Source organism: Phyllostomus hastatus, unplaced genomic scaffold, assembly GCF_019186645.2.
Source record: "Phyllostomus hastatus isolate PE091 unplaced genomic scaffold, TTU_PhHast_1.1 phas_contig_37, whole genome shotgun sequence".
In the NCBI taxonomy this organism is placed as follows: Eukaryota; Metazoa; Chordata; class Mammalia; order Chiroptera; family Phyllostomidae; genus Phyllostomus; species Phyllostomus hastatus.
This window is the reverse complement of record NW_025333867.1, coordinates 7,497,504-7,641,682: the sequence shown is the minus strand read 5'-3', so window position 1 is coordinate 7,641,682 and position 144,179 is coordinate 7,497,504. Positions and strand designations below refer to the sequence as shown.

General features: G+C 39.5%; 2 protein-coding genes across 2 annotated transcripts; one reads left to right on the top strand and one right to left on the bottom strand.

Annotated features, from left to right (window-relative positions):
• Window positions 1-62,612: 62,612 nt before the first annotated feature.
• SYCP2L (synaptonemal complex protein 2 like) lies at window positions 62,613-132,383 on the bottom strand. The gene is made up of 31 exons (XM_045841666.1): window positions 132,207-132,383; window positions 131,084-131,152; window positions 129,104-129,241; window positions 128,684-128,803; window positions 125,459-125,563; window positions 124,812-124,836; window positions 119,077-119,162; window positions 118,878-118,966; window positions 116,422-116,456; window positions 115,431-115,573; window positions 113,633-113,685; window positions 112,793-112,838; window positions 111,052-111,144; window positions 110,892-110,952; window positions 103,869-104,008; window positions 95,847-95,940; window positions 95,240-95,337; window positions 94,329-94,386; window positions 94,141-94,225; window positions 85,974-86,022; window positions 83,805-83,955; window positions 83,151-83,200; window positions 81,336-81,462; window positions 80,548-80,621; window positions 80,326-80,395; window positions 71,962-72,063; window positions 70,388-70,494; window positions 69,410-69,501; window positions 67,520-67,619; window positions 67,316-67,374; window positions 62,613-62,660 (listed from the first exon to the last, which is right to left on the bottom strand). Exons 1-31 carry the CDS (start codon window positions 132,381-132,383, stop codon window positions 62,636-62,638), a joined length of 2,721 nt encoding a protein of 906 aa, XP_045697622.1. The 3' UTR covers window positions 62,613-62,635.
• A 3,729-nt stretch (window positions 132,384-136,112) lies between these two features.
• GCM2 (glial cells missing transcription factor 2) lies at window positions 136,113-142,688 on the top strand. The gene is made up of 5 exons (XM_045841622.1): window positions 136,113-136,202; window positions 139,696-139,948; window positions 140,081-140,193; window positions 140,605-140,730; window positions 141,768-142,688. The coding sequence occupies exons 1-5, from the start codon at window positions 136,113-136,115 to the stop codon at window positions 142,686-142,688; spliced, it is 1,503 nt and encodes a 500-aa protein (XP_045697578.1).
• The last annotated feature ends 1,491 nt before the right edge of the window (window positions 142,689-144,179 follow it).

Below are 144,179 nucleotides of genomic sequence, written 5' to 3'. Positions count from 1 at the left end.
TATAGATAGATATAGATAGATATAGATATATAGATATAGATATAGATACATAGAAAACACAAACCTGCCACCTACAGGTAAGACTAATTTTTAAGTTTCTAGGTTTCCTTCATGTAATGGATTTGGTGGGATTTAATATGGATTCTGTTACAGAGTCGCCAGCTCAGCATGCACTGGAAAGTCATTACCATTGCTGCTACGGAATGCATCACATGCATCTCCTTCTGGTTTTCAATACTGTCAAAGGGTTTATTTTGCAGCTCTGAGCCTTGCCCCTCAATATTCAGGTGTGACGAAACCAGGGTCAGGGCAGGCTGGACTACAATGCCCCCATGTGTTCCAGCACAGAACTGCAGAGGAGGGATGCTCTGCCAAAGCACTGGCCCCGCCCCAGCTCCACGAAGCCTGCCTGTGTTAATGTTGCTTGTTTTTGAGCCCAAGGACTGAGCATTAGACCACGACTGTTACCCACTTATAGACTCTGTTAAAAGTCTAAAGAAAGTTGGAAATCCTCTCCTGAAATGAACTAACTCCAATGGGTCAAAGTTTAAGGATCCCTCCTAGAATTCAGAAAGGGGGTTCCTGTGTTATAATTTGTGTTTGGGCTGCTTCTTTACAGTTCCAAAGAAGCAGTCTTACAAGAACAGCTTTGGTATATTATGACGAAATGTCCTGCTCTGTCAATCGATGTTTTGCCTATGAGTTTGTTCTGGATTGCACTTGGCCTGGAGTTCGTGAAATTATTCCTCTTGGCAGGCTCTGGGTCTGCTTTAGTTGGACTGCCTATATTTCATGTTTATTTATGAGTTTCACAGTTTTTATTAATTAAATGGATTGGTACACTAATACACTAAGGCAGCGGTGTCAAACTCATTTTCACCGGGGGCCACATCAGCCTCTCAGTTGCCTTCAAAGAGCCGAATGTAATTTTAGGGCTGTATAAATGTAACTACTCCTTAACTAGGGGCAAAGAGCTCTACTTTCGGCCCTTTGAAGACAACCTCAAGGCTGATGTGGCCTCCAGTGAAAATGAGTTTGACACCCCTGCACTAAAGGTTTTAAGACAGACATTGTTTGACCACATCTTCCCTCTGACTGGAATACTCTTCTCCACTCATTGAAGCCTGTTTTTCTTCAAGCCCAAACCCCTCTGTGAAGCATTTTTCTGCTTGTCAGTGAGTGCCCAGCACAGTCTCCTGTCGCTGCAAGCTCCTATAACCTATGTGGTCTCCTATGGCTCCTCAGGCAGGGCGCTGCCTTACTGACCTGCTTCCAGGACTTGGCAGAACACGCTAAATCAGTGCTCAGTGAGACTAAATGTGGGTTCTTGGTTGACATTTTTCCATGGCAGTTGTAAAAAGATTTCCAATACATTTAAATTATTTTTTAATGGATGTAGGGGTAGATTTGGAATGTGGGTAGGAGCTGCAGAGAGAACTGTCTTCCTGATCAAAGGTGGCTTGCATTGGCACAGCTATGCTGAGTGGCCCCTGCACCAGCAGTCCTGATACTGCTGGCTTTCCCATTAGGAGACAACCCTGCAGCTCACCCAGTCAGCCCCAGGACAGGAAGGGCTGTGCTCACCAAGTCCACCTTCGACCCAGCTTCCCCTGGAAGACAGACTCAGCCCTGCAAGCCTGTCTTTTCAAGACATGTGTCTAGTTTAGTTTCCTTTCTTACCTGTGTTCCCAAGCATCTCACTGAAGCTTGAGTTTTCACAACTCAGCTGCAATATGAGGGATGAAGCTGGATTGGAGGGCTTGTTCAATTCAAAGATTCTGGGTCATAATGAGAGATGACACAGAAGTGAGGGAGCCTGTTGGCAACTGAGAGCAGTATCACAGATGGAAGTGGAATGTTTCTGTCTACTCCCTGAAAGGCGATGAAAACAGGCAGGGGACCTTTAGAAGTCCCTTCAGCCACAGGGAGGATTTTGGATATTGACTGTGGGAGGCATCTCAAGACTGGCCTTCCATAGTTCTGGAGCCTCAGCCTGCAGGGCATGCTCCTGGGAATCCGTCCCTCAGTAAGCATTCAGCTGTGTACACATGCAGGCCAGGAAGGCACAGAGCCAGCACCCCAGAACACTCAAGGGGGAGTGCCAGCTGGTATGCAGCTGGGATGGCCTCACCCATGGTGTTATCATCACTCCAGACAGCTGTGTCCATTTTCAGAGAGTTTGCCATATCATCTCTTGCATGACATAACCACTTCTGTATATATCTGCTAGGTACCAGCAGGAGACTGACCATTACAAGCAAGGTACTATTGAAGAAATATCAGAGCCTTATTTGGAGTTCACTGCTGTCTTTTATTCACTTGCACCACTGACCCATTGCACAGTAAGTAACACAGGCCCTGGAGACCTTGAATGAAGTAGCATTGACTAGTGAAATAATTAAAAGTTCACACTTTAAATAAGAAGTATAGCCCTGGCTGATGTGGCTCAGTTGGTTAGAATGTCGTCCTGTAACTGAAAGGTTGCAGGTTTGATCCCTGGTCTGGGCACATACAGAAGGCAACCCATCAATGCTTCTCTCAAATCAGTGTTTCTCTCTCTCCCTTACTTTCTCACTTCCTCTCTCTCTAAAAAGCAATAAAAAATGTCCTCCAGTGAGGATAAAAGTAAATAAAAAAGAAATAGAACAAGCCGTGTTTCTGAGGGCTATTCACAACCACCATACTCGTGGTAGATGAGGAACTGAGAGTCATAAACAGACGGGGCCAGGTCACGCCATGTACAGTGGGATGACTTCTCAGTGGTCATCAGTGTAAGTAGAGACTATTTTGGGACCCTCCTCATTCATTCAAAAGAGGTCTATGCTGAGAGCTACTTCCTCTTTACAATGCTTTCTTCTTTACTTTAGTGATAGTACAGTTTTCTCTTGTCACTCTTGCCTGAATCCCCTTCTGTGACCATTCTTAGCTATAATTGTATTATTTTCTGTCTAGTTGCTACTGCTCTAGCTGAGGCCCCTGACATCCTTCACCACAATTATGGGCACAGCCTCTCAAGTTTTCTCACCCATCCTCTAGTCAAGTCGTAGGGATGGGGGAGGGACCCCCATCCATAGTCCCTCCTTCACACTACAGTCAAATCGTAATTAAAGGCAACTTCAGCCCTGGCTGGCATAGCTCAGTGGATTGAGCATGGGCTGTGAACCAAAGTGTCGCAGGTTTGATTCCCAGTCAAGGCACATGCCTGGGTTGCAGGCCATGGCCCCCAGCAACCACACATTGATGTTTCTCTCTCTCTCTCCCTTCCCTCTCTAAAAAGAAATAAATAAAATCTTAAAAAAAAGATTTACTACTCTGGAATAGCTCTGTAATGGAGGAAAATCCTTTTAAAAAAAGGCAACTTCAAAGGATGTCTCTTCTCTGCTTAACCACTTTAATGCCTCCTAATTGCTATCAGGATAAACTTAAAGGCTTTTGTTGGCTCACATTGACTTTCAGGGACTTGTTGAAAAGGCAGTTGAAAAATATGAATTACTTTATCTTTACAGTAAGAAAGGCCAATAAATCAGAATCTAGGGGCCCCTGTTGAAGGGGTGGCAGAGTTACAAGAGTTACTGCCATATTTTGAGTATCAGCTCTGGTTCAGGACCTTATTTTTTACAAAAATCCTGTGAGGCCTATCTCATACTATATTACATCTCCACCTTACAAATGAGAAAATGCAAGCCTAGGAAAGATCAAGTGAACTGAGCAAAGCCATACAGGTAAAAGGTGGCAGAGCTGGGATTTGAACCCAGGCCAAGTGCGTAGCCAGAGCCTGCAGCTTTCACAGCCTGCATCTTCCACACCTTTATTCTGTGAGTCATGCAAGACTGTTGCTGGGCAGTGAGCAAGTTGAAATTTTAATAATTTGGGGGATAAATTTAGATTCTTAAACAGAAGTGTTTTCTTGCATAAGGAAGGAAAGAATATTTTCTGAACAAATTTAGTATGACTCATCCTAAGTGGAGAAGCCATTAAGAGAGTGACAAAGCAGGAAAGCATATCTTTATTTTCCAGGTTGTATAAGATAAACAGAAAGAATGCTGGCTTCTGGTTCCTGGCGGTACAGTGAGGACCAGCCTCTCAATCTCAATTTCGGCTCTGAAATTCTGTGACCTTCTGATTGTTTGCTGCCCAGTAAACATCTTTAAGTTTCTAAGGCAAATGTCTGAAAATTAGAAAAGCAAGTTTTTAATTTTTACTTAAATGCTTTAAGTATAAATTGCTTAGTTAAATAAATTTACCATCTTTTGTAAGAAAAGTTATTCAGACCACTAAACATGTCATTTTCAATATAACAATGCCAGTCTCTGCTGTGGTTTGTGTTTTGGTAATTTTTTGCTGCAAGGCAAACCAACCCAGTGCCCAGGGACCTCAAATGACAATAATATATTTTGCTCATGAACCCGCAGTTTTGAGAAGGTGCTAGGGAATGCTCATCTCTGCTCCACTCGCAGCTGAGGCACTGTAAAGGCTGTTGGCTGGGGGCTGCAGGCTGGAAAATGTGGCCTCACCATGTGAGACTCTCATGATTTGGGGGATGGATTCTAAGAGATAAGAGAGAGAGATAGCTAGGTGGGAGTCTATCCATTTTTACAACCTAATCTCCAAGATCTGAAATCTTGTGGTGTCACTTCTGCCACATCCTTTTCATGGAAACAGTCACAAAGGCCCACCCAGGACCAAGGGCTGGTCAGGAGGCCTTATGCTGGAGGACTGTCATCTCTTTGAGGCAAGAGATTTTTGTCGGACTTTTCTTTGATGTGCACATTGTGTGGTACACGGTAGATCCTACTAATCTATGTCATTAAATGAAACAAGGTTCTGAATACTCAACAATAAGAAAACAACATCCCAATAAAAAATTGGGAAAAGCTTTGGACAGACAGTTCACCTAAAAAGAAAAAGATAGAAATAAACACATGAAAAGTTCCTATCAGGGATGTTTAATCCTTGGCTCACAGGCTGCATGTGGTGCAGGATGACTATGAATGTGGCCCAACACAAAATCCTAAATTTACTTAAAATATCATGGGATTTTTTTGTGTGTGTGTGCATTTAATATGTGGCCTAAGACAACTCTTCTTCTTCCAGTGTGGTCCAGAGACACCAAAAGGTTGGACACCCCTGCAACATCATTAGTTGTTAAGGAAAAGCAAATTAAACCCACAGCAACATTCATTCCAGAACCATTAGAAGGTAAAATTAAAAAGACTGGCCACACCACGTATTACTGAGGATGTGGTACAAATGACAGTCTCTTACATTCTGGTGGGACTTGGTAAAACCACTTTGAAAAACAGTTGGACTATTTTTTTAATCCTCACTTGAAGATATGTTTACTGATTTTAGAGAGAGGGGAAAGGAGATAGGAAAGAGAGAGAGATACAATGATATGAGAGAGAAACATCAATTGGCTGCTTCCCAAACACGCCCCCAACCAGATATTGAATCTGCATCCTTTGGGTTAAAGGACAAGGCTCCAACCAACTGAGCCATCCAGCCATGGTGGGAATATTATGTTTTGAATGTTCAACATACACCTACCACATGACCAAACCAGGCCACTCCAGGGTATTTAACCAAAACCTGTGAGGTCTGTCCAGAAAATATCCAGCCATCTACTATGAAAAATAGACAATTATTGAGGAAGGTAGAAGAAACATTGCACATAGGACAATGACACCTCAGTCCTTTTCAGTCCTACTTTTTCAAAGTAGGCACCTTTGGACCTCACACAGTTCTCCCAATCACTACCACCTGCCCTGTCATATTTTCCTGAATCTCATTAATCTGAAATTTCTTCCCTTTCAAAGGTGATTTTAGTTTTTGGAAAAGGCAGAAGTCACAGGGTGCCAAATCTGGGCTGTAGAGGGAATGAATCACTGAGTGATTTGATGTTTGCCAAAAAGCTCTGCACAAGATGTGATATATGAGTGGGCATGTTGTTGATAAAGCCGCCAATCACCAGTTGCCCATGGCTGTGGCCTTCTGAATCACCCAACTATTTCGATGGAGGAATGTTTAAGCTTAACACAAAATTTGATGCAGATTCATTGCTCTACTTGCTCGATCATTTTGAATGTGACTGCTACACAGTACACATGTTTACTCAATGGCTTCTACTGCCCCCACTGACTAGTACAGTGAAGTCATCATTGTTCATGCATGCACATTCTAGTCCACTCTCCTTGGTTGCCAGGTTACATCAATGTCACACAAACCATTCTCTTTATATTAACAATGGCTGCACTTCTGCACAGCCCTCTTATGTCCACACCAAGACTCAAATAACTAATTTTCTCATGTATTAATCTAGTGGATATTCCTGGAATAACTTATGTTGCTGAAGGGGCATTGCTCATCCTAGAAACCAAGGATGCCTGGTCAACTGGATCATGTGTGTGATCTGTGCTCTGGAATCACTCACAATGAGTTATGAGGAGCACTTTTCACTCTCAGTAGCAGCAAAACCAAAATCATATAAGGAAAGGCTCTATTGCAAAATGAAAGTGTGGTATCCAACAGGAAACCACCTCAAAACTCTCTGGAATTCAAGTCAGCATGTTGCAGTGGCTCCCCCAATATGGCAAGCCCATTGTGGGCTCTAGACAGGCTACACACTGTGAAGGTTTAATCTTCTGGAAAAAGGGGAAAAAAACACATTTTTAACAGCAACATCCTGCTGAAGATTGCCTCCATGTTTGTACTAGTGGTTATATGCTTTCTCTTTTTGAACTCACAGTAGCATCCTAGGATCTGAGTGTCCATGTGGAGCTTGACTTTGAAAGTCGTCTGACTCACCCTCCCTTCCAGAGGCAAGAATGTCCCCCAGTATCTTAGATAAATAGCCATGCTTTCTATCTAAGAAATGGAGCAGAGCATTTCTTTCCTTCTCTTTTTAAACAGTTCTGATTTTTTTAAAGTGTTCCCTTAGATTAAATAACATTTATTGCCACTTGGACTGAGTAATGCCTCTTAGAATGAGTACTTCAAATCAACTCACTTTCACATGGAATCTTCAGATATGTGAAACTGGACTTACTGTGTTTCCTTTTTCTTATCCATCATCTTTACTGTAGAGAATCACCCTTCTTTTCCCCTTAGTTCTGTGTCTGCGGTTTGGGGCTCTCCCTCTGCCTCCCCCAGTGTGGGCATAGGGACCAGCCATGCTAGCAGGATTACATCATCACCCTGACCACAGTGATTCATCTAATAAGGGCAGAAGACCCTCAGCCTCTCAGTGTGACCCTGGAGCTATCTGGAACCATGGCTCACACTGTGAGCAGGAGTGCAGTGAGTCTGGAGCTAGTGGCGGTCTTATTTTCTACCATATGGAATGTACCTGCCTGAAATGAAAAAAAAAACAAGACTTAAGAAAAAGCAGGGCAAACAGGTGAAAGGGTGGAAGAAAGTGGGAGGAGGCAGGGAGAAGATTAATCTGAGAAAACATATGAGGGCTGCAGTCCATCTACACTCGGTGTTAGTCTAGAATGTGTGTTTCTGTGATACATTTTTCCTTCCTTTAGCATAGTTTCAGTTAGATTTTGGACACTTTGGTCCAAGATTCATGTCTAATGCTGAATGACTGTTCCTGTAGGCCCTATTAATCAGCTCTTTCCCAAACTAGAACCTTGTATTTCTTCAACTTGTCCTCTTATAAGAGGATTCTCAGGCCTTTTTCTTTCCTATTAATTTTTCCCTGGATAAAGCTAACTTGTTTGATTTCCTTTAAAAAGGCTGTGCACAGCATCAAGCACAAGAATCCAGAGGAGTTCCCACCAGTGGGAGCAAGAGAGCAAAGCCACCCACCTCCTCTGCTTGGAATGTGATCAGTACAATAGATGCGTGTTTCCTTCCTAATTCATCACCTGTCTCCACGTGCCATGGCTTCTTAAAATTGGTTCTATTTTTCCCTTGGTTGGAGGAAAAATACCAACCAAGCAGTTGTGCTTTTTTTTTTCCGTTGGATGACCCCAGGCTGTAGTCCTTTTTCTTTTGTTCATATTTAATCAAACAAGGGCTTGTCACAGCCCATGGCCTTTTCAAAAAGGTTTAGTTCTTTTTAAAAACTAGCTTTCCTGAAACAATCCTTTTCAATACCCCTCATTTGCATTTATGGTTAGCCATATCTATTTTATATACCTGTCAATTTTATACCAACATTTATCAGAGACCTCGTTGATTCAACAATACCTGTACTTTAGGCACCTCCACTCATTGCTTCCTCATTGGGTAATTTTTATTTGTAGTAAGAGGGGTCTGTTTAGTTTTGGGGTTTTTTTTTGTTTTTTTTGTACCTTTTAATTACTCCTGAGATATTTTCTCTCTTGGAGCTTCTAGACATGGGCTTATGCTTTAACGTGTTTCTGAATTTCTTGAAATCAGTTACATTAGTTAGGTGAAATGACATGATGCTATGTAACACACAAGCACAAATCTCACAAACTGTACATACAAGAACACATTCTCACTTACACTGTGGGTTCTGTCTGCTCTTCAAGGCCATCTCCTCTATGTACTGACTTGATAAGTCAGGCTCCTTCAATCTTTTTTCCTCTGGCAGAGACTCTGCATAATATTACATGAATTCTTTACTATCTGCGCCTGAACATGACCCATGTCATTACTGTTCACCCTTCTGTTAGACAGGCTGTGCCCAGCCAAATACAAGGGGGCTGTGAAATGCAGTCTTCTAAGTCCTCGCATGACAGGAGAGATGGAGGGTGGTGAGAACTAGTCATGCCTACCATAGACATGCCCAGGGCTCCCTTCTTTTGCTTTTATCCAACCATAAGTGATACAGTCACTTTCCCTAAATGTACATGTTAGTTTGCTTGCTAAAAATGGGTTCTCAATGGCACTATTTTTTGTTGCTTCCTAAACATTCCTGGTAGATAAAGTTATCAGCACACACCCTGTTCAGCAGATCAGGACACCAAAAGATATCTGGAGTGAGCTAATTACTTCATCACTCCAGTAACTTGTCCCTTTGCTGGATTTGTTTATAGTAGAGAAGCAATGGGACAAATTGGAGGCTCTATGGCACAGTGCTCAACTCATGGTCCCCACCTACACCCCAACCAGGAGCCAGGTCACTGTGGGCAGGCCACCGTGGGCAGACCACCCAGTGCTATTCCCTGCCTTATCTGCTGAACACCACCTGCTCAGGATTCCCCATCAATGTGCCTCAAATTCTACTCTCTCTCTCTGACCATTTGCCTGGCCTGTAAACAGACACCAGTGGACCAATTTGATGCCATGTTTTACCTGCTTGACTGTATCACCTCTATTAGCATCGGTTTTGGCATTATTTTTCCCTGGTATTGACCTCTCTCAGGGCTGGCCTTGCTCTGAGTTCTCCTGGGCCTGATAGTCTCTGAATGGGATACCCTCAGATGCACCATTTCTTGCAAATAAGATGTTGTCTCCATGGGATAGACTGAACATACCCTGTTCTATGTCTGGTGTGTTGTGGCGGATCCTGGCCTGCAGGATCCATGTATGTTGTGGCTGCTCATGAACAAATACATGGACAACAGAAGTCCTGTGGAGAAAAAGGGATGACATGGCCACTTCCTGAGAGAGAGAGGGCGAGAGGGCCAGAGCCCTCAGTCCCTGCCTGGACAAGCTTTTATTGCCTCTCTGGGTATGTTACATGGAGGGTAGTCCTCACTTACTATGCACAGGCTCACTGCAGGTGATTACCTTTTACAGATAACAAAGGAAAAGAATGTTGCTAATTACTTCAAAAAGAAGGGTGTTGCAGACCAAGGGAAAAAGTGGTTGAACCTCTCCATACTAGGGAGGTTTAGCTCAGATTTTAGGAAGCTGCAGTAAGCCCTTGCTGTCTCAATTCAGGGTGAGGGAGTTTTAGCAAAAGCAAGCCTCATAGTGGCCTAGATACAATGCAGGCCTGATTCCCCACAGGAAAACCTATCTGCAGGCATGGTCCTGTGTGCCACTCACTCCCCACTGGTTTTCCACAAGAGGGCTGAGCTACATTTCTACAACATGGAAATGGTTCCCTACAGAGTATATCACTTAGACTGGAAGGACAAAACTATCAGCCTTCCTCTAAACCACAGACAGGGTTGAAGTGGGGAGCACCTAGTCCAGTAATGTAATTGGGTCCTCATCCCAAAGGATTTGGAAGCTCCTGCTGACTCTTCTGTGGCTATGGATTGGTCTTTCAGAAGTTTGTACTCAGGTATGACACTTTTCCTTATTTGTAATACCCTGGCAGCATATTTGAAACTTCACCAAAGGAAAAAGAAAGAGCACCATTCATATTTTGCAAAATAATATAAAAGCTTGTGAAGTGCTTACTTTATGGTGATCCAGGGTGCCTTAGTACAGAGCAGTTAGAAAGAGGCTTCCCCTATGCAAGGGTCAGACTGTGCTGTGTGAGAATGGATACTTGCCATTGAGATGTGTGTGTGTGTGCACATGTGTGCGTGTGTGCATGCGTGTGTGTGTGTAGGTAGCTGTTACCCCTGCATATATGGAAAAATAAAGTCACAAAGTCACAGAACTACAGCTCAGCTCCCATGTTGTAGCCATCTCAGAGAAGACATCTCAGGTGTCCACCTCATAGGATTTGGATTGCCAAAGATCATTGTCATTCCTTCTGTAGATCAAGTGTATCATTTTAGATAGAATAACTCAGACACTGTGGACATGTACTCTTGCAGAAAGGGGTGCTGAGCATTGGAGATGTGGTTTCCTGGAGAGTGAGTAGGGATTTTACAGTGCAGGCCCTTTTGGAGAGCAACAAGGCCTGAGACCAGTGGCAAAAGCTAAGACCAAGGGCACACATTCAAATAGATGTAGCTTCAGTGCAGGGACACTGGCCAATCAGAAGAAATGGTGACTGGGGCCTAACTGGCCATTATTTTAGTGATTTTTTTGGTCTACTTTTGTCCCGTGGATTACCAATCACCTACTCTGCTCTTCTTTTCCTTCTGTTTTCAAGATACAGTTGGCAAAATCCTGGGGTCCTCTCCAGGTCTTCTAAATCAGAATCTGCATTTAAACAGGATCCTAAGCTATTTTCAGTTTGAGAAGCACTCTTTTAGCGAACAAAGATGACAAATATTGCCCTTTGCCCCCTAAAGAGCCATTCTTGTCTGTCTTCTCTGCAAATAAAACCCCAAATTTGTAATTGAGCAAATGGGGGTGTCCTGCAGATTTTGAAAATAAAGCAAAATTATTTTCCTTGCAAAATTTCTCTACAAATTACAGTTGCTGGCAAAAGCTTCTCTAGGTAAAATGAGTGATACCATGTGGGAGAACAGAATGCACAGTGTGGAAGAAGGGAAAAGGAACTGCTCTCTCTCCTGACATCCCTGCACTGAGGGGACCAGCCTGCCTGTTCCCTGATCTAGGTCAGGGAACTGGCTGGGAACTGAGTCAGGAGTCTGCAATGAGCTAGAGATGCAGCCTCTGCCTGCTGTCTCTCCAGCTCCTCTGAAAACTACCGACATGGCTGCAGTAAGTGAAAACTGTGGTATGTGAATACGTTTTTAGAGACAGTCTGCTGTGTCTGGAAGACATATTAAATCCAGATTTTGTCTCTTGAGAGCTATTTCACTGTTGCCCTATGGGTAGTGCTCATGTCACTAGCCCACCTACTTCATACAGATGCTGAGAGCCCTAAATAAGATGATCTGGGCAAAGCAAGTTGGTGGACTGCTGCTACAGTCTGAGGTTTGCACCCCCACCAAATTCATATTGAAATCCTAACCTCCAAAGGTGGTGGTATTAGGAGGGAGGGCCTTTTGGAAGTCCTTAAGTTAGGAGGATAGAGCCCTCAGGGATGGATTTAGTACCACCAACTGAAAAATAATATTCACTAGGTGTTTCCTTATCTAGGAAAAAGAAAGATTCAACCCAGTGCATGCAGCAGTGGACAAGCCAGGTGCACACTGCCCTGTGTGGCAAGATGGGACAGTATTTATACAAGGGAAAAAGGAAGTTAAGAGGAGGGTAATATTGTGAACATAGAATTGTTCCTGCAGGATTCTCATGATTAGATAGAGTGGAGAACTCCTCCCATGAGCCCTAGCTCCTCCCATAGACTCTCTTGACTGATATGTTCCTTCAAAATCCCGGTTGGTCTTTATCAGTCCTCTTACAGAAAAGACTCCAGAGAGTGCTCTCACCCCTTCCACCATGTGAGGACACCAAAAGTCTGCCACTTGGAAGGGGGCCCTCATCTGACCTTGCTGTTACACTGATCTCTGAGTTCCAGCCTCCAGAAATGTGAGCAATAAATTTCTGTTGTATATGAGCCACCTGGTCTGTGGTATTCTGTTATGGCAGCCAAATGAACCAAGACAACTGCAAAGCAACAATTAAACAAGAGGAATTATAATAACTGCTACAGTTTTTGCACTGACTTTTAAAAATGCAGTTTTGAACATTCTACAACAACACTTTTTACTTTTTAATTTTTATTTATTTATGTTTATTGTATTTTTCCATTACCATTTATCCCCTTTACATTTATCAATTACTATTGCATCTCAGGTCTCTTTGGGTTATTATTTTCTTACTATCCCTTCAAGTAAAGAAAATGTGTTTGGATCTCTCTGTATATGAACTGCATATGTCTTTTATTTCCTAGTGGTTGTCTAGACCTTGTAGAAAAATAATGGTACAATCAGTTTCAAGTAGAAAAATCTGTATTTTTAATTCAGTGCAACAAAGATTGTCTTTCCTAGAAGAAGGGTACCATCAAAGGTCCTGGGGATAGAAAGATGAATAGAGTATGATAGCTTTCATTAAAAAGTTCATAGACTTTGGGGAAAAAGGTACAGGGAATAAGTAGCATAAATGGTAGGTACAAAATAGACAGGGAGAGATTAAGAATATTATAGGAAATGTAGAAGCCAAAGAACTTATATGTATGACTCGTGGACATGAACTAAAGGTGGGGGGAAATGCGGGTATGAGGGGATGTGCAGGGTGGAAGGGAATAAAGGAGGAAAAATGGGACAACTGTAATAGCATGATCAATAAAATACATTTTAAAAAAAGTTCATAGACTCATTGGTTGCGGGGGGTGGTAATACATATTCAACAGTAACATTTCAGCTACAAAGAAACCAAGCCTTTGTATTTTCACTTTCACAGTGATTGCCTTAACTAATTCTTTTAGTGTCTCTCATTACCATATCCTCTCCCCTCTAGAGAGAACTCCGGGAAGATCGTGGGTGGAGATGGTAGGCTAACATGTCCCATAAAAGCAGAGGGCCTTGGATAGCAGAGCCAGAGACATCCAGACATCTCTAAGGGAACCTATGGCTTAGGAATCCCATGTGCTCCAAATACAGCATTAGGTTCAAACCAGGCGAGCTCTGAGACCAATGTGGCATTAGTGCTTGTTCAGAGGAAGCAGAGAGAAGGCAACAAGGCTATTGATGGCATCCCTGAGACCAGAGAAGTCCTGTGGAGGGTGGTGGGCCCATTAGAGGCCAGCAGAAGCTGCAGGAGGCATTTGCAGCACTCAGTTTACCTGTGTAGGGAGAATGACATGATAGGTCTGAAGGTGCTAGAGATGTCAAGCTTATCATCTCCCCAACCAATTAAACTCCCTTCCAAAATGGAGGTGTCATGGAGGGAAAAACTTTGAGTAGAATCCAGTTAGAGAGAGACAGGGGAGATAAGAACAAGGCAAAGAGAAAATCCAGATAAAAGCAGGGAAGGGAAGCAAGGAAGCAGATCCAAGAAAGCACAGACAATTTTTTAAAAGTTTGCCAAAAAACAGAAGCTAGAAAAGCTATGGGGGCTTCTTGTTCCTGACAATACGTACAGGGAAACTCTTTTCACTGAAATATAAAATATAATTAAAAATACAAAAAGGAATCATGGTTGAACTCCTCCAAAGTTATTGTAAGAAAATTGAGAATAGGAGAAAAAGAATATTCTTTCAGAAAGCACAACAGACCCAACAAATCCTTCTCTCTGCACACCCAACTGTTAAGAGATGAAGTGCTATGATGTCTGGGATATGCTTCACTCTGGAATGAATGAAGTGTATTAGGATATGAAAGACATGAGATTCATGATAGGCCACTGTGTGTGTGACACTGTTCCTGGTTAATTTTGGACTATTATCTTCTACTTTCCCTCTGGTAGTTCTTACTCAGTTTTTATCAAGCATTTGTGAACTATGGACTAAATCTTCAGCTTTCTTTCCTCAAATTTGGTAGAATTGAGCAATTTTATGCCCACTTGTGACTTCAAATTCTACTCACATGCACATTTCTAACAAATTGGAATTTTTCACCTAAACATTTCTCCTGAATTCCAGTGTGCATTTTTAGGTGTAAGCCTCACAGACACCTGAAGGTCAAGGCATCAATGGCTAAACACATTAACTCCTCCTCAGTACAGCCCCTTCCCCTCTATCTCCCATTTCCACAACATTTCCAGCACCTCAATATTTCCTCTTACCCAAGCCAGGAACCTGAAAGTTATCCTGATTTGATTTTTTCTTTCTTTCTTTCTTATTTCAATTATACTTGACATTCAATATTATTTTGTATTAGTGTCAGGTATACAGCATAGTAGTCAGACATTTATATAATTTACAATGTGATACTCCCATAAATCTGGTACCCACCTGGTCACCATACATACTTACTACACTATTATTGACTATATTCCCTATGCTGTATTTTACATCCTCATGACTATTTGTAACTACCAATTTGTACTTCTTAATCCCTTCACATTTTTCACCCAGGCTACATGCTCCCTCTACCCCCTACTCTGGCAACCATCAGTTTATTCTCTGTATCTATGAGTCTGTTTCTGTTTTTGTTTGTTCATTTACTTTTCAGTCTTTAGATTCCAAATATAAGTGAAATCATATGGTAGTTGTCTTTCTCTGTTTGACTTATTTTAGTTAGCATAATATTCTCAAGGTCTATCCATGTTGTCACAAATGGTAAGATTCCCTTATTTTTTTATGGCCAAGCAACATTCCATTGTGTATATATGTACCAATTCTTCATCTAGTCATCTATTTACGGGCACTTAGATTGCTTCCATAGCTATTGTAAATAATGTAGCAATGTACACAGGAATACATACATCTATTTGAATTAGTGTTTTGGATTTCTTTAGATAAATACCTAGCAATTATGATATTACTGTGTCATAAGGTAGTTCTATTTTTATTTTTAATTTTGGGGGGGAACCTCCATACTATCATCCATAGTGGTTGTACCAATTTGCAGTCCCACCAATAGTGCACGAGGGTTCCCTTTTTGCCACATCTTCTTCAACATGTTTGTTGATTTATTGACAATAGCCATTCTGACAGGTGTAATAATATCTCATTGTAATTTTAATTTTCATTTCTCTGATGATTACTCACATTGAGCATCTTTCCATATGTCTATTGGCCATATGTCTTCCCCTTTAGAGAAGTTTCTATTCATACCCTCTGCCCATTTTTTAATCAAATTGTTTGATTATTTTGGTGTTAAGTTGTAAGAGTTCTTTAAATTTTGGACATTAACCACCTAGGGGATGTATTACTGGCAAATATCTTTTCCCACTCAGTAGGGTTTTGTAGGATTTTTTTTTCATTTTTTGATGATTTCTTTTGCTGTGGAAAAACTTTAGTTTCATGTAGTCCCATTTGTTTTCATTGCCTAAGGTTATATGTGAGTGTGTGTGTGTGTGTGTGTGTGTGTGTAACTAAGAGCAATGTTAGAGCATTTACTGCTTATATTTTCTTCTAAGAATTTTATGGTTTCAGGTCTTATGAAATCTTTAATCCATTTGCATTTATTCTTGTATATGGTGTAAGAAAGTGGTCTAGTTTTATGTTTTTGCATGTATCTGTCCAGTTTTTCCAACACCATTTATTGAATAGACTGCCTTTTCCTTATTGTATATTCTTTCTTCCTTTGTCATAGATTAATTGACCATATAGTTTGGGGTTATTTCTGGGCTCTCTGTTCTGTTCCATTGATTCATGATCTATGCATGCTAGTATCATAATACTATGATAGCCTTGTAATAGCTAGATACTACAGGCAACATGGTACCTCCAACTTTGTTCTTTCTCGAGATTGCTGTAGCTATTCAAGGTCTTGTAGTTCCATATAAATCTTAGGATTATTTCTAGTTCTGTTTAAAATGTCATCAGTATTTTGTTAGGTAGTGCACTGAATCTATAGATTGCTTTGAGTAATATGGATAGTTTAACAATGTTAACTCTTCCTATCTGTCAGCAGGGTATATGCATCCATTTATTTGTATCTTCTTCAATTTCTTTCTTTCACATCTTAAAGTTTTTTGAGTACAGATCTTTTACTTACTCGGTTAAATTTATTCCTAGGTATTTTGTTATGCAACTGTAAATGCGATCGTTTTCTTAAATTCTCTTTCTAATAGTTTATTATTGGTGTATAAAGAGCAATCAATTTCTGAACATTAACTTGGTATCCTGCCACTTTACTGAATTCATTCATCAGTTCTAATAGTTTCTGGTGAACCCTTAAGGGTTCTCTCTATATAGTATCATGTCATCCATAAATAATGATAATTTACTTCTTCCTATGTAATTTGGATGCCTTTTATATTTTTCTTGTCTGATTGCTGTGGCTAGGACATCTACTGTATTTTTTATTATAAAATGCACCCCCCAAATCTGGGGAGAATGGTGGGTGTGTCTTATAGTCCAAATGTAGCTTAGCTTGCTCACTGTTGCAGAGCAGGGGAGGGGTGGCAGTGCAGCAGGGTCACATGAGGCAGGAAAAGGGTCACTGCTGCATTTTTCTACCAAATTGGGAGGGGGGCGGGGAATGTGTCTTATAGTCCAAAAATATGGTAATACTATGTTGAATAAAAGTGATGAAAGTGGACAACTTTGTTTTGTTCCTGATCTTAAGAAAAATGTTTTAGCTTTTCCCCATTGTGTACAATGTTACCTGTGGGGTTGTCACAAGTGGCTTTTATTCTGTTGAGGTGTGTCTTCTCTATTCCCACTTTGCTGAGTTTTTTTTTCTCATAAATAGGTATTGGATTTTGCCAAATTTTTTTTTTTGCATGTACTTATAGGATCATGTGAGTTGAATCCTTCATTTTGTTTAGGTGGTATATCACATAAATTGATTTGTGGATATTGAACCAACGTTGCATCCCAGGAGTAAATCTCACTTGATCATGGTGTATAATCTTTTTAATGTACCGCTGGATTTGAATATTTGCTAATATTTTATTTAGGACTTTTTTAAATCTATGTTCATCAGGGATATTGGCCCATAATTTTCTTTTTTTTTGTAATTTGTCTGTCTCATTTTGGAATCAGGGTAAAGCTGGCCTTATAGAATAAGCTTGGGAGCCTTCCTTCCTCTTGAATTTCTTGAAATAGTTTGAGAAGGAGAGGTGTTAATTCTTCCTTAAATGTTTGGTAAAATTTACCTGTGTAGTCATGTAATCCAGACACTCTGGATTTTCCGTCTCTTTGTGATTCAGTCTTAAAAGATTGCATGTTTCCAGGAATTTATGCATTTCTTCCAGATTGTCCAATTTGTTGGCATATAATTGTTTGTAGTATTTTCTTATAATCCTCTGTATTTTTGTGATATCAGTTGTCAATTCTCCTCTTTCATTTCTGATTTTATTTATTTGGGTCTTTTTTTTGTCTTGATGAGTCTGGTTAAAGGTAATCATCTTATTTATCTTTTCAAATAATCAGCTTTTGTTTTCATTGACTGTTTATACTTTTAGACTACTTCATTTATTTCTGCTGTTATCTTTATTATTTCCTTCCTCCTATCACTTCCTTCCTTCCTCCTATTATTTCCTTCCTTCCTCCTCCTTCCTCCTACTCTGGGCTTTGATTATTGTTCTTTTATAAGCTCAATCATCTACATTAAATTGTAATTTCTTTTGCAGACACCACATCTGTTTCTAACCAAGTAAATGGTGACATCAGTAGATGGAAAAGAATGCATCATTTTCATCTCTGTGGTACCTACTCAAGTACCTATACACCACAAGGGAGGTCAGTGCTTGTTGACTGAGTCATTTCTGTTTGGAACATTTAAATTAGTAAGTATTAGCTAAACTTACTAAATTCTATGTGATTCTAAAATGTGCAGGAAAGACAAATCCACAAAGGTTAAAAGCTTACACAGTGCTTGCCTGAATGGGAACAGAGATTGCAAATCAAGCACAAGGGATCTTTTTAAGGTGAGAGAAAATTTAAAAACTGGACTGTAGTAATGGCTGCATTAACCCTGTAAATTTACTAAAAATCACTCATTTGTACACTTCAAAATGTGGATTGTATGGTATGTAAACTATTTCAATGAAGCTACTTAAGAAGAAAGAAAGAGAGAGAGAGAAAGAAAGAAAGAGAGAGAGAGAGAAAAGAAAAGAAAAGAAAAAAGAAAAGAAAGGAAGAAAGGCACTATTTTTATTTACACGAAACCAGTAAGAATATGTACTTACTATAACTGGAGTTGGGACTCTACTAAAATACACAAGAATTTCTGCCCACATAGGTCAAGTGTAATGAACACTTTTGAGGACTGAATTTTTCTCTCTGTGAAGTAACTCTCAGCATCAGTTCAAAAATCTATCATGGTAACTATTAAGTCTGAAAATATTCTGCAAGAAATATAAAAACTAAATGGGCCACACAATAAATCTGAAGACCCCAAAATACTAAGATTTGAATTTCATTACTTCTGAGATTCTTCTTAGCTCTTTGCTTCTCAGTCCATTCCACAGCTTTTTTTTTGCAGGGGGGGCGGGTGTTGGGGGGATCACAATAAATTTAATCCAAATCAATAGAATTTTATTTCCATGTTATACAAGTTAACTACTGCTAAAGTAATGCAGACTTGAATTCCTATCCCTTCAAGGGCTGAAGGGGTCAGACATTTCATAACATGCCCTCTCTGATCTCTTCTCTCTCACTCAAATTAGACTCAACTTACTCGCTCTTTTAAAATCCATTCATACCTCCAATTCCCAAGATTTCTTCCTAGACTGATGCAGAAGACCAAAGTCTGTAAAAGAGGGATTTTCAAAATTCTCAATTTACCACTAAGGTATTTAAAGACAAATGAGCTTAAATGTAGGAATTTATATATGAGGAACAAAAACAGAGAAGCTATTTCAACATTGTATTGACATCTTTACTTTCCTCTACCTGCCTCTCCTTCCCCACCTCTAAGAACATGACAACAGGAGACTGTAAGGCTTGAGTTCAAACACTACCACCCCTCCTTGCCTTCTGTGTCCGATAACCATCCCCTTCTTTCTCCCCGGGCCAATCTCTCCAATTGTGTTCCCTGCCAGTTCCTTGTCCATCCTCATTTCCTCTCCCCTCTATTTTCAATGCTTTTCTTGCTTTGGGAATGCTCCTTGCAGCCTACTCTCTCATAGTAAGAGTCTTGATGGCTGCAGCTGCCTCCTCCCCTGCATCCTCATCCTCTTGCCCAGGTCCCGTGATGCTGTCTCTCTCCTTCCAGGGTCCCCTTCCTCCTCAGACAAGATGTCTCACCAGAAACAGCAACCCCAAATACTTCCCTTGCAGTGAAATTAAAAAATAAAAATATGTAATTATTTTATAAAAAATAACAAGTACTTTATAAATAAATAAATAAAAATCACTCATAATCCCACCACCTCAAAAAAGCCACTATGAGTACATCAGGGAGCATTTATTCTTTCTTCTACACTTATATATACACTTATAATTTTACAAAATCAAAATCGTATTTCATTTAGTTTCATATCCTATTTAACATTATGAAAAAACAACTCCTGAAGCTGTTAAATATTATTCAAAAACACAATCAATAATGGCCACATACTACTCAATCATAGGCACTAACATGTTTATTTAGGTTATTTATAACTGTTATGAACATAATATAGAATTCTCAACAAACGTTCTGTAAAAGACCAAAGAGTAACTAGTTTAGTCTTTGTGGACCACATACTGACACTGTTGCATAATCTTTTTCAGTTTTTTTCTACAACCCTGTAAGAAAGTATTCTTAGCTCTTAAACCTTACAAAAATAGGTTGTTGGGTGGATTTAGTCCATGGTACAGAAGAGAACCCTGATACAGAAGAGAAAATCATCCATGATATTTCAGAATATATACTTGGGAACTTTTCCTAGAAGTAAAATCAACCGAAAAATATTTTTTAAGCTTTCTATCCTTATTATTCACAACTACCTATCATGTTTGGCCACATAGAAAATTTAAAAATAAGCAACTAGAAATACCTGTAGCAAATATTAAAAGTTGTGAGCCCCAGAAAATTAGGTTATTGTGAGTAGAAAAAAATGAAATATTAAAATTTATATAGTACAGGCCTAAGAACCCATAATTTTTCTTCAAAAAATATAAACAAGCAAACTTCTGGCCAAGATGGAGCCATAGGTAGATACACTTTGCCTCCTCACACAACCAAAAAAAAGGACAACAACAAATTTAAAAACAAAAATAACCAAAACTGCTAGAGAACCAAATTGTATGAAAGTCTGACAACCAAGGAGTTAAAGAAGAAATATTCATCCAGACTGACAGCACCACAATGCTGCAGTATGTGGGTTGCCCCACCCTGGCTAATACCTAAGGCTCTGCCCCTCACTACATAACATGCATGACAAGACAAAAAAATGTGGCCCAAATGAAAGAACAGATCAAAGCTCCAGAAAAAATACAACTAAGCAATGAAAAGATAGTCAACCTATCAGATGCATGGTTCAAAACACTGGTAATCAGGATGCTCACAGAAATGGTTGAGTATGGTTCCAAAATAGAGGAAAAGTGAAGGCTATGAAAGGTGAAATAAAGGAAAATGTACAGGGAACCAACAGTGAAGGGAAGGAAACTGGGACTCAAATCAATGGTTTGGAGTAGAAGGAAGAAACATTCAACCAGAACAGAATGAAAAAACAGGAATTCAAAAAAAATGAGAGGCTTAGGAACCTCCAGGACAACTTTAAACATTTCAACATTTGAATCATAGGGGTACCAGGAGGAGAGGAAGAGGAATAAGAAATGGAAAATGTATTTGAAAACATAATGAAGGAGAACTTTCCTAATCTGGCAAAGGAAGGAAACTTTCAGGAAGTCCAGGAAGCTCAGAGAGTCCCAAAGAAGTTGGACCCAAGGAAGCACACACCAAGGCACATCAGGATTACACTACCCAAGATTAAAAATAAGGAGAGAATCTTAAAAGCAGCAAGAGAAAAGGAGACAGTTACCTACAAAGGAGTACCCATAAGACTATCAACTGATTCCTCAAAAGAAACTTTTCAGGCAAGAAGGGGTTGGAAAGAAATATTCCAAGCCATTAAGGACAAGGACCTACATCTAAGATGACTCTATTGTGCTGTGACCATTCAAGGCCTGACAGATTCATGGTATTCAAACAGATGGAAGAATATTTATGGAGCTGTTGGGATGTCTGGCATGCCTTTATTCATGGGTGTGCAAGCCACACATGCTGCAAGCTGAGTGTCTCCCTGCATGTCTCCGCATGGCACACATTGTGGCCCTTGCTCCCCAGCGTGCCTCTGGCTATTCTGCAGCCACTGGTGCAGGGAGGGGTGTGTTGTGATGGACGCTAACTTTTCCATCTCTGCATCAGAACACATGATACTCTCCACCCGTACATCCCACAAGCCCAAGAGCCACACAGCCAAGAGCTCCCTGGGTCGCTAGTGAAGCTGATTTGCAAGATCGACCAGCTCAGCCTTCATGTAAGGTCTATCAGTGGTATGTTCCACCATTTGCACAGGGCCCACTGGGTTCCCCCCAGGTACCATGGGCTGCTGGGATTTCATCTTATGTATCACTATGGGGCGGGCCTTCTGGGAACAGGGTCCTGCTTTGATGCCTTCTTCCTCTGACTCTGACTCAACCGCTGCAGCAGGACACAGGGATCTGTGTTGCTGTTCTGCCACTCACAGATCTTTCAGAGCATCAATCCTGGCTTCCAGGGCTTCTTCTCATTTTTGGAGCTTGTGTAGTTTCACTGTGTTGCAGAGGGCAGTCTCCCTCTCCGCTCAAAAAGCTCAAAAAGAATGACCCAGCCCACAGCTCTTATGACCACATGGGCTTTTCTAGGGTCTTCCCCACCACCCACAGGGCTTTCTCCACTATGTCCATAAAATCAAACAGGCTACCCTTTGGTTCACAGGCCAGCACTCAATCCACTGAGTCACACCAGCCAGGGTTGAGACTGACTCTTTAAAGAGACCAGAATGTAGACCATACCACATTCTGGATTTGTCTAATTGTTTCCTCCTGGTGTTTTTTTAAGTTTGTTTTTATTATGAAAATTTTCAAATATACACAAAGTAAATGGAGTAACATAATGAATCCCCATCAGCCAGCTTCAGTAATTATCAACATCTGGCTGTTCTTGTTTCACCTGTGCCTCCCTCCACCCGCTCCTCATCTCATGACATTTCACACATTGATCCTCTAGCCCCCATATTTCCTGTAACTGGAAGTTAGGTCTACATACTAACGTCAAATATTTTGGGGAAGAAAACTAAGTAGATGACATTATGTCTTCCTCTATCCTACTGTATAGGAATGGTAAACCCACCATGTCATTGAATTAGAGACCAACACGTAGTGCTAAAGTACAGAAACATTTGACCCTTCACCTTGGCGCCATGCTAACACCCTTTCACAGATCAGCATTAATATCCATTTACAATTTTTTTCTGAACCAGATTTTATGCTGGAGAGTATAAAATGGTGATTTTCTAATTTCACCACTCCTTTTATATTTGCTAGCTAGTATTCTTCTTTAAATAAGAGTTTTCCTTCACTAACTGGAGATGACCTGCATGTCTTCCTAAAAAGGCAAGGCAAATGCTTAATTCTGTCCCCTTAATTATCAGTTTTTAGAATTGAGTTAGGTATAATAGGCAAGAGCAATGACAGCAAATTAGCTTTTGTCCTTTCCCTTACTCTCTTACTGTGAACCTGACTGTCATTTATTCAACATTCTGCAATCAAATATAATCATATGTGTTAACATATTTTTAATCTTTAAGTTAATGTATTATAAATTGTTACTGACAATAACAAATCAAATTAGTCAAGTGTTTAAAGATTATCATTAAATCAACAAAGGATAGTGTAAAAAAGTCATAATACTCAAAATAAAGAAAACTTTTATTTCCCTATCACCTTCATTACATGTTAAAATGTACACTCAGCTGCTGGGATCCTTATGCTCTATTGTTATCATTTCTGTTAAATTTTAAGACAAAAGCTTTTTTTTAGTGTTCTATAATAAACCAAATGCTAAAATTCAAATCAACTCACCTGTTGAAAAAACTATCACCTGTAGATGCTTTGTAAACAGCCATTGCCTGGCTTTTACTTCCTTTCTCCAGGTCACCAAACTCCCAGCCACATGGAGTTCCTCATCATAACCCACTTCTCCCATTGTGCTTCTACCTTTCCTTCTCTGCCAGCTTTCCTTAAAAAATTAACACATGTAAGACATGTTCAAGCACTGTTTTCTTTTTCAGTAGTATGGAGCGAGATTTACTAATTAAATCAAACAGCCATCCCAATACAAGGCTCCTATTCTGTCTTTGCCTTTTAAATAAAACTCAGTCCAAGCCCAACTGATAGAAAGTCTGGTGCCACTGATTAATAGAGTGGGGTTGTGGCTGTGTGTATTATATATCTTACAGAGATATGACAGACAGAGACATGCAGACAGACAGAAAATGAAAGGGACATTGACAGAAAGGAAGGGAACACAAAAATAAGAATACAAGAGAAGCGACAGGACCTGACATGCCATCACCTTGGCTGTATTCTAAGGTGTTCAGAAGCCAGTTACTAACACTCAGTGGATACATAAGGATGTTTCTACCAGAAGGCAGGAATCAGTAGAAGCCACTGTGAAGGCTTGCACCACATGGATGGACAAGAGGCCATTGGTCTGATTCTGAGTTTAACAAGAGATTACTGGAAGTTCTGAGGCCAATGGATGACAATATCTGAATATTCTGTCACTTAAATCCCTTAAAGGTGCATACCTGAAAATGAGGTCAAGATAGGCAGAGACTTCCCCAAGATCACACACTGGACCCCAGGCCTATGTTCCACTCATTCTTGTAACTCTTCCACCTCCATGTTTGTGCATCAGATTCATGGGACACCAGCCCAAGGGTGTTAGAGGTATTATCTCATCCACACCTGAGGAAGTCCTTAGGAAATGTTGTCTAGCATCATCTTGGGAAGGGAACTGGAGAATCCCTGAGAAGCACAAAGGTTTTTTCAAGACACAAAACTTGTGAGAAAAAGGACGTCTGAACTCAGCTCTTTCCTCCAAGCTGGGGACCTGGTACATTCCCAGGGAGTGGTAGGGAGGGCTATGTTAGGTATCGGTGTATAGGTATGGAGATGACAGGAGTGAAGAGGTTGAGTGGTCAATAGTCCAGGGAAGGCTTTGGATGGCTCTGATTGGAAGAAAAGACCCAGGTCATGGAACCTCGAAGAGGTGACCTCACTTCCTTGGTGACAGAGCCCCAACGGACATTAGAAGTCTGGTAAACTGGCATCTGCTTTCTAAAGACAGTCTCCTATCCAGCTCATTTGACTGGAGACAGTCAGGAGAGTAGTGTTTCTTTGTTGCTTCCTGACTTTCTGAGCCCAGAGTGAGAGATGTTTCTGTCACAATAGACACTGATGCAAATACCACCACTGACACTGTGGCTCTCTGACATGAGCACCCTCAGGTAACCAAGGGCAGCCCAAGGAAGGGCCATCCAAACCAACTGGGATGCCACTTGGGCAGCCCCACACCCTTTACCTCTCATCCTGTGTATGTGTTGGGGGTGGAAACAGAAAGTGTGGAACGAGGAATGCTCATCCCGGGCAGGAGCAGGTTGTTAGGGGTTGGAAGCCTGGTGGGTCTATCATGTTCAGACTCCAAGCATGGCTGACAGGATGGGAAGGTGAGTGCTGGGGAACATGTTCCTCTACCCACTTGCTAATCAGGAGTTCTCAAGGTGTCATCTCATTCCTCTCCTGCTAGAGGTCTTTGTAGAAGCCCCTCTGTATCAGTGGCAATGCCCAAGAGGCCCCTGATGCTTCCTGGCCCAGAGCCTGGCCCTGTCTTTTTAGAACCCCAACGAGAACATCATAAAGGAGTTGGCTAATGGATTCACTTATACCATCACCTGGTAGAAGGGACAAATGCACCCAGGCAGGAACACCATTCAGTGCCAGTCTGAGGTGAGAGCTGGTCCATATCCAGGACTCTGAGATGACTGGTGTGAGACCAGAACCCAGATACAAATCTGGGGCCTCAAAGTTTCCACAGACCCACTCCCAAAGAAATCTGTACCTCCAGTCCTCTCAACCAAGTTTCTTGTAGGGCAGAAATACTGGCTTCACACATTTGTTAAAATTGTAGAGAAAAAAAATTATTGCCATCTTTGCCTTTGGCTAGTTTCGATTGTTTAACTGTCTGCCCCAGATGTCCTGCAGAGCAGGGTAGTTTGTACAAAAAAATAAAATGGAGAGAGACTGAGGTATTCGAAACAACTTGCTATCTCACAGCATGGCAAACCATCATAGGCTGGTCAGGTCAGGAGCTGTGGACTTATTCATCTCCATAATATCCCATAAAAAAGATCATTTGTCTCAGTGATTCAGCCTTCAACTGTTATTTGGATATTGACATGATTCATGTCTGCTGTCATTTCAGTGGGGCTGCCAGAAACATCCTCACTGTATCTTAATAGACTGTGTACTAGTTTGCTGGGTCTTCCATATACAGGACCACAGATTGAGTGGAGGGTTCCTGATGCCTACTGGCTCAGTACCCTGCTGTCTTTGCAGAGCTCCAATAAGGACACGGTTGAAGAGCTGGCCCATAGGTCCTACCACATCATCTACTAGGTCAGGGTGCAGGTACACCAGGCTAACGACACTGTCAGGTGCTGCAATGAGGTGAGAGCTTGCCCAGAGTAGAGAGATTTCCACACCCAGGACCCTGAGATGACCAGAAAGGGTCAAGAATTCAGATTCAAATCTGGGAATTCTACCAGGACCCTCCCGGGACTTTCCCTAGAGTGTCCAAGTCCCATGCACAAAGGAATCTGGACATCCATTTCTGCCTCCAGCTATAGAAGAGTGTAAAAAGACACTCCTCACATATTTGTAGGAATATTAGACAAAAAATATGTTGTTTAATTTCACAGTAGACTACGAACATATTTGCATTTTGCTGTGTTTGTTGTTTTAACTACCTGCCCCAGATATCCTGTAAAGGAGTCAGCTCCACTGTCCTTGCAGACCTTCTCCAATATCAGAGGTTGTTTGCCACAGCAATGCAGCCTCTCAGTGCTGGTGGAAATTGGTGTCATTCAATTCAGGTGCCACCTGGATAGTGCTGCTGAGATCACTTAAGTGTGTCTGAATGGACTGAATTAGTTTGCCCGGGTTGCCATTACATAGGACCACAGCAGGTGGTGTAAACAGCAGACACTTACTTTCTCACAATTCCTGAGGCTAGAAGTGAAAAGTGAGGGTGGTGGTAGGGCTGCTTCCTCCTGAGGGGTCTCTCCTCAGCTTATAGGGCCATCTTCTAGAACTCTGTGTATCTCACAGACTCCCCTCTGTGCTTCCATGTGTCCTCCCCTCCTCTTCTAAGCACACCGGTCATATTGAGTTCAGACCCACACCACTGAATTCCCTTCAGCTTAATTAGTTGCTTAAAAACTGAAACTCAAATACAAGCAAGTTCTGAAGTTCTAGAGGTTCCAAAGTCATGGCATTTGGGTGCCACAATTCAAACCACAATAAATATACCATCTCCTGATGGAGATAAATGTCCACTGCTCATGGAAGGACATGCACACATAAAATTTTAATAGCTACAGCCAGATTCCAGATTGAAAAGGCTGTAGCAGTGACCTTGCCAACAGCAATTTCTGATGATTGCCGCTGCCTTGCACTCAGTCCAGCCAGGGATTTCTCACTCATTTAAATTTTTACCAATCCAATGTTGCCCAAGGCAATCCCATGTTCCTTGATTTGCAGTTGCCTCATGGATAGTTTGATTCCCCTGTTAGCTTGTCACCAACCACCTGGATTTGCTCCTTCCCAACTCATCCACCCAGATTCCTGCCTGGTGATCAGCTTTCTCCAGTCTGAGTCCCCAGGCATTTGCCCCTTTGCAGGATCTGGGATCTCCATAATGAGGGTCTCAAAGTGCCCTTTAGTGTCAAAGGAAGAAACTTCAGTATATTTTTGGAAGTCAATGGTTTCCATATGCCATGTCTCTCCTATACATTGTCCCCAAACTGGAGAGGAACAAGGTTCCCCAGACCCTTTCCATCCATGTCAGGAGCAGGTAAGTGTTAGGTAGCTGAGAGGGAATGCCGTGCAGTCCTAGCTTTGGACACTTCTCAGTTCTGACCTGCATAACCTTGAGCAGTCATTCAATATTCCTAAGCCTCTGTTCTCATCCCTATAATGAGGATGTTTCTTAAGGTCTCATGGAAACAATGCTCTTCATACAAACTGTTAATGTGGGGAAATCTGTTGTTCCTGAGCTTTAAAAAAAATGCCAAGAAGGTAACAATTGTATAAATATGCCCCATTAACCCACCAAATTTAAATGGTACTGAAACCTAGAACCTTGTTCAGCATGGGCACTCCTGTCCCTCCTCCTGCACAAGTCCCTGAGGGACTGGGAGTTCCTGGGTGAGCTCTGGACCTCAATCTTCCTGGCGATTCATGGTGATGCTGCTAACTGGACCCCTTTGTCCCACCCAGTGTGCAGCTGAGTTAACATTTAACCTACATGAGGCCTGCAGGATGCAGGCCCTCTAGGGAGGCACACTGGCGAAGGTGGCAGCATCCATAGTACTAGCTTTCCCAGGTGTAAACATCCCCCACATCTCCACTTTTATGTCCACCCACCCTGCCTTCTCCAAAGCCCAACAGTTCCTGGACCAGCTGTTTACTAGGTGAGCATGTGCTGCCCCATGGCCCCATGCCTCCCCACCACTGTCCCTGCTTTGGCACATTGGTGACTCGGCCCACTGCTAGCTGCTTTTAGCTATGTAATGTCACCACATCTCTCTGAGCCTCAGTTTGCTTCTCTGAAAAGTGGGTGGTAGAGGATAAACCTAATAAGATTCTTGCAGAGACAAGCCATGGCAGGTGTTAACTGCTCCCTGGCTGCAGAAAGGGCTGCTGGACGTGCTGTGGTTGTTTATGGCAATTATTTCTCTCTGTCCCCCAAGGAAGTCACGTGCTTCACCCATAAGTGGCCCGTGGCACGTTTTTTTTTCCCCTGGCCCATGGCTTTCTGAATTTGGAAAAGCACATGAAAAACAATCTGTCAAAGAATTTGGGAATCCATTTAGCTGATACTTGTCCTTGTCTTTGGTGTTACCACATTAGAAATCTCTAAGGATAGCAGGGGGTGCTAGACCCATGTAGATATCTGGGATGGTTCTGGTTGGAGTTCATTTATTCACCAATGTATATCAAGTACCTACTACCAGCAGGCACTTTTGGAGACATTCAGCATAACTCAGTGAATGAAGCAGACACAATCCCCGGACCTCAGTTCTACTCAGTAAATCAGACAGTCACACTAGACACTATTCACAGGTCCTGTCTACCATCCATCAGATCTAATGCCATTAATGTCTTCTCTACATCTGGAAGCATAACTCCAGGGTGACACACCACAGGACCAAGTAAAGAAGTGAGTGGTCTTTGGATCCAGAAGTAGGGTCTCCCATGTCAAGAGAGTAGAAGCTGTGGGTTGGGAAGGCCTGACAGAACTGTCATCTTACACATCTGCTGATTCCCAAGGGAGGCCTGAGCTCTGGAGGCCTCCATTCCAGGAGGACAGGACTCAAAGAGGGCTGCAAATGGGGTTTGTAGAATCAAAGGGAAGTCTAGGATGAGTTGTTCCCCAGAGTCTCAAACCTACCACAGACCCATCTGGCTCTGCCTGCCCCTCTACACAATCCCCTGGATGGGCAGGGGCAGGCACAGAGGCCTGGTCCCTAACAAAGGAGCTATGGGAGGACAGTGTGGAAGGAAAGATCAGGACCCAACTCTGCTGCCCACCTGCCTTCACCCAGAGCCATTGCTTCTATGCTGTGAACCTGGCCAGACAAAGTGAAGGGTTTCAGCCAGGCTTTACATTTCCCTTGGTTGGAGCTGAAGCAGGACTAGGTACAGGTCAACTTCCCTGACTCATGCCATGCGGGCCATGCCCACCTTGTTTGGATCAAACTAGAGCATCTAGAGCCCACTGAGGCAACACTGGAATATGAGGGGCTGTAGTCTGGCAAGAGGATTGGGGTGGGGTAGGGTTCATGGGCCAGAGTTTCCTTAAAGGCAGTGGCACCTTTCCTATCTCTGGAAAGACACAGGAAAATCAGGTATGTGTGTGAATCTGTGAATTTCTCCTGCTGCATATCTACCTCCAGAGCTCCAGAGTCAGAGGGAAGGCCTGCTCCAGGATAGAACATTGTCCAGCCAGAGGCCCTGCCCAGGTCTTGTCTGGCCCAAAGCACTACCTGAAACCAGGATGGAAGCATCTTTTTGAGCCTTATACATAAGGAGCAAAGGAGTTCCCATAAGCCTATCAGCTGATTTCTCAAAAGAAAACTTACAGGCAACAAGAGGCTGGAAAGAAGTATTTGAAGTCATGAAAGGCAAGGACATACATCCAAGAATACGCTATCCAGCAAAGCTATCATTTAGAATGGAAGGGCAGATAAAATACTTTCCAGATAAGGTCAAGTTAAAGGAGTTCATCATCACCAAGCCCTTATTATATGAAATGTTAAAGGGACTTATCTAAGAAATAGAAGATCAAAAATTATGAACAGTACTGTACATTTTAAGAATAGCTTCTAAAGCAATCCTGGCTGGGTTGTCCAGTTGGTTGGAGCATCATCCCATACACAAAAAGACTGTAGGTTTTATATCTGGTCAGGGCACATGCCTAGGTTCCGGGTTCCATCCCCAGTTGGGCATGAATGAGAGGCAACCAATCGATGTTTCTCTTTCACATCAGTATTTCTCACTCTCTCTCTCTCTCCACCCCCTCTCTAAAGTCAGTAAACATATCCTCAGGTGAGGATTTAAAAAGTGTCAAAAGGATCAAGTATTATTCTTTAACATGTCAAATAGAAAACATTAGAAGTGCCTGCTGTAGGTTGGGCCCAGTGTTACACATCTTCTGCATCCTGACATCACTTATCCCTTGTAGGAAACTTAGAAAGCAAATAAAACTCCATTTTTACAAATTAAAAAATAACACTCAAATGTACACAGCAGGTGATTATTCTTTGCTGAGACTAGATCCCAGCTGGATCTTGCCCAGGAGTGCTTGCTCACAACCCCATCTAATAGCACAGGTGCTGAGTGGCTGAACTTATCCTAAACAGTGATAAGCAAAGCATTTGCATGGCCTTTTGTACTGAAAGGAGAAAGAACTTATGCTGCTCTTGAATTAAACCATGATATGCTTTTGCCCACAGAATTCAGGGTTGTTCTGGCCACCATTTTTCACCATGTTTGTAATGCAGGGGAGAAAGCTAGAGGGGAAGGTCAAAATGTCAAAGGGTGTGCAGAGTGTGGAACAGAGACTATTCCACTGGCCTCCTGTGTACTGGCCTCTGTGCCAAATGCTATTCATGTAATACATGTGCATGCTTAAAAGACTACTAGGAGCTGCCTAATACATTACTACTAGTGCCTGCTACAAAAGAGAACACTCAGATGCACAGAGGCTGAGTCATTGGCTCACTGGGAGAGAACTGCAGTGTGGCTGGTCTAGAGACACTTGGACATGGGCATTCTGCTTCCAGATACTATATATGTCACCAATGAACCATGTGCCCTCACAGGGGTCTCAGTGTCCTTGGGTGGCCATCTTGCAAAGTGTCACAAATTCATACTGGGTGGCTTCCAACAACAGAAATTTATTCTCTAAACAATTCTGGAGGCCAGAAATCCAAAATCAGGGTGTCATCAGGACCATGTTCCCTCTGAAACCTGTCTGTCTCTGAGCCCCTCTCAGTACCTGAAAGGTAACCTGTGAAGGCCTCACCCCCGAGACCCAGGCAGAGCAAGGGCCACAGTGGAGCAGATGGCACGCACATGTTGAATGAGTTCAGCAGTGACGGGCTCTTTTCTGATTTCATACATTTTTTGTAATAAAACTGATTCATTAATATTTAAATACATATGATTTGTTAAACCTCTTTAGGACATTCCAAATAAATTCATGAATAGAAAACTAAGGGCCTGAGAGAAGACACACCATGGGTAGTCAGGGAGAAAATAACTCAGAATTCACATTTTTCAACATTTATATTGGTGCTTATCTAGAAGGCCCAAATCACCAACTTCCTTATTGTAAAATGATGGTGACCCTGATAGCTCTAAAGCCCCTCAAATCAATCTATCTGTCTATCTATCTATCTATCATCATCTATGTATCAGCTAATCATCATCTATCTCAACCCAGAGTTACATTGTAGTTTTTAGTATGGAGCATGCACACATGTTGGTAAGCAGTATTCTTTGCTGATCCAGGAAGCACCTTTTAAATACTTTAGAAACCTACCCATGGTATGCACTCATAAACACACACAGACACACACACCCTCCATATCATCAGGCAGGAAGCGAGAGTTATTTGCCAAGATACATCATCCTATAACCGTATGAACACCACCAAATGCCATATTCAGGTTTCCAGGGTGTAATTTTTTGTGCCGCAATCATATTACTCCATTCCCTACAGTAGGTTCTCATGCCCTGCGCTGACCTGTGCAGGAATTGGGGGTGGGAGGTAATGAATGGGAATGCAGACAGGGACAGGGTCCTTCAGTAGATGCCTTTCATCTCTGAGGAAGCAGAAAAAAATGGTCTTCTCATCTCCTGGCTTTCCCATTCCTTGCATCCTCACAGGAAATGCTAGTTGCAAAGCTTTTATTTCCCAAGAGTTACCACAGACATGTGTCTAGCCAGTTGAACAGAACCCGAAATGTGCTGGAATAAAGTGACTGAAAAATCATGTTCTAGCCTGGGGACAACATTGTCGCTGAACTTCCGCAGAGAGCCATGCTGCACATCCTGCCTCTACTGCTCCCCCAGCACATTCCTCACTTACAAATTAAAAGGCCAGTTTGGCAGGTGCCTCTCACCTTCAGTATTGCTTCCTCCTCAGTTAAGTCTCAGTTTGGGGCTTATGCTAAAGCTGCCTGGGGGAGCCAGCAGGATTCTCTTCAACAGCCTAGAATGTGCTTAAACTTTGGTAGGAAATTTAGACTTAATCTCAGGGTGCTTCCTCAGGTTTCAGTTCAGGTCAGATGGCTAATTTTAAGTTACCTACAGTGTGTCCAGGACTGTCCTCAACCTTTTGCATTTCTGCAACTCTGAGCCACTTAGTCCACACACACTTATCCAGGCCTCATTTTCCTGAAGTTTAAAAATCATTTTTTGTTGCAAACTAAAGCTGGTTTAATGGATTTAAGAGAAGGGCTCCTTCCCTGACTGGTGTGGCTCAGTGGATTGAGTGCCAGCCTACAAACAGAAAAGTGGCAGGCTCTATTCCTGGTCAGGGCACATGCCCAGTTGAAGACGTGCGAGAGGCAACCACACATCGATGTTTCTCTCTCTCTCCCTCTCATTCTCCCTCTCTTCCCCTCTCTCTAAAAATAAAATCTTTTTAAATATTAAAAAAAAATTTTTTTAAAAAGAGAGAAAAGGGCTCTCCACTTTACACACTACCTTGGCTGTACCTGAGTTAAGTATTTAGCCAGGGCCTGACCCTGTAGACATCAGATTGCAGACAGAGGTAAGCAGCCTCCGAGGAATGTCACCACAAGTGACTCAGGAGCCTGGCAGAGTGGGCCCACCTCCACAGCACACCAGGGTATGATAGTTAATTTTGTGTCAACTTGGTTATATTGACACTGTACCCAGTTTTTTATACCCGCGTAGATGTTACTATGAAGATATTTTTAGATAAGATTAATATTTAAAGTAGTTGGCTTTGAATAAAACAAATTGCCTTCCATATGTGGGTAGGACTCATCAATCAGATGAAGGCCTTAAGAGTAAAGGCTGAGGTGTCCCAAGAAAGAAGGAGTTCTGCCTCCCCACTGTCTTCAGACTTGAGACTGCAGCATCAACTCTTTCCAGGGTCTATTTTATTATACATATCCTATTGGTTATTTCTCTGGCACAAAACTCCTGACACAAAAGGTGATGCCCCAGACCCAGTCTTCCCCCACTGCTCACGTGTGGGGTGTCAGTGTGTTTCATGTCTGAACAAGAGAAGTGCAGCATAAAAGGGAAAACCGTGCCGGGGGTGTGTGTGGCTACAGCTCTCCTGGGAGCATCCCTCTGAAGACTTCTCCCGCTGGCAGAGAGAGAAAAGCAAGATTGCCATCTGGAAGGTCTCCATGAATGAGGAAAGGCACTGAAAGGACAGCAGGGAGCAGCAGCATCCTGTGGGCAGGACCACATGATCTGGGTGCAGGCTGAGCACGGGATGGAACTATCCCTCTCACCCTTTTGTTTTCCAAACTAGAACTTAATTAGAACCACAAACTGTATAGCCTACAGGGCATTGAGACTCTACCCTTGAGCATTCAGGAATATTTGCAGAGGAGAATCACGACAAGTACCACACTTCGTTAGAAACAATGAGCACTGAATTTAGTGATATTGCCATCAATAAAACTATTTTGAGGTCACTTGCTAATAGAGTTTGAATATGCAAGCCATATTTGCCTGATACTAAATTGATTGGACAATATTCTGGTACAAATAAAGAAGCTGCCTACAAATTGCTTGCATTATTGAAGAGGGGCAATTCTTTTGTGGGGTTGCCTAAAAGCATCTAATCAGGTTTTGGTAATATGCTCTCCATTTTTTTCTCTCCCTGAGTGAAGCAGGGTAAAATCAATTTCTTAAGACTTCTCTGAGACTTTAAAATATTCATAGATGGAGAGCAGGATGACAGCTGATGAGGGGTGGGTAGGGAGTAGAGGGATTGAGCTAAAAGGAAAAAGGACTCATGGACATGGACAACAGTGTGGTGATTGCTGGGAGGTTGGTATAAGGGGGCAAAATGGTAATGGACAAAATACAACAAAGATTAAATAAAAATAAATATACATCATGTAAAATTTGTAGAAAAAAGTAATCATATATGGGAATTAAGTGTGGATTAAGGCAAATCTTACTATAATTTCTTGGATTTGTGCTCATAGCAAGTACATTATGTCCCAAAGTCTCAGGGGGAAAAAATCCCCCTGAGATTTTATATTAAAACATCTTGTTTAAAAAGAAACTGAGCCTGCTTATACCCTATTTTCAAATAGACTCTGTCCCAATTCTATTAAAATAGTAGAGTAACTAAGAAAGAAAGAAAGAAAACAAATGTTCTGAAGAATGTCCAGGAGATTGTAGGACTAGAGTAGACTGGGTATCCAAAAAAGTATTTGTCCATGGAAGCTTTTTTTCAAGAAGCATTTCTTGGGATTAGTGTTTCATGGAACCCATGAAATAATTGTAAATTAATCTTTTCAGGAAGTTTTCCTATTGCTCCCCAGCTTTTCATGTTTGTTTTCTTTTCCCAAAACAAATCCCTCAGTCTGACATGTGAGGCCCTTCACTGTCTGATCTGCTCTCCTCCTCTACAGCCATATCTTTTACAAATTCTATTCAGTGATGTACTTCTATAGCCAAACTTACAATTCCTACAACCCATCAAGTCCAGGCCTGTCTTTTGTTCACTAATGAAGGCTTTATTGCATTCATTATGATAATGAAGATCTATGTCTAAAGGCCCTGTCCTAGTGTGTGTGTATATATGAGTGTGTGTGTGTGTGTGTGTGTGTGCGCATGAAAAGGGCCTTCTGGTTTTAAAAAAGGAATTTTTTAATTTCTGTGGAGCCCTTATAGCTTTGAGAAACTTAATATCAACTAAAAACCAACTTTAGAGCTGGGGTTTTTACCCAAAGAACTTTTTGAAGACTTCCCTTTTTATGACTTCAGTTATTTATATACTGTGGTTATACAGAAGACCAATTATAGTTTTTTCCTTTAGCCACCATAGGAAAGCAAACAAGCAAGCAAGCAAGCCAACCATCTCCAGCATCTTCACAAACTCAGTAAAGCCAAATGCCTGCACACAGAGTGGCACAATGCAGTCAGGGCTGGCCTGGAATAAAGTAGGTCCTTGTCTACCAGATGCTCTTTCTTGTACAACCTTGCTCTTTCTTGCTACACTTTAAAAGTTTCCTTTCAGAGACAAGACTCTCTTTCCCACCCTCAAAGAATGCTTAGTGGAGTTCATATCTGCTTCTACTGCTGAGATACTTATGGCTACCACGGGCACATTCAAGTTCATGATGTGTTTGGCCTTTTAAATTAAAAATGGAATTCTGATAAATGTGGCAAGAGAGAGCTATGTGTAGGAACTGCCTTTTTTCTGCTTTTCTTCAGAGCTAAGATAAAATTTTTTCTATTAAATATAGGTCCAAGATGGCAGCAGAGTAGATGGGAACTACAGTTACCTCCTTCCAAGGGCCAAACTGGAATTACAACTAAAGTACAGAAAATCATCCTGAAAAACCAACAGAAGACTAGCTAAAAAGAAGGCTTATAAACAAGGACTTATAGGAGAAAATACATTGAGAATGGTAGTGTAGGAGGGTGCAGCCAAAGGGTCCCCAAAAGAAGGATTTGTAATGGGGTTCAGAACTCAAGATGTCCAGGAAATATTAGAAAAATATATAGGATGTCCTCACCCTCCACCCCAGTGTGGGTTGGGGAAAGGGACAAATGGAGCAAGGCCATTGAGAGCTGTTTCCCACAGCAACAGCCTTGCAGCTACCCTCTGGCGTGGTCTTTTGACATATCTATGGCCTTTGGCTGGTTATATAGATATGTTAAATAGCTCTAGCCCAGCTCTAAGCCAGGGAAATGGAAGTAACTTTCCCTGGTTACAGCACCTGGGAGGCAACTCCCCCTGGTTACAGCGCCTGTATCTGCATAAGAACTTGGAGATGATTGGTTCCATGATATGGGGCTGCACCTGCCCAGACCCACAATGGCAGTCCAGTAAAGCTGGAAGGCTTTGAGAGTTCTGGTATGTGAAGCCGAGTATGGGAGGAGTCGGAAATGGGGCTGCAGAGGAAGATTGGCGCAGGAATTTAAAACCCAGATTTGGGGGCCATTGAAGAGAGAACCCAGTGGCTTTAGCAGAGTGGGGACTCCCACAGTGCGCAAATGTCCACGATGCAGCTGCTTGCAGCTCCTCTACCGTCTGGCTCCGAGCCCCAGCCAGCTCTGCAGCAGCTGCCTCGAGAGGGGGCCACCACTACGTGACTCGGGAGCACCAGGTAACCGCCCTGCTCCGTGAGCTGCGCCCGCACTCTCACTGCTCGGGCTCAGCCAACCTAGCAGCTACCCGCTCTGGCCAGGACAGGAAGAGCTCCACGCTAGCCCTCTTGGTGCTGCCGCTGCTGCTGCTGTCGCTCTCCCAGAAAGGGGGATCACCCCCCTACCCAGCCAGGAGAAGAATCATGCGGCTTTGGCTGGAGCTCCTGGCAACACACCAATGGTGCTGGGAACTAAGGAAGTCCTGCCAGCTGAGCACAAATTACTAGGAAGTACCGAGAGCTGCCTAAGCCACGGACTTCTATTTCTTTCCCTGAGATACAGTACCCCAGACTGGGCAAAGTGGGGAAGGAAGGACTGTGTGTGTTTGTGGGTGTTTTAAGGGACTTTGGGATTTTGATGAAAACATTAAGTCATTACTTTTAGCCTGTATAACTTGAATAAATAATTCCTTTCCTTTTCACCAATCCCTAACATGGAAGGCGATAATTCTCTGGCTTAGGGAAAGGTAAACCCAGTACAGGGGGACCCCAGGAGAAACGGGGATCAATTCAGTAGCATTGTGAGATCCTCTTCCCTGGTGGTCAATCAGGGAAAATCATGGGAGACCACATGTGCAGTAGCTTTAAAGTAATACAACTACTTGTACATGCTCAGGAAAGCCCACCAAAACTAGCCAGGAAGGATCTGCCCTATAAGGATAAAGTCCCTCCAGCCCATGAGGTCAATCTCTGCTTGGAGTTGGCCTGCTCCCGTGTTCTCTTCTATAAACTCTGGATGTTCAGTTCAATTCTTTGCCCTGATCACTAAGAACCTGGTTACCTGTGCCCACCTGTGACAGTAGGAAGGCAGAGACACAAAAAAGGTCTGGCCCTGCTCTTCAAGGTGGCAGCTGGGGTACCAAGGGATATCTCGGCTGTGAGGGGTTCCTTCTGAGAAGCATGGGGCCTAAACCCCAAACCAGGCTCCCAATCCCAGAACACAAGAGCCAGGAAGAGGTACCCACACAACATCTGGCTGTGAAAGGCAGCATGATACTGTCCACTAGAAAGAGGTCAGAGTCTGTGACACAGACATCCTTTTAAAGGGCGAATGCACAAAATATTATTTGCAGCTACTCATACTGGGCTCCTGTGAAGTGAGGATGTAGTGGATTAGTTGTGTGAGGAGAGCCTGGGGTTTGTGACTTTGGGAAGGGAGCTGAAGGGACAGCCACCAGGATACCTATACTGAGTCATTCCCCATTCCACAGATGCCGTCTTTTTTGGGTAGAACACTCCCTTCATGTGGCATCAACCTGAGGGAAAGCAATAGTCCCACCTTCTGGCTTTCTTCTTTCCCTGCTCTGTGGAGCTTACTCCCTCCTGAGGAGCAGAGCCAGAGGCTCTTTCAGTGAATGAGCCTAAAAAGCAGCCAGTAGGCAGAGGCAGGCATAGGAGAATCTCACAGAATGCCTTGGTACTTTTGCTGCCCTAGCCCCAGACCCAGAGCTGGTAAAAAGCATTGGTGCATAGCTTGTTCCTTTCCACACACATCCTGGCCCAGCTGAGGTAGCCACAAACTGTGGAAAGCTTATAGCTCCAAACAGGTTGCTGAGGGCTAGTCATAGGTAGTGTCTTATATTGGCCTGTTTAAGAATCCCTCCCAAGAGACCCAGAACCAACACACCCAGTGACCAACTTCAGACATCAGAACAGGATCTGATAAACTCCACAAGCAGCATAACCAAAAGGACATCTTAGCAGGCACCAGACCCTTATGAGGCAAATTGCACTTCATATGGCCAACACCTGCACAGAAGCTCACATTCCATGATTGGGGTTGAGCCTCACAGTCAGCCAGCCTGAGGTCTAGTCCCACACATGACCTGGCCAAGAGCAATGAAGACTCAGTTACAACATGAGGACCCAATAACCCACACAAGGGACATTCATGGAGCACTCAACTTAGGAGACAGCACCACTGGACCCCTTATGGCACCTACTACATAATGATACCACACAAAGACTTGGAATAATAACAGACCAATCTAATCTATAGAAACAAACACAAAGAGGCAACCCAAATGGAGAGACAAAAAAATGCCCCAAATGTAAGAACAGGAGAAATCTCCAGAAAAAGAGCTAAATGAAATGGAGGCAATCAATTTATCAGATATAGAGTTCAGAGTAATCATTATAAGGATGCTCAACAATGTAAAAAAAGGAAATAGATATCATAAAAAGGATCAATCAGAAATGAAAAATATGGTGGAACCCGGACTGGTGTGGTTCAGTGGATTGGGTGCTGGTCTGTGAACTGAAAGAAATGAAAAATACAATAGCTGAAATGAAGAATACACTGAAAAGAATAAAGCATAGGTTGAATGAGGCAGAAGATAAAATCAGTGATTTGGAAGATAAGGTAGAAAAAAACCCCATCAAATCAGAGCAATAAAAAGAAGAAGGAATTTTTTAAATGAGAATAATTTAAGGGACCTTTGAGACAACATGAAGCATAAGAACATCCACATCATAGGGGTGCCAGAAGGAGAAGAGAAAAAGCAAGGCATCAAAAGCCTAAGAAATAATGACAAAAACTTCACTATCTTGCTGAGGAAAAAAGACACACAGGTCCAAAAAGCACAGAGAGTCCCAAACAAGATGGACCCAAAGTAGCTCACACCAAGACACATCATAATTAAAATAGCAAAGCTTAAAGACAAGAAGAGAATCTTAAAAGCCTCAGAAGAAAGATAGTTAGTTAGCTACAAAGGAGCTCCCATAAGATTGTCAGCTGGCCAATCAGAAACATTTCAGGCCAGAAGGAATTGTCATGAAATACTCACAGTGGCAAAAAGCAAGGACCTACAATCAAGACTAATTTACCCTGCAAGGTTTTCATGTAAAATTTTTAAGGAGCAATAAAGGGCTTCCCAGATAAGAAAAAGCTAAAGGAGGCTGTTACCACCAAGCCAGTATTACAAGAAATGTTAAAAAGTCTGCTAGAAAGAGGAGGAGGAGGAGGAAAAGGAGGAGCAGGAAAGGGGAACATAGTTGAATGAATAAAATGGCAATAAGTACATACCTATCAATAATCATTTTAAATGTAAATGGCTTAAATGCTCCAATAAAAAGACATAGGGTAGCTGAATGGAAAAGAAAACAATACCAATGTATATGCTGTCTACGAGAGACCCACCTCAGAAAAGATACACATAGTCTGAAAGTAAAGGCATGGATAAAGATATTTTCTGCAAATGGAAAGGAAAATAAAGCTGAGGTTGCAACTTATACCTGACAAAATAGACTTTTAAACAAACGCCATAGTAAGAGACAAAGAAGGGCACTACATAATGATAAAGGGAACAATCCAGCAAAAGGATATAACCCTTGTAAACATTTATGCATCTAACATAGGAGCACTTAAAACTGCAAAGCAAATATTGATGGACACAAAGAGAGAAATTGACAGCAATACTAGGGGAGGTTTAACATTCCATTCACATCAATGAATAGATTACCCAGACAGAAAATCAACGATGAAATAGTGGCATTAAATGGCACACTAGGAAAAATGGATTTAATTGATACTTTCAGAGCATTTTACCTCAAAGCACCAGAATATACATTATTTTCAAGTGCACATGAAACATTTTAGGCCACATGTTAAAACACAAAACAAATCTTAATAAATTTGAGATTAAAATCATATCAAGCATCTTCGTTGACCTCAATGCCATGAAACCAGAAATCAATCACAAGAAAAAAACTAAAAGGCACACAAAGACATGGAGGCTAAATAACATGCTACTAAACAATGAAATGGGTTAACAATGAGATCAAGAAGAAATCAAAAGATACCTTGAAATAAACAAAAATGAGAATACAACACCCATATAGGACACATCAAAAGTAGGTCTAAGAGGGAAATTCATAGCATTACAAACATATCTAAAGAGACAAAAAAAAGGATCAAATAAACAATTTAACTTTACACTTAAAGGAACTTCAAAAAGAACAACAAAGCCTAAAATAAGTAGAAGGAAATAATGAAGATCAGAGTAGAAATAAACAAAATAGAGTCTAAAAAATAAAATACAAAAGATCAATGAAACCAAGAGCTGGTTCTTTTAAAAGATAAACAAGATTGATAAAAACTTTAACCAGACTCATCAAGAAAAACAGAAGGACCAAATAAATAAACAGAAACAAAAGAGGGGAAGTAATGAGAGACACCAAATACCAAAGATTGTAAGAAAATATCATGAACAACTATATGCCAACAAATTGCACAGTCTGGACATAATGGATAAATTCCTAGAAACATACAATCTTCCCAAAATGAATCAGGAAGAATCGGAATATCTGAATAGAAAAATTACATTTGTGAAATTTGAGCAGTAATCAAGAACCCCCAACAACAAAAGCCTGACTGGATGGCTTCACAGGTAAATTCTACCAAACATTCAAAGAAGAACTAAACACCCCCCACTTCTCAAAACTATTCCAAAAAATTCAAGAGGAGAGGAAGCTCGTTTACAAGTCTAGCATTATCCTAATTCCAAAACCAGAAAAAGAAAACTATTGACCAATATATCTGATAGACAGAGGCTAAAATCCTCAACAAAATATTAGCAAACAGAATACAGAAATACATCAAAAATAGCATACACCATGATCAAGTGAGATTTACTCCAAAGATGCAAGGCTGGTACCATATCTGCAAACCAATAACCATGATACACCACATTAACAAAAGGAGGATAAAAGCCAAATGATCGTATCAATAGGTGCAGAAAAGCATTTGATAAAATCCAGCCCCAATGTATGATAAAAACTCTCAGCAAAGTTGGAATTAAGGGAATATACCTAAGCATAATAAAGGCCTTATATGACAAACCCACAGTCAATATCGTACTCATTTAGCAAAAACTACAAGTATTCCCTTTAATATCAGAAACAAGAAGGGCTATCTACTTTCACTATTCTTATTCAACATAGTACTGGATGTCCTAGCCACAGCAACCAAAAAAGAAAAAGAAATAAAAGGCATCCAAATTTGAAAAGAAGTAAAACTGTCATTGTTAAGAAGATAAAATGATACTGTATACAGAGAACCCTAAAGATTCCACCAAGAAACTACTAGAAGTGATCAATGAAGTCTATAAAGCAGCAGGATACAGAATTAATACCCCAAAATCAGTTGCATTTGTATATACCAATAATGAACTATCAGAAAGGGAAGTTAAGAAAATCCCATTCATAATTGCTTCAAAAACTAAAATACTTAAGAATAAATTTAACCAAAGATGTAAAACACCTGTATTCATAAAGTTATAAAGCACTGAAGAAAGAACTTGAAGAAGATACAAATAAGTAGAAACACATACCATGTTCATGGATAAGAAGAATTAACATCATAAAAATGTACATACTACTCAAAGCGCTCTATACATTCAATGCATTTCCTAGCAAGATTCCAATGACATATTTCACAGAACTAAAAATAATATTCCACAAATTTATATGGAACCACAAAATTCCCTGCATAGCAACAGCAATTCTGAGAAAGAAGAAAGTTGAAGGAATCATGGTACCTAAGATCAAACTAAGGCCATAAGGCCACAGTAATCAAAACAGCATGGCACTGGCATAAAAACAGACACATAGATCAATGGAACAGAATAGGCAGCCCAGAAATAAACCCATGCCTTTATAGTCAATTAATATTTGATAGACAAGGCAAAAATATACAATGGGCTAAAACAGTTTATTCAATAAATGGTGTTGGGAAAATTGGATGGATACATGTGGAAAAATGAAACTAGACCACTTCTTATGTCACACACAAGAATAAATTTAAAATGGATCAAAGATTTAAATGTTGAACTAAAAACCATAAATGTCCTAGAAGCACACATAGGCAATAAAATCTCAGATATTTCTCATAATGATATTTTTTCTGATATATCTCCTCTGGCAAGAGAAACAAAAGAAAATATAAACAAATGGGACTGCATTAAATGAAAAAGGTTTTGCACAGCAAAGGAAACCATCAACAAATTGAAAAGACAGCATACTGTGTGGCAGAACATATTCACCAATACATCTGATGAGGAGTTAATACCCAAAATTTATAAAGAATTTACGAAACTCAACACCAAAAAAACCAAGGGTCTACAAGGGTCTGGCAACAATAGTCGGCATTCAGTAAATATTCATTGAACAATTACTTTTAAAGGGCAAGAGGACTGAGAAACCTCCCTGAGATTCCCAGGGGCTGTCCACATCAACTTAAAGTGTGGGATGTGACACCTCCCAGGGGAAGGTGAAGGGGTTTTTGAATTCCAGTTCTGACCCTGTAAGAGAAGAAGGGTCTTTTTCTGGGGTAAAACTGACCCAAACATTTTTTTGGAGATTAAAAAAAAATCCCTTATATTCTAAAGATCCTTCTCAGAGCAGGAAAAATACTGAAATATTTACAAAGATTAGGAGTTTTTATCTCCTTTAAAAATTTTTTGTAATGAGTTTGTATTAAAAAATAAGAATTAGGGAAGAGGGAAGATGGCAGAGGAATGAATGGAAGTCACACTGACCTACTCCGTCAATCTGGAATTACAACTCAGTTGTAGAGAAACCGCCCAAAACAAACAACTGAGCAATATCCAGAAAGAAGCTATCTATGTTTGTACAGTTAGAAGAACCAGCTTCAGCACAACCTGGCTGGTAAGGAGTATGGTAGAGACTTGAGAGGGCTGACTGGGCACCCATAGGAGGGCAGCAATGCTTGGAGGGATAACTAAGCAGCCAGTTGGATCCCCCAGAGAAGAATGGGGTCTAAACCCTAAGCTAGGATGCCTAGCCTAGAGCACCAGAGCCCAAAAAGTACACAGACTACAACCAGCAGCCAAAAGTGGCAGGGCTGCAGAGACAGACGGCTGGAGACTCAAAAGCTGTATAAAGGGCCAACACACAAATTTTCATTTGTAGTCACTTACCTTGGGCTCTGGCAAAAAGTTGGGGGCAGAGTGGGCTGGTGAGGCCTGAGGAGAGACTGGGAACAGAAGCTTTGGGGAGAGAGTGGAGAGTGTAGACACCGGGACCCCAAAGCTGAGACATCACCCATACAGCAGTAGCCATCCTGCTTAGGCAGGCCACTCCCCTCTAAGCAGCAGCAGCCTGAGGAGAAACAATAGCCCCCAACCCAGGAGGGATTCAGCCCTGCCCTATAGTGCTTAATCCTGACTGCTGAGGGTAGAGTGACCAGATTAACAATTGAAGGAGACAGCCAGGGACAGCAGATCACTGGAAGTATCAAACAGGCTGCCTAAAGTCAGATGAAGTCAACATCTGACATCAACAGAGGCGGATCCAGAAAGAAAAAAAAGTGATAAATACAAAAGGCTACCCAGATGAAAGCCACTGTGATAATCTTCATGATTGGTGATATTTTCTTTCCTGCATCGCTTTTTAACATTCATTTCTTGTCCAGCAAGATTGTACATATTAAGTCATTAGATTTTATACTATAGTGTAGTTCAATTGCCCCTCCCTCCTCTCAGTCCATTTTACCTTTCTCTTTCCTCACATTATTTTCATTTCAAATTGTGTTTTCTCTCTAGCTACTCGTTTCCATTTCACACTCTTACTATTTCTCCCCCTTACAGACACACAAAACCAATTTTCTTGTCAAGGGTCATTTGACATTCTTTTGCCCAGCTCTTAAAATACCCACATTTTCTCTACACCTGTAACAATCTTTGCTAGTTGGTTGTGGGCAGGCTAGGTATTGTTGGTTGTTTTTTCAATTTTATCTCTAGAGCTTCACTAATTCTGTATTTCAAATATCAAATTTTGCTGGTCTCCTCCTACTCCTTTTTTTCATCTCAAATGTTTATTTTGCCATCTTAGCCTGTTTTTTTTCTTTTTGTCTTTCTTCTACTTCTCTTTCATCCTGCCCTTTTATTTTTCTTTATCTTCTTTTTTTTTCTTTTTTCTTTTCCCTTACATATCAAATTTTAATCTTTCTCTTTCTTAGCCTCGTTTTTGTTCCTCACTCTTAGTATTTCCTCTCTTTCTATCATTTCAAAATCACTTCCCATTCCTCTAAACATCTCTTAGATTTTTCTTTGTTTTGTTTTTCTCTTTTATTCCCATACCACCTATATTAATTTTAGCTCATTTGTTGTTGATAGTACTGTGGTGAATCTTTCTCTCCAATTTGGCTCCTATATTTTTATTAATCATTTGCTGTTTTGCCTTCCTTTTTCTTTCTGTCTCTCTTTATTTTATTTTAAATTATTTTAATTTCTGTTTAAACCAAATACAATTTCCCTTCTCATACCCCATTCCATTCTTCATTCCATTTTTTGGAGTGAATTCCATTCATGATGTAATTTTTACCTTCCTTTTCCATTGCTCCAGCTCTTAGTAGTGCTCCTCCTTCTACCCTCTCAAAATCATTTTCCCTTTTTTAAAATATTGTATTTATCTATTTTAGAGAGGGGAGGGGAGGGAGAAAAGAGGGAGAGAAACACCAATGTGTGGTTGCCTCTCACATACCCCCTACTCAGGACCTGGCCTGCAACCCAGGCATGTGCCCCAGACTCGGAATCAAACCAGGAACCTTTGATTTTCAGGCTGGCACTAAAAGCACTGAGCCACACCAACTAGGGCTCAAAATCATTTTTCTTTCAACAAGTCATCTCATATACACTTTCCTTTCTTATAATAGTCTTAATCTCTTTATACCCTTATTAAGTCTGTTCATTTGCTGTTAATAGTGGGATTGTGGGGGGAGTTATATTTGCTGGTTTTGGTTTGTTTCCCGGGCTTTGTGGTTTTGTTCTAGTAATACCTGCAAAATAGTACACAAGATGTGGTTGGTAGAGCGACCCTCAGGCAACCAGCTGGGGGGAAGGACCCATCAAAGAAAAACTTAACAAAAATCAAAACTCAATTACATCCAGAGAGCCAGCATAACATGCATAAAGGGCATCCCAAGAGCATCAAGTTCAGGTGATCAAGGAGGCTGCATGACTGAATCTTACAGTTCTCCTACCATAGAAGCGTACACCACAAAGTCAGAAAGTCAAAACATATCAATTCAAGAAGCAGAAGCAAACAAGAAGAGTCCCACAAATAATGGGAAGACAGAGAAACAACCCCCAATCAAAAGGAAAGGAGGAATCCTGAGAAAAAAATGCTAAATGAAATAGGGGCAAGTCAACTGTCAGATATTGAGTTCAAAACAATGGTTATAAGGAAGTTCAATGAGCTCAGTGCAAATTAGCAAAAGCTACAGGGAAACTATGAGGAACTTACTGCAAACCATATCAGCATAAAAAAGGACATAAAAACAATCAACAAGGGACAAGAGGAAATGAAGAATATAATTTCTGAATTAAAAGACACAGTAGAAGGAATCAAAAACAGGCTCGATGAAGCAGAGGATTGAATCAATGAGCTGAAGGACAAGGTAAAAAAAAAATCCCAAAAATAGCAAGACAAGGAAAAAAGACTAAAAAAATAAACAAAGAGGAGTTAAGGGAAATGCAGGACAAAATGAAACAGAATAATAGCCATATAACAAGGATACCAGAAGGAGAAGAAAAGGAGCAAGGGATAGAAAACCTGTATGAAAAAGAAATGATGGAAAACTTCCCTAATTTGATGAAAGAAGAAGCCACACAAGTCCAGGAAGCAGAGAGGGTCCCAATCAAGATGAACCCTAAGAGGCCCACTACAGACACATCATAATTAAACTGGCAAAATTCCAAGACAAAGAAAAAGCAGCATGGGAGAAACAGGAAGTAACATACAAGGGAGCCCTGATAAGCAGCTGACTTCTCAACAAACATTACAAGCCAGAAGGGAATGGCAAGAAGTATTCCAAGTAATGAAAAACAAGGCCTGCAACTGAGACTGCTCTATCTAGCAAGGCTCTCAATTAAAATGGAAGAAGAAATAAGGAGCTTCCCAGACAAAAGAAGGCTAAAAGAATATACCCCACCAAACCAGCTCTGCAAGATATGCTAAGGGGACTGCTTTAAGAGGAAGAAAAACAGTAAGAGAGAAAGGAACAAAGGTACATAGGGAGTAAAATGGCAATGAGTAAGTATCTACCAACAATAATGTTACATGTAAATGGATTAAATGCTCCAATTAAAAGACAGAGTAGCTGAATAGATAAGAAAGCATGACCCACACATATGCTGTCTACAAGAGATCCACCTCAGAACAAAAGAATTACACAGACTGAAAGTGAAGGGTTGGCAAAAAACATTACAAGCAAATAGACAAGGAAAAAAACAAGGTAGAAATACTTATATCTGAAAAAATACACTTCAAAACAAAGGCCATAAAAAGAGACCCAGAAGGACACTTCATAATACTCAAGGGATTAATCCATCAAGAAAACATACACATTATAAACATATATGCAGTCAACACAGGAGCACCCAAATACATAAGGAAAATCCTGGAGGACTTTAAGAAAGATATAGACAGCAACACACTTATACTAGGGGATTTTAACATCCTACTGTCAAAAATGGATAGATCTTCCAAACAAAATATCAGCAAGGATATTTATTGCAGCATTGAACAGTGCCCTACATCAAATGAACTTAACTGATATATATATATATAGAACCTTTTATCCCAAGGAAGCAAAATACACATTCTGTTCAAATGCACACGGCACATTTTCAAAGACAGACTACATGATAAGGCACAAAACAAACCTCAACAAATTAAAAAAAAATTGAAATCATATCAAGCATCTTCTCAGACCACAAGGGCCTGAAACTAGAAACTGACTTCAAGGAAAAAAACTCAAAAACACTCAGATGCATGGAGATTGAATAGCATGCTATTAAACAATGAATGGTTTAAGAATAAGATCAAGGGAGAAATCAAAGGTTTCTAGAAACAAACGAAAATGAATTCACAGCAGTCCAAAATTTATGGGACACAGTGAAGGCAGTCTTGAGAGGGAAGTTCATAGCAATCCACACCTACCTAAAAAAGATAAACATTTCAAATAAACAACCTAACCCTACACCTACAACAAATCAAAGAACAACAACAAAAACAGCCCACAGCAAAGAGAAGGAAGGAAATTACCAAGATCAGAGCAGAATTAAATGACATAGAGGCTAAAAGAGCAATTATAAGTATGAATACATCCAGGACCTTGTTCTTTGAAAAGATAAACAAAATCCAGCCCTGGCTGGTGTAGCTCAGTGGATTGAGCATGGGCTGCGAACCAAAGTGTTGTAGGTTCGCTTCCCAGTCAGGGCACATGCCTGGGTTCCAGGCCATGGCCCCCAGCAACCGCACATTGATGTCTCTCTCTCTCTCTCTCTCTCTCTCTCTCTCTCTCTCTCTCTCTCTCTCTCTCTCTCCCTTCCCTCTCTACAAAAATAAATAAATAAATAAAAACCTTAGGAAAAAAAGATAAACAAAATTAACAAGCCTTTAAGCAGACTCATCAAGAAATAAAGAAAGAGGACCCAAATAAACAAAATCAGAAATGAAAGAGGAGAGATTACCATTGATACCACAGAAATACACAGGATTGTAAGAAATTACTACAAAGAACTGTATGCAAAAAATTTTGAAAACCTAGATGAAATGGACAAATTTCTAGAAAAATATCATCTTCCAAAACTGAATCAAGAAGCAGAAAGCCTGGACAGACTGATAATAGCTGACAAAATTGAAGCAGCAATCAAAAAACTCCCAACACAAAAAAGCCCTGGACCAGACTTGCACAGGAGAATTTTACAAAAATTTTAAGAAAGAGCTAACACCTATCCTTCACAGACTATTCCAAAAAATCCAAGAAGACGGAAGACTCCCAAACTCTTTTTATAAAGCCAGCATCATCTTAATTCCAAAACCAGAGAAAGACACAACAAAGAAAGAAAACTATAGGCCAATATCACTGATGAACATAGATGCTAAAATCCTCAACAAAGTACTGGAAAACCACATCCAGCAATACATTAAAAAGATCATATACCTTGATCAAGTGGAATTCATCCCAGGGATGCAAGGATTGGACAATATTCACAAATCAATAAAGGTAATACATCATGTAAACAAAAGACAAAAGTCACATGATCATATCAATAGATGCAGAAAAAGCATTTGATAAGGTACAGTACCCATTTATGATAAAAATTCTCAGCAAAGGGGGAGTAGAGCGAGTATACCTCAACATAATAAGGGCCTTATAAAAGAAACCTACTGCCAACACAATACTCAAAACGCAAAATCTAATAGCTTTTCCCTTAAGATCAGGAACAAGGGTAGTTTCACCACTCTTATTCAACAGAGTACTGAAAGTTCCAGCCACAAGATCAGACAAGAAAAATAAATAGAATGCATCCAAATTGGAAAGGAGGAAGTAAAGCTATCATTATTTGCATACATGATAGTGTACATAGAAAACCCTATAAACTCCACCAAAAAAACTACTCGACCTATTAAGTGAACTTTGCAAAAGAGTGGGATACAAAGTCAATATTCATAAATTGAAGGCATTTTTGTACACCAACAATGAAATATCAGAAACAGAAATCAGGAAAAAGATCCCATTTGCTATAGCAACAAGAAAAATAAAGTACCTAGGAATAAACCTAACCAAGGAGGTAAAAGACCTGTACTCAGAAAACTACAAACACTGAAGCAAGAAATTAAGGAATACACAAATAAATGGAAGCATATACGATGTTCATGGATTAGAAGAATTAACATCATCAAAATGTCTGTACTACCCAAAGCAATTAATAGATTCAACACAATCCCTATTAAAATACCAATAACATATCTTGCAGATATAGAACAAACATTTCAAAAATGTATGTGGAACCATAAACAACCCCAAATAGCTGCAGCAATTTTGAGAAAGGAGAACAAAGTAGAAGAGATTACCATACCTGACATCAAACTATATTACAAGGCCACAGTAATCAAAACAATTTGGTACTGGCATAAGAACAGACATATAAATCAATGGAACAGAATGAAGAGCCCAGAAATCCAAGTCTCTATGGTCAATTAATATTCAACAAAAGGAGGAGAAACATAAAATGGAGTAAACAGAGCCTCTTCAACAAATGGTGTTGGGAGATTGGACAGCTACATACAAATAGTGAAACTTGACCACCAACTTACACCATACACAAAAATAAATTCAAGGTGGATAAAAGACTTAACTATGGGTCATGACACCATAGATGACCTTCAGGAGAACATAGGCAGGAAGATCTCAGATATTCCACACAACAATATTTTCACTGATATGTCCCCTAGAGCAAGGGACATAAAGGAAAGAATAAACAAATGGGACTTCATCAGAATAAAAAGCTTCTGCATGACTAAAGAAAACATTAGCAAAATGAAAAGAGAACCAACAGTATGGGAAAATATATTTGCCAGTGATATCTCAGACAAGGGTTTGATCTGCAAAATATATTAAGAACTCACAACAACTCCACTCTAGGAAGACAAAAGATCCAATTAAAAAATAGGCAAAGGACTTGAACAGACACTTCTCTAAGGAGGACATACAGAGGGCCCAGAGACATATGAAAGGATGCTCAGCACCAGTAGTCATCAGAGAGATGCAAACTAAAACCACAATGAGATACCATTTTACATTGGTCAGAATGGCCATCATAAACAAATCAATAAACAATAAGTGCTGGTGAGGCTGTACGGAGACAGGAACCCTAGTGCACTGTTGGTGGGATTACAGACTGGTGCAGCCACTGTGGAAAACAGTACAGAATTTTCTCAAAAAACTAAAAATTGAATTTCCTTTTGACCCAGCAATTCCACTGCTGGGCTTATACCCTAAGAATCCTGAAATGCTAATTCAAAAGAACCTATTCACTCCAATGTTCATAGCAGCACAATAGGCAAGTTCTGGAAGCAGCTTAGGTGCCCATCAGTAAATGAGTGGATCAAAAACTATGTTACATTTACACAATGGAATACTATGCAGCAGAAAGAAAGAAGGAGCTCCTATCCTTCATGACAGCATGGATAGAATTGGAGAGCATTATGCTAAGTGAAATAAGCCAGGAGGTGAAAGACAAATACCATATGATCTCACCTATAAGTGGAACCTAATTAACAAAACAAACAAGCAAGCAAAATATAACCAGAGACACTGACATAAAGAACAAACTTACAGTAACCAGAGGGGAGGTGGGAGGGAAATAATGGGGGAAAGAAGGGAAAGAGTCATCAAAGGACATGTATAAAGGACCCATGGAGAAACCCAAAGGAGGGTAGGATTGAGAGTGGGAGGTGGGTGTAGGTGGGGCCAGGGAAAGTGGTGGTGAGAAAATGGAAACAACTGTATTTGAACATTAATAAAAAATAACTAAAAAGACTTCTGACATATTAATGTCCAGTGTAAGAGATTTTAGGAGACATTAGGGAAAAGGAGCTGAGTCCCAAGACAGGCCCTGCCCAGGTTGGGAAGGACAGCCTGGCCCTGGCAGATGAAGGCTGACGGAGAGGAGTCTCAGCAGAGCAGATGCATTGAAGCAGAAGGGGCTTCTGACACACAACTTTCCAGTCTCTGTGTTAACTGAATGCCAGCCTCTATGTAATTCTGAGAGTTGTGTGGGCCCGATTGCCCACCAATAAGACTCCCAGTTCCAGAGTTTGTTAAAAAAGGAAAGGAATGGTTTATTTAAAAGTTGTACAGATTTAGAATAATGGTGAAATTCTGCCATTAAGTCCCACTCCCTTTAAAATACCCACAAACACACGCACGTACACGCGCATGCGTGCGCGCGCACGCACACACACACACACACACACACACACACACACACACACTACTGCCTCCCTTTTGCCACATCAGGCCAGCTTGAGTTACATCTCTCAGGAGAAAAACAGACAAACAAAAAAAAACACAGATAAGCGCAGCTCAGCATTCCCCAGGTTTCAGTTCAGTATCTCAGGCATCTCCTCGTAATCCATGGTTGGCTGACAGGACCTGCAGTACCCCAGCACCATTAGCCTTGTCGCCATGTTCTCCAGCTCTTAATCCAAAACTTGTGAGGCACCTCCTCCTGGCAGGCTGGTGGGGGGTCCTTCTGCACCCTTTCAACCCTGATGGCCAAAGAGAGAATGACTGCCACACTTAGTTTAAATCCTGGACCAGAGCTTCCTCCGTAACCCCATTTCTGACTTCTCCCACAATCGGCTACACCTGCCCATTTCTCTGGTATCTTCTTTCTCTGGCTGCCTTGTAAGTCTGAGCAAGTGTGGCCCCTTGATGCAGAGCAAACCACCTCCAAGCTCTTGAGCAGGTTCTGTAACCCAGGCTTCATCAGGGGTTAAAGTCACACCCATCTCTCTTGAAGCACAGCTTTTTAACATAACTATGAAGCTGGCCAAGTTGCCATAGTTATGCAAAATCTCCCAGTTGCTGTGCTCAACTTTTCCACTTGGCTTGGGATTTTTGTTTTTATTTTTTCTATATTTCCCAGGGGCTTCTCAGCCTATACCCTGTTCTGAACCTCGTTCCACACTCATGACATCTGGATGGAAGAAGTGCTGATTTTCTCATTTTCAATGTGTTGAGACATTTGATTTAAATTTCAAAGGACAGTGTGACTCTAGCTTGACACTTGAATTCATATCCAGGTTTACTCTTTGGAATAAGAGAAGTTTCAATTCTGTGGAAATTCTAGAACTTCCCTTTTACATTTAAGTAATATTCCTCTGCTTCCATAACCTAAAACCCTTAAGAGGAACCAGTAAATATAAGCATGTTTAGGTTTTACTCTGTGCTTCAGGTGCCTACTTGGGTCAACAAGTGTTTACTACACATTCACATTGTTCTCAGTGGTCTTATTGTAATAGGGTGCAGCCAAGAGGGGGGCCCCAAATTGTTGCGCGTGGGTCACCGGCCAGCAGTGACCACGGAACGCTGTGGGTGGCTCGACAAAACACGCAAGAAAAAGCAACACATGCACAGAGACAGACTAGTTTCTGTGGGGAAGTAGGGACGAAATGGCCACCCCCCCTAGTGGGGAGCGCGCTGATTTACCATCCATACCTGCTTTTATTAGGCTCATTTTGCATAATAATTCAGGTAAAGTACAGTACTCATTAGGGGAAGTAAGGAACTATAGAAAACAAAGAACTCTGCCGGTCTATTGAGTTGGGGTCAAAGAGCTGTAAGACTGAGGAACAAACTAACTTCCTCCTAAGACCCTTCTCATTCAACTGAGGGCATTCTAAACAAAGGAGGTTTCACAGTAATTTACATATTCTTTCTTAGGCCTGATCACCCTGGGGAATCCGCACTTCTCAGTACCGAGCTGCACCACCCTGTCATTGTTTCAGGCTTGGGTGGAGCAAGGGAACTAAGGCAACCAAGAGATAAGGAGATTTTCTCCCAGACGATGAGAACTCAGGCTATGTCAAAGCCGAGGAGCGAGGGTCCATCACCCCCTTTTGCTGCAGCCCCCCAAGTCCTTCTTTTGGGGTGCCTCCCAAAGTGATCGTGCCTGGCTTGGGTCGTTCCCCCCGTGGGGAATCTTACCCATCTTTGGCTAACCGACCAAGCTTTTTGGGGTTCAGCAGCAGAAGCAGCATTCCTGCCAGGAAGATAAGCTTTTATCTCCTTGCCGGCTCACAGTTCCAACGGCGTTCCCTTAGCCTTAGCTAGGCGGGGGTTTCAGCCTCTGATACCAGTCAGGGCGGTTCCCAACACCAAATAGGGATTTATAATGGGGTCCAGAACTCAGGGTGTCCAGGAAATATTAGAAAAAAAATATATAGGACATCCTCACCCCCACAAGTCTGACCTGGGGGATGAGACACACAGAGCAGGGACATTAAGAGCTGTTCTGTATAGCAACAGCTTTGCAGCTAACCTCTGGCATGGTCATTTAACATATCTATAACCTTTAACTGGTTACACAGATACGTTAAATAGCTGTGGCCATGCGTTGAGCCAGGGGGATGGAAGTGACTTCCACCCAAGATGTAACTGGGAGTCAATTCCCCCTGGTTACAGCGCCTATGTGAGAGCTTGGAGATGATTGACTCTATGCCATGGGGCCACACCTTCCTGGACTTACTATGACAGCCCAGTAAAGCTGGAAGAATACAGGAACGCTGGCAGGTGTAACTGATTGTAGGAAGAGTCAGAAATGGGGCTGCAGAGGAAGACTGGCACTGTGATTTATGATAAATCCAGGTGCAGCAGCCATGCAGGCAAGGGGAGGATCACGGGGATTTGGTGGGGTGGGGACTCCAAAGCTTGGGCAAAAGTCAGGACCATGTGGCTTTGGGGTGCTCCCTTTTGCCATGTGACTTAGGAAGCAGGAGAGACTTTGCCTGGAAGAAAAGGGGTGAAAGGACTCTTGCTGGTGGGCCATGAGAAGGTGCCACATGACTTTGGATTAACTGAACATCGTGGTGGCAACACAGCTGATGGTGTCAGGAGCCTAAATCACAGACTTCTACTTCTTTTCCTGACATACAGTACCCAGGACTGGGCAGAGGGAGAAGGAAGGACTGTGTGCATCTGTGGGTATTCTAAAGGACTTTAGTAGTTTTAATGAAGACATTAAGTCATTACTCTTAAGTCTGTATAACTTTTAAATAAATAATTCCTTTCCTTTTCACCAATCTCTGACATTAAGAGATGTCTCTCCCTGGCAGTGGGCAAGGTGAATCTAATAGTTGGGGGGACCCCCAGAGAAAAAGGGGGGTTCCTTTTGGTAATAGTATATCATTCACCACCCCCACTGTCTGTTCTGTAACATTATAACCTGAGGATATGGGATGAAACAAATGCTAGATTTGGTGACAACTACTTAGGTGTCAAGTGGTAATTTGTGGGTTGTGGGGAGATGCTAAGCAGAATAGGATTAAAGAAACTGAAGATCCTGGTCTAACGGAAGGGGCACGGGAAAGTTTCAGTGAGGAAGTAAGATTTGAAGAAGAGGTTTGGGATCAAGTCTTAGTGGAAAGGGCCCTGCAGGACAGGGTTTCTCCACCTCAGACCTTTGGGGCCAGAAAATTCTTTGATGTGAGGGCAGTCCTCTGCATGGTAGGATGTGATGCAGCACCCCTGACCTCCACCCACTAGATGTCAGTAGGACCCATTCCAACCAAAATCTCTCTGCCGATATTTCCACATATCCCTCTGTCACAGGTGGGCACAGGTAACAAGGTTCTTGATGATCAAAGACAAAGAATCGAACCGAACATACAGAGTTTATAGCAGAAAGAAAGAGAGCAGATTTATTAAGTGATAGTACACTCCACAGAATATGGGAGCAGGTCAACTCCAAGCAGAGATTGACCTCAGAGGCTGGAGGGATTCTATCCACTTATAGGGCAGATATTTCCAGGCTAGTTTTGGTGGATTTTTATTGTACATGTACAAGTAGTTATATTACTTTAAAACTACTGCTCATTTGGTCTCCCATGTTTTTCCTTGATTGGCCACCAGAGAAGGGGCTGCACAAAGTTAATTTATTGTAATGCTATTATAATGAAGCAGGGATCATGTAGCACCTTCTGCACAGGTGCATTCATGAATCACCATGATTCAGTGCTTTTCCAGAAAGCAGGAACAACTGGTCTTAGAACAGGGTCTCTATCCTGTATCCGTGTCCTTTATCTTAGCCCTGGGGCACCTCCAGAGTTTCCTCCTTCCTATCTCCTGCTCACCTCAAACGCACATTGTCCCCAGATGAGAACCACATGCTGAATAAAGGGAACAGCATATGAATTGAAGGGAGAAAGTTGATCACAGAAGTGAGCTCTTGTGCAGGCCTCCCCACAGGCCTCTGGCTTAACACACAGTATGCCTGTAGCATAATTTATTTTACTCTTTGCTGTTGATGAAAATCTAAGTAGTTCCTAATTTCCACTATGGCATTGCCACACTACACGTTTATCATATTTTTGCAAACTTCTGTGAGTACATTCACATAACAAATTCCTAAAAGTGGACTGCTGAGTAAAAGTATATACACATTACACTCTGATATTCTTTTTTTTTGAGTCAACTGGTTTTATTGCAAAATATAGCTTTTCTTTTTTAATGTATTTTATTGATTATGCTATTACAGTTGTCCCATTACCCTCCCTTTATTCCCCTCCACCCTGCACACCCTCTGCCACTCACATTCCTCCCCTTTAGATCATGTCCATGTGTCATAAGTTCTTTAGCTTCTACATTTCCCATACTATTCTTGCCCTCCCCATCTATTTTCTACCTACCATCTATGATATTCTTAATTTTGCTCCAGAGTATGGTACAAATTTACACTTGTATGAATAATTATGAGAACCAGTGATTCTTAAAACTTAGTGCCAATGAGAATCACTGGAAGCTTGTATAAGCCACAGGCTCGGCCCCACCTGCCCAGAGATTTTGTTAGCTCTGAGTTGAGCTCCTTATATGTTTTCTTGTTTGTTTTCAATTTTCACAACATAATTTTTACTTTGGGGAAGGTGGAGTGCATGGTTCTGTGAATTTTAACATAGGTAGTAGGTTTGTGTAGCCACCACAATCAGTACACAGAAGAGTCTCATCATCACAGTGAGTTCTCTCTTGCTGTCGAGTTACAGTCACACCCTACTCCCACTTCAAACCCCTGGTGAACGGCAACATTTTCTCTGTCATTATTGACTTTTTCTTGTAAGTCTGACTTCTTTCACTCAGAATAATCCCACTGAGATTCATTCAGGTTGCTTCCTGTATCAATAGCAACTGAGGTATGGGATTAAACAAATGCAAGATTTGCTTTAAAAAAATATATATATATATAATATATATATTATATAAATATAAATATATTTACATACATTTATATATGCATATATATTTATATATTATTTCTCAGTAATAAAGTATATATAAATATATAAGTATATTTATAACACATATTCATATATAAATATAAATGTATGTAAATATATAAATATATATTTCATATATTTATATATATGAAAATTTAAAACAAAAAAGAAACATAAGCTCACCTCTGAACTAATATATTTATATTTATACATAAAATATATAAATATGAATTTATACATAAATGTTTAATAAATATGTGTGTATAATACATATACATTCTTTTTCATTGCTGAGAAATATTCTCTGTGTAGATATGCTGGTTTCTCAGTTCAACCACTGAAGTACACTTAGGTTGTTTCAGAGTTTTGGTGATCGCCTTTTAAATAAACTACTGAAAGATTCTGATGCAACGATCCTCAAATCATGCTTAGAGAAGAAATGCCCTATAGTCTCCACAAAAGTGGATATTACTAATCTTTTAAATTTTTGATCTGATAAGCAGAAATACTGTCTTGTTATTAGATTTGCACACCCCTGATACTCAGGGAGTTGGGAATCTTAAATTTTTGATTAGCCATTTGCAGTTCTGTAAATTGCCTACTCATATTGTCATTTTTAAAAATCAGTTGTTTTTGTTTTTCATATTGACTTTAGAACCTTTTTTGTTCATGATTTAAAAACCTTATTTATTTATTGAATTTATTGGGTTACAAGTTTCAAGTGTACAATGCAAGCAAACATCATCTACACACTGCATCTGCGCCCATCACCCCAAGCAAAGTCTATTTCTGTCCCCATTTCCTGGGGTTGGCTCACCTCAGCCTAGCCCCACCCCTTTTCCCTCTGCTCTCTGTTGTCTGTATCTATGTGTTTTATATATACTGTGTGTGTATCTATATCTATCTTTTTTGCTTAATCCCTTCACTTTATTTCATCCAGCCTCCCCAAACCCCCACCCCTCTGACAGCTATCAGTCTGTTTCATTTTATTTTATTAGACTCCACATATAAGTGAGATCATATGGTATTTGTCTTACTCTGACTGGTTTATTTCACTTAGCAAAATAATCTCCAGATCTATCAGTGCTGTTGCAAGAGGTAAGATTTCCTTTTATTTTAATAGCTAAGTAATATTACACTGTGTAAATGTACCAGAGCTTTTTTATTCATTCGTCTACTGATGGACACTTGGGCTGTTTTCAGATCTTGTATATTGTAAATAATGCTGCAGTGAACACAGAAGTACACATTTTCTTTTGAACCAGTGTTTTGGGTTTCTTCAGGTAAATTCCCAGAAGTGGTGGAATCACCAGATCAAAAGGTAGTTCCATTTTTAGTTTTTTTGAGGAAACTCCATACTGTTTTCCACAGTGGCTGCACCAACCTGCATTCCTTCCAACACTACATGAGGGTTCCCTTTTCTCCACATCCTGACCAACATGTGTTGTTTGTTGGCTTATCAATGATAGCCATTCTGACAGGTATGAGGTGATAACCTCATTGTGGTTTTAACTTGCATCCCTCTGATGATTAATATTAACCCTTTATTCTATTTTTTGGCAGGCTGCTCTTTTTCTAGTATGTTTTGATCTTTTGAGGAATAATCAAGATTGGCTCATGCTGATCAAAATTCCTTAGTTCCTAGAACAATGACCGTCAGATGGGATTCCAATAAAGAAATAGCATGATGTATCTGAATGACCAAAGGGACTGTTAGGAAACATGCCATTTTATTCTTCCTTGCTATTATCTACTTTCCCCTGCTTGTCCAAGGTGTTCAACAATGAAATGAACCTGTAAAACACAACCTACTTTCAGCTGTATTAGTTTTGGTTCTGTGTGTTGCAGTGACTTTTGGTCATTACAGCTGTTTATCTGTAGTGGGTACAGCTGAAGATCATTTCAGTGTTTATGAACCTGAAAATTCGGTGACATTTCACAAACCTGCATAGATATATCCTAGCATTAGACTGGAATGGAAGACATGTTAATGTTGAGTCTCACTTTTTAAAATTCTAATCCGCTATTAAAATAGCCTTCAACCTGGAAGAAATAATGATACCCCATTTGTTTAGCACACCAGTGCATTTTCCAAATAACAAAAGCTTCCTGCGTTGAGAAATAATGTATTCTTTTAAAATTTTAACTAATTTTGGTGGCATTCTTTCTAAAATACATTGAATAATTTTTTTCTGCCTCCCAGAGGAAACTAAACATGGTTTAATTTTTTTCTATGGCTCAAGAGATTTTTCCAGTAGGAACATTTGTTTGAACAGGTCCCTGGTCTACATAAGTTCACTTCCGACTGCCAGTTCATCTTCACTCTCTCCTGCCACCACCAGTTGACTCTTAAATCTCCCAGATACTTCGAATGAGAACAAGTTTCCTCTCCTCTCTACCTTTTCCCTTCCTTACCAGCTGTTGCCTCCCTAGAAATTCCTGCTGCACCAAGTACAGGGGCTCCTTTTGGTTCATAGCTGCTGCTGTGTTCCTAGCTCTCTGACTTCTAGCCCCATAGCTTGGACATCCTGGGTGTAGGCAATAAGGAACTAAATCTCCATCCTTCCCTAAGTGGCTGCCCTTCTTTAGGAAGAAATATCATCTATCCACTGTTTCTTTTGTTCAAAATACATTTGTCTACAGTGTTCCAGTCAGTAGGTGCTGGGGATACAGTGAGGGTCTGACACTGCCCTTGGTGGTCTAGTAAAGAATAGATGCTCTTTGACTGGATGCATCAAATCAATAAGAATGCCCTTAACCCTGTCCTTTTGGCAAATCAAGTATCTTCTGGCCTGAGTCAAGTGCTAGCTCTCCTTCTATCCTTTTGCACAAAGCAACCCCAACCCATATTTCTCCATTTCAGATTCCAGAGGTCTGTGGGGGAAGTCAGGCAAAGCCTAAGGAAGATTCAGTCTCTATCAAGTGGGCCTGGGTTCTGGACCAGACAAGCAGTTTGGGGAGCATTGCAAGATATGGACCTATTTTACTGGTATTACCTTATGACTTTCATGTTTTTAAAAATAGCTCTAGAATTGTTTTCTGTAATGTTTACTGCAGTTCATAAACACAGCACTTGTATCATGGAGGTCACTGACTCTCAGAGGCTGTTCTGAAAGCAAAATCACTTTTTGTATCATTATATCTAAGAGAAATTTCTGAGAGTTCCAAACATCTAGCTTACTGTTTGTATATTTTATACATTAATCACATGAAAAATCAGGCAGTGTTTGAAGCATGCTATACTTGGAGGAGTGAAGCATACTATACTTGGAGGAGTGAAGCATACTATACTTGGAGGAGCCATGAAGGTATGAGAGATTGCTTGAATAGTACATTGTCTTAGACTGTTCTGCCTTTTAAGCTCTTGAGCCTAATATTTTTAAAGTTTTATGTATTCTTCACTTTCAGGTGCCTCCTTTATTCTCCTAAATTCAGTTTCCATCTCTGGCAGCATTTTTTCCCTCTTTTAAATACTGTCTGTTAACCAGTTTTTGGTTAGTAAACAGAAATATTATACTTGTTAAAACTGGGCATAAAAAGTAAATAGATTGGGCTCACTCACGAACAGTGCACAGACTTTTTTGCACGTTTTCCTGCTTAGAGGTCTTTAATCATTTATGCCTAAGTTTGCAACTGAATTTCAGATAATTAAAATTAGAGCCTAAAGCCTTGAATTGAGTGTTGCTGGATGAGTCTATGTCTGAAAGCAGAGAAAGGCTCTCCTTCCCTCTGGGACTAGGAGAGCCTGGGATTCACCTCCTGAGTAGACCTTACCTTGTGATCTTCCATAATCACATGATCTTTTCTCTCCAGTGAAATAGTAAATTCCATGTAATCAAAAATTCATAGTACCTGACATATTTAGTCCTCAATAAGCTTTTACTGAATTAAACTAAAGGCAAGTGTCAATTGAGTACTGCCTGATACTGTCTGATAAGGTGAGCCTTCAATGGTAGAAGTGTGGTCAGGCTCCTAAGAAATATGCCAAGATGATCATCAAAGTCCTATATGGACTATCAACCTTTTAAAAAAGTTAAACATAACCTCATGTGACTATGCCTATAATAAAATGACCTCAAAGCTTGGTTTCTTTGCTTTTGGCCCAGACCCTCCTATAAACTTTTTACTCTCTGAGAAAGGAAGCAAACTGGCAGCCACAGAGGGGCATAGGCCCACTGACTGCAAGGGTGAAGGCTGCCCACCTAGGCACCTGAGGTTAGTGGGTGCTGGTGGCCTCATAGTTGGGCTGGGATCACATTACCTTAGGGCTGAAATGGGGTTGGTCCCTGCTGGATGCCTGACCCCTCAGGTCACACACATGTGTGAGCCTAATGGACAAATGCAGATGGCTTGGTAGATAGATCCTGCCAAGCTGGGGGCCCCTGGCACGGGGTGGATGGGCAGCAGGGATTGTGCCCTATGTTTTTGGTGGTGTTGCTGTTGTTTAGTGAGCAACTTGAAGAATTTTACAAAGAATGAAGAGAAGTCAGAGGAAATTATTATGTGGTTCTTATCATGACTGAGAACAAATACTGGCTAAAGAGAAGCCTAACATTTGGGGTATGCAAGAGTGAAATCTGGGTTCATCACTTCAATAAAGCACCCCAACTGAAAAACGGGAACATCAGTACATTTCACCTCACCCAATCCATCCGTCCATCCATCCATGCATCCTATTCATCCATCTGACGCAGTTATTCCATACCTATTAGATGCCAGGCACTCGTATTTTTGGTTGGAATATAAATATGGTCCAGCCTCTATTCTCATAGAGTAAATCTTACATGCAAGTGGAGAAATTGAGCCACAGAATATAACTTACTCAGTAGATAAAATAATGCCTGAGGACCTCACAGAAGAGTAGTCCTGGTCTGACTCAACTCCAGGAGCACATGGTTTCAGAACCCCCTATGCTTCTTAGGAGGCTAAATATATCTTAGTGTTGCCTTCCCTCCTGTCAGAGCACTCTCTCCCCCAGAAGGAAGTCTTATGGCCATTTCCTGTAATGAATTCACTGGTGCCAATCAACCTGAATAGCACTCAAGTTATTCTTCTTTAAAGAACCAATAGAAGAATTCAACTCTGTGCAGCAATCTGGACCATACACATTTGTAGGGTACTTCTTTATCAACTTTATTTCTTTTATGAATATTTGCTAGTCATTCCATGTATTCAGGAGCCTCTTTAGTTAAATTACATTTTCCTGGAAAAGTGTCCATTATTCCAGGCTCTCATCAAAACTTGGATTGCATAGACATCTGAAAGTTAAAATGTTAACAAATTAATGCTAGTTTCTGCTCAACACATGCATTCCTTCCACCCCACGTCTTCCCTATCTGTATGATGGCAACACCATCCAATTCCTAAAAGACAGAAACCCAGGAGGTACCTGTATTTCTCATTCCTTTATCCCTTCCTTCCATCTATCAGTAATTTATTAAGTCTAGCTCCAAAATGGATCTGGAATCTCTCCACTTCTTCCCATCTCCAATGTCCTCCAGTTGAGCTTTCTTCTTCTACTCTTTATTTCCCTCTTCTATTCTTCACTTCCCCAATCAATTCTCAGCACAATAGCTAGAATGATTCTCTTAAAATGTATATCAGATTATATTACCCTCATCCTCAATGCCTTTGCTCAAAACCCATCCATATTTTCCTTCACCCTTAGTATAAAATTCAAGCTCTTCAACAAGGTCAAAGAAGCCTTTCTTCATTGAGAGTCAACCAATTCCCAACTTGATTTCAAGTAAGACCCCCTTACACCACTGTGATCTAAGAACTTTCAGTTGCTCAAAGATGTCAAGTTCTTCCTACCCAATCTGGTTGCTTTAAACTGTTCACAAGTCTGGCCAGGTTTTTCCTATTCTTGAAACACCACCTTAAATGTCCCTTCCTTAGAGAGACCTTTGATGACCATCCTATCTTAAATTGATACTTCACACCATTTAGTTCTGCCAAAGCACCTGGTTAGTATCCCCCAAGGTACTTAGTAAACTTGCAATTATTTTGTTTGTCTTTTTTTCTATATTCCATTAGGGAATTTATCTTTAATGGAGGTGGGAGCATGTGTGTTAACCACCATATTTCCCTATTTAGCAGAGCGCTTGATGCAGAGCCAAGACTCAATTGTAAACATTTACTGAATGAATGAATGACCCAGATCCAAAAGGATAATAGCTAAGATGGGAGATATTGTGAAAAAGGTGAAAGCTCAGTGGAAGAGCTGTAATATGGGCAAAGTATCTTTCAGTGTTTGCTTCCCCCACTCCAATTCACATCAATTGAACAAAGCAAACCTTTGTACCTACCCCAGGGATGCAGTAATAAAACTGGTCTTTGGCATTCCTCAGGAAGGCTGGATTGCATTAAGCCTGGAAGAAATTGGCCCATCTCATTATATTCACATTAGGCAATTAAAAATAGGAATATACATATATGTATATGCATATACCATAGAGTTATTTCATAGATTATGTTACCAATGTTAGCTGAGGAGGGTCAAGGGTCAATCTAACATATTGACATAAGAAATTAATATTTTACTTGATTCTATTTTATGTATCATCTATGAATACCACTAGCCCACACCTGTGCAAAAGTATTTTTTAAAGTATATTTTATTGATCATGCTATTACAGTTATCCCATTCTTTTTTCTCCCCTTTATGCCCCTCTGCCAGGTACCCCCATTCCCTCCAGCATTCCCCCCCCCCCCACTTAGTTCATGCCATGGGTTGTACATATAAGTTCTTGGGCTTCTCCATTTCCTATACTGTTCTAAACCATCCCCTGTCTATTTTGTACCTACTAATTATACTTCTTATTCCCTGTACGTTTTCCCCCATTCTCCCCTCACACCTCCCTGCTGGTAACCCTCCATGTGATCTCCACTTCTCTGATTCTGTTCCTGGTCTAGTTGTTTACTTAGTTTCTTTTTGTTTTTGTTTTTTTAGGTTCAGTTGTTGATAGTTGTATGTTGTATTTTACTATTCATAGTTTTGATCTTCTTTTTCTTAGATAAATTCCTTTTACATATCATATAATAAGGTCTTAATGATGATGAGCTCCTTTAACTTGACCTTATCTGGGAAGCACTTTATCTGCCCTTCCATTCTAAATGAAAGCTTTGCTGGATAGAGGAATCTTGGATGTAGGTCCTCCTTTCCAGCCCCTTCTTGCCTACAAGATTTCTTTTGAGAAATCAGCTAAGAGTCTTATGGGCACTCCTTTGTAGGTAATTCTCTCTTTTCCTCTTGCTGCTTTTAAGATTTTCTCCTTATCTTTTTGATCTTTGGCAATTTAATTATGGTTATGTCTTGGTGCATTTTTCTTTGGGTCCAACTTGTTTGGGACTGTCTAAGCCTTCTGGACTTGTATGTCCATCTCCTTCACCAGATTGGGGAATTTTTGTTTCATTATTTTCTTTCATTTTTTTAAGTAAGTTTTCAATTTCTTGCTCTCCCTCTTCTCCTTCTGGCACCCCTATGATTTGGATGCTGCAACATTTAAAATGGTCTCTGAGGTTCCTCAGCCTCTCCTCATTTTTTTGAATTTGTTTCTTCACTCTGTTCTGGTCAAATGTTTACTTCTTCCTTTTATTCCAAATTATTGATTTGAGTCCCGGTTTCCTTCCCTTGACTGTTGATTCCCTGTATATTTTTCTTTATTTCACCTGCATAGCCTTCACTTCTTCCTTTATTTTCAGGCCACACTCAATCATTTCTGTGAGCATCCTGATTACCAATGTTTTGAACTGTGCATCTGGTAGGTTGGCTATCTCTTTGTCACTTAGTTCTTTTTCTAGAGTTTTGATCTGTTATTTTATTTGGGCCATATTTCTTTGTCTCAGCACACCTGTTATGTTGTACGGGGCTACAGAGCAATGGGACAGAGCCACAGGTATTCTCCAAGGCAGGACAACCTACTTCGCTGTGTTGTGGTGTTATATGTGGGGGAGGGGTCAGAGAGGGAACAATGCCACTTGCTTGGCTCTCACCCCCACTTTCAAGAAACTGGTAGTTTCTCCTGCCACCTCACCCTCATAGGTTTTTACAGCCAGACATTTTGAGGCATTGTTTTTGTGACGATGGAACCCTGGATTGTGCAGCGTGTCTTGCTCTCCAATTGATCCTCCCAGTTTATCCATATAGGAATGTGGAACTGCCCACTTGTCAGTTGCCGCCTTGCCTACCCAGTCCACTAGCCGCTACCTTGTCATGTGTCCTCTCTGCCCCGGCCGCCTATCTCTGCCCCTCCTACCAGTCTAGATGAATGTTTCTTCTTAAACTTCTTGGTTGTCAGACTTTCATATAGTTTGATTTTCTGGCAGTTCTGGTTGATTTTTGCTTTTAAATTTGTTGTTGTCTTTCTTTTGGTTGTGAGAGAAGGCAAAGCACATCTACCCGCACTTCCATCTTGGCTGGAACTTGTGCAGAGATATTTCATGACCACATCTCAAAGCACTGAATCCCAGTCCCTCTGTAGCATTATGCCAGGATCTAGTCGGAGAAATGTCCTTCTTGTCTCCCTAGAAAGATGTATAAAGCCAACACTAATGTGCAAACATGACAGAAGGACAGACACCAGATCCTGACCAGGTCCAGATATTGGATCTCTATCAAGCTACTTAAACACTCTAAATCTCACAGGCACTTCAAGCGCTTAGCCCAGAGCCTGGTATCCAGTACACACTCAGTGTGAGCTAAAGAGGATCACCATCCTCTCTTATCTGCAAGCCACAGGGTGGTTTCCTTAAGTGTTTGGGAGAAAGGAGAACAAATGCAGAACTCTGAGATACGTATATTTAGAAGCAATTTTGTTCTTATTCTAAATTCACACAGGGGGCTATTATTAAGGGAGGTGAATGTAAATGGTAATTAATATCCTACAATGTAATCTGTATGAATCAGTGAAACAGTTGTCTAAAATGTGGGCTTCAGTCAAAATAAGTAAATTCTCTATGTTTCAGAAGACTAGAAGGTATAATCTTCTCTAATGCTTATTACAGTGCTGCATTACACTAGTTATTATCAAATTGTGAAACTTTGGACCCTTAAGGGACCCCCAATCCTTGATTCTGTAAAGTGAGCATTTATTCTGGAAAAGGGTAACTACACAAAGACATTATTTGCCTTTTTAAATTATTACTGTCCCACAAAGCAACCATTGAATTTTCCAGGGGCTGCATGACATGTGATATCACAACAGACTGAATTCAGAAGCAGACATGAGAATGCAGCTATCTTCTATTAAGCCAGACATTAAAGAAATTTGTGGAAACATAAAACAGTGCTACTCCACTCACATTCCCTGTTTTGAAAAATCTGGTTATTTTTCATAAAAATCTATTACTTACATCAATATATACGGATTTATTTGCTATTTTTAAATAAATACATGTTTTAAATCTCAGTCTCAATTTTTTTAAGATTATTTATTTATTTATTTTTAGAGAGGGAAGGGAGAGAGAGAGAGAGAGAGAGAGAGAGAGAAACATCAATGTGCGGTTGCTGGGGGTTATAGCCTGCAACCCAGACATGTACCCTGATTGGGAATCGAACCTGCGACACTTCAGTCTCAATTTTTAATATGGAAAATTTTCACAGCTGTAACCCATAAATCAAAAGCTCTTTGAGGATTCTCAATAAATTTCAAAAGTTTAAACCTCTCTTGGGTCCTCTCTTCCAAGATGACCAAGAAAAGAAGGAACAATTGTCATGCCATGAAGAGCCACAGACATATGCAGTTCATTCACTGCACCAGCTGCACCCCATGTGTGCCCAAGGACAAGGCCATTAACAAGCTCATCACTGGAAATACAGTAGAGGCTGAAGCTATTAGGGACATTTTTAAAGCAAGTGTCTTCGATGCCTATGCGCTTCCCAAGCTGTATGTGAAACTACATTACTGTGTGAATGTGCTGTTCACAGCAAGGTAGATAGCAATTGTTCCCATAAAGCCCAGAATGACTGAACACCCCCACCCCAATTTAGACCTGTGGGCAACCTCCACCATAGCCCATGTAAGGAGTTACATCTTTAAAAATGGAAGAAAAGTTCTCTGGAAAAAAATGAAAATTGTACTTAAATTTTTTTTAGGTAAAAGTTTAAGAGGTCCCAGTTCCAAGAAGTTTGAGAAATATTCATGATCTGGGGCATTCAGTAAAGAGGTTTTAAAAGTATATCACCTTTAATTCTTAATCAGGGTACACGGAGGGAGATGTGCATGTGCAAGAATTTTGAAAATCTATAGTCAGTACTGTCATTATTATTAATTGTGTTAAATGGAATAACAGAGGAGTGGTAACCCAAATTTCGAAAGTGTTGCTGTTTGAAATATATGATGCAGTAAGAATAATATCCGTCTTAAAACCATTTGACTTAGATTTCTGTGACAGAAGCTGATTCTCAACTGGGAGATAAAGCTTTAGCCACTGCAAGTATATGTAGAGATCACTTTTGATTGTTCAAACTGGAAGAACACACTAGAATTCCTCCCAGGGCAAAAGCAGAGGAGTGCATGCAGGACTCTGCTCTCTACTACCCCACTCCCTCCTACACTCTAAAGAATGGGATGGGACTCCCCGTGCATTGAAGCAGCAGCCTCAGAATGTGGGGTGGGATAAACCCATTTGTTGTTTTATATATATGTGAGTGTTCTTGATAGAATATACTGTATCAAGAACACAAGTCAGTATATAACTAGAAATCAACTGTTTACTCACAAATCTAAATCTTTTGCTCAAAATCTGATTTTATTTTTTTTAATATTGCTTAAAAATAAACCAATTTGGATCACAAATACTCAAATTTGGATGATCCTGTTTCTGCTTTTGAAAATTTACCCTTCTGGGTTCATATCCTGAGCCAGACCACACTCAAGCAGTGCCATAGGAGCAGCTGGTTTAAAAAGAAGTAGGCATTTAGCTCCTTATGTGAAGTTCTACCAACATCAGCCCCCATACTCTAGCTAAAGCATAGCTCACATTCAACTAAGATACTTCTAGGAAGAATACTTTAAAAAATTACCTAATCATCTGCAGGTCACAGAATGACTTCAGATCATCAGCCTGTTTCCCCAGAAATTCCTAAAATTGAATAGTACAGTGTTGAAATTCACTAAAATTCAATTCCTAAAATTGAATAGTGAATTGTTTAGGCAGTAAGCAGTTATTCTACCCTGGAACAGCTTCTTGAAAGCCACAGAGAATGTTGTAAACAAAAAGAACTTACCAGAACATCTTTCTCAAGGTGTTTCAGAGCCTGAAAATCCTTCTCAAGATTGGTCAGCTCTTGAAGAACAAAATTGTGAAACTGCTCTAGTTTATTCAGTCTGTAAATGTAAAAGCAACAGATTTCACTGGGGCTGCTTGGCTGTGACAAAATATACTCTTGATTAATCCTCTCATCGCAAGGATACTTCACATTTGACTGTAGATGGTTCTTGTTTTTAAAAATTCACATCTCTTCTCTTCCCTCCCCTCACTGCCAGCCCATCCTCAACCCCTAAAACTTAACTGCAAACTGTGATTTATCCTATCGACAGAAGCCCAGAGAAAGCTGGTATTTCAATCCATACTTTGTAGAGAGCAAAGGAGAAATAATGCCAGGGAAAAGGAAGCCAATACTAGACCTGCGCTAGAAGCCACGGCTCCCCGATACTTCCTACCTTCCACTTGCACCCCTTTTCTTGAGTAAGCTGGCTCTAAAAGCTGAAATCAGCTAACAAACTTTTTCCATCTCTACATTTTAGTTCTGAAATTTCTAATAGTTGTTATTGTGTCTAACCACCATATAAACTGCTTCTTTGTGTGCTTGCTTCTTGTCTGTCTTCTTCATTGTGCAGAAAATTCCACAAAGGCAAGATATTCTTGACACTCACTCTCCCTGCACTCCTCCTGCCTATGGCACAGACCTGTACCTCACATGCTCATGGGCATAGACTAAACAAAAAGCGAATAAATGTTTTCCCCCTAGAAGACAATGGAAGTTCCAGAAGACCCAAGTCCCTCTCAGGCTTATTTTAAGAATCAAATGGCAAGTACATGTACAAATGTTTGAAAAAATTATAAATTTCTATTCACATTATGCAGCCCACCCTAGGAAACTTTCTACTTCAGTTAAGGAAACCAACCTGCCATCACTGTCTTCCCACCTTTATTTAAGGCCATTCTCTCCAACAGAAACAATCTCTACACTCATCTTCCCTATACTGTTCAAACCTTTGTTTCCAGACCCTCACAGCAGATGCACTTCCATTGTAATCACTCTGGATTAACTCCAGTCACGACAGAAACCCACCTATCCACTTGCAATTCTCATCCTTCACATCTCTCTGAAATCTCAGCACCCTTGTGCTTCTTGCTACATGGTGATAGGGGTATGTGTGTTTGCACACATGTGCATGCATGTGCATGAGTGTGTAGTATTTTTTATTGTGTCAAAATATACATAACATAAAATCTACCCTTTTAACCATTTTAAGTGTACCGTTCTGTAGCAGTATAAGGCCATTCACAATGTTGTGCAACCATCACCACCATCCATTTCCAAAACTTCCCCATCAATCCAAACAACAATCCTGCATTGATTAAACAATAACTACCTGTTTCCTATTCCCCCAGCTGCTGGTAATCTCTATTCCATCTCTATGAATTTGCCTATCCTAGGTATATCATATAAGTGGAATCGTATAGTAATTGTCCTTTTATATATTTCACTTAGCATAATGTCCTCACAGTTCATCTATACTATAGCCCATATCAGAATTTCACTCCTTTTTAAGGCTGTATAATATCCACTGTATGTCTCTACCACATATCATTTATCAAGCATTTTTTACATATATATACACACTTGTCCTGTCTTCACAAGTGGGTTATGAATTTTTTAATAGTATCTTAAAATCATATAATGGAAGGTCATAAAGAAGCTTAAGGAAGGCCTTTAGTTCAACCCTTATTTTATGAGTGAAGAATCACACACCTGCAAGAGTTAAACCATGTATCAAACCTCACATATGCCCAAGCTTCAACTCTTCACAAGCCAGCACAGTGGTCATGAGACAAATGTTTGTGAGCGATCACACTTTCATGAACTTGTTTTGAACTTTTATGTACTTACCTGCAGTGATGTATCTGGTTTAAAAATTTTATTAGGCAACTCGGTGCTTGCTTTGCATATTTTGAATAAAGTGTACTCCTCCTGTACCTAAGCTAAACCATAACAACAATAAAAAGGGTCACATTTGGGTTAACCATAACCTCACAAATTGAGTACAGGCTTTGTACTGAAAAGATGCTGACAGCATATCACATTCATTGCAAACATTATGGCTAGAGAATAGGTTCCACACTACACACCTTCCATGCATTACCTCAGGGTCAGTACCAATAAAGAACAATAAGCTAAAATAGAAAAACTCACATTCATACTATTGCTACACATATTGTATATCATGTACAAATTTCCATTATAAATTAGCTTACATTAAGAAAATGAGACTTCGGAGATCTTTCAACTTAGTAAATGACCATACATTAGGGTAAGATAGTTCTCTCATATGTGCTATTAAATAACTCTAGGGATATACAAAAATAGGACAAAAAGGGGGGCACTGAACTGGTTCTAAAATTCATCTGGCAGATGAAAGTTTGGTGACAGCCTGTATGTGCAGTGTCACAAAGAGAAGCCACCACTCAGCTGAACACCCATGCACAGCCTAACTCCATCTCTATCCCAGGCACCTCTGTTATTCACATGCTTCCTCCCCCGTCCTCTTAGTCTATCGCTGTGACCAAATCATTGCCTCCTAGTAGTTCAGCTGTCTAGAATGCTATCAATGAAACCAAACCATGAGTCTGATTTCCATATAGTCCCTCTGGTCCCATGGTAGCAAATGGGCATGAAATAGCTGTCTTATAAATATAAACCACAATTCACAAAGGCTCTAAAGTCAGTGACCACAGCTAAGACAAACCTACCTTCCCCAAACACTCAGAAACACTTTCACACATGAAAGACAACAGGATTAATAAATAATATGAACCTGTTACTTTAAACTCATCACAGGCTAGCTTTTCATTGTTAGCAGATTATTACCTCGTATTTTCTTTTCAGTTCTCTAGTGAAGTTTTCAAAGGTTGTGATAACAGCAGAACTATTCAAGTTCTCTGGTACAACTACAAGGGGTGGAGGAGAAATGCCTTCTGAACAATAAAAATAAAACATGAAGTAAAATTAACACAGTGCTTCATGTAGATGTGCTCAGCCCATTAGCTGAACTGAGGATGGACACTCAGGCAGAAGCACAAATCCAATCCACCAAGCTGCACAGCTGCCTGGTGGTGACCACAGCAGGGCTGCCTCTCACTGAGGCCAACAAGGCCACTCAAGCCAAGAATCCTTGCAGGAGGCACTTCATGTCGCTTCCCATCAAACCTCACTCTCTAGCAAGTGCCCATTTAACTCAAACTTTCCCAGTACTTTAAATCAGTGCAACTGGTATTATGTCTAAGAAGCAGACTGTGGTGTTGTAAGGAGTTTTAAGGAAGATATGATGGGTAGGGCATTTCTATAAGGCAGGGGTATCAAACTCATTTTCGCCGGGGGCCACATCAGCCTCGAGGTTGCCTTCAAAGGGCTGACTGTAATTTCAACTCCTTACCAGTTAAGGAGTAGTTACATTTATACAGTCCTAAAATTATTTTGGCCCTTGTAGGCAACTGCTAGGCTGATGTGGCCCCCGGTGAAAATGGTGAGTTTTGACACCCCTGATATAAGGGAAACACTAGCATAACAACTATGGGTGCCAGAAGTTTCATTAGGGCACATGAGGGGTCTGACACCATTCCAGGGGCCCTGAATGTGTCGACTCATTTAATCCTCTTAAAAACCATGTGAAGTAGGCACTGTTGCTGTCCACATTTAATAAAGAGATCAAATAACTGCTGCAAGCTCACACCAGTTGCTTCAGGATTAGAACCCAGGCTGCCTGGCTCTTACTTACCATCCCCTAGCACCTCTGCGCTTCCCAATTTGCCTTATTGGAGCCTTTTGTTTCAAAATGTAGTGGCATCACTCATCCAGAAGGCTAGCCCCACTTATGAGGTCATCTCAGGTAATTCTCCTTCATTGTTTTAGAGTAAACATATACAACACAAAAATTTAGTTACGTATTTTTTGGACTGTAAGATGCACCCCCCATCGCCCTCCCCCAAATGTGGGAGGAATAATGTTTGTTAATGCTGCTGTTGAGTTCTGTTTACATTTACATTGGTGAAATATTACATTATTAAATATTTTACCACATTTTTTGCTTCAAAATTTTTTTCCTGTTTTCCTCCTCTAAAATGTAGGTGTGTCTTATGGTCCAAAAAATATGGTAATAACTATCAACTAAAGCAGAGACCCGTAAGTTTAGGAACCTTTGGCCCTGAAAATTGCCACAAAGAAGAGTTAAGTAGCAGAAATCAAAAGGCTAGAAGGGGATGTGCTTACTTTTATCTGTAATTTTTGCAACAATTTACTTGTCTCTGAAAAGACAGAATGCTTAGTTTTTAGAGTTTTTCAGCTGCTATGAACTTCAAACTGTAACTCTTGTAATTCGTGTTGCTACATTCAGTCACACTTTGTCACACTCTTGCATGACTGGCTGGCTGGCTGTATAATGTTACCTGACAAGTCTGTTTCTTCTGTCACTGAGGAAATGGATCCTGGAGCATCATCTTCTTTCAATTTTGACTGTTTCCACTTAGCAAAACTGCCATCTGATGTGTCTAAAGGTAAGCACAGCATATTAATAACCACACACACATTTATTTTGTCCCAAGTTTATCTTGTCTTCTTTTTGCCAGTTATATCTAATCTTGATTAGCAGCAAGTGAAAGTTGTTTCCTGTTACTAACTACTTATTATTTGGCACATTCAACAAGTATCAAAGCACTAAGTCTAATGTCTAAAAAGAACACATGGGAATAGGCCTCCCTTTGATGAGTTTTGTACCATTTAGGAACACCACTCTGCTTATCAAGGTACAGACTGACTCAACAAAAAGTAGTAATGATTGGCATCAAACACCCACTCCCCAGCCCTGAGGAAAAAAAAAATTCCCAGGCTCCAGGCTTAACCGCAAAGTAAAAAGGTTTCCAGGTAAATGGGTTTTGGAAGCTCACCTGATCACCCTTTGGAGTGCGCCACCTGCTGGTAACACTGGAGCTTCAGAGTTGTAATAAGGGCTACCTTACAAATAAGGTCATTTTGGCTCCTTTCTATTTCAAGTGACTTTGAAGGCCTCAGTTTATGAGATTTAAATATAGATTCTCTTTTCAACTCAGCATTTGCTAATTACTTTATATTCTGATATTCACTTTTACCCGATCCAGGCCCTCCTGATTTTATCAATGTTACCACCATTGTCAACAGCGCACTAGCATTCGCCTGACTCTTGCTTTTCTTTACCGTCTACTTTTCTTCTGTCATCAAGGCCTGAGATTCTGCTTGTAGAATGAACCCATATCTGTTTCTGCATTCTCATGCCGTGGCTCCGTCCACACCTGAATTCCTTACACCATAACCCTGGAGGATCTCATCAATCCCATACCTCCAGGTGTCATCTGTCAAATACCTCTCTTGCCTGAGCTCTCCTAGGTAGCAAAGCTGTGTTTCCAATTACCTACTCAACATTTCCGTCTCAAACCTACTCTTTTCTATTTCTCCTCATCCTAACCACTTCCTTCTCCACCACACACATAGCCTTACACGCACACTTATCTGGTAAGTCACCTGCTTTTCCCTGCCTCCTCGCATATCCAGCTAGTCGCTATTGGTTTTCCCTCTGAAAGTGTTGAAATCTAATTTCATTAATATGCTTAATAAACATTTTTTAATATTCCATGTGCAAGGAGTTGTGCACTATGGTGGGTAGACAGTAGAAAAGCAAAGAACGAGTTTCTCTTTCTCCACTCTGCTTTTCTACCCTAGTCTCCTTGAGCTTCCTCAGACACCCCAGACACATCCTAACCTAAAAGCCTTTGCACTTGCTGTTCATCCATCTTGAGTCCTTTCCCCACATTTCTGCATTAAGGTTTTTCTCTGGCCATCCAATACCCTCCTCCCAATGTTTAAACTTCTTCTGTAATTAATTTTTTTAGCGTTTATCACAATATAACACTTAACACTATCTCCCAACCTTTAATCCCCTCTCCTGATGTTTTCTTAGCCTTTATCACAATATAATATACTACATGTTTTATTTTTCTTGTGTATTATTTCTCCCCCACTAGAAGGTAAGCTCCAATGAGGTCAGGCATTGTGTCCATTTTGTTCTCTAGAACAGGGGTTCCCCAACCTCTGGGCTGCAGACTGGTATTGTTCCAGGCCTGTTAGGAACCAGGCCACACAGCAGGAGATGAGCTTGAATGTAATGTGCTTGACTCATCCCGAAACCATACCCTATCCCCGACCTGTGGAAAAACTGTCTTCCACAAAAATGGTCCCTGGTGCCAAAATTGTTAGGGACTGTTGCCCTAGAATATCTAACATGTAAACTGGCTCACTCATAGTAGAAATAAAATAGACATTTATAGGCCAAACAAATGAATAAACGCTGCTGAATATTCAAGCTTCTTCAACGTAAGATATGACATCTTAACTTCCAGTCAAGATGGTGTGGAGGTAAATATGGTACTTGCCTACTCCCAGAACCACAACAAAATTACAACTACAGAACAACCATCATTCAGAACTGCCTGAAATCTGGCTGAATGGAAGTCCTACAACTAGGGGATTAAAGAAGCCACGTGGAGACTGATAAGAGGGCAGAGACATGGAACAGGCTGGTCCTACACTCATGTATGATGGATCAAAATTGGAAGGGATATCTCGGCTGCAAAGATCCCCCCTGAGAAGCAAGGGAACGCAACCCAATATCAGACCCCCTAACCCAGGGGTCCAGTGCCAGGAAGAGAAGTCCTCATAATTTCTGGCTGTAAAATCCAGCAGGAATTGTGGTTGAGGGAGACGAAGGGCTTTTGGAGTCCCAGGAAGTTCCTCTTAGAGGGCCCATGCACAGACCTACTCAGACTCACTCCCTCTGAGCTCGAGTTGGGGCAGCAACTTGAAAGGCACCAGGGACATATGCAGAGGAACTGAATTATCCCGCATCAGGGCAAGAATTGGGGGCATCTTTCTCTGAGATAGAAGTGCTGGCAGAGGCCATTGATCCTTTGTTGAACCCTCCCCTCACAGATCTGGCAGACAGGCACCATATCTGAGACTCTATCAACCTGACTCACAGTTTTCCCCACCCTGGTGATTCCCTGAGATTCTGCCCCACCCAACCTTCAGGTCCACCCAAGCTGTTTTCAGTTGCTTTTTAATATGAATGGCCTGTCACAACTCATTCTTCAGATGTTCCTGAAACCTCTTAAACAAGTAGCATCTGTCCATATCTTTCACTAAGTGGCCCCAGGCCCAGCACTAGTGGCATCTGGCTTTGGTTAACAGCTTGCCCTCAACTGGGCACCTCTGAGCCCAGCACAAGTAGCAGCCACCTGCATATTTCTCTGTAGCTCATGCTGGGTGTTCCTAGGTGGAACTCAGGCAGTAGCTGACCTTGGCTTGCACCTCCCAGGAAGCCCCATAGTCAGCTGATAGCTTCAGACCACATCAGAACACCACTATCCAACCACTTCCACAAGCAATACACTAAAAGGGCAAATTTCATGGGCACCAGAGCCCTGCTGAAGTAAGTCCTGCTCTGTGGAGTGGGCCCTCTGCACAGCTGATCACCCACAGTGATCAGTGGTCACAGCCAGTCCTCGCAGCTGATTGGTCTGGTGGTAAATTCCTCCCATTGATGTGCCAACAGCAAACAAGGTTCAACTACAAGAGGAGAGTGTACACAGCCCACACAAGGCACACCTTGAGTACCCAGCTTAGATGATAGTGGAGGCTGTGCCATTGGACCCTACAGAACACGTACTACATTAGGCCACTCTACCAAGTCTGGGAGACATAGCAGCTCTACCTAATACATAGTGACAAACATTGGAGACCTCCAAAATGAGGAGACAAAAGTAACACATCCCAAGTGAAAGAACAAAACTCTAGAAAAAGAACTAAACAAAATAAAGACAAGCAATGTACTACACGCAGAGTTCAAAACACTGGTTATAAGGATGCTCAATGAACTTAGAAAAAACTTCAACAGCATAAAAAATAACCAGTCAGAAATGAAAGATACACTAACTAAAACAAAGATAATTTACAAGAAATCAGCAGTAGAGTAGATGAAGCCAAGAATCAAATTAGCAATTTGGATTATAAGGAACTAAAAAACACCCAACCAGAACAGCAAAAAGAAAAAAAGGGTCCCCAAAAATGAGGACAGTGTAAGGAGCCTCTGGGATAACTTCAAGTGTATAAACATTCACATCATAGGATTGCCAGAAGAAGAGAGCAAGAATTTGAAAACCTATTTGAAAAAACACAGACAAAAATTTCCCTAACCTGTTGAAGAAAATAAACATAAAAGCCCAGGAAGCACAGAGAGTCCCAAACAAGATGAACCCAAAGAGGCCCTCATCAAGACTCAGAATCAAAATGCCAAAATTTAAAGACAAAGAGAAAATCTTAAAAGCAGCAAGAGAAAAGCAGTTAGTTACCTATAAGGGAGCTCCCATAAGACTGTCAGATGATTTCTGGCCAGCAGAGTTGGCAAGAAATACTCAAAGTAATAAAAAACAAGGACCTACAACCAAGATTATTTTACCCAGCAAAGCTATTATTTAGAATCTAAGGACAAAGAATTTCCCAGACAAGAAAAAGCTAAAAGAGTTCACCACCACCAAACCAGTATTATATGAAATGTTAAAGGGTCTTCTCTAAGAAGAAAAAGAAAAAAAGAGACAAAAATTTTGAACAATAAAATGGCAGTAAATACATAATCTATCAACAATTGAATCTAAAAAAACAAACAAGCAGAACAGAAACAGACTCATATATACATACAGAAAACATGATGGTTGCCAGATGGGAGGGGGTTGAGGGGATGGATGAAACAGGTAAAAGGATTAGGAGTACACATTTGTTACAGAATAGGCATGCCATTGGCTCAGTCTTGTTTCTACGGTAACTATATGCCTCTTTTAATCAGGACATTTTGACATTCTCATAAAGGGGTTAAAACTACATATATAGCCCTGGGTAGAGAGGCTTAGTTGGTAACATACCACAAAAAGTTCATAGGTTTCATTCCCAGTCGGGGCCCATGGCTGATTTGTGGGTTTGACCCCCAGGAGGGGTGTATATGTGAGGCAACCAGTTGATGTTTCTTTCTCACAATCATGGTTCTTTCTCTCCTTCACTTTCTCCCTCCCTTCCCCAGACTCTAAAAAAAAAACAAAAACAAAATGAAAGACCCCAAAACTACATACACAAAACAGTTCCAAATGAACACAAACAGTAAACACATCATTTTTGAAATTAAAACCGTCTCAAACATATGATAACTGACCAAGATGGCAGAGGAATGGGTGGGAGCTACACTAACCACCTTTCAGGACCAAACTGGAATTACAAGTAAATTAAAGAAAAACTACCCTGAATAGCAAACTGAACACTCACTGAAGAGAGAAGCCTTATAACGAAGGACAGACAGAAACCACCCTGCCCAATAAGACTGGTAGGGAGTACAGAGGTGTGAGAGGGCTAGTGGGGCTCCTGCAGGCAGCAGCTAAAGTTCCAGAGGGGTATTTTAGTTACAGGAGGGCTCTTCTTGAGAAGTGTCAGGTCAAGACCCCAAGCTGGGCCCCCACCCTAAGAGCCAGAACTGGGAAAGAAACTCAAATCACATACGGCTGTGAAAAGCATTGCAGTTTCTGTCTGCCAGGGAGAGACAGCTAGAAAAACAGAGCGCCTCTAGAGGGCCAACACACAATTTTCTGTTTGCAGCCCCACACTTTGGGATCTGGCAGAAGGCAGGCAGAGTGAACTAGAGATGCATGAGAGTCTGGGACTGGTGGCTCTGGTGAGAAAGCAGAGGGATGAACTGCCAAGATCCCTGTGTTGAGTCATTTCCCATACTGCAGAAGCCATCTCTCTCCAGCAGAGAATTCCCCTCCAAATGACATCAGCCTGAGAGGAAGCAATAGCCCCACCCACAGGAATCTGTGTTACCTGCAGAGCTCACACCAGGCTGCTAGGTATAGTTGGAGAATACGTCAGTGATTAAGCAACTTGATTTATTAAGCAACTAAATTTATTTCTTCTTTTTATCTGATTGCTGTGGCTAGGACTTCAAAAGACATATTTCTCACTTTCACAAATAATTTTATTGATGTGGCTATTTTGACTATGTTGGCTATATCCTACATAGTATATCCTCAATTAATGTTTCAATTTGATCATATAATCCACCCAACTGTGAAGCATCATCCAGCAAGAATCTCCAGCACGAAACTTTACAAATCACTTTTTATATGTTTGACCAGTTACAGCACCTTCTCCAGAAACTGCACAAATCTTTCAATGCATTTCAGTTGCATTTTTACCCCTCTTGAATATAAATATAATATGCCAAAAATGTTGTGTATTTTCTCCCATCTTCAATATTAAAATGGCTACACAAAAATTCACCAATTTTGATAAGGTTTTTTAAATGCATGCTGATATACCAGCTGTCACAATCAATCTAACAAAATAGTTTCAAATGAAGTTAAAGACAACTCAGCACTACTATAGCCATCTTACAGAAAAAAATAAATGAACTTTTTGTTTAACCTAATACTGCCATATGCAAGAGCACGGATGGATCTTGAAAATATTATGGTAAGTGAAAGCAGTTAGTCAGAAAAAGCTAAGAACCATATGATTTCACTCATACGTGGTATATAAAACTGAAACTCATGGACACAGACAGCAGTGTGCTGGTTACTGGCAGGAAGCATGGTGGAGTGCTGATGGGGGGAGGGAGCCCAATATATGGTGACAGAAGATGGTTTGACTGTAGGTGGTAGGCACACAGTGCAATGTACAGATCTTGTATCATGAAAATGTACTGCTGAAACCTATATGAAATATTAACCAATGCCATCCCAAAAATTTAATTAAAATTTTTTAAAAAGAAAAAATAGAAAAGCTTTTAAAATAAATAACAAATATACATTACAATGTGTGGGATTCACCTAGAGTAGTACTTAGAAATGTATAGCATTAAATGATATAATATAGAAAATAGTATATGAGAATATCTTTCACCTTTGATAGGGAAGAATTTCTCAAGACTAAAAAAGTCCTAACTATAGAGAAAAGATAAATAATGTAGAATTCATTAAAGTTAAGAACTTTCATTTTTTGGAAAAGAAGTAATAAAGACATACACAGACAGCATCATACAGAGTGAGAAGTGCAAACTACAAAGTGGAAGAAGATATTTATAAAACACATAACCAAGTCCAGAATACATGAAGAATTCCTAGGAATTTATATAAAGACAATCCTATTGGCAAATTGGCAAGCCATGTTTAGATACTACACAAAAAAGGAAATTCAAATAGCTAATAAACATATAAGATGATGCTTAAATTTTATCAGGGATATTCTAATTAAAACTTCAATGTATACACAAACATACACGTATACACACACATCAAAAATTTTAAGCACCAAGTGATGGCAAGAAAGTGAAGCAGCAGAACTCTCATACACAGCTGGCAAGAAATACAATCACTTTGGGAAAAGTTTTTCACCTTTAAAACTGTTAAAAGGTTGTTATATACTCTATGGCCCAGCAATTCTATGTCTAAAAAACACCTAGAGAACATTTTTCTCTACCTGCACGATGAAATAAATGTACATGATTCTTCATCGTGGCACTATTTCTAACTAAAACTGTAAACAATCCAAAGACTGCACAGTACTAGAATGAATAAATACATGATGGTGTATTCAAGTAACCAAATACTGTATTGTAAAGAAAGAATATACTTCACCTACATGCATCAGCATACATGGATCTTACAAATGATTATAAGCAAAAGAAGCAGGCCGCATCAGATATACACAGTATGATGCCATTTGTTTAAATTTCAAATCAAATCTAAACTACATATTATTAGGGATGCACATAAAGAAAGTAAAATTATGAAGAAAAGTGAGAGAAGCATTTCCACAAGTCAGGACTGCTGTCACCTGTGTGAGGGCAGGGCCCTGTGCTGGGGACCCTAAGTCAGTGACAGTTTTCCAGTTCTCACTCTGAGGTGTGGTTACATAGGTCTCCACCTTATCATCACTCTTTATACTGTGTACATGTTCTGTGTTCTCTTCTGAACATGTTGTATTCTTCATAATGGAAAAGTGAAAACAACAAAAGCAGTGGAATCCAATGCAAAACTAAACTGAATGGGCCCCTGGGAGGGGGGAAGTACTGGGGATGGAGTATACCAAGATTTGGAAATAACAATGTTCTGAAACTGTATGGTAGTACACAGATGTTTGCTGTGTTGGTATACTACATATCCTGCACATAAGTCATAACTATTTGAATCTTCCTCAATTTAATTTAAAACGTAAGGAAAAAACAAACAGTTCACAAACACCCTAAACAGCCGTTAGGCACTGTACTCATTCACCACATTGTCAGTTAGCCTGGAAACCTTCATATTACTGTTACCATTACAAATGAATTTGGAAGTTTTAATAACTTGGCCACACAACTTTTTGAAGCATTTCTGATAAACTGTAAGTGCCCCCACTAAGCTCTTCTCTGAGGCCAAAAATGAGTTGTGCAGGTTGACGGGATTTGGGTCCCCAAGCTATATGCTTCTTCATGTTAAGACACTCTTGTTCCTAAGTGAAGCCCCTGTCCCTCCCCTTGACCTTCACGCACATTTGGAGCTGGTGAGCAGATCAAGCTGCTCTGTCCAAGGCCTGGCAATTGTCATTCTGTAAAGTGAGTTTATCTGCTGCAACTTGAACAACACAGCCTGAAAAGTCCAATAATTTTGCTTCAGTTTGCAAAAAGAGTTTAGTACTCTCACCTCTGTCTTCCAGATTTTCAAGTTTATGTTTGAGGTTAGCACTTTTCATCAATAGCTCTTGGTTCACAGTCTTAAAAAAAGAAAAAAAAACAGGCCACAGATATATGTATTTATATCAAAATAAAAAAATGTATTATCCCTTAAGAAGGAATAAGCAGTATATCATGCACATATAACATTAATCCTGGAAAATCAGATAAAAACTCAACAATTAAAGAGTACCTTAGGTAAATTTTCTTCAGCTTCTGAGTGTTCCAATGAAGAAAGACTGCTCAGTGGGTGGGGACTTTGAAGTTCTGAGTATTAGAAAGAACAGTTTCAAGAGAATAAACAGACTAAGAAGCAACATCAGGCACTAACATTTCACTATGCCTTTATATATAAAATTTCACTGCCAAAAAAAGGGGCTACACAGTACCTACTGAAATAACAACAACAAAAAAACTTGACTGTATTTCTCATGGCGTGTATAGTTATCAGGTTTGCAGCTCTGAACATAAGATAAATAGCCAGTTCAAATCACCACCTTTTATAGCTGCCCATCTGGCCCCAACTTCATGAGCAAGCATTCTACCGCCCTAGCCTATAATCCCTCTCCTTCTTCTTTCTCTTAGTTCTACTCCCCTATTTTCTCTTATTCTCTAATGCTAATTTTCCCCTGTGCTTGTTTCTCTCCTTTACTTCTTTTCTGCCAGCAGCAGCCACACGAAGAGGTTGTCAGTTGCGGTTACTTAGAGCATTTCTGTGCCTGGCAATGTGCTAAACCACAGAATGATAAAAGTGAACAAAACCTCTAAAAGATGCAAATAGTTTTAATAAAATTCAGTGGGGGTTAAGATACCTTTAGGTCAAGAGTTAGCAAACCCCTATCTTTTGCCAATGAGATTATTCAAGAGAAGATCATCATATCTTCACACTTTCTTCAACATATATGACAAGTGTTTTATTTACTTCAAATTGCCTTTCCCCAATATAATTTTTTTCTATTTAAATCAACAGAAATCAGGTACCTGTTTTCTGGGCAGAAACTTCGGGAGTTAAAAGGGCAGAACTACCCTTAAATTTTGTTCCAGAAATTGGAGGTATGGCATTATTTTGGCTGGCGGTATCTTTCCACAATGGTGTTAGAAGTTTAGCCTAAAATGTAGTACTTTTTAGAAGTGTTAACATTCATAATCACTTAAGACAAGTTACCAAAAAATTCCAAGACATTTCCAATATGCTTTATACAGGTTTACATATCAGAGTTGCTCCATTTGAAACTAAACACTAAAACTATAAGATCCCAGAGTTGGAGCACATTAGGTCATATATCAATTGATAATTCTATATCAAAAGTAATTCCAAAGCAAAGATCTCTAAGTGAGGTCCCAGATCACAGCATCAGCAACACTGGGAATCTGATGGAAATGCAAATTCTCCGGCCCCACCTGTGATCTACTCAGTCAGAAACTCTAGGAACAGGACCCAGCTACCTATATTTTAACAAGTCACCCTGGTCATTCTGATAACTACTAAAGTTTTTTTTAACTTTATGGTATTTCTTCCATTACCATTTAGTCCCCTTATACCAAGTTAACCACTGCTCTAAATCAGGTGCTGGTAAATAAAATTTTATCAGCACACAGCACACTGTGCATTCCAGTGTTGTCCACGGCAGCCTGCGTGCTGCAACAGCAGTGCTAAATAGTCACCACAGAAACCCTGTGGCCTCGGAGTCAAACGCATTTACTTTCTGGCCCTTTACAGAAAAAGTATGCTGACCCCTGCTTGAAATTATTCTCTTATACTCCAATACAGAGAGGTAAACTGTGAAAACCAGTATTTGTACAAAGTCAGCAATGCCTTCACTGAAAATTAGCATGTAGTTCTTATCACTTACACAGCTTTGATTTATGGATTCTCAAAGCTTTGATGTTTCTTTGGTGTTTATTTAAAATAAAAGATGCATTTACTAAAAACTGTTCATTTGGTCTATTTCTGGCAACATTATTTCAGGTTAAACAAAAATTTGGGGTACTTCCTCTGGCTCATAAGTTTAATCTGTAACCTCTGTCATTACAGAACCTCAGAGGCCCTAAGATTCACAGAGGGCCACAGCCCCCTGGCTGAAGGAGGAAGGCAGGTTCGGGCAGGTATCCACTTCTGACTTGAGCACTGAACACATGGTTGTCAACCCCTCCTCAGAATCCCAGCAACCAGACAGGATAGGTCTCATTTAATTAACAAGAAAGAAAAGCCAACTGCTGAGAGAGACAATTCAGCTAATCACAGGAAAAATTAGGCAATTCAAAATTGGTCTGGAGGACACTGATGTTCATACTCTTAACCATTTTGCTATAAAATAAGGATAAGTGAAGGGAATGAAGAAACTTTGAGGGTTTACCCAATATTTATATAGCCCTGAAGGCATTTCAACCACTTGCAAAATAAAGATGTAAATGTTTAAATCTCTAAAAGCTTTGGAAGTAACATATCAACAAACTGAACACTAAGGGAAGAATTAAACCAAGAAGTTTATTTTTAAAAGTAAGTTCAAAAGAGCACACATTTGCAGTAAATTGGAACAGCCTAGATTGTACACACTGTTATAATCTTTCAGCAACATGTGAGAGCAATGAAAAAGGTGCCTAAACCTTTACTCAAGATTCATTCTAAACGTTTAGAACTCCTTCCAGTCTCTACTGACAGTGGTTTACGTACCAGTGCTTTGTTATTCTCATATTTCTGAAAGGTTTTTTTTTTTGAAAAAGATGCAATTTAACCCTAAACAGATCAACCTGTGCCATGCTCATGCACAGGCAGCCCAGATAAAATTTACTTACTTGGTCTTTCTCATGGTCACTGCCCAGACTGGGAGGGGAAAGTGGCAAGACTAAAATGAAAGGGAAAAGTGTACAATGGATACATTTACTTAGGAGAAATACAAAAATTCATTTATTCCTCTCCCAATTATACATGTCCCGGTGAGAGGCAATTCTTATTTCCTACAACTGGCTCAAATGTTGGGCTCTTAAGATCCCTTTGTAATGATTCAGTTTTGTTCCTCACTACCCAGCACAAATGTCCTGCTCTGGATCAGGTTCCTGAATGCTGTCTTCATGTCTTCAGTTTGTCCTTGTAGTTATACCTAACTTACAGCGCTTCTCCTCCAAACCTGTTTTTCTCCAACAATGAGCTCAAGTCCCACCCACCTCTCCCCTGAAACTTTTCCCCATGATTCCAGCTCATATCAGATTCCTCTCATCTGACCTCCTACTCCACTTATATACAGTTCACACTTAACAGTCACTGGCCATTTCCATATTTTTACACTGTTTCACATAGGTACAGTTTGCCTTCTCAGTGTAATCGTAGCAGGGAAGGAGATTCACATGATCAAACAATTCTTTGGCACCCTCTCTTATCATGTATGGAGAAATAAATACCCACTGGCTTATTTGAAAAATGACTTGGAAGAAGACATACACCAAACTTACTTTTTAAGCTACTTCTAGTTCTTGTCTTTCTTCTACCAGGATATGGCTTTAAGGATTTCCTGTCTTGGTCATTGGTCCAAGATAGTGCAGTGCTACTAGAACTTGAATCTTGATTGCTCTCCGAGAAGAGGTGTTTCCTGTAACTGAACTTCTACAAACACAGACAGCAAATGAGCACTATTTAAAGGGGTGTGGGTACTCTTTATGTAACATTAAACATATCACTACAAAGTTAGACAAGAGAGGAGTAACAGGGTTTCTTACATAATAAAGAGGCGGAAGTAAGGAGGGGAAGAAGAAACAGATTATTTCATTAGTCAATTCTTAACCAAGCACTGTTGTAAAGGATGACAAAATTCTGTCTAATCAGATATTGCAACTGAAGAGATGCTAGGTTACTGTTTAGAACCTGAGGCACCTCAGTATCGTCAACACTGTCACTTCAAAATACTAACCTGAACAACAAAACAAAGTATAAAAATAATTTTTTGCAAAGACATGCATGTCTACATTTTAGAGGAACTAAAATAAAAATAAGGGGGTCATTTCCATTTAAAACCTTAGCCTTCTGAAATTGGACCTGTACTATGAAGTTTAGAGGTTTGGGCAAATTTAATCTGTTCTGGTGTGTTATTCAACTGTACATTAACATTTATATATTCTTAAATACTTTCCTGTTTTTGGATTTGTTTTTATACATGTTATAACAAATAAATGTTTGTGATTAATTTTAATATGAAATATAATTTGACTTGAACATAATATATCTTTCTTTGAGCCCTGTCTGCAGTGCCCCTCTGGGGTCCCAGTCCCTACACTGACATGCCTCTAGAGGGCTCCAGCACATTCAGCTCCCAGCAACTCATCTCAGGCCAGGGAGGATTTCAGGAACCCACAGTACCAAATGGTGACAGTACCTCACGTGCTCTTCTCAAACTGACACCTATCAGCTGGAAGCTGCACCCTGTGCCTAAAATGGCAAAGCTCAGAATCAGTTTAGGGTGGGAACCAGCCTCACCCTTGTTTATGAAAATACAACCCATAACCTTTAAGGTGGGTGATGGTAAACTATCTGTTTTTAAGAGGAATTTATTTTTAAAGACCCAATTTAAAATGTTTAGCAGCTCAATATTTTGTAGAAAACTCATTTTTGAAAGGAACTCTGGGAGCCAGGCCTATCAGCATCTTACTCTTACAAAAAGAGTAAGAAAAGTTGGTGGAACCACCCACATTTCTTCCAAGGTTCCTCAGTTCAGCGTCTTGTAAAGAGAAAGCATCACTTCACTGAATGTGCCCAGTAAAAATATCACGCAGCAAGGCTTCCCAGTTTCTTTAGTTTTATATATTAAAAAGTGTTGAAAGCTACTTACAAAAACACGAGTATCCGGAGCAGTTGTTTTTAAAGTTGGCTGCATATTAGAATCACCAGGAGGGGGAGTTAAAAAAAATCCCAATGCCTGGGCTTTACCCTGGACCAATTAAGTCAGGATCATCCAGGAGGGGATCCAGGCTTCAGTATTTTCATCAGCTCCCCTGGTGATTCCAATTAGAAGACTGGGCAGTAGAGAGAGAGAACCATTGCTAAAAGCAAGCCAGAAAGAACCTTAACTGATTTGTTTGAAGCTCACGATCTCAACTTTTTAAAAAAATTCCATTTAATATTCATTATAGAGATTTTTTTTAATGCTCTGACTACATATTTGGAGCCGAAGTGGGAGGCAGACTAGAGATGTGTGAGTTGGTGCACAGAGAAACAAAACCAAGCCATTGACTCAGAGTAAAAAATTTCTATTCATTAACATGTCTGCTTCCACTCAGGATAAATCTCAAGTGTTTGTAGGTTTTTAACACTTTTCTGCTCACTAATATTTTTTAAAAAAGCAATAATAGGCTTTAGCCTCAAAGCTTAATTAATATAAGTAAAACTACAGATCAATTTGATAACTTTGTTATTTTCCATTGTATTTATTTGGTGGCTTACATACCATGTTACAACTGATGCTGATTTTCCATTTGAAAGTGAAATAATTCCCTTTAAAATCAGTTTAAGATAAATTTAATTGAGAAAAATAGAGACAAAGAGCAGAGTTATGATGAATTTTTAAGATAGTATGCAAATACGTAAAATTTGGGAGTAATGCCCCCAAACAATAAAAGTTGTTTCATTACCAACATCCTTGTTTCTTGCTTACTGTCTCCCTTGAAAACAGATTCTTTCCTAAAACAAAACACATTGAATCAACAGAACTGTACCACCTTCACCTTCTCCTTCCCTCATTTCACAGCCCTGACTTCTTTTCTCCATCATGTGCCCTTTGTTGAATGTGAGCCCAGTGCAAGCGATACCAAATCACATAGACAAACTTATCATATTGCAATCCATTTCCATAGATCCTCTGCCTGACAACAACTTGTTATTTACAGCAAACCCAAACTTTGATGAGCCCTTCTCTGTCAGGCATGTAGAGAAAAAGACAGGGTACAACTACATGCAAGCAGTGAGCTGTGGCAAAGCTGCAGAGCAGTGTTTGTCTGGCTCTACCTTAGAATCAACTGATGAGTAGTAATGCTGAGCATCTTTTCACACACCTGTTTGTCATTTATATGTCTTCTTTGGAAAAATGTCTATTCAAAGCCTTTCCCTATATTTTTTATCAGGTGATTCTTCTTTATTTGCTACTGAATTATAGGAGTTCCTTATATATCTTGGTTTGCTATTTTGCCTTTTATGGTTTGCTATTATAAAAAAAATTTAAGTGTTAGTGAAGATGTGGAGCAACTGGACCCTTGCATACTGTTTATAAGAATGTAAAAGGATCTGGCCACTATAGAAAATAGCATGGCAATTTTTTAAGAAAATTAAAAATAGAACCATTATATGATCCAGCAATCCCATATATCCAATGAAATTGAAATCAGGATCTTGAATAGATATCTTCACTCTAACGTTCACTGCAGCATTATTTACAATAGCCAAGATATGGAAACAATCCAAATGCCCATGATTAATGAAGGGATAAACAAAATATGGTATATACACACAATGGAATACTGGTCAGCCTTTTAAAAGAAGGAAATCCTGCAATATGGAACAATATGGATGAACGTGGGCATTACGCTAACTGAAATAAGCTGGTCACAGAAAGACAAATACTGCATGACTCCACTTACATGAGGCATCTAAAAGAGTCAAAATTGTAGAAAGAATGAGTAGGATGGTGATGTCCAGGGGCTGAGGAGAGGGAGAAATGTGGAGTTGCTATTCAACAACTATAAAGTTTCAGTAATATAAGGTAAATGAATTCTATAGGTTTTTCATATAATATTGTGCATCTAGACATCAATACTATATTGGGCACATAAAATTTTCTTAAGAGAGTAGAGTTCCTGTTAGGTGTTCTTAACACAATTTAAAAAAACATGAATGAAACAGCCCATGAACCTCCATTTCCAGGCAACCATTGATCTACTTTCTATCTCTATAGACTAGTTTGCATTTTCTAGTATTTTATGTAAATGGAATCGTACAACATGTACTCGGTTTTTGCCTGACTTCTTTGACTTGGCATTATTTTGAAAATACTTAATATATTTTGGGTATAGGTCTTCATCAGATATATGCTTTACAAACATTTTCTCCAAGTACGTGGCTAGTCTTTTCATTCCCCTAAAACTATATTCCAAAGGGAAAAAGTTGTTGATTTTAATTAAGTCCAATTTATCAACTTGTTCTTTTATAGACAATATCTTTGGTGTCATATCTAAGAAATCTTTGCTAACCCAAGCTCACAAATATTTTGTCTTAAGTTTTCTTTCATATAAGTTTTAGACTTAGGTCTATAATCAATTTCTTTAGTGAGTTTTTTTATATGGTAGAAGGTAAAGATCAAAAATAATTTATTTTATTGCATGTATGGATATTCGATTGTCCTAGCATCACTTTTTGGGAAAAAACAACCTATCCTTTTGCCACTGAATTCTCTGTGCATTTTTGTCACAGACCAGTGGTTCATATATGGGTAGGCCTCCTATTTCTGGACCTCCTAGTCTATTCCATTTAATTATATATCTTTATACCAAAACCATACTCCCTTGATTATTGTAGCTTTATAAAAAGTCTTGAAAACAGGTAGTGCGTTAGCACTTCCACTTTGTAATTATTTATGAAATCTGTTTTGGCAATTATTAGGTGTTTAAATTTCCATCTGAAATTAAGAAATAACCTGCCAATTTCTTTTTTATATATACCTATCAATAATTATATTTTTAATTTAAAAAATTTTTTAAATTTAATTGCTGTTCAAGTACAGTTGTCTCCATTTTACCCTTCTCCAATCCCCCCAACCCCAGCCATCCCTACTTCCTACCCTTGATCCCACCCCTCTTTGGCTTTGTCCGTGTGTCCCTCATAGATGCTTCTGGAAAGCCTACCCCATTTTCCCCCACCCTTCTCCCCTCCCACCTCCTCTCTCATTACTGTCAGTTTGTTCTTAATTTCAGTGTCTCTGGTTATATATTGCTTGCTTGTTTGTTTTGTTAATTAGGTTCCACTTATAGGTGAGATCATATGGTATTTGTCTTTCAGCTCCTGGCTTATTTCACTTAGCATAATGTTCTCCAGTTCCATCCATGCTTTTGCAAAGGGGAGGAGTTCTTTCCTTCTTTCTGCTGTGTAGTATTCCATTGTGTAAATGTACCATAGTTTTTTGATCTATTCATTTACTGATGGGCACTTAGGTTGCTTCCAGCACTTGGCTATTGTAAATTTTGCTGCTATGAACACTGGGGTGCACTGGTTCTCCTGAATTGGAGTTTCAGGGCTCTTAGGGTATAATCCTAACAGTGGAATTTCTGGGTCAAAAGGCAGTTCCATTTTTAGTTTTCTGAGGAAATTTCATACTGTTTTCCACAGTGGCTGCACCAGTCTGCATTCCCACCAACAGTGCACTAGGGTTCCCTTTTCCCCACATCCAAAACAACAAAACAAATAACAACCAAACAAATGAAAAACTCTGCTGGGATTTGAGTTGAATTTGCATGGATTCTATAGATAACTTGGGAAGAATTGACATCTTAAAAATATTGTCTTCTTGAATAGATATTTCTCTAAAGAGGACATAGAGATGGCCAATAGACCTATGAAAAGATGCTCAATATCACTAATCATCAGAGAAACACAAATTAAAAACACAATGAGATATCACCTTACACCCATCAGAATGACTATCATCAATAAAACAACAAACAAGTGTTGGCGAGGATGCAGAGAAAAGGGAATCTTGTACATTACTGGTAGAATGAAAATTGGTGCACCCCCTATAAAAAACAGTATGCAGTTACCTGAAAAAATTAAAAATAGGACTTCTGGCCAAGATGGAGGCATAGGTAGATACACTTTGCCTCCTCACACAACCAAAAGGACAACAACAAATTTAAAAACAAAAAACAACCAAAACTGCCAGAAAATTGAACTATTTGGAAGACTGACAAACAAGGAGTTGAAAAAGAAACATTCATCCAGACTGGAAGGAGGGGCAGAGACAGGCAGCCAGGGTGAAGGGGATGTGCAGCAAGGAGGTAGCTGGGGGACCTGGTGGGTGAAGCAACAGCTGGTGGTCCCATATTTGCATGCGGATAAACCAGGAGGAACAAGCAAGACAAGCTATATAAAGTAGAGGTTAAGGTGGTAAAAGAAAGCCTTAATATCTCTGTCTATAAAAACCTGTGGTCAGTGTGGTGGCAGGAGAAACTCCCAGTCTCACAGGAGACTCCATTAGAGGGGCCCATAAGGTCCTACAATGTACACAAACCCACCCACCCACCCAGGAATCAGCACCAGAAGGGCCCAATTGGCTTGTGGGTAACAGGGGAAGTGAAAGTGGGGCAAGAGTGGAGCAAGCAGCATTGTTTGTTAACCCCTCTCTGACCCTTCCCCCACATACAATGACACAACACAGCAAAGAGGCTTGCCCCACACAGGAGAGTAGCTAAGGCTCCGTCCCTTATAATGTAACAGGTACAATGAGACAGAGAAATATGGCCCAAATGAAAGAACAGATCAAAACTCTAGAAAAAGAACTAAGCCATGAGGAGATAGTCAACCTATCAGATGCAGATTTCAAAACACTAATCAGGTAAGCATCCTGAATAATCAGGATGCTCACAAAAATGGTTGAGTATGGTTGCAAAATAGGGGAAGAAGTGAAGGCTATGCAGAGTAAAATAAAGGAAAATATACAGGCAACCAACAGTCAAGTGAAGGAAAACAGGATTCAAATCAATGATTTGGAGCAGAAGGAAGAAATGAACATTTAACCAGAACAGAATGAAGAAACAAGAATTTTTAAAAAATGAGGAGAGGCTTAGGAACCTCCAGGATACTTTAAACATTCCAACATCTGATCATGGGGGTGCCAGAAGGAGAAGACCAAGAAACTGAAAACTCATTTGAAAACATAATTAAGGAGAACTTCCCCCATCTGGAAAAGGAAATAGACTTCCAGGGAGTCCAGGAAGCTCAGAGTCCCAAGGAAGCACATACCAAGACACACCATAATTAAGTTACCCAAGGTTAAAGATAAGGAGAGAATCTCAAAAGCAGCAATAGAAAAGAAGTCAGTTACCTATAAAGGAATTTCCATAAGACTCTCAGCTGGATTCTCAAAAGAAACCTTACAGGCAAGAAAGGTCTGGAAAGAAGTATTCAAAGTCATGAAAGCCAAGGACCTACATCCAAGATTACTCTATCCAGCAAAGCTATCATTTAAATGCAAAGGCAGATAATGTGCTTTCCAGATAAGGTCAAGTTAAAGAAGTTCATTGTCACCAAGCCCTTATATGAAATGTTAAAGGGACTTATCTAAGAAAAAGAAGATCAAAACTATGACCAGTAAAATGACAACAAACTTACATCAACAACTGAACCTAAAAAAATAAAAAACAAGCCAAGCAAACAACTAGAACAGGAACAGAATCACAGAAATCGAGATCACATAGAGGGTTATCAGCAGGGAGAGATATAGGAGAATGGGAGAAAGGTACAGAGAATAACAAGTATAATTGGCAGGTACAAAAAAGACAGGAGGAGGTAAAGAATTATATAGGAAATGGAGAAGCCAAAGAACTCATATGGACAATCCATGAACATGAGCTAAGGTGGGGGGAGCAGGGAGTAATGGTGGTAGGAGGGGTGGTACTGGGTAGAGGGAAATAAAGGGGAGAAAAAATATTTGACAACTGTAATAGCATAAAAAAACATACTTTAAAAGATTGAGAACTAAAACTACTGTTTTCCAGCAATCCTATTCCAAGGTGTTTATCTAAAGAGATACAAAATACTTAATTCAAAAAGATTTATGCATCCTATGTTCAATGAAATATTATTTACAATGGCCAAACATGGAAATTACCAAGTGTTCATCAACAGACAACTGGACAAAGAAGAAGTCATACATATAAACAATGGCATATTACTCAGCCTTAATAAAGAATGAAATATTTCCATCTGAGACAACATGGATTGACATAGAGGGCATTATGCTGATTAAAATAAGTCAGAAAAATAAATACCATATAATTTAATTTATATGTGAAACCTAAAGAAAGAAAGTCATAGATACAGAGAACAAACTGATGGCTGCCAGGTGGAAGCAAGGTTTTAGAGCTGGCTGAGAAAAGTGAAAAAATTAGGAAGTACAAACTGGCAGTTACAAAATAATCAGAGGGATGTGAACTACAGCATAGGAAATATAGTCAATGATAGTGCAATAACTACTTATGGTGTCAGGTGGGCATGCAAGACCTATAGGGGGATCACTTTGTAAGTTATATAAATGTGTAACCACTATGCTGTACACTTGAAATTAGTATAATATTGTATATCAACTGTAATTGAAAATTAAAAAGTTAAAAATGGTTAAGATGATAAATTTTAAATTACATATATTTTGCCACAATTCTTAAAACTACAATTATACATTTAAAAATTTACTTTTAGTTCTAGCAGCCTTCTTGTAGATTTCACCCAACTGGCTACCTAGGTGATCCTATCACCTACAAGTACAGTTGTTCCAGTCATGCTCACAGCTGTTGCTGGGGCTGTGCTATAGGAGTAGAGAATACAAGCTGTTCACTTCTTGTACTTTACTGGGAATTAAGTACTTAAAATGTGCACAGCAACTAAAATTCTATCAACTGGAGTAGAAAAAAATTAGTAAGTGGGTTTAAGAAGGATATAATATCAATACATACACATCTACTGCATTTCTATAGAATAAGCATTCAAAAACTGGAATTTAAAAAATTTATAATAGCAGAGAATATGAAATACTTAGGGATAAATTCAGCAAAATATTTGTAAGGTTTACACATTGAAAACAGTAAGACATTACTGAGAGGAAAAGTTTTAAATAAATAAAGAGATATATTATGTATATGATGTTGCTTCTTCCTAAATTGATCTATAAAGCCAACACAATCCCAGTCAAAATCCCAACAGACTTTTTTGTAAAGTTGATTCTAAAATTTATATGAAAATTTGAAGGACCTAGTATATTCAAAGCAACTCTGAAAAGAAAAATTGACAAAGATGGAAGACTAATACTACCCCATTTCAAAAGGGGAAATAGTACTTACAATAGCAAAGTTATAGTAATTCAGATAATATGGAAAGACAGAAAAACAGACCAATGGAACAGAATATAGAGTCCAGAAATAGATCTATACAGATATGGTCAACTGATCATCAATAAAGATTCCAAGAAAATTAAATGGGGGAAAAATAATTGTCTCAATAAATGGTCTGAAACAACAGGACAAACATATGAAAGGAAAAAGAGAGAAATGATCAGAAGACAGAGAAAAAGGAGTGGAGAGAGAGAAGGAGCAAGGAAGGAAAAAGATACTCAACCTCTATCTCACATAATATATAAAATTACTCACAAACTGAAATAAGATCTAAAATTTAAAATTCTAAAAGAAAACATAAGAAACAATACTACTGATCATGAGTTTGCCTAAGATTTCTTAAGCATGTCTCAAAAAAGCATTAAGCATTAAAAAATAATAAATTGGATGTTAGAAAAATTTTAAACTTTTGCTTTTTAAAAATACAGTTATAAAAATAATTAAGACACAGAAAATAAATGCAAACATATATCTGATTAAAAAAACATGTATGTATAATGTATAGAGTACTATTATAACTCAATAAGAAAGAAAAAATAATCCATTTTTTAAATGAGCAAAATATTTGAAGATACTTTACTGAACAAGATACATAGATGGAAAACAAATATATGAAAAAGTGCTCAACACCACTTCCACTAGACTTCTACTGCAATGGCTAAGATAAAGAAGACATTACCAAGTACTGGTAAGAATGTCTAGCATCCAGAACTCTCAAAGACTACTGATGTGAATGTAAAATGCCGCAACCACTTTGGAAAACAGTTTGACAGGATTTTTGAAATTAACATGCACCAACAATGATCCAACAATTCCACTCCTATGTATTTAGCCAAGAGAAAAGAAAACACGTGTCCATGCAAAGACTTGTGCATGAATCCTAAGGACTTTACTTGCATCAACAAAAAAACAGAAACAACTCAAATGTCATCAACAGGTGAATGGATAGACAACTCACAGCACAGCCATACAATGAAATACTACGGGGCAATATAAAAGAATGAACTGCTGATACATACAGCATGGATGTATCTCAAAATAATTAAAGCAAAAGAAGCTAGAAAAAAGCGCATACTGTTTGGTTCCATTTATATAAGATTTTTAACTCTGCAAGCTTATCTACAGTGGCAGAAAGGGAATCAGTGATTGCAGTGGTGGTGGGAGGGAACTGAAATAGGGCAGGAGGGAGGGATTTCAAAGGAGCAGGAAGAAGTTCTTGGTGATAATGGATATGGTCATTATCTGCTTGTGATCACAGATATATGTTAAATATCAATAAAATATATACACTTAAAACATGTACAGTTTTTTCATTTTAATTATATCTCAAAGCTATAAAAACATCACTTGTCCTATGACCTATGCATAGTGGCAAGTAAACTAATGCCAGGATATAAGTTTTCTGGCTGAGGTTATTCAATGTTTTCCTGCAGAAAAATACATCACCAAAGATAATACTGGGGCTATAAAAGCAGACCTGTAGGTCAGGAGAACATTCTACTGCTGCTCCAATCATTCTATAATGCCCTCTCCTTGTGTGGGGCGTGGCCACATGCAGAAAAGGGGGATAACTTAGACAGCTGACTTGTACATTAACTAGTCACATTAACAGAAATCTACATCATTTATATTTGTTTTAAAAAACACTTACATAGAGTTGTCTTTTAATTTAGGAACCAGAACTTCCACTGATTGTTCTTGTAAATCTGAAGAAAATTCATGTTCTGAAGTAACTTCTAGTGGTGAAAATTAAAAACAAAAATGTTAAGTTTTTCAAGTAAATATTTAAATATAAATATACCATCCAAGCCTTATTTATGAGAGATTTAAAAATCTGACCTTGCTGTGCATCACCCAGTTTCAATTTTTCAGGAGAACTATCAGTTATTTTTGTTTGCTGCAGAAAAAAATATGTATTTCATTATGGTGCCTTCGAAGGCCTCTTTTATCACTTGTTTGGAGCCTCCAAAGAAAAGCATTTCCATTGAATACTAAGATACCAGGCTCTTTGTTTATTACAGTTAGCTGTTCCAAAAAATCGATATTCACCCTCAGGAGAAATTTGCCACTGTCGAAGACAATCAGAGTGTTCCAAAGTTACTAAGGGAAACATCAAGGAAAAACTTACAAAAATGTCTTCAATAGTGTCAGAATTGTTGGACTAAGCACAGAACTTCCCAAGGGGACCAAATATCTAGAGAAATAACCTTTGGTATGTTTGTTTTTTAAAAATCCATTATACTATCATCACAGTTCAGTATGATGTGTCCGGGTAATCCAATATAAGTAAAAGAGAAAGGGGCAGAACCCTACACATGCTAAGCAGTGTGTTAGGTGCTATACACACATTCTGTTTTTAATCCTACAGGTCCACACTGAGAACCAGCTGTTACTTCCATTTTGTAGATGAGTCTTCAGGCTCAGTTATGTTAAGTAATTTACCCAAGTTCCCACAGGTAGTAAGTAAAAACCAGGTCTATCCCCAAAGATTAGGCTCCTTTCCCTACATCTCAGTTGCCAGATTTCAAATGAGGGAATGAGGCAGACCCAGCCAAGTCACTCATTCCATGGGAAAGCCAAATTGAAAGAAAAAAGAGAACACATAAACAAGGCGGGCAAAAATAATCTAAAGGAAGGGATGGTCAAAAAGAGACAGATAGTTGGCCAGGAGAAAATGGACTACATGCCAGAAGAGGCAGCTTCCACCCAGTGGACAGTTCAGAATCTTGTTTCCAGCTCCCCGTACTCACAGCAAGCTCAGACTGGTCATTTAAGGGTGGAGTTGTCAGGCAGTTGTCAACTTCAGCACGCCTTAACTCTGCCAGCTCAGTGGATTCTTCTGCCTGATCTATCACATTAAGAAAAGCGTATATAAAAGTGATAACAGTACTCACGCATAACCATGTGCACACTCTCCAATTGCTCTTTGTGGGACCCTCAGTGCAGGGACATCACCATCTTTTGGTAAAAGCTGGTAAATTAGGTCAGGTCTCCAATCTCAGATTGGAAATCTATAGGAACTGCAGAAAACAGCTGTGGGCTCTAACTCATAAGGGCTACCTGATCTGTGCAGGGCCAGCCTTGTAGGTAGACAGGCCACTGCACACCCTATCCCCTGCTGCCTGCCACCCATGTCATTTTTTTCTCATTTGTCATTTCCAGTTGACCCAGAAGAGGGACTATATTAGGTGGGGAAAATGATTTAAGGCTATTAGCAGGTTTTCTTTCTCTAAAGGTACAATAATGAATTTATTATTCTTACATGATCATAGGTTTTCAGTGACCTCTTCCAAGTAAGGTTTTATCATTATTTTTACAAATATTCAGAGTAAGAAAATTTGTTATCTTCTAATATACCTGTCTCTCTTTCATGGTTGATAGGAATCTCAGTGTCTTCTTTATTAAACTTATCAACAAGTTCTGAGGAGATTTCTGTCTGGGTAGGCAACATCTGAAAGAAGCCACATGACTGTTAAAACCAGTAATCTTTTTAAAAAATTTAAGGAAAATTTAAAGCTCAGAAACAGCACATTGATAAACCAGAAGCTTGTCCTCATCTTGTCCTCTTTTGAAGGATCATTTCACTGTTTCCAGCTTCTAGCCTACGTCCATCCTCCAGAAAAGCTCTGACTTACCACTTCCCTGCTCTCAGCCCCTCCCATCCTGGAGTCTTCACAGCCCTTGCTTCCTGTATCCCAAGTCTGAGCCCTGTAACTTCTATCCCTGCTTTACTCAGGGAATGAAGCTCTCAGGATGAGTGTGCTGTGAGTTCCCAACTGTAGGCTCTTGCCATCCCCATCCCTTCCTCACAGGGGCTCCTGGTAGAGGAACTGTGGCTTAATAGCATGAAAAGCCCAATTTTCTCCCAAAATATTTTATTCACTTTGTGAAATGTGGAGATACATGTAATTCTGAAGTTTTTCATGAATGAAGGCAAACCTATAATGTCAGGCCAACTCATGAAGTATGATGGAAGAGGTATTTTCATTAATTGATTGATTCTACTTCTATTTCTCATCTTCATGAAATGGTCTTCTCATGGCTAAGTCTTTGGAAATTATATTTATAATGAACTTTAGCATGCATAAAATGATTTTCTATACAACTAAAGCCAAAAGGATACCAACTGAATGCATGTTCCCTCAGGTCTCTGATATCTTAATTCCACCCCTATTGACCATACCATAGTGTTTTATGTTTTCTTGTCACAAATTTCTTTGCTGTGCCTACTGTCTATGATAGTCTCCTTGCTCTTGTATACAAATACGAAATATTATACTTAGTGAGAGCATAGCAATCTATATAAGGCTCAGATCATTTCCACAAGAAAAGGCCAATAGATAGAACTATTGAAAATTTCCAAAGAGACCCTATTCCTAGTGATTCCCTTCCATCCTCAACGAGCTGAGAGATAAGGAAGTAACAACAAGTCCACAGCAGGTATCCTCAGGACTTCTGGAATAATATGATAAGGAGATGATAATATCCTAGAAAAATTTTCAATTATTCAAAATAAAATAAAGCATTTTGAGGCACAAAGAGGCATTGAGCACTACATAATTAGGATGATACATGAAAAAGAAGAACTGGGATTAAAACTCACTACTCTCAGCTCTTACTTATTACATGATATGAGAGATCAATCCTTCTGCTTAATCAAATGTTCACATCAACACCCAACAAGGAGTTCTGGTTCAAGATGGCAATGTAGGAAATTCCTAAACTCACCCCTTCCCACAGGCACACTGATCTTCAGCTACTATAGTACAATTTCCTCTGGAAAAAAAAACACCAAATGTAGCTGAATGATTCCTACAGATCAGGTGAACAAGGAAAAAACTACAGAGAAGAAGGCAAAAAGTGTTAAGACATGATCTCACCATAAACCCTACCACTAGCATGGTAACCCACAATCAGGAAGGAACTCAGACTGCACATTTCTCATTGAGGAGTAAAGGGTATGAACCCCCACTTTTAAGTGGTGCCCCAACTTTTAAGATTTGCACCCGAGATACAAACTCCGCAATTATCTAGCTTTGAAAAGTCATTGGGACTTGAGTCCATGAGACTTACAAGGCTATAACAAACTGAGAAACAGTTTTGTTTTTTCTTTTAAATTATTGTTGTTCAATTACACTTGTTTGCATTTTCTCCCCACCTCTCCCCCCACAACCCCAGCCAAACCCACCTCCCTCTCTTGCTTCCCCCTTCCCCCTCGGTTTTGTCCATGTGTCATTTATAGTAGTTTCTGAAAACCCTACTTCCTACTGTCCCTCCCTGCTCCCCCCTGGCTATTGTTAGATTGTTCTTAATTTCAATGTCTCCGTTATATTTTGTTTGCTTTTTTCTTTTGTTGATTATGTTGCAGTTAAAGGTAAGATCATATGGTATTTGTCTCTCACTGCCTGGCTTATTTTACTTAGCATAATGCTCTCCAGTTCCATCCATGCAGTTGCAAAGGGTATAAGCTCCTTTTTTCTCTCTGCTGTGTAGAATTCCATTGTGTAAACGTACCATAGTTTTTTGATCCACTCATTTGCTGATGGGCACTTAGGTTGCTTCCAGCACTTGGCTATTGTAAATTGTGCTGCTATGAACATTGGGGTGCATAGGTTCTTTTGGATTGGTGTTTCAGGGCTCTTAGGGTATAATCCCAGCAGTGGAATTGCAGATCAAAAGGCAGTCCATTTTTAGTTTTCTGAGGAAATTCCATACTGTTTTTCACAGTGGCTGCACCACTCTGCATTCCCACCAACAGTCTACTAGGGTTCCCCTTTCTCCACATCCTCTCCAACACTTGTTTATTGATTTGTTTATGATGGCCATTCTGACTGGTGTGAGGTGGTATCTCATTGTGGTTTTAATTTGCAGCTCTCTGATGGCTAGTGATACTGAGCATCTTTTCATATGTCTCTGGGGCCTCTGAATGTCCTCCTTGGAGAACTGTGTGTTCAAGTCTTTTGCCCATTTTTAATTGTTTTTTTTTTCCTGGAGTCAAGTCATGTGAGTTCTTTATATATTTTGGAGATCAAACCCTTGTCCCAGGTATCATTGGCAAATATGTTTTTCCATATAGTTGGTTCTCTTTTTATTTTAATGCTCTTTTCTTTAGCCACACAGAAGCTTTTTATTTTGATGAGATCCCATTTGTTTATTCTTTCCTTTATGTCCCTTGCTCTAGGGGACATATCCACAAAGATGTTGTTGCTTGGAATGTCTTAAGATTTTCCTGCCAATGTTTTCCTCTAGGACTTATATGGTGTTACAACTTATATTTAAGTCTTTTATCCACCTTGAATTTATTTTTGTGTATGGCATAAGTTGGTGATCAAATTTCAACTTTTTGCATGTAGCTGTCCAGTTCTCCCAACACCACTTGTTAAAAAGGCTATTTTTGCACCATTTTATGCTTCTTTCCCCTTTGTCAAATATTAATTGACCACAGAGACTTGGGTTTATTTCTGGGCTCTCTGTTCTGTTCCATTGGTTTATGAGCCTGTTTTTATGCCAGTACCAGGCTGTTTTGATTACAGTGGCCTTATAATACAGTTTGATATCAGGTATTATGATCCCTCCTGCTTTGTTCTTCTTTCTCAAAATTGGGGTTGTTTATGGTTCCATATAAATTTCTTAAATGTTTGTTCTATATCTGTGAAATAAGTCATGGGTACTTTAATAGGGATTGCATTGAATCTATAAATTGCTTTGGGTAGTATGGGCATTTTGATGACCATACATTTATTCTTCCAATCCATGAGCATGGTAAATGCTTCCATTTGTTTGTGTCTTCCTTAATTTCTTTCTTCAGTGTTGTATAATTTTCCGAGTACAGGTCTTCTACCTCCTTGGTTAGGTTTATTCCTAGGTACTTTATTTTTCTTGTTGCTATATCAAATGGGATTTTTTTCCTGATTTCTTTGAGAAACAGTTCTTAAAGGGCTCACTTGCCTTCCCCAGGGCCCAGCATGGAGGCAACCCACTGAAAAGAAACTTATTTGCTTATCTTAAAACTTCAGTCTGAGTGCCAGGCATCTAAGGACAGAAGCCAGAAAGCACTATCATTATACTCTACTTTGTCTTGCCCTAGCTTGCCAGTGTCTCTGGACAGCAGCTTATCCTCTCAACTAGTGCCTTGATTTTTACAGCTACAACCCAGGGGACACCTCTAAATTGCCTGGCTCTTGCGACCAGCAGGGCTCAAACTCAGGACTGCAAACAATGAAGAGTGTTCTTACCTAGCTACCACCCTCAGGACACACAAAAGATTGAGATGTCCAGTCTTTATGTGAAAAAGGCCTATTCACTTATCTCCATAGCTGCTGCCTGAGAGGCAGGTTTCTAATTAAACACAGAACTTAGGGCTGACTGTGAATCCCCAGAGGACTTGGAGGGCAGGTGTTATCTTCATACTTTCCCTCTGCCACGCACCAGACTACCAAGATCTCCCAGACAGCAACTTGTACAACATCTGGTACCCATTTCTACATCTGGTGCCCCAGTTTTGGTGGCTGTAACCCAGGGTATGCCCCTGGATTGCCTGGTTCTGATGGCCATCAGGGCTTGCATCCCTGTGTCCCATAGGACTATAACAGCTGAAGAGACAGTTCCTGTCTGGCTATCACCCCTAGGGCACAGCTCACACAGCAGACTAAAACACACCCCCAGTTTTTCTTTGAAAAAGGCCTATTTGCTTTCCTGAAGATGTGGCAAGAGGGGCAGATTTCTGGTTGGGCACATGCATAGAGGCTACTGAGGTACTCTCCAAAACAGAGGCCAGTGGATGCTACCTTTGCCTTCTCCCTCTCTGCCTCACTAAGCTCACTAGTATCTTCCAGAAAGGAGCTTGTACTGTCACTTAGCACCCAATTTTTGTGGCTGCCACCCAGAGTACACCTCTAGATCACCTGGTTCTAATGGACAGTGGGGATTGCACTCACACTCATAGTCCCACAGGACTGTAAATATCTTCATACTTCAAAAGCTGCTGGCTGATAGTCTATTTTCCAATCAGCCTGAATCTAGGTGTTGACTGAGATCTTTTCCTTTAGGATACTGACAGCTCTTGGAACAATTTCAAATACTAGGAGCCACTAAAAATGAAAGAGGCTGCTTGGACTTTCCCAGGACTGAGAGAAAATGAAGAGCTAGGGCAGGGTTGAGAAACAAGATTCATTTCTTTATGAGGCCACTCCTTCAGATTGGAAGAGGTGGCTATTTTATCTAATGCATAGAAAGCAACAAAAAGAGTAAAATAAAATGTAGGAACACAGGAAGATGTTCCAAATGAAAACAAAATAAGTCTCAGAAGAAGATCTACATGAAAAGGATATAAGTGATTTACTTGATAAACAGTTCAAAATAATAGTCATAAAAATACTCACCAATGGTAGAATAATGGATGATCACAGTGAGAAATTCATAGAAAACATTAAAAATATAAGAAAATACCAAATAGAAGTCACAGACCTTAAGAATACTGTCACTAAAACTGAAAAACACTCTACAGATGTTCAACAACAGGATAGATGAAACAAAAGAAAGGATCACTGAGCCTTAAGACAGAACTCATCCAATCAGAAAGCAAAAAAAAAAAAAAAATGAAAAAGGTGAGGATAGTATAAAATATTTGAGACAACATCAAGTGGACAAACATTCACTATAGGGGTCAGAAGGAGAACAAAGAGAGAAAGGGGAAGAAAGTTTATTTGAAGAAATAATAGCTTAAAACTTCTCTAACATGGAATAGGAAATAGACATCCAGATCCAGGAAACCCAAAGAGGGAAGGAAGGGAGGGAGGGAAGAAGGAAGGAAGGAAAACAAACCCAAAAGACCCACAACATGATACATTATAATTAAAGTGTCAAAAGTTAAAGACAAAAAAGAATCTTAAAAGCAGCAAGAGAAAAACAACTTGTTACATATAAAGGACCCCATCTAAGACTATCAGTTTTCTCAGCTGAAAATTTGCTGAGAAAATTTTCAAGCCAAGGGTATGTGGCACAATATATTAAAAGTGCTCAAAGAAAAAAACTTCCAACCAAGAATATCCTACCTGATAATGCTGCATTCAAATTTGGAGATAAAGTATTCCAGAAAAGCAAAAGCTAAAGGAGTTCATCATTACTAAACCATCTTTACAAGAAAATGTTAAATGGTCTCTTTAAGCTTAAATGAAAAGGTGCTAATTAGTAACAGGAAAATATATAAAACTATACATTTCACTGATAAAGATATATATGCAGTAAAATTATGAACAACCTAATGTAAATAAGCTAATATAATTACTTATAAAGCTAATATGAAAGTTAAAAAGATAACTGAATAAAAGTAACTATAACTACAATACTTTGTTAAGGGATATGCAAGATAAAAAGATGTAAATTTTAACATCAACAATATAAAACATGAGAGGAAGAGTAAAAATGTAGAGCATCTGAATGAAGTTCAACTTAAATTGTTATCAACTTAAAAATAGGCTGGCACAAGTTGCTTTATATCAGCCTCACAGTAACAAATCAAAAAACTATAGTAGACACACACAAAAAAAGATTTTTAAATAGGAACCTAAGCACACCACTACAGAAAATCATCAAATCATACAGAAATAGAACAAGAGAAGAAAGGAACAGAGGATGTATAAAAGAGCCACACAAAAAATGAACAAAATGGCAATCAGCATGTACCTATCAATAACTTTAAATGTAAATAAGTTCAATTCTCCATTCAAAAGACATAGTCACTGAATAAGTTGTTTTTTTTTTAAAGACCCATCTATATGTTACCTTCAAGAGACTCACTTCAGATGTAAGGAAGCACACACACTGAAAGTGAAGGGATGGAAAAGATATTCCATGCAAATGGAAAGCGAGAGAAAGCTGGAATAGCTATAGTTATATCAGACAAAATAGACTTTAAAACAAAGGCTCTATAGTTCTCCCTCACTATATTGCAGTTCACTTATTGCGGCTTCACTGTATCACAGGTTTAAAACCCCAATAGAAGTAATTACGTTTACTTCACTGGTAAGTACACATAGAATTTTATATGTTGTTAAAATTATGTAGGTTTAAGAGTGCAGAAAGTGTTTAAGAGCATATGAAGTGTTTATAAGAGAGTGGGGAAGGTTTATAGGAGTGTGGGAAGGGTTTATAAAGCCTTAAAATATATATAAATAATAAAACAAATATAACGTCGCTACTTCGTGGATTTTCACCTATCGCGGGAGTCTCTGAAATGTAACTCCCACGATAGGTGAGGGATCACTGTAATAAAAAACAAGGAAGATTATTAGTTAATGATAAAGGGGTCAATCGTATCAGCACAATACAATACTTATACATGTTTATGCACCTAACATAGGAATACCTACCTATATAAAGCAAATATTAAAAGACCTAAAGGGAGAATTAGAAATTGAAAACTGCTGAGCGTAAATTAAAAGTTCTCATTACAAGAAAAAATCTTTAATTATGGCAACAGCTCACTAGACTTTTGTGGTGATCAGTTTGCTATATGCACAAATACTGAATCACTATGCTATACACCTGAAACTAATAGTCATGCACCACTTACTACATTCTGAGAAGTGCATCATTAGGTGATGTCATCACTGTGTGAACATTGAGTACACTTACACAAACCCAGATGGTGTAGCCTAGTACACACCTATGCTATATGGTAGAGTCTGCTGATCTTAGGCTTCAATCCTGTACAGCAAGTTACTGTACAAAAACAACATGAGATTAAAACAAACACAACTTAAAATGATGCAATCAAAAGACACAGTAAGCACCAGACGTATGAGGCTGCTGCCAGCATAACACAGTGTACTGTTCTACAGCAAAGTTCTTTTTTCAGTAAGGAAAAAGAATATTCTAAAGAAACAAAAATGGGGAGGGGTGAAGGGTGGGGAGAAAGTACAGACAACTGAACAATAAAATAATTTATATAATAAAAAATACATTTTATTATACTTTTAAAAAGAAACAAAAATATAGAATAGTAAATATATGTCAATAATATTGTTGCTTATCATTATCAATTATGTGCTATACATAATTGCATGTGTCATACTTTTATGTAATTGGTTGTGCAGTAGGTTTGTTTACACCATGACAAACACACATATAATGCATTGCACTATGATGATGATGTTATGAAGGCTACAATGTCACTTGGTGATAGGAATTTTTCAGCTCCATTATAATATTGTGGAACCACCCTCATCTATGAAGTCTATCACTGACTGAAACATTGTTATGTGAATGACATATTATATATCAGTTATATTTCAATTTTTAAAAACCCAACATGGAAACTTAAGAGACATGAAAACATACTAACACAGTAAAATAACTAAAGACAATTAAACCCGCCACCTGTTTGTCTTCTCCTAAAGCTTTAATGGAAGCTTGTGATATGTTGAATTGCAAATCAAAATGGATTTCTATTTTCCTCACTTCTTGGTTTCTGATATTAATAGGCTTCAGGTAAATGATAAATATCTTCTTTTCAGTCTCTAGAAAAAAAATAAAGTATACCAATGTGTATCAACAACTGTAAGTTTTATTTTAAATTTTTATAATTTATAATTTTATAAGTGTACTGTGATATTTGTCAATTGTCCAGATGTTCCTGTAATTACTGGCTGAAAAGAAATATTTTAATGTGTCTTTTTAAAATATTTTTTATTTTTTATTTATTTTTTAGACAGAGGGGAAGGTGGGAGAAAGAGAGGGTGAGAAACATTAATGTGTAGTTGCCTCTCACAGCAACCCCCGAAATGCGGACCTGGCCCATAACCCAAGCATATGCCCTGACTGGGAATCGAACCAGTGACCCTTTGTTTTGCAAGCTGGCACCTAATCCATTGAGCCACACCAGCCAGGGTGAAAAGAAATATTTTAAAAGTTATTTTGAAGTTACTTTTATTAGATTCACATGTGTGTTTATAGACACACACAATATGATTAAGTGGTTAATTTGGCAGAAATAGAAAGTAACTGATCTTAGCCACACAGCAATGGAGATAGCTTCATCTTCTAAAACTCAACCCATTTTTCAAAGAGTATTTTCTAAATATAAAGCTATCATTTATAACAGATGTTTTACATCCCAATATATTAAGAATAACTAACATTCATTCTCATTCTTTCTCTCACCCAGATCCCACTCATTTCTAAAATTCAGATCAAATGTCAATGGTCACAATATGCAAAATGGAATAATCTACCTTTCTTTCAATGTTCTCCACTTACACAGGAGAAATGGAAACATCACAAACAGTCCTGTTCCTCAGACAACAGTCTCCTTGAGGGTCCCCTTCCAGGACACCAGCCCCTTACTGACAAATAGTAATTGTTTAGAACAGAAAATAGCTTGGACCAATGATTTTTAACGAGTGTGCTGCAAGAATTTTTTTTTTTAAACTTGCAATACCTAACTATTTAGTCAAGGGCAATGACCTCTTTTTCCTTAGATTGTCAACCAAAAAAATGACAACAGCCATAAGGGAACTAAATGGTAATGGGAAAAATACAATGAAGATTAACTTTTTAAAAAATTACAATAGCCAACATAAAAAATAGCCATCCAGAGTGAATGCCCTGTCTTGAACCATAAATATATAGGTCTTAATAGAGTGACATTCTATTGGTCACATCACAAAATAAGGCTGCACCTGATTGGTTAATTCTTGGTGCCAGAAATCCTTATATACAAGTATAGGTACCTGCCTTTTTAAAAAGTCACTGGAGAACAAAAATTATAGGTATCAAAATTTTACCTATTTTTGTCAGATGAGCAAAATATATATTTTTTGGTGTGCTACAGATTTTTAGTAATTAGTTTGTGTGCCATGAGATGAAAAATATTGAAGATTTCAGGCTTAGACAAAAATTCAAGGGGAGTCCAAGAATAAGCCATAATAAGTTCATGCTGAGTTGGAAACAGCAGGAGGAAAAAAGAGTACAGTCTATGAAAGAATGGGCAAAGCTAAAGTCACCAACTGTTGAGAATGGAAAGAGGAAAACAGAGTAAGACACACCTAGATCTGGATCTGTGGCTACTGAGTATTTATAACACGGCTAGTACAAACTGAAGTGCGCCATTAGCATAAATTACATGTCAATCCATGAAGGCTTACTACAAGAAAGAGTAAAATATCTGATCAATTTTCCATATTAATTACATGTTAGAAAGTTGATATTTTTATATATTGGGTTAAATGTATATTATTAAAATTAGTCCACTTAAAACAACTTCTTAATGTGGCTATGTGAAAATTTAACATTAAATATGTGGCTCACATTATGTTTCTATAGGACAATGTTGGCCTAGGGAAAAGCTCAGTAATCCCCCAAAATACTGGTCTTGCTGAATATCTAGTCATTGCAGGAAAAGTCTATGAAACACTGCACAAAAGTAATTCAAACAATATCTAAAAGTATACATCTAGTTGGGCTGTACAGCTCAATGCAAACATACAAGCATCAGAAGAAATTACCTGAAGGCTGCACCAAGCATTCAACATACTACTAAAACACTGCCAACTTCTTAGCAAGAAGTTGCATACAAAACTAAGGTGTTGCTTGGAGAATCTGCTAGACAATCTTTAGTGTCCTTGGCTATAAAAATAGAAAGTAATACCTATCTCCTTCAGATACTGTGAGGCACACAGTAAATCATAGTCTCACAGAAAAGTGATATGTTAATGAAGTATAGAATATTAACTTTGAAGGGGAAAAAAGAATATTAACTTTGGCAAGTTGGTTCCTGAAAACCATTACAGTAGCAAGGTTTGGAGTTCAGGGATTTAAACAATGAAGAACAATGCTAGGGGTACCACAGTCAGAAAACCCATGAAGTTCTTCTAAAATGTTTATTTAGAGTAAATATCAACAATATTTTATGTATCTTAAATTAATAGTAATAGTTTGGATGCCTTTTATTTCTTCTTCATGACTGATCACTGTGGCTAGGATTTCAGTACCATGTTGAACAAGAGAGGTGAAAGCAGACACCACTGTTTGGTTCCTGATGTTAAAGGAAATGCTTTTAGTTTTTGCTCATTGAGCATGATGCTTGGCTGTAGGTTTTCCATATGTGGCCTTTATTATGTTGAGGTATTATAACAGGGGAAATGGGGGCATGGTTGGGAAGCATGGAGGACTGTGCATGAGCAGCAGCTACAGTGTGATCATGCCAAGGAGCATGTGTTGTCCTATCAACCAGGGCAACATATCATGATTCAGCAGGAAGAAGTGTACAGGGTGCGTGTTGGGCTAGGGAGGTGATTGGACATAGGGACATACCCTCCTATCTGCTTCCACCACACAGGGTATTCTGGGGGACATCTTTAAAAGAGCAAAGAGTGTGAAAACAAGGAACTCTTTACTTTCCCCTTGCCTTGCTAGTCTAGCTGGCTGCCAGGGGCCTCAGTTCCTGGGCCCATGATTCTTGCAGACCACATGGTCCAGAAGCATTCCCAGCACCCCTCCCCAGGCGTCCATAGTCTGCCTGGCAAGAAGCACAGCAGGCACTGGGCAGGTGGGGTACAAGGGAAGGAGGCTAGGGCTGGTGGACCCTGAAAGCCATATGGTGGGGCAGCTAGCCTTACACCTCTTCCACACATGGGAAGCTACAGCAGCACTAGAGACTAGAGTGAGAGCTGTGTGGGGCTGCCTGACCAGGAACACAGCTGAACTGGTAAGCTGATGCTGAAGAGACAGGGAGCAAGTGCTGGACTGGTGGGCAGAAGCCAAGGAAGGAGCAGCATGCCACCAGTGGGACTTCGGCCAGTGCACACAGACTCCAAAGGATGCCTGGGGCAGACCATGACAACAAGCATGCTGCAGCTGCCTGCATTTTCTCAAGGACAGTACTTTTAAATGGGGAAAGGAATTCTGGGTGCAGACTACAACTGATCTGGCCTGGCAGAGAGTGGCAGGGTAATTTCATTTGGATATTTTAGAAGGAATGGGCTTTGAATCTGAAACTTGCCTTTATTTCAAATGGTATGGCCATCAAATAAAAGCTTCCTTTTCCTTTCCACCAAACTCTGTATCCAGAGTTTTGCCTCTTTGGTGGCAAGTGGTAGGACTCCCACTGGCTGGTTTTGGTAACAGCACGATCCCTCTATTCCCACTTTGCTGAGAGTTTTATCATAAATGGGTGCTGGGTAGCATCTCTTCTACATCTACAATAACAGCTAACGACAACATAAGTTATTTTTAACTTATATTTATGATTACACTTAATTTACATTTCTAGTGAGCTATTTATAACCCCTTTCTCTGTACTACAGATAGGAGGTACTCCCAACTAGTGTATCCTGTCTTTTCAATTTTGTGATTACTTAACTGCTAAGTTTTCTCATCTGTGACACAATAAGAACTATATATTTGGCTTCTGCCCGGGTTCCTGACACAGAACTCCTAAAATCTTTATAATTTCCTGAGTGCTAGGAGCATCTTTTCTCCTAATATTTGGTCTTTTACTCCTGTTCCTGACATAAGAGCTAAGACTCTTAGCATCCCCCAAGTGATGAGTGTCTTTTGTATACTAATGAGGTGACTGGTGGCTGGAGGACCCTAGATGGCATCAGGATGAGGGCTGGTCCCAGAAAGGCTAAGGCACAATTAGAGGGTTAGAACTTTCAGACCCACCACTCAAGCTCCAGGGGAAAGGGGCCAGAGATTGAGTTAATAATCTATCATTCCTATGTGATAAAGCCTTCACAAAAATCCCTAAGGCAAGGGTCTTTGGGCTTCAAGGTTAGTAAACACATCCTTGGGTCTGGAGGATGGAGCACCCCAATTTTACAGGGACAGGAGCTCCTGCATTCAGAGCACATGTGGATCTTGCCCTGTGTACCTCTTTTACCTAGCTGTTCATCTATACCCTTTAATATATCTTTTATAATAAACTGGCAACTTAAATAAGTGTTTCCCTGAGTTCTGTGGGCTATTATAGTAAATTATAAAACCTGAGGAGAAAGTTGGGGAAACCCCAATTTGTAGCTAGTTGGTCAGAAGTACAGGTGGCCATCTGGGCCTTATGATTAGTGGGGGCAGTTTTGTGGGACTGAGCCCTCAACCTGTGGGGTCTGCACTAACTCCAGGTAGTTAGCCTCAGAATTGAGGCCAAGAATTGACATTTGTTGTCAGAAGTGTTGTGAGTGAAGAGTTTTCTTTTACCCTCTCTCTCAATTCTTCCGACTCCCAGACTCCTCAGATGTCAACTGGTACAGTTCCAAAATCTAGGCTCCTTCTCACCTTCCTCTTGTTTCCCAGAGTTCCACTGGAAAAGCCTCTCCTCCTGTCTCACCTCTTCTGCCATCTGCTTTACCACTTCATATATCACAGTCCCAAAGTTTCCCTCTTTTTCCAATAATATCCAACAGGAGAAACTAAAAATGTCTGCACATTAAAACAAATTCTCACATGCATTGAAAAGAACCAATACAGAAAAGTGAAACATTTGAAATGGGCCAAAAAGTTCCTGGGTGCCTGTCTACAATCCTTTCTGGGTTATCTGTACTCTTCATGGTCTTTGAGCTATTTTACAAAGCTGTGAGTTATAGAAAACTGATAGTAATGAAAATGATTCTTGTCCTTAGAAATTCAAATCAATTGTGTCTGTGGAATGCAATTGCCTAGTCTTAAATCTATTTGTAAACTAATTTCAGTATTGCTTATATATGTGTAGTTTTGAATTCTCCTTTGAACTGTTTATTACATCTCAATGACTTCCTCATTAATTAATGAATTAAATAAAATCTGCAACTCACATTCATTTAGTAAATTTGTATAAGGATCATGATTACATCTTTTCAAAAATTATCATTTAACAAAACAAAGAATTTAGCTTATGTACACAAAATATTTCAGGGAAACTCAGGGCTGAGAAAGAATTACCTCATCCTAAGTGGTCCATGGGAGAGCCTTCAGTTACAGGTTCAAGGTTAAGAAGGATTTGTTCTCCCCAGGACTTATATGATGAGAAAGAATTGTGTTACACATTAGGTTTCACTTTTCACCCTGTTTTCAGGAAACTAAGCACCAAATCTGAATCTCCATGGTGGCTACTTTAGACTAGTCTTCATTACAGATGTTTTTATTCTTGTCTGTGTTATCGATTTTCCATTTTTATTATTTTGGTATAAATATGCAAGCTGGTCTAAATTCTCTGTGGAAAGAAGTATAATATCCATATTATCACATAATTTTAGTTTTCAATCTTTAATAAACCCAATTATTTTAAAATGTTAAATATATTAAATTACTTTTAAAAACATGCTTTCATTTTTTAAAGACCCAGCTTAGGAATCCTGATAGATGTTCAAGTATGAGTATAGCTGAAATGCTGAACTGGACTAACAGGTTACTTGTACCCACCCAGAAAAGGATCACTCCTGATTTCATGTCCTTCAAACCTACCTACCAATTTGAGAAGAAAGGTGAGTGATGGAGGTTTAAAAGGAGGATGCCAGGGAGATGACATTTAGACAGAGGTGGCACATAACCATATCCACTCATTATTACTATAAATCTGTAGGAAGGGAAGGACAGGTACTACATGCATTTTTTAAAATTGTGGTACAAAAAATAATATTTGCCATGTTAAGCATTCTTAGGTGTATAGTTCAGTAGTGTTAAGTATATATCATTGTACAACTGCTTTCCAGGACATTTTCATTTTGTAAATCTGAAATGGTTTAACATTAAACAACTATCCCCACTTTCCCCTCCCCACAGACCCTGGTAACCATTCTATAGTCTCTATCAATCTGAGTTCTTTAGATACCTTATGTAAGTGGAATCATACAGTATTTGTGTTTCTGTGACTGGCTGATTTCACTAAGCATTATGTCCCCAAGGTTCATGCATGTTGTCACATGTGTCAGAATTTCTTTCCTTTTTAAAGCTAAAATAATATTCTATTGTATGTATATGCCCCATTTTGCTTATCTATTCATCCACTGATGGGCTCTTAGGTTGCTTCCACACATTAGGTATTGTGAATAATGCTACAATAAATATGGGTCTATAAATACTCATATCTCTTTAAGTCCTGCTTTCAATTCTTCCAGACATATACCCAGAAGTGAAATTGCTAGGTCACATAGTAGTTTTATTTTCAATATTTTGAAAAACTAGACCATTTTCACAATGAGAAGACCAAGCAAATAGAGAAAACTAGGCAAGTAACGGAACCCCAAAGTCACAAAGCGAAGGAGTTAGCAGTCCTGTGCCCCTGCCTCCTGGTCCTCAGCCCACTGCTCCTTCCACTACAATTCTACATCAGTGCACAAAGTCTGCTCTGTAAGTAACTAAACACATACTGCAACTATGAAAAGAAATAATACTCTGAACTAAATGTTGGATAGTTTATCATCTTACCTATTATGCTGAAATTAATCACTTCTTCCTTCAAAAGTATTACTGAGTCCCACAAAGCACTCTTGAGGAAAAATAAGTGAAATTCATGAGCACATAACACATACTCACATATGAACAATCTCTAAGTGCTTAAGTTTAAACAAAAATCAAATGTGATTACCTCAGTACTATTTATATAAAAAGTTACACTCTGACTTCCTAGGTTGAAATCAATCCAAAATTTCTCTAATTTTTCATCTGCTGGTTTTCTCATCTGTAAGATAAAATTTCAGCATTAATTATACACATAAATATTATGTCAAAGGTTCAGATGAAAACTTTTCCATTAAAAACAGAACTTCTGCTTTTCCTAAAACACTACCCTAATATTATAGGGTATCTTTATTGCCTTACTCATTTCAACAAAACAAAAGGAAGATCTCAATTTTATACAAGTAAACTACTTCTGAAAAAAATCCTACTATCTTTAGCTATTTAATGAGATGTTTAAATATGTCAGATGGCTCTATCCACACAAACCTTTTTTCCTAGTGAAATCACAGAGACGACAGTTCTATGTTTAAGCAGTAACAATCCACACTGCATACAGCTGGAAATGTGTAGCAAAGGAAGTACTGTGATCAAATAGAAGTGGTGATTTGTCTTCTAACTCACTGTGTACTAGGATAGAGCTAAGATTGAAGATTTCAAGTTACCTTCATTTTAATTATTACAAAATAAATATATGCTTATAGTAAAAAAAAAAAAAGAGTCAAACAGTATGGTGTTTATAGAAACAGCAAGCTTCTCCTTCCCTGCCTCCCCACTGCCCTTAGGTACCTTCCCATAGGCACCATTAACAATGCCTTTGTTTTCTCCCAGACATAGTATAGACATTATCAGGAAATACAAAGTTTTTATTCCACAACAATGAAGCAAACACTAAACTTACCATTCTACCTCCTGTTTTTCCAATAAACAGTATTTCTTAGACACCTTTCCATCATACATGCCTACTTTTTTATAGCTATAGAGTTGAATAGAGGTTTTAACCCACAATGTATGTTACGGGAATCCAATGAACGGGCCCTGACTGTAGCTGATGGAAATTTAAAAGTCCAAGAAAGAAGAAGAACCAAGCAGAGAATGAACTCCTCAGACAATTAGAAGGAAAAGTAGAATACAGATACAGGAATCAACCCATCAAAATCAGTTCTAGAGAGAAATTTGTAGAGTAGTCATGAGCTGCAGACACAGTTCACAGAGGCCAAGAACAGGTTTGGAACCCAAAACAAAGGAATCATTAATTAGGAAACCCTGAAGACATGGCTCAGACAACCTCCAACAAGGCGAAAGTCAGAGATCTTTCAAGATTTTACACCAAAATTGAGATGTTGCAAGATTGGGGCACCTATACATGAAGGAACTTGTTCCTTTAGAAACCAAAGGAAGGAGTAAAAAGAGGCTGCTCAACTTTGGACTATAAAGTACATAGTAGAATTTCTTATGAAAAGGAAAGTGTCCCCAATTGATGTGGTTGGAGTAAGAAGCATCAACTGTGTGGAAAGAAGCAAAATAATTGCCTTTTCCCCTTTTACCTAGATGTGAATAATGTTACCCACTAACACAGTAAAATAAGGCTAGGTTCCTGTAATTCACCACATGAACACATATAAACCCTAAAATTTCTTTATCTAGTAGTAACAATAGGACCCTTAAACTCACTGGTAATGCACCCCAGTTACAGTATGAGAAGATAGGGGAGACAATGAGCTTCAGAGTTGAGGCCTCAGCCAGAAGTGAGCTGCCTTTTCTACAAAGCCCTGCTGAGTGACAAGAGCAGCATGGCCACTTACTGAGTAAACCTAACTCTGGGTTTCATCACATACCACCCTCACCACCCCCAGGAAGCAGAAACATACCTCATGCCCATCAGCAAAAGCAGCAATACATGGAAATGAATAGACCCTGTAAAACAATTCACAATTAAAAAGTAAAAATATGGATGGAACCCAAGCACAGCCTACAGATGTTCTACAAACCAGCATTTATGAGCAGGGTATGCCATCAAGTCTCCTTATACAAGATATGAAAGGGGACCTCAACTCTGCAAATGGGGATCTTCTATGGCTAGATTTCAAGTCTCCATCTGGCAATCTACAAACCAGGTTTATTGGTACTATACCTCAGCCCAGTTGCTTGTCAAAATTACCAATGAAAGGAGTAAATTTAGCAAGTATCTTCCCGTCATGGACTTTACTGTCCATAATGTGCCTTCCCCTTGTGACCTCAAGGCTGTAGGACTTGTCATCAAATCTTCCCAGAGGATGTAATGTTAAAAATATTCCAAATCATAAATATGCTAAAAGACTGATAGAGATTATTTTTTTAATCTACACTTATTTCCAGAGAGAAGAGAAGGGAGGGAGAAAGAAAGGGAGAGAAACATCTATGTGTGTCAGAAGCATTGATTGCTTGTCTCCTACTTGCTGCCAATGGGAACCTGGCCCACAATCCAGGCATGTAAGTGCTCGCATCCACTGAGCCACACCAGCCAGGGCTGATAGAGATTATTTTTAAACACACAAATGAGTCAACAGGCAGAATGCGTCTAATCTTCTAAGGTTTCTATGCAATGAATAATTCAGTAGTATACAGTATATTCTGTCCCAAAATATTATAAAATAGATCCTATATTTTTTTATATTAAACATTTTCAGAATATAACTAGTCAAAAAACAAGGCTCAGATAAACATCTTACCTTCTTTGGTCACCGAGTCTGTTGTTCAGGTAATTAAGAAACAGTCTACTGTCCTTCAAAGCAAATAATGCAAACACTTAAATAAACCATCAAGGTGTCTTAAATAGTACTATCCTCACCAGCATGTTAGAAGCCAGTGTTTGCCTCTAAATTTCTAGTACCTAGTAACATCACAAGATTTCACAGAGATTCACTATTACATGTTAACTAAAACAATACTTTATGTCAGAAGAGGAGGCCCCAGACATTATGTTCTAGAAGGAATCCCTGAGCCAGGAGGTTTTCAGCTGAGGAATGTGTAGATCTCTCAAAGTTCCATTCACAATTATATATCCCTTGGTTAGAAAAGTAGCAATAGAAACTGCATCTTACTGATGAGGTAGATTACAATATTTGACTAACCCTCTGGGCATCCATCTCCCTAACATCTGTCCAGCACAAGCCAACCACAAACCCATAAAACTTACACATCGCCTGCCATTTTCCTTATCCAGAACACTCTACATGCTACTTCTTGGATTTCCCCTCCCAGTATATGCTCTAACAATGAAGAATATTTTTAGAGCTCTCCTATCCTACAGCTATTAGGAAGGTAAATTTGTTGCCTCCAGAATTCAAAAGCCAGGAAGAGATTGATCCAGGCTTTTGCCAGCGAGGACTAGCTTTTGATAGTATTGAGTCCTGCATTCTGTGTCTATACCGAGCACTAAATAGACAACAGGAATGTGAGCCTTCAGATGAAAGCAGTTCAATTAGGAAGTTGATAGCTCTGGAGTGAGGGGTATGATTTGAAAAACAAGATAATTACTTTTGTCCTATTTTCACCAAATTTCCACACAGATGAGGGAGTGACACAGAGGAGAAAAGACATGATTGGCACTTCCTTTTCCTCTCATTTAATTCTCCAAATGTTGAGGTTGGTTTTATTTTCATTTTATAGATGAGGACATTTGGGTTTTGTAAGTAAATTGCCAAAATGCAAACATGAAAATACATAAAATCAGGGAGATGGACTCCCAGGGCTCATGGTCTTTCCATTGAGAGCAAACTGATCCTAATTATTGCAGACCTGGCAACAGGCTCAAAGTCAACTGTAATATATTTAATGATATTTAAAGGTTTGGATTTAATAGAATCCTAACTGCACAACTGTTTAAACCCAAGAGCCTTTGTTCATTACTTTTTCCTAAGTGTCCAACCCTCATTTTCAGAACTTTTACAAAGAAAAGGGAAAACATTTTAGCTATTTAAGATGAAGGTGAGTATGAAACAAAGACATAAGCTATTTTTGTGCTACTTGAGGAGACAATCACAGTGAACCCAGGTTCATGGGACACACTGAAAATCATTGGCCCTCTAAAATGTCCCAACACAAACACCCTGTGTTATACCACTAGAGTACAGGGTGCCAATTTAAACCTCCCGTTATTGCATTGACTGCTCTCTGCAAGGCTGAAACTCACTTTCTTTTCTCCTCCAACTCTACCCACCCTTTGAAGTTCATTGAACAATTGCTCCCCCCACCCCGTGACATTTTCTCTGCCTGGATCCATCAAATTCACATATAGTAACTTGTAAGTTACCTATAAAGAAGCCCTATCTGTATCCACATATTTGACCCACAAAATATTTTATTTGTACTGTCCTCAAATTGTTTCACGTAGGTGGGAAACAGGAAGTTTAAAAATGGTAACTTAATTGCAGGTAAGGAAAAAACCCTCCCCTAAGCACAGGAGATTACTGAGAGGATGCTTAGTAAATATAGACTAAACAGAATTTTGAGGACCAGGAACCGCACCGTCTCAAATTCTTGATCCTTAATTTTTTTGAAAGCTTCAGCAATAATGTCATCTTCAAACCACTGATGGACAAGGTCATCTCTTGATGTTTTAGCTGTCAGTCTGCACAATGCTTCAGAAAGAGCAACCTGCTGACCATAATCTAGAGATTAAAAATACAGACAATTCTCGTCACAAAGCAAAGGAAAAAATGAGTTCCAGAGATTAGCACCCACTCAAAGAAATCCCACTTTAAAAGACTAGTATTGTGTCTTATTAGCAGCAAGATGTATCTTGGAGTAATTATAGTTATTTAAATTCAACATTTAAGAAACATTAGGAGAATATCTAAACAGTATGTCAGCATATAATAAATGATATCTCCATATTTTATATTTTTTATATATATATTAAAACATTCATCAGAAGCAGCTCATCAAATAGCCTTTCAAAAGTATTTCTACTGCAAAGATTAAATCTCCACATCAACTGTGGCATTTCACAGCACAAATGCAAAAACTACATATATCAACATGTTTAAATCTCAATTTTAAGGATAAAAATAAAGTCTCAGCTGGATGGGTACAACAGAATGAAATTTATAAAATGCTTTTAGAATCTGCAAAATAATCATGTATATTGCTTTTGAATACACAGTGCAAATGTAGAGCAATATACTTAGGAATGAAAACCAAATACAAGTCAAGGACTACCCCTACCAGTAGAGAAGGGACTGAGATCAGGGTCATGGGCACAGATTTAGTTTTAAAAACTAACCAAATGTAGCTAAATGATAAAATTTGACTACGCTCATTGGTAAGTAAATAAGTAGTCATTAATTATTTTTTATGGTTTTCAGCATGCTGAAATTTCTTACAATAAATCAAAAACAAATCTTAATTCCTATTTCCAATTTGGCCATAATTTATGCCCCATAGTTCCAAAATGCTCATAAAACCCTAATGCCCAATATTTAATATTATTATATTTAAAATTCTAAACATTTCTTACCACCCACAGTCAAAATTGTCCTTGAGAGATCTTTCCTGAAAAACATTTAGATAAACTGCATGTTACTGAAATCAACATAAATAGGAAAACTTCACTATATTGGCATTAAAATTTTAAACCAACAAGTATATTTTTAAAGTTATTTATTTCAAATTCAGCATCAGCACATTTTCAATGTCAAAAATAGATTTTAATGAAAAATTTTTCTCATTTGTATGTTAATGACTTAAATGTTTTGTTTTATTTTGTTTTGTTTTACTCAAAAAAAGCCACAGTTCTACTCCTCCCTCTGTAAAGAGAATTCAATTTGATGGCCTTCGAGGATTCAGCCAAAGTTAAGAGTCTAGAATTTTGTAATCACTTCACCAGCCTTGTTGGGATGTGTGCCCCTTTTTTACATAGTTTAACATCAGGAAGAAATATTAACAATAAGTGAAGAAAAATATTAACAATAGGTGCAGTAAGCTTTTTTAACTTATTTTAAAAAGTAAGTTATTACATTACTGTAACAGAGACTCCTTTTTTGTATGCAGAGTGTCTCCAACTTACAATTCTTTGATTTAAGATTTTTCAACTTCACAATGATGGAAAATGATACACATAATAAATTATATGAGATATTCAACACTTTATCATAAAGCAGGCTTTGTGTTAGATAATTGTGCCCAACTTTAGACTAACATAAGTGTGCTAAGCATGTTTAAGGTAGGCTAGGCTAAGCTATGATGTTTAGTAGGTTAGATGTATTCACTGCATTTTTTACTTAATATATATATTCAATTACCATGGGTTTAATGGGACATAACCCCATTGCAAGTCAAGGAGCATCTGTGTTTGTTTAACAATTTTAATTAAATGCTAACAAATGTGATGCAGATCTTTTTTAATGTTTGAAATAACTCTCATTTTAACACATTTGTTAAGAAATCTTAACAAATCTTGTAGTAGTTCAGTTTCTCATAATAAATGATTGATTTGTTACTGCTAAATAGAAGCCTTAAAACAGCACCACTGAGAGTTCTGCTTAATTTTATACTTGCACATTTTACCTGAAGTCTAGAATATTCCAGACTTGCTAGAACACACAAGCAATAAGGTAAGACCATAGGATTAGACTGAACACTTAGAAAATTCCAGTCAGCTATTCTCCAAGTCTAAATACACTAAGAATCATGATTTTGCTAATGTATTCAATATTAGCAATAAATTATTCAATAATTTCAATAAAATATTCAATAAATATTTTTTAGGAAAAATTCAGTGCAAAAAACTGAATCCTCCACAGACTCGTTAAGTGGACAAATATGACAGCAATGAGCCCCATGCTCACCAGTCCCGTCTCAGGCCTACACTATGGTAAACCTGGTCACCTGTCCTCACCCGGTCATGGCTGTGTGTCCCATGAATCATTGGGTGCTACAACAGTGTCATCAGTGTGTGTTGGTGGTTAGCTCACAGTCATGGTTTTTGGTTCAAATTTCAAAATAGGGTGCTTGTTTTCTTCTTTCTATCTTCACAGATAACAACTCTGCCTCCAAATTTCAATTTCCCAAAACGACATAGTTGTGACTGGGGCACCAAAACACAAAAACACCAATCACTTGAGCCCTGGCCGGTGTGGCTCAGTTGGTTGGAGCATCATCCTGTACACTGAAAAGATTGTAGGTTTGATTCCCAGTCAGTGCATGTACCTAGTTTGCGGGTTTGATCCCTAGGTTGGGGAGCCTACAAGAGGCAACCAATCGATGTTTGTCTCTCACATTGAAGTTTTCCTCTCTCTTTCTTACTCTCCCCCACCCATTTCCTCTATCTCTACAAACAATTAAAAAGTCCTTAAGTGAGGATTTTTAAAAAATCTATCACTTGAAAAGCAATACAAATTCCATCCATGCACTATGGTATAGCTAATAGTTGGTAACCTCTGGATATTTGCTCTCTGCCAGGTAATGTGTGAATCATTTTCAGTGGATTGCCTGATTTAACTGGTACATACCTATCAATCAGGTATATTTAATGTTGGCTTTGTTTCACAGGCAAGCAAACTGAGACACAGTGAGGTTAAGACTATGCTCTAAATAGTACAATGAACATAAAAGGCAAAACCAAGGTCTGAAGCCAAGCAGTTTACCAGCAGGATTTGTACTCAACATTCCCCCATAAATAACTAATTTAGTTCACACTAACAGTGAAAAATTCATCTATAGTCCGAGGAAGCTTTTTATCTCACAAACTTGATAGAAAAAAAGCCAAAAAGTCATAGTGCTAAAAAGAGGAGCTTAGCAAAGTCTGACTTTTTTCCTGGGTCCTTCTTCATTGTTTAGCATAAGAAAATGAGGACAGCATTTCCTGACGGAAGGAATGCTACAATCAGGCCTAAGGAGAACAGAGACTGAGGCAGTGCAATCAAAGAGATTTTGCCTTTGCATCATCACACAGTTAAGTACAAGGTCACTTACATAAGCTGACACACTCCTTCTGACGAGGGGAGTTGTTTTCTCTCCTCCTGAGGTACAGCACGCAAAAGGCTGTTCAAAGTCTTCAAAGCCTGGTCAGAGTTGAAGAAAGGGATTCAAGGGAAAGAAACAAACGGACAGTGCACAGCCTTCTCCCAGGTTTCTACAGCAACAGTTTTCTGTTTTGTTATTTGCAACTCACCTCTTGTTGAATCAAATGATTTACCATCTTTTCTGTCACCAGAAATCCTAAGGTAAACATGAAGGAACCCAACATCTGAATTTTCCCTGAAAGTATAATTTTAAAACAATCAAAGTAATACTAGAAAGAATACGGAAATGTCTCCTACACAGCAGGAACAGGCTAAGACTGGAAAAGGCATGAGAGCAGTAAACATTTCAGAAGTTACATAGTTAGGGCAAGAGACAACTGGCAGCCTGCTTCAAGGCTGAGAAACCACCAGGTCACAGCACCCTTGCCCTGCATAGATGCCACCAAGGAAAGTAAGAACAGTGTGTGCCGAGTGTGCTGTTTGACGGCCACAGCTCAAACAAAGCTTTTCTGCCTTGACTGAGCCACACGCAAAGCGCAACTCCTCACACAGTGTCCCACTGTTTCTTACATTCATGTGTTTCATAAAAATTAAAATTTTATAAGGTCTTATACTAACAGAAGCAGGATTTTTTTAAAGTGTTGGCCTTTATTAAATAACATAATCACAGAAACTTGAAAAGCTATGTGGTAATTTTTATGCTTATTAAATGAACTATTATTTTGATTTTATGTGAGCATATTATATTAAGATATGAAATGACACCAGTAGCGTACATTGCAAAAACTTATACTTGGATCATAGTATTATTTTGACAGGCTCAGATGTACTGTTTTGATATATGAATTATTCATCACATTTCATACACTTTTAAACCCCCATGTAACTCATGAAACTATAGGAACCCAAGCCAGAAAGTAGAAATTTAAAAGATCCCTGTTCAGTCCCAAAGCAGACAGATTAATACTACTTGATAATCTCTAGTAGTATTAATACTAGAAACCAGGTATTTCGCTAGGGGCTGTGGCAACAATTTGCCTGTCAGTTTAAAACTGGACGGAAAGATTCTAACAGAACCCAGATTGACAGCAGGGGATTCTAAAGATACTTATGCAGCCTATTAGCAAATATCAGCCATCATTAGACTTTTCCATTTAAAGGGTAATAAAGAAAAAACTAATGAACATTGCCCAATGAAAAAGGAAAGAGAAGCAGATTAAGTCAAGTGGTAGCAGAAAAATAACTTTGGAAAATATGCTTATTTCAGGAAACAAAATTTTTTGAGGCATCTGATTTATCATCTCAAACCTCAGAAGAACATGAATTCTATGGAATAAAAAAATAGATCTGCAAGAAAAGGTAACCATCTAAGATGAATATAGAGAATACAACTGTAAATGAGAAAGAAATATATACTATGAAAATTAAAGCCATTCTAGATATTTCAATTTGAGGGAATTTAATACAGGAAATTAATTACAAAGATAATTTTTAAAAGCTGTGAAGCCAAACTGGAAACACTGATGTGGTCGAGCAATTAACATCATTAACAAAATGACCAGGCCCCTCCCAGTGTGTCACCCCTCCCCCAAAGTCACTTGGACAAAGTAGTATTATCAGACCCCAGGAATCAAGGTCACCTAGCAAAAGCTGTAACACAAATGGGCCAGAGCCACAGAGACTATGCAGTCACTCTTGGAAATGGCACCTCCATAGAACTGAGAGGGAGAAATGCCTTCTTTGCTCCTTGCTGCTTCTGATTTCCTTCCATTGGCTAATCCTAGCAGGCAGCCAGTTGATAAGAAAACCTAGAAAAAACAGTTCTCTGTAATAGAAAGTAGAGTGAGAGAAAGAGTGGATGTATGCTTTGGCAGAGACAGATCAACACCACCCAGAACTTTCAAGGAAGCAAAGATGTGATAGCAGAATTCAAGACTGTACTGGAAATAATGAGAGCAGAATTAACGTGATAACTTCTAAGAAAAATTTAGGAACTGTTCTCAAAATACATGGGGAAAAATGACAGAAACTGATGCATGTGAAGACAGAAAAGATGCAACAAATGAATAATAACCTCAAATAGAGACTAGAAGGAGTAACTGTACTAGGGGGAACCCCCCCCAGAATGGAATTATCTTCTGGAGGTGGGGGCCTTGTAGTACAGGCTTCCCCCAATAGGTGAGTATTCTAGGAACCCATCTCTATCAGTGTACCAGCTGGTGTTGTTGTGAGAGGCTGCATTTGGCATCAATGAATGTTTTTGAAGACTCTTTCAATGTGTTTTCCCATGTCATGATGGGTGATTTACAAGCACACCTGCTTATACCATGCTGAGTATTTAGCAGTTTTTTACCAAAAAAGGCATGACCCCCATGCTCCACCCTCCCTACTCACTGAATCTCACCCCAGAGACAATTTTTTGTTTCCCTGGATGAAAAGGTCCTCAAAGAGAAACATTTTGCTAACATGAAGAGGTGTAAAAAACGCACAGAAGCACTAAAAGTCATAAAAATCAAGTTCAAAAACTGTTTTGAGCAGTGGAAAAACGTAACTGTTCTGCATCTGAATAGGTATATTGCATCAAATGGAGAGTACGCTGAAGGTAAGAGAAGATTAAATACATAAGAATAAATACACAATTTTCTATAAATAAATTCTATTTGGGGGGATCCCCTCTTGTAAAGGACTTTCTGCTGTCTCCCATCACCCTTCCCCCTCCTTTTACATAGCTGCCATGCTATGGGGTGGGACAGATTGGCTTAAGTTATGCTGGGATATCATTTCATCTTCTCATAGTGATTGGCTCATTTAGCGGTGGGGGCATCCAATTAGAGCAAAGCTATGGCTTTCTTTTGATGATTGAGGAAAAAGAAATTTTCTTCCCTCCTGGATGTGAAGCAGAAAGCACAAAGTTCTGGTTACTGGCCACCACCTAACAACCAGCAAGGGACACCAACTTAAGAGCAAATACAAGGAAGGCACAATTGAAAGAACTACAGCGCATGTAGCACAGCCACAACCAAAGTGCTCTTGGAACTACCTACCTCTGGCCTTGTTAGCTCCTGTGCCTATAAGCACCTTTATCGTTCAAGACTATGTCAACTAGATACTACTCTGTCACATATATGGAAAATACTTTACCTCTGTGGTTTTCAACTAGAGGTGATTTTTGCCCCCTCCTCCACCCAAGGGGCACTTAGCAATTTCTGGAGACTTTTTTTTTTGCTTATCACAACTGCAGAAGTGGGAAGGACTACTATTAGCATCTGAGTGAAGGGTAGGAAGGCTGCTAAACATCCTAAATGTACAGTAAACCAACCCCCTCCCAAAATTATCTGGCCCTAAAGGTCAACAGTGTCAAAGTTGAGAAACCTGGCTCTAACTCATACAATTATCAAAGAATAAAATTCCCCAAGCTAAGTAAGATCTGACTTTGAAGTAACTCAGCACAAACCACCTAAAACAAACGTGTGCCCACACTTCCAACACTTAATATTAGAAGACAATGAAACAAGAGTTTTGAGGGGAAGAAACTGCAAAGCAAGAGTTATAGTGTATAAAAACCACAAAGACTTTATTAAATGATAAAAAGCTCTGACCATGACCAACCTACACACCCCAATAACACTATTCCAAAGATAATATTTCATTGGAGATAAAACACAACAAAGAACTCAAAGCTGAGGACATCATGATATAAACAGGTTGGTAGTGACCCCTATGCAATTATTGTAAATAGGCCTGCAACACAAGGCAAAGAGCAAATCCTGTTTACAAAGATATATACCTAATCCAGGCCTAAAACCTCCGATTAAATTAATCTGGGTAAAAGATGGAGAAGGAATAAAAACATGTTGAATTCCTTGTTATGTAATAAAAAGAAAAAATAAGGTGCTATAATTTTGATGTTAATAATTAAATTAAGAGTAACTACCAGTATAATACAACTCAAACATAAGCCATTCAAATCACTACAGAGAAGCAAATTGTGAAAGAAAATAGAATCCATATAGTAAAGCACAAAACAAAGGAATCATAGATGGAATACATCTAATAAGATGACATAAATCTTGGTGGAAAAAGGAATACTAATTCCATCAATGACAAGAGGAGATAGAAAAGTCAGTGAAAACATCTTTGTACTTCAAAGAAAGATATTAGCTCTCAACTCTGTGGAGCCTGGACATAATGCCATCCATGCAAAACAACTGTCAGAGCCACATGTAAAAATCTGACTTGTTCAGAGAGGTCAGCCACCCTAAGGTGGCCAGGGTGGGCTCCAACCACAAACTGTCATTGCTATGCTGTTCCCCTCCAAATTAATAGGTTGAAGCCCTAACCTCAATGTGATGGTATTTGAAATGGGCTCCTTTGAAAAGGTGATTAGGGTTAGATGCAATCATGAGGGTAGGGTATTCATGATGAGATTAGTATTTTTATATAAGATGAGATACCAGCCCCGGCTGGTGTGGCTCTGTGGACTGAGCACCAGCCTGCAAACCGAAAGGTTGCCTGTTCGATTCCCAGTCAGTGCACATGCCTAGCTGGTGGGCCAGGTCTCCAGTTGGGTGAATGTGAGAGGCAACAGATCAATGTATCTCTCACTCATTGATGTTTTTCTCCCTCTCTGCTTCCCTAGCCCTCTCTTTCAAAGTAAATAAACAAAATCTTTTAAAAAAAAACTTATAAAAAAGATGAGATACCAGAGAGTTGGCTTGCTCTTTGCCATGTGCCATGTGGGGACATAGCAAGAAGGTGGCCATCTGCAAGCCAGAAAGAAAGTTTTCACCAGAACCCAACAGGCTGGCACCCCAATCTCAGATTTCCAACCTCCAGAAGTGTGAGAAAATAAATTCCTGCTGCTTAAGCCACTGAGCCTTTGCTATTTTTCTATGGCAGCCCAAGCTGACTAATACAGTCATCTAGAACAGTGCTGCTTCCATTCGGGGCAATGGAGTTAGTGTGCAGACAGGGCTCTCTAAGTGGACTGAACAACGACAATAGACTGAATAGATCTCTCTCATATGTATTTTTCTCAAATATGCAGTGGTATATATTGCTGCAATTAATATAAGACAAGTTTATTTTTAAATGTTACAAAAATCAAAATAGTTTTTAACCATTGTGTATTTTATTAATCAATTTTAGAGACATTAACTATCACTTATGAAGGTCATAAGAAATTTACTTGGAAGTATTTGGATCCACCTACTAAGAATAGGAGGACCTTTAAAAAAATCAACTAAGCACCATGTACATGTAAGTTTCTAGCACTGAATTTCCTCAATTATGAGGTAACATCCATTGTAGAATGTAATGTCAATTTAATAACAGCTTCTCAAGAGACAAATAAGACAAACAATAGGAAGAGGACATACCCAATTTAAGATGACATCAATTTCTGAATGTTCCAATATTTTTGAATCCATAGTATAATTCAAGATATCAAATTACCTTTAACTTGAGTACATGGAACAGAATCAGCAATCTAACTACTGAGTATTCTAAAAATTTGCCTTTTAGACTCTTGAAAGACAAAGAAGGCATCTGAATCAGCTCCAGGTTAAATCAGTAACAGCTCAGCCTTTGCTGCTTTGGAATGACAAAGATGGCTCTCCGTGCAAGAACGGAGCAGGGTAGCCAACCACAATTGGAGCGGCTAAATTAAGACGGACCTCAGGCAAAGTATGAGGTCCGTCTCAACATACTTTACAACAAAATTCAGCTCAGCATCACAACATGAATACCATAGGTGGTCAATAAATCCAAACAATAATTAAACCCACTTTACTTTTACATGTCACATAGACAAATATTCTCTCTGTACCAGAATAGTCTGTTAATGAAAGGTAAATAGTCAATTAGTGGTTAGTAATATACTTACCTTTACTGCTCCTCCTGGAAATAATCTAATAAAAAAAAGAAGAAAAGGCTTGCATAATTTTTAAAAAGTATTGTAAACTATAATGTTATTACATTGATGCTGATATTTCTCTAGCAGGCAGGAGTTGACTTTAAATACAGCAGAAAAAAATTTAGAGAAATTCTATGTGAACTTCAATTACTTTATTAAAATCAGAATATCATTATCAAGTGAATAATAATATATTGGATTGGCACGTATGAAAATAAAACACCTCATCTTTGTATAATATTGGTTGTCTATATTGCTTGTTTCTATTTCATATAATATTCCAATAATAAAATATGGGAGTTTTGTAGTAAAACCCAATCTTAGAAAAATTCAAGTTTTAGAAATAATGCAGCCCTGGCTGGTGTAGCTCAGTGGATTGAGCGCAGGCTGCAAAACAAAGTGTCGCAGGTTTGATTCCCAGTCAGGGTACTTGCCTGGGTTGCAGGCCATGACCCCCAGCAACCGCACACTGATGTTTCTCTCTCTCTCTCTCTTTCTCCCTCCCTTCCCTCTCTAAAAGTAAATAAATAAAATCTTTAAAAAAAAAAGAAATAATGCAAAGATTCCTACAAATTACCAATGGTATCTGTTCAGGGAAGCATCCACCCCATCCTTACCAGTGCTGCATCAAAGAAGTCCTCTGTAACATTCATCAGGGATGTGTCTGAAGCGAGATCTTCCATGGTCAGAAATCCTACTGTTCTTTCAAACCAGGTAACCATGTACACAAGAGAAGAAACACAGATGAAACCCCCATGGCTGCATAACTACTCCCTATTTGGTAACATTTCATAAGATAATTCTTTAACTAGAGAAAAATAATTTTAAAGACCTCTTTCCATTCCATCACCAAGTTCAATTAGGCCTGGCTCTGAGGCCTCCATCTAGAAGACTCCAGAATGTAATCATACTGCTACAGAGTTGCAATAAGTAAATTCTCAGACACCAGCAAGAATGGTTTGTTTACATTTGGCCAGGAAGCAAGGCTAGAAAGCCACATAAAGGGGCTAGTGAGGAAGGGTGAGGACAAAAATGAGGCTCCCAACACAGAAGTTCCTGTCCTCTGGGAAGGTGTACAAAGACAAGCTATCAAAGGAGATGCAGAATGTGGAACGTGCTCCAAAAGTGCATGTAGTACAGCAAACATACCAATGTCTCACTACCTTTCTTTTGCCAAAAGTAGCAAAAGCTACTTGAAAATTTTTCCTTTCCATAAGGACATATATCTTTAAGCTCATATTAAGTTGCTAACATTGCTATGATTTAAAATAAACTTCCATAAATCCTCCTACAACATATGTATTCAATAAATCAAAGGCCATCTTTGGAACAGTGCTGCTGAGACTGGTCACTCTTAATAGAAAAAGGAAAAAGAGGAAAAAATTCTGCATGCATAGTTAAAAATTATCACTTGAACACAAAGTTCATAACATGAGTTCATGGTGATCCACTCTTATCAGGAACAGAGCCTTGGACACTGTTCAATTTGGAGCCAAGAATACAAGGCACCCCAGCTAAAGACCACAAACAAATCAATCAGCTCTCACCCTTGGCTGCACCTTGGGAGAACCCCCAGGAGCTATGGAACACCCTCATGCCTAGGACCCATGCGGACTCAGTAAATCAGAATCTCTGCTGATGTACCCGGGTAGTGCTTGTTAAAGTCCTCCAGGTGATTCTAATGCACAGCAGGATGGAGCCACTACTGGCTTCCAAGTAATGATTCTTTTATCTCAAATCAGACAAATATTTGTATTAGACTGAATGATCATTCACTTCTGAAGCAAACTTTTTTCCAACGGCCAGAGGAAAGAAATGTGCCCGTTATACAGCAGAACTCACTGCTAAGGTGATAGTTTCTGTTCCCTATATTCATACTCAAAATTCTATGATTTTTAAATACATTTTTTGCCACCATTCTATTTATTCCTCCAAATCCTATCCCCTTTTCAGCCCACCAAAATATATTGGTTGAGCAGAGATACAAAGAATGGGGGAAATGCCACATTATTTGATGAAGGCTTGGGACCAGGAAGTCACTCCTGAACCCATTTATATGCTATGGTCATACATGGTCTAACAGATAAAACCAACTGCCCTCCACAGCTGTGTTGTTACCAGAGGCCCAGATAAATAGTTATTTACAGATGCAGTAGCTACTACTCATTATGTATATGGTATACGACAAGTTAATACTCCTGGATCTTTGGGTACAGGACTAAATGAATTCCTTTCTGTAGGAAATTCTTATTCTGTGGCGAGTTAACACCCCAGCACATTTTCTGTTGAGCTGCAAACACAACTGGATTTACAAGTATAGAATCTAATATCCCATCCACTTTGATATTAGTCTCTTCTTCTTGGCCAAAACTTACATGAAACAACAGCACTTGCTTTCTTTTTTTCTTTTTTTAATTTATTTAATTGTTGTTCAAGTACAGTTTTTTTGTCTTTTACTCCCATTCCAGCCCAGCCCCCCAGCCCTCCCCACCTCTAGCCCTTCCCACCTCCCTCCCATTTCCACTCCTAGCTAGATGTTGTCCATGTGTCTTTTATACTTGTTCCTGTAAACCCTTCCCCTTTTCCCCTGAATTTCTATCATTAATTAGAATGTCAATGGAATATAGAAATTTCTATGATTTCAAAACTCCAGTGGAGAGCTGATCTGACACTTTAAACCTTTGGGAGGGTATTCTTAAATCAAAATGGGAAATTCTGGTTGGGGCAGATGGCAACTCATCCCCCCAATAATCAGCTTAAGGTTCCAAGGTACCCCTGGGAAGTCATGCTCCATTTCCTTTGAAATTTGATTTTTCTCTTCTCTACTTCCTGTTACTTGCATAAGTGTGTATCAGGGAGTTAGGGGAGACTAAACGCAAAATAAAACATACAGTTTGTATACTGAGCACTTGAGCACTACTTGAGCACTTAGTTTCCCCCACCCCCTCTCAACCCTGAGAAGACTTAGGGAAAGTCTGGTGTTTATTCTTTCTTCCCTGGAGAGGCAGCTGCCCAGAGGCCTTTTTGGGTTAAAAAAAAAAAAAGACAGAGACAAATCTCCTTGACACAACCAGATCTTAAAACATTTGAGGTAGTGGAGTCCAGGGGGTAAATCAAAGACGTCACTACCAGCCAGATCACCCTTCTGCCCCTCTACCTCCTCCCATCTTCTCCCTAACAAATAAATCATCTCAGGATTGAAAAATCTCATCATGAAAAGGGAACTGCAGCCAGAGTTTTTGCAAACTCTGCTGGGTCCAGATGCCATTATAGAGGTACTCGTAATATTACCTACTAGTTAATTAAAAGGCAGAACAGAATTTCATAATTGGGGTGGCTTAGAATAAATAAAAAATGTTTGCCATTTGTTTTTTCAGCTTTAACTGGGATTTTAGAAAGTTGGTAAAGTGGGCTGTGGCAAGGGGAAGTATTTGATAATTTAGGTCCAATCTTGTTATTAATGTGTATTAAAATACTTATAGAGCCTTTGCAGGGGTTGCGGGGAGAAGTGTGAAATGACTGTCCACTACCTACTCATCCTATATTCCTAAGTCAAATTCACTAAAATAATAAAAACATACGACTACTGCTTCCACTCGTCCAGGAGAGAAAGGGGCGGTGTGTGACTCCTGCTGTGCCTCCCAAAATGTCCTGCCTGACACATACACCAGGAAACATACGCTGAACTCAATTTTTGACTGGATATGGGCAATAAACACTGTTACCAATTTCTTTTCCAATTTGATTTTAAAGGAACAGAAAATACCAAACTTACCTAGATTACTGAATCCTATCTAGTTCTTTAAGTTACCCAAAGCCATACAAATTAAAACATGACTTATCTTTGGGATCAGTCCCTGCTGAATTAACAAAGGCTCATCTTCTTTGAGGCCATCAATGAAGAACCGCTGAATACATTTCAGCAACAGTGAAACATACCGAAATTCACTTTTGTCCAGTCCCTAGGTATAAGACCACACTAAGTTAAAAGTCTTACAATGAAAGTTGAGAGTAGATCTCAAGTGTTCTCATCACAAGGAAAAGAAGCTTATTTTTAAATTTTCTTTTTTTTGTACTATATGACAGATGTTAACTGAACTTATTGTGGCAATTATTTCACATCCATACATCAAATCTCTATGCTACACACCTTGAACTTACACAGTGCCATATGTTAATTACATCTCAACAAAACTGGAGGAAAGCTTTACTAAGTATAATACATTTTGGTATTCTGGTCAAAAAACAAACAACTTACTTGCCTTATTTATTGATTTGTCAAGGTGGTATAATACAAGATGATTATATTTTTGAGGAATGTGGCTTGCTTTCTGTTGAAAATATTCTTTTATTTTCTGAAATCCTTTTCCATGGAATGCATCAATAATAAGTGATTGAAGCTGAAAGGTTGATAGTTTGCAAATTACCATTTTTCCCTAAGATTTTTTCATAGTAATATTTCTAACTACCATTATCAATTATAACTCAGTATGAAAATATTAGAGGATAAATATAAAACAGAGTTATATCTTGAACAGCATATAAGCATGTAGCCAATAAGCAAGTTTGTTGGCTTAAGACAGTGCAAGCATTATCTGGTAGAAATTGCAGATTCGGTTCCAGACCATCCCAATAAAGCAAGTATCGCAATAAAGCCAGTTGTAATGTTGTTGCTGGTGGAAGGTCTTGCCCTTAGTTTGTAAAAAATGCAACACCTGTAAAGTGCAATAAAGCAAAACACAATAAACTGAGTTATATTGCTGCAGTTTCGTGGCTCCCAGGCCACCAGCAGTATGGCCATCACCTGAGGCTTGTTAGGAATCAGGAACTCCAGGTGGTGTTCAGGTGATTATCAGCATGCTAACATCTAAGAAACACTGACTTTAGGAAACCTGCACTTCAGTTACAGATATCTGGGGGTACAGAGTGTTCATCCTCAATAGTGTTAGAAATTCTAAAACACTAAAAATTTCAAGCCTATTGTCACTCATTAAGTGACATGAAAGCTCATAAAAGGAAGAAAATGGCTCCAACAGAGTAACTTCAGATCATGAAAGCTGATAAATATGCCAGTTTCCATGATGAAACTGATTTTTTCTGCCTGAACATTAGCCAAGTCATACTTCTAATTATATACTTGAATAGTACTCTTCCTTAAATATCTGTACTACAGAGACATGATTTTAAATCCAGTCCAATCCTGCAGGCTAAATTACAACATATAATGTTATTTTAATAAGAAGGTATTATACTATATGAAGCCCAAAATTCTACTTAGCCTTAGTACTGATTTAAATGGGAAGACAACATTTGAAATTAAATATTTAAATATTATTTTCTTTATAAAGTTACCACATAGTAAATCTTTCTGTGCCAAGTGTTAAGTGTTCTGCAGATGTTCTCATTTAATTTTCATCATCACCCTATGAGGTTACATTCTTTATCTGGGGATAATAATAGCAAGGCTGGGAAAGGTTAAGATCTCACACGAGATCACCCAGCTGAGATTCACACTCTGATTCTCTGAGTTAGAACCTCAGCCTCTGCTCAACACTCTGCCTGGCTTGTCTGCACTCTGATAAACCCAAAACCCTTGCCTTGGTCTGCAGGGCTCTGTCTGATTTGTTCTCTATCAGCTTCCTCTGATTGACTTCCCTTATAATGAGTCCCAGAATAGTAAAATTCTTCCCTGTCTCAGGGCCTCTGCACTGGCTACTGAATGCCTAGACTGCTTCTCCCCATAACTTTCCACCCATCTGGCTCCTGTCACCTCTCAAATCTCAGCTTCAGTATCACATTTTCACGTATGTCTTCTAGGACCTTGCCTAAAGTAAGCCAAGTATATCCCTTCACTCTCAATTATTCTCCATCACAACACCCTGTTCCTTTCCTTCCTCCTACTCTCCTTTGGTCGGTAACCTGTTTCTTTGGCCAGGTGCCAAGCTGCATGCTCTAGGAGGGCACAAACTCTGTTTTGTTCAATACTGTTTACCTGCATTTAGAATACTGGCTAGCACAAAATAGCTTAGACTAGCTTATACTTATCACAAGACACAATAATAAATTGGATGTTGAAGATTAGGGAAGGAGAAGCAGCAAAGATGATTTCTCTGACTCTGGTTTGAGTAACCAGAGGAACAACAGTACTGAAAGCTCAGGGAATAGAGAACAAGGAAGAGTATACACTGGGAGTAAAGGGAGAGAGAGGGAGAGAGAGAACATGAAATTAACTTGATCTTTACATAGAAGGCATCCTGGGCCATTCCACTCCCATCATCTTCCTGAACAGGCTGCAAAGGACCCTCGTTTTCCTGTGTACAGTAAAAAAGTTTTTTTAAATTTTTATTTGAAACAAATGCAGTTCAAATTTTTAAAGTAAAAGAAATAGAAGTTCATATTAATTTCTTTTAAAAAATTCTTGTTTTTCCATGCCCCTGATTTTAAGTCTGGTCCACATTATTTTCTTGAACAAAACATGTTTTTTGCTCGCTCATGCCCCTGATTTTATCTTGAAGTCAGATACTACTTTAAACAAAAAAAATCTATCCAACCTCTTTAGCACTAAAACACAACTATCACAAGAAGCAAAGCAAACATCATTGTTATAAACAACCACACAAAATAAATATATTTAAACTATATAGACAACTATAAAACAAAAGGCTTTGAATTAATGAACCTTTTAGAACAAGAATTTGTAAAATAAAATTTTAAAAGACGCATTTCAAGCCCAGTCATGAGTTTAAACTTCATGTTTCTGATTTACAGGAATTTTAAATGTGATCTAGGACTTATATTGAAATTTCAAGGACCAAATAACAGCCACCCATCCCAGAGAATTTACAAAACGGCAGTGGATTGTTACATATTTTCCTCAAAAAGTGACCCCTGGGTCTGCCATCCTGTTTTTCACAACACAGTGCAATAACAGCATCTCATCTGCTCACTTCATCCCAATAATTAATTAAGTTGGAAAGTATAACAAAAAAATATTTTTTCAATCTCTTATCAAGTTTTTTAAAAACCTAGCTTGGGCTAACAGTCCTACTTCTATATTTTCTTGCCCCCAACTCCTCAAATGTCACCATATTTTACAATATTATCGTTACTGTTTATAAGTATGAAAGATAGGGTGAAATCAAAAACCCAAACCCAAACTTTTTTTTTCCCCCTACCAGCCGTATTTTCGGCTGGGCAAACGACGAAGCAATTGAAAACAACTAATTATTGCCTTCCAAGCATTAATTCCACACTTTATCCTTCCCCCAGCGCTCTGTTAACAAGGGACCAGAGGTTCCTAAACTGGTTTGTCATCTCACTAAAAGCGTCAATAAACTCCACACAAATCTAAAGAGGTGGAAGGGCCCGAAGAGTCCCGGAGAAGGGCCAGATCCTTGGTCGCCGGGGCACAGGAATGGGAGCCAGCCCCGGGTCTCTGGGCTGGCACGCAGGGTTCCGCGCCGAGAGCGGGACGGACCACGCAAGAAGGAGGCCAGAGATGAACGGGTGCCCAGCCCTCCCAGTGTCACTCACGTCCCGCATCCCAAGGCTCCTAGCCGGCGCCGCACTCCACTTCCCGCGATGCCGCGCGCCCGGAGAGGCCGGATGGGTCTTGGATTCCAATCTTTGTCAGGAGTCTAATTGCTGAATTCGCCCCCGAAATCCACTAGAATCCAGTATTTGAGACGGAAGGTACGCTTGCAAGCAACTAGCAACCCTGGTCTGGCCACCAGGACTCAGGCACATAGTTCAAGAGATTACTCAAAGCATGTAAACAACGTCATTTAAACGTTGTACCTCTGCAAATTTCTACACTGATGGGTGTCCCCTTTGAGTCAGCAGGCAGTTTTCTCTCCATCTTTAACAGCTGTTGAGCTGTTTTTGGTCTATTAATAGTAATATAGACTAAAGCTGAACTTTTACCACAAGAACCAGATTGTACCTGACATCTGAGTGTATTCCCGATACCACAAAAGGAAGTGTAAAAAAAAAAAACCCAAAATAAAAACAAACACAAAACCTTGCTGTACTCAGTCAAAATAAAACCAAAACAAGCAAACAAATATTTTCATCCAGTTTGTTTTCTGCCCACGTCCTTTAGCAGGACACGAATGTGTACTAACCACCAGGGCAAGTGGCCTGTTACGATAACACCGTGGCAGCAAAAATAATTTGGACTAGTGTTTTCTTTAAAAAAAAAAATGACCCCTCAAATCCAAACATTCCTTGTGTAAACATCAACTTGAATTATAACTAGATGCTAAGGGTATTTCATGTTATGACATTTACAGAAGATATTTGTTTACATCCAAGCAAAACATAATATAATCAGAATCTCAGCTGGTTGGTTCAGGACTGTGTATGCACCTCCAGTTCATTCCAAATACTTATTTCAAAGCTCATCATTTCCTGGCACATATGATGTAAATATACTTCCTTAATTTACCTATATTAATCTCAACCTAGCAAATCCAAAGCCTTCTTCCTTACCTTTGAATTAATTGGCTTTTATAATATCAAAATAGTAATTAAGGAAGAGCCAGTCTTGAATATAAAGTGTTCTGAATCAGTGCAAATATTAGTGAAGGAAAGAATTGAAGCATAATAAAAAATAATCAAAATATAGTTTAAATACATTTTAGGAAATATAACAATGTAATAAATACCATATAATAAAATTATTAGATTTTAAAACTTTATATTCCATTATTTTCAGGTTTTTCAGGAAAAATATATCCTCCCAAACAATATGGTTGTTAATTCATTCAAATTTTCAGGAGAAATTAAAAATAATATAATAAAGAACACCTCCATTTATTTATTTTTATCTTTTTTATATTTTCACTTTGATTCGTTTCACTAATGTATTTTACCCAAATTTTAGGGCAATTTATAACATGTATATTTTAATTCTTCTCAAATTAATATGGTGGAGACTGTATGACATTTCTTTGGACACCAGAATCCATTTAGAAAAAAAGGATATGAGTAATTGATTTGGCTTTAATGTTAAAAATTGAATTTCTTTATGTTTTTGAAGGATATAACTCTAAGAGTATTCCAAAACTATAGAGACACGAAGTATTCTAAAAATGTTTACAAGACTAGAAATTAATATGCATTCTGAGATGTTACTTTAAATTATTTTTGAAGTTATACTAAAATTGTTTAAAGTATATATTGTTACACTATCAAATTAACAAAATAGCTATTTAAAAAATAAAATGTCAAATATTTTAACTTCTAAAAGACAAAACAGCATAAAAAGCAATTGAATAAAAGGGTTGCAATGGCCTTCGGCAATCAGTTAGTAGATAAAAGTCTGAGGACAGAACCAGTGGGTGAAGAGTGGATACTCTGTTCCTTCCCTCCCAGAACTTCCTGAGGACCATGTGAGAGTGATTTTAATCACAAACCCAGACCAATACGACCTTTCAGGTAACAAGACCTGTGGGGCAGAGGAGACTTGGGAGGCGTATCCCAGCTTGAATCTAGAGAAAGAAGGTAAGTCATGGAAATGCCCATTTCCTGTCTCGTCACGAGAGTTCTCTTCCAATCAGCTGCCAATGGCCGGCGGCTCTGAAAAGCACTTCACGCCTGAGAGTGCCCTTGACCCAGGAGGTTAAGAGGATCAGGAGCATAGATGGTTATTCGGGTAGTGGGTTTTTCCTCTGCTTCTTCCCGCTTTTCGCCAAAGATAAGACTAATACTGCAAGAAGTGCTGGCCTGGGTGCCCTCCCAGCTGGGTCCCACGCGGAATTAGTCCCTGTGCTGGGCGTGCGCTCGGAGATTCCAAGCGCCAGTCTCGGTGCGCGGGTCGCAGGGTTTAGAGGAGTGTAGGTTTGGAGAATTCTCCTCCAACGGAGATGGCCTTCAGTGGCTGGCTCTTCTCTGGCTAGGGCTGGGAACAGAAGCACGCCCCCCACAAAACAGAATAAATTCCGGGAACCCATCTTCTCTCCACCCAACATGAACAATGAGCGACTTAAGTCACTTCAAACGTTTTTCTTTTATTGGACGCCTCCAGGTACTGGAATCACTCTAATGAGGCGGAATAACAGACGAAGGGTTGATTTCAACCTTGAGGAGCCCACCGCGAGCCCCCTCACCTGTCTACGGCAGCCTCCAGAAAAGCCTCCCGAGATGGAATAGGGGTAAATATGATTTTGTCTTGTATGTCCACGACAATACCAATAAGGTTTTTTTTTAGGGTTGTGTCAGGTGGATGGCGACTGAAAACTCGCTGAGCCCCAATCCCTCATTTAAGCAGATAGGGAAACTGGTTCAGAGGGAGCCAAGGCAACAGAGATAGCTACGGGTTCTGCAGGAGCTCCTGCGCCTGGGGCCGCAGAATTCACCTTCTTCCTCTTCCTCCACCTACCCCTAGCTAGTCTTCCCTCACCCTTTCCAGGTTCACGTTTCAAGACTATCTTCCCACTGGGCCGGTCGCTCCTCAACCCCACGGAACATGTGTACACCTAGGCCCGCGAGCCCACAGGGACCTCTGGCATGCTCTCGCTCGGACGTCAGCCTGGCACCCTTCTCCGCCCCCCCCCCCCCCCCCCAAACAAGCACAACTCCCAGACACGGACACCAGCTGCTGCAAAAGACTAGAGTAGAGGCCCAAAGAGTGCCGGCACCAACCCGGAGAGCGTGGGCAGAGTCACTCAGACTGGGGTGCACGGCGAACTACCGCTCCGAAGCGACCTGTGAATTGAGCATTGGCTCTCAAGGGATGACTCAAAAGCCTCTTGTCTAAAAAGCTGCCATCTAAACCCAATCCGAAACCCCAGAGGCAGGGCGAGGTTAGAAAAAAAATAATTTCCATTTAAATGAAGTATTCCAACATCCATACCCCCACCCTCGCCCCTTAACATCTAGGCCTCAGTTTTCTGTCACCCAAGGGCTCAGGTCAACCTTCCCCTCTGTTCCTAGTTCTGTAGGGGAGAGGGAGCTGGAGAGGGAGCCTTGCAGGTGCGGGGAGTGTGGGAGCTGGAGAGGGAGCGAGGAAAGGCGGAGCAGGGGGAGGTGAATCTTTATAAGTGTGCGGACAGCTGCCTGGCGCCTTCAGCACCGCAGCCTGAACAGGGCTCCGCCAGGGTCTTTAATCCCTGTGGATTTCCTAATTCTCTCTCTCTCTCTTTCTCTCTCCCTCCCTGTTCACTACTTTCTTTTAAAAGACGGGGAGGAAATCACCTGGCGCACTTCTAGATTTATTTTCCTCTTCTATCTTTCAGAATCCTTGCCGGAAACCACTAACAAAGTGGGCAGATGCCGACCGGAGAGAGGCAGAAGGCGGACTGTGTGCGCTCCTATGGGATGAAGCTCAGTTGGGACATCAACGACCCGCAGATGCCGCAGGTGTGTGATAACCGGCGTGAGCACACAAGTGGTGCTGTCCAAAGAAGGAGGGTGGCATTCAAGTCCTTGCAGAGACTGTGGACAGAGGGCATGCGCCCGCGCCAACAAAGGGATGAGAGTCCTCAAGTGTAAATGGACTCTACAATGGGCAAAGTTGGGTTTAGAGGTGTATCTTCACCCAGCTCTTTCTTCGAGCCTGTCGGAAAACACTGAAAGCAGTGGAAACTTTCAGTCAGGCTCCAAGTTTCCAATCCTCTGGAAGGGGACGACTGGTCCCTTACTGTGCTTAACTGAGGCAGAAATCAAGCAATTCTCTCCTTAACTGTTCTTTGTAATCCCTGAAAAAGGTAGGGGATGTAGCCAAGGTAGATACTACTGCTTCTCATGCAGCAAAACTGTGAGACAGGCTGTACTCTTGGAGATGGTGATGGAAATCTTAAACAAATAGCATGATTTAGGATTTAGGCAAGTTATTCAGATGCCCTGGGATACCTGGATGAAGCACAGCTCCTAGCAAACTGTACTGTCATGCTAACCAAGACTTTGGTGACTAGAGGGCTGGAGTCTGGATTTTGGACATAACATGACAAGAAAATCATTTTCTTTATGACAAGAAAATTTCTGTCCTTTTAGGGTGGATTTGTTTTGTTTTGTTTTGTTTTAATGGAACAAAGTGGTTTAAAGCCAAATCCAGGGAATTTATGCTTTGTTATACTGGTTTGGGGCAAAAACTGAGGAGTGACTTTAAAGTTCTGGGTCCTGTAATAACTTTCAAGTTCTGGAGAGAGCATGGGAATGACTTCCCAAGCAATGGCAAGTGTTGTGGCACTGGAATGAGAGGCTTTTCCTTTGCTCAGGAGCTACTATGCACCAGACATATGCTCACATGGATAGCAGTTAATTAGCAAAGTTGTGTAACCTCTCAAAGAGATCATGTTGTTTTGGATGTCATTTTTGTAGAAAGTTTGTTTTATTTGTTTGTTTTAAAGTTCGCCTACTTTACAGCCACACTACCATTTTTGTAAAAGTGGACCACAGTACAATGAGGGCATCTCATTCATTCTCACTGACTTTAGTCCACATAAATCTTCATAGAAAAAAATCTAATTTTGCATTTTAGAAAAGAGCCACATCCAAGTAATGAAAAGATGACTTCTTTCAAGCATTTTCTAGACTTCCTATGTAAATGTGAGTAATTTTTCCTTTTGGAGACTAGTTCTTAAGCAGGGAGTTTGTGTGGCATCTCAAAAGGGGCAGATGCACTGGGCTGAATAAAGAGAACTGGAAAAACTTAGGCTTCTAGCCCTGTTTTGATTAATTGAAGGAAATAGAGCTAAACTGGCTGTATGACCTTGAGATAGTTACTGAGTTTGCCTGTCTCAGCCTACTCACCTGTCATCAAGGTGCAAGACTAGATAACAATCTTAAGCTCTGGGCATTCGTGTTTAGTGTGTCCATGCTTGTCCGTGTGTGAGTGTGTGCGCTCACACATACCCACACATTAGAGAAAATGAAACCCAATCCTGGAGTCCTCCATTCTTGTTTTGACTTAAAAACACTGTCTCTGTGGCCTAATTTTTGGTGTCATTACTTTAGTAGCTGGTGTGAGACGTGGGGGCCTTGTCTGTACACTTACAGAGCAGTGCTAAAAAATAGTCTGTTATGGAAAATTGTCAATTTGTTACTAAGCTCTTTAAATTGTAATATTCACTTTGACAACAAAGATATCAGCATTTAGTATAAACTTAGAGTTGATAGCACATCATTATATATTTCATTTGTGACTGACCTTAAGTCAATCTATTAATTTTTTGTCAACTATAATATTTCTAGAAAAGATAATAGTGCCTATTAATAATGATTTCAACAATACCCCTGTGGTTTTGGAAACAAAATTGTCCAACTACCTATTACTGTGAAACTGTACAATGCTTATGATGTACACAAGTCCAAACTGTCCAACTGAGAATACTTTTGCTTTGCAAATGTTGCATCTAATTTTCTTGGGGTGGTGGAAGGGAGAGAATTTGCAAATGTCTTATTACTATGATAATGCAGATAATGTCTGCACCTCCATCATGCCAGCGAAGCCGGTGGGGCCTGGCTGCCACAGCCTTCTGTTTAAATCCCAGCTATGCCACTGTAGAAGGTTCTCTCTCTAACTTCCATTTCCTTATCTACTAAATAAGAGTAACGATGCCTGTCATGCAACTCTGCTGTGAGGATTGTACATATGACATAATGTGGCTTTGGGGACCTTACTATCTCTGTCCCAAACACCCAATTCCACATGGTAGTATGGAAACAACCACGGACAACACATAGACAAATGAACATGGCCATATCACAATAAAACTTTACTTATGGGTACTGAAATTTGAATTTCATGTAATTTTCATGTCAAAAAAATAACTAAAATTTTTTAATTATATAAAAATATAATTAAAAGTCATTCTTAGCTTGTAGGCTATAGTAAAACCTGTGGCCCACAGTCCCTTGTTTACTGAACCCTGTCCCAGGTACTCTTTAGAGAGGGGTCAGTAAGTGCTAATTAAAGGGTAATTTTATATTAAACTTATATATAAGAATAACATTGCAATATAAGTAATGCATAATATGGACAAAGAGCACCAAACATGAACAGTAAAGCAGTGATCAGCATTTTAGATATAACTTATTATTGGAGCCATGTGGCTCTTGGTTGAGAATGACAATTCCTGTTGCTCTAGGTAGAGGTCTCGTTCTCCGTGCCGGGGTTTACCTTGATGCTTAGGCCCTTCATTGCAATGCTCTTGTAAACATGGAGAGCTAAGTCAGGAGGAAGAGGGAAGCTGTTCTCGCCTCTCTGTTATCACTCTGGGTATCACTACTGAAGTGACTGAGAGGTTTGGGAGAGAGCCGAGAGCATTTGAAGAAAAAGTGCTGTGTTGAAGTAAAGCTATTTACAGGCTCAACTGCATGTCAGTGAGAGAGCATCCCAATCACTTTTTGCCCTGGCACTTTGATACTTAATCTGAAAATGTTTTCAACATTGAAGCGCACAAGAAGTGTTATAATATGGTGATAAGGAAAACAGGCTCTGGAGTCAAACTGCTAGGGCTCAAATCCTAGAGCTAGGTCTTACTAGCTGTGTGACTTTGGGCAAGTCAGTTAACATCTCTGGCATCCACTTCTTATTAGGCAAAATGGGCATAATAATATCACCTATTATTATTATCACCTAGTCTGTGTGTTATGAAGTGTAGATGAATTGATATGTGTACAGCCTTCAGATGATAAGTACTATATTAACAGCAGTTAGGCCAACTGTCAGAAAGGCATTACAGATCGGAAGAATCACATTTTGCAATGGCTTAGTTTCTGAGTTTTGCAACATTTCTGGATCTAAAACGGGCCAATTTTTATCCTATTGTCCTTGAGAAAATTATGAATTCAATGTGTTGGGTTTGGTCTTGATGAACTTGACTGCCCTTCCTTTTGTGCGCCTTTCCAGGAGCCAGCCCACTTCGACCACTTCTGCGAGTGGCCAGATGGCTACGTGCGCTTTGTCTATCGCAGCGATGAGAAGAAGGCACAGCGCCACCTGAGTGGCTGGGCCATGCGCAACACCAACAACCACAATGGCCACATCCTCAAGAAGTCCTGCCTGGGCGTGGTGGTGTGTGTGCAGGCCTGTGTCCTGCCAGATGGCTCCCGCCTGCAGCTTCGGCCTGCCATCTGCGACAAGGCGCGGCTAAAGCAGCAGAGTGAGGCGTGGGCCTGGGGTGGGGCAGCCCTGCAATCCTGAGTTCCCTCTATCCAACTAATTTACCTTTTCTTCCTTCAAAGGAGTCTGGGGTCAGGGATGTTATTAATATTTTTTCCTTCTGTCTTTGTAGAGAGAGCATGCCCAAACTGCCATTCTGCTTTGGAACTGATTCCCTGTCGAGGGCACAGCGGCTACCCTGTAACCAACTTCTGGAGGCTTGAGGGCAACGCCATATTTTTTCAGGTGGCTGGGGTGACACCACCATTTGTGATGTATATTCTCATCACATAGTAGGCACTAAACCACCTGGAATATGCCTTAAGAACTCTAGACCAAACCAAATCCAGCTCTAGTGGCCAGAAAGAGGTGCTGGGCCCCCCAGGGCCTTTCCAGGCTCCTAGGATAATTAGTGTGCTCCTTACTGTGAAAGGAAGTAATATGCTCTGGAAGTGTGAGAGATCACGAACCATGTAGTAGTTATAGTTTATTTATTATGGTGAAAGGACTGTTAGATAATCTTTTAAGATGTCTATTATTGATGCTAGTATATTAGTTCAAGAATTTTTTTTCCCTGTCAGTTTGGAAAAGACAAATAACAACTTGGGACCTTGGGAAAGAGAATTTTTGACCAACATTGCCATCTTCCTTATGTAGGCCAAGGGAGTTCATGATCACCCACGACCAGAAAGTAAATCAGAGACGGAAGCTAGGAGAAGTGCCATCAAGAGACAAATGGCCTCTTTCTACCAACCCCAGAGAAAGAGAATTCGAGAACCAGAGGTAATGGGGAGCTGACATTACACTCTGGTCTGTGTTTACACTGCATATTACCATAATATACAGTGGTATATTGTGTGTATATTACACTGTATATTACCACAACATACAGTGGTAATTATGTAAAACATTAATGTCATGCATTAATTAGAAAGATTTGATTATCTGTGAAAATTATATCTCTCCAACAAAGTGTCATTGAATCAACATTTTGGTTAGTCTTTTTAATTTTATCTTCTTTTCAGAAAAAAAAAAAGCGAACTTTCTGCAGTCAATAATATAGTGAGAATGTATGCTGACATCCTGATATAAGGGCAGTTAGGCAGGAGAGGATCCAGTGGTTCCAAAGAAAGAAATGTGCATACCAAGAGTGAGTTAACATTCATCCTTGAGAGAGTCCTTTACACTATGTACATAGAACAGATCAAATTTGTTTGTGCAACTTGATCCAGTTTAGCTTTTGATCCAGAGCATGCCAAGCAGTCAGAGTGTTAGTCTGAGGATAAGAGAAACTGACATTGTCTGAGTACTTTCTATGTACCAGGCACATAAGGTCTCAAGTTTCACACCTGAAATGTTGTGAAAGGCTTGGAGGTTACTATTATTGAGCCCCATTTTAAAAATTAGGAATCTGAGACTCACAGAGGTTAAGTAATTTGTTCAATTAATGAGGAACGGAGTCAGGATTTGAACCCTGGTCTGTGTCAGACTCCAGAGTCTCCGCTTTTATGAACATACTACAGCAAATGGTCTGTACTCCCCTATAATTTGACACTCAGACTCATCCTGCCTGGCTGCTGTCAACTCCTCTCTGTAGCAGTGTCTTATTCATGGCTGAGCAAGCTCAAGTTGAGCAAGCTCAAGTTATGCAACCACTGGCCCATGTGCCCAAATCATGTACCTGAGCTGTGCAGTGCTCACAACACAGAACCCCCCAATTGGAAGTTTATTTTCATTTGGTTGGTTGGCTTCTGTTACAGGTGAGAGTATCCATGCAATTTGCATTTTGTTTACAAATAAAAATTTATATCACTTTTTAGGCAGGAAAGGATCAAGACAACAGTGGACATTTCAACAACATACCTGCTCTGGAAAATACAGAAGAACATGATATAATTACTGACACTGGCTTTCCAATGGTAGGGCAGTCTTGTGTTTCCTGCTCAAACTCTGATACTTACAAGGCTACCTGTGACTTAGCCACCTTTCAAGGAGATGTAATGCTACCCTTTCAGAAATATCCAAACCCAAGAATCTATTTGCCTAAGCCACCTTGCAGCTACGAATTAACAGGTCCTGATTATGCAAATATAAGCCCATATTCCAGCAATAACACTAATGAATCAGACTGGGTTCATCTGAATGCACTACAATATAACATCAAGTCATATAGCAGCTTCCAGAGAAGCTGTGATTTCACCAGTAAACAACATGGCTGGAAACCAGCACTTGGAAAACCTTGCCTTGGGGAGAGGACTGACCCTAGGCAGTTCCCAGCCATAGCCAATCGCCCCTACTATAACCCTGAGCTTCCCTGCAGGTACCTCACCACTCCCCCACCAGGTGCTCCCTCCCTACAGACCGTGATCACCACCACCACTAAAGTGTCCTACCAGGCCTACCAGCCCCCTGCTCTGAAATACTGCGACAACGTGCGGGAAGCTAAGAGCCTTTCAGCCTATAACTATGCTTCTGAAAACACCCCAATATCCATCTATCCAGAAGCCTTGGACCTTCCAGCTGCAGTCACCAGGGCAGCCTCTCCTTCAATGTCATTTTCTTTGAAAATTCCAGGAGATTGCAGGGCCATCAGACCTACTGTGGCTTTTCCTCAAGAATCAGCTGCCTCCAGAACAGACAAAGCAGAGAACTGGGATGTGTGTGCATCTGGAATGGGGTCTACACTCAGTTATTCAGATCGAGTTAGCCCATTGTTTAGCTATGACAATGAGGACTTTTAAACAGCAAACCTGGCACGACATAATATTGGTGTCCATGCCTGCAACGGAACATGAAAAGGCAACTGTCTCCTGTTGAGTTGGAATATTTATGTAGTATATGTTTAAACCCACTACACTCACAGAATTAGGTCTGGAATGTGACTCTCCTAAATGAACCTAGTTCTCATTCTAAGCCTTCTTCCATTAGGCCATATTAGGGAATCTTATATCAAGCTCTTTAGATTACGGAATCTAAAGATTTCACAAATCTTTATTTGGCATTTTGAGGTTGTCAAATAGTTTCAGGAAGAAATCTTTACACACTTACCACCTGAGTCACTTTTTTTTTCTATGTTTCAATACTTTAATAGGAACTGAGTTGCTTGGCTCAAAATCTGAGTTAGTGCTTAAGATTTTTATTTAGCATGTAAAGCCTGTTAAAATAGTTTCAGGAAGTAATTTTGGTCATTTTAACTCCAAAGTATATATCTACAGGTTTTTTAAAAATCTATATTAGCCCTGGCTGATGTGACTCAGTGGATTGAGCACCAGCTTGTGAACCAAAGGGTTGCTGGTTCAATTCCCAGTCAGAGCACATTCCTGGATTTCAGGCCAGGTACCCCAGCTGGGGTTATGTGAGAGGCAACCACAAATTGATGTTTCTCCCCCTCTCTTTCTCCCTCCCTTCCCCTCTGTCTAAAAATAAGTAAAATCTTTTTTAAAAAACCTACGTTATTGCAATGATAAAATGCAGTTGTTTTCAAGAAAATTTTGTTTTCCACTGTCAGCTAAATAGTTCTTATTAATATTGATGATTGTTTTCATAACATATACAGCTTAACAATGATGTGCCCTTAATGGATTATTACCATACTATCATATTAAAATTAGAATTGAGATGTTTTATTCAAATATAGCTTTACCATTTCTTTGTTACTTCTCACAAATATTAATTGATAATGTTGTTCAGTTAATATAGTAAGTTGTAAAGTAATATAGCTGATGCTTAAGTTACATCACAACAGAAATACAGACAGAAATTGTTCATATTATAACCTCAAAAATAGTTGTTATAATAGATTAAAACATATTAGTATATTTAACACTTTTATAATTTATTCATTTTTGCACCTTTTGACCCCTGTTAAGAGAAAAATTAAAGTGGAATGAACATGGCTATGAGAGTCACTTCAACTAGAGTGAGGAGGCTATTAGGGAAGTGAGCCCTAGTATGTCACTTTTCCTTTATCCAGTCATCTGTTGGCAAATGCTTAGGTTGTTTCCATGGTTCAGTTATTGTAAATAATGCCACAATCAACATAGGGTAGGGTGCACATAACTTCTCAAATTAGTGTTTTCATTTTCTTTGTATAAACACCCAGAAGTAGAGTTGCTTTACCATGTGGTACAGTAGTTCCATGTTTCATCTTTTGAAGGAACTGCATACTGTTTCCATAGCAATTTTACCAATTTTCATTAACACCAACAGTGCACAAGTGTTCTCTTACATCC

Coding starts and splice junctions, on each gene's coding strand:
- SYCP2L (XM_045841666.1), bottom strand. CDS start 132,383: ATGCGGGACGTGAGTGACACTGGGAGGGCTGGGCACCCGTTCATCTCT. Junction 104,009..110,891: donor GATTAATTTCAGCATAATAG/GTAAGATGATAA, acceptor TTTTTTTTCTAG/AGACTGAAAAGAAGATATTT. Junction 80,622..81,335: donor AGTTTCTGCCCAGAAAACAG/GTACCTGATTTC, acceptor TCTAATACTCAG/AACTTCAAAGTCCCCACCCA.
- GCM2 (XM_045841622.1), top strand. CDS start 136,113: ATGCCGACCGGAGAGAGGCAGAAGGCGGACTGTGTGCGCTCCTATGGG. Junction 136,203..139,695: donor ACGACCCGCAGATGCCGCAG/GTGTGTGATAAC, acceptor GCGCCTTTCCAG/GAGCCAGCCCACTTCGACCA. Junction 139,949..140,080: donor GGCGCGGCTAAAGCAGCAGA/GTGAGGCGTGGG, acceptor CTGTCTTTGTAG/AGAGAGCATGCCCAAACTGC.